At 38.8% G+C, this 123,231-nt stretch overlaps 2 protein-coding genes across 17 annotated transcripts; one reads left to right on the top strand and one right to left on the bottom strand.

Moving 5' to 3' along the window:
• The first annotated feature begins 27,359 nt into the window (after positions 1–27,359).
• On the top strand, positions 27,360–29,015 carry LOC129647821 (male-specific lethal 3 homolog). Its single transcript, XM_055574787.1, has one exon. The coding sequence runs from the start codon at positions 27,430–27,432 to the stop codon at positions 28,495–28,497; it is 1,068 nt and encodes a 355-aa protein (XP_055430762.1). The 5' UTR covers positions 27,360–27,429; the 3' UTR covers positions 28,498–29,015.
• A 9,995-nt stretch (positions 29,016–39,010) lies between these two features.
• PIKFYVE (phosphoinositide kinase, FYVE-type zinc finger containing) lies at positions 39,011–121,207 on the bottom strand. Of its 16 annotated transcripts, none has more exons than XM_055573305.1 (43): positions 121,086–121,207; positions 116,211–116,391; positions 113,350–113,499; positions 112,773–112,808; positions 109,951–110,069; positions 109,043–109,214; positions 105,004–105,211; positions 104,100–104,189; positions 96,309–96,447; positions 94,877–95,034; positions 92,025–92,136; positions 90,930–91,077; positions 90,210–90,377; positions 85,107–85,166; positions 83,386–83,515; positions 82,614–82,794; positions 81,822–81,896; positions 78,743–78,850; positions 73,817–73,957; positions 73,006–73,132; positions 71,620–72,779; positions 69,911–70,011; positions 68,683–68,754; positions 67,631–67,802; positions 65,210–65,388; positions 63,293–63,406; positions 62,726–62,834; positions 62,469–62,623; positions 61,237–61,327; positions 58,539–58,599; positions 56,849–56,986; positions 55,912–56,032; positions 54,499–54,594; positions 51,544–51,627; positions 50,711–50,808; positions 48,693–48,857; positions 47,287–47,346; positions 46,450–46,626; positions 45,440–45,543; positions 44,961–45,089; positions 43,610–43,871; positions 43,112–43,186; positions 39,011–42,314 (listed from the first exon to the last, which is right to left on the bottom strand). In XM_055573305.1, the coding sequence occupies exons 2-43, from the start codon at positions 116,380–116,382 to the stop codon at positions 42,199–42,201; spliced, it is 6,333 nt and encodes a 2,110-aa protein (XP_055429280.1). In that variant the 5' UTR covers positions 116,383–116,391; positions 121,086–121,207; the 3' UTR covers positions 39,011–42,198. The 16 variants fall into 16 exon arrangements, with proteins under 16 accessions (XP_055429280.1, XP_055429278.1, XP_055429277.1 ...); XM_055573303.1 differs by lacking the exon at positions 121,086–121,207 and adding an exon at positions 119,995–120,067; XM_055573302.1 differs by lacking the exon at positions 121,086–121,207 and adding an exon at positions 119,864–119,985.
• Positions 121,208–123,231: the final 2,024 nt, after the last annotated feature.

Here is a 123,231-nt window from a genome sequence, read left to right as displayed (position 1 = left end):
GTGGAAACGGAGTTTGCTTTTAAAACATAGATTGCTAATGACTGTGTGTTCAGTCGCTCAGTCATGTCCAGGTCTTTAGGACCCCGTGGACTGCAGCGTGTTAGGCTCCTCTGGCCATGGGATTTCCCAAGCAAGAATACTGGAGTGGGCTGCCATTTCCTCCTCCAGGGATCTTTCCCACCCAGGGACAGAACCCAAGTCTCCTGGGTTTCCAGCATTGGCAGATGGATTCTTTACCACTGAGCCTTAATAATGACTGGACAGCTCTAAAATACTAGAAATAGATAACTTTTATTTCTAATTCTACATATCTAAAAAAAGTTCACTCCTATCCTTCTTTTTATTGTTTATAGTGCAGATAGGTATTATAAACAATTTCATATGCTTTTCTCCATCCATAGCATTTTCCAGGCAAGAGTACTGGAGTGGGTTGCCATTTCCTTCTCAGCAGGATCTTCCCGACCTGGGGTTCTAACTCAGGTCTCCCGCATTGCAGGCAGACTACATCTGAGCCACGAGGGAAGTCCTTTTTTGAAATTAACAAAATCTAAATTATATAACATATACACACACCTGCAAAATTACCAATAAAGTTCACTTTCCACTTATTCTACCAAAAATTTAAGGGGGGTACGCTATTTTTCAAAACAGGACTCTCTATAGTCACTATTCTCTAAAATCTGGTTTGATTACATTTTAAAATAATTTATTTATTTTATTTATTTATTTATAAATAAATATAAATTTATTTATAATTTATAAATAGTATTCATTGCTGCACAGTCTTTAATTGTGGCAAGTAAAGGCTACTCTCTAGTTGCAGTTCGACGGCTTCTCATTGCAGTGGCTTATCTTGTTTCAGAGCATGGGCTCTAGGGCACACAGACTTCAATAGCTGCAGCATGTGGGCTCAGAAGCTGCAGTTCCCAGGCTCTAGAGCACTGAGTCAACAGTTGTGGTGTTTGGGCTCAGTTGCTCCGCAGCATCAGGGATCTTCCTGTACCAGGGATTGAACCTGTATCTTCTGCATTAGCAGGCGGATTCTTTACCACTGAGCCCCCAGGGAAGCCCCTGGTTTGATTAAATTATTTAGAATTATTAACTGTTATACTACCCTACTCAAGCAAGAAAATAATAACAGTAATAATACTGACAGCATTTAATAAGTGCTTTGCTACATTCCAGTGACTCCTCTATGTACTTAAAATAATCTCTACAATTAACCTTGTGAGATAGTATTACTGTTGTCCATTCTTAGAGATGAGGAAATAGACACCAAGTCACTTGCCCAAGGTCCAGATAGTCTATCATGTGGCACTTTTGATCATCTGTTCTCATGTTTGGCAATAGTATTATTGCAAATTTTGTTTCATATTCCTTAGGCATCACAAAACCAGAAACACTTTACCAGCCAGTTTTTATTTTCATTTCTTTGTTTGTGCCCCCTCCCAAAACTTGAGAATAGTTTACTGTGTGTTACAGCAGTACTTCTGAGCCAGAGGAGGTTTTGTCCCAGGGTACATCTGGCAAAATGTCCGGACATCTTTGATGTGTCACGGTACATGTTTTGGCATGCTAGGTAAAATTAAAAAACAATTACGCAAATCACTGTGATAGCATCAGGATATTTGTCACTCTTCTCATACAATGCTATAATCACTTATACTATGGGTCAACATGGAATAATTAGTTAGGATTATTCACAAACATAATTGGGGGAAAAAAAACAAAGCTTTGTGCAAAGCTGATGAAATGGCTTAACCACCAAGTGTCTTTGCAAATAACATCTTGTCAATCCTTGAGATCAATGAAAACTAGGTAAAGGCTCTGATCATCCACATTCACAAGTGAAAAACAGGATCCAGATGATAAAGGAACTCAATTTCAGGTCAATCTTGGTCCCAAAGAAATTATCTGTTTATTTATGCCAAAGTTTCATTTTATGTCTTGTTGTTTATTTACTTGTTAGCTTGTTTTTGTCTAAATCATAAGCTGACCGTCTGCAAAATTATCTGGCATGCTTGTTAAAAGGCACCTTCTAGGGCTTTACCTCAGACCTGCTGAATCCCAATATCAAGGATCAGGTTCAGGAATCTCCATTTTTAACAGGCTCCTGGGTGTCTCATACAAGATTAGGTTTGGACACCTCTGTCTAGACTGATTGATACACACAGCTGGTGTGGGCTTCATGGGCAGTTGAAAGGTCTGTTAGTGCAATCCTTTTCTTCTTTGCAAAGTGTATTATCCTATGCAATGAAGGGCCTGGGGACAACAGTCAGCCTACTTGGTAAGAGAAAGACATGGGGACAAATAGGCTATTATCCCGACATTCCCCAAATTGCAGATTGGACAGCCTTATTTTGAGGAGGACTATTTTTGTTGTTGTTGTTCTGTTTATCCATCTCTAAGTACAGCCATCTTTCCTTGTTTTAATATTGTGTTCTTTCTTGGTTTTTATTGGGGAGAACTGAAGGATCAGAGGCTCTGCTCTGCTTCTTCCTGGGGCTCCAGTACTCTCAGGTTGAGCTCCTCCTGAGCAGACCACCTACTGTTTCTAGAAACGAATTTGGAGGGCTTCATGCTGGGAGCATGAAGATTGCTGCTGTTAGCTGCTCTGCATTTACAGGAAAGGCAGCTAAAGCATTAAAATCAATTAATTAATTTGAGGTTAATCATCTGTGTAAAGTAATTGCTTTGATCATATCTCTAAGTTCTTTAAAGCTTTTTAATCACAAGCTAGGATATGTGGTTGTGCAGCTGCTGTGTGTCTGTGAGTGTGTCTCTGTTTGCCTGTCTATATCTGTGTGTCTGTCTGTGTGTGTTTACAATTGTATCTATTTTTAACATTCCAGGAATTTCTCAAAAATTTTAGTGTACCAATCTCAGGGTTTTTTTTTTGTTTGTTTTCCAGTATGATGCAGTTTGATTCTTTTAAAATGTGGATATGCATTTTCTTTCATTTCAGTAGGGTTTTAAACAGGAAGTACAAATAAATGTATGTTCTCTATTCATGTTTTCTGGAAGCCCAGAGGGAAAAAATGTATTTAAAAATTCTTGGGAATTCCCTGGTGATCCAGTGGTTAGGACTCTGCTCTTCCACTGCACGGGTCCTGGCTTTGATGGCAGGGGAACTAGGATCCCGAACAAGCTGCATGGAGGGGGAAAAAAAAAATTTAGTCACATTTTTATTATAATACATATTCCAAGAGAAAATTTTGCAAATGCATAAAATCACAGAGGAGAATAAAAATCAAACAAAATTCCTCTACCCACCATTTTGTCTGCTCATAATTATTTTGAAATAAGATTGGCCTTTTACTGATTATAACGTTTTTTAAAGGATGAAAAACAAACACACTGAATAAAAATGTAGGGTTGGGTAGGTTTTATTATTTAATTTTCTATACTTTCTATATATTATATGATACAACTTTCTGGAAACAAAGAGTTATCACTGGGATGATTATCCTTGAACATGTATTTTTATGTAAATCATTGAATATTGCCTTAAAATAAAATTGTAAATCAAAAATTTTCTTTAAAAAATATGTTCAAATTTAAGACTTATTGCAGATATTTATAAACTGAACCTGAACTTGTTTATAATTTTGCTGAAGCATTTCCTTACACGCTTGCTTGTGTTGGTATTACATTTTAGAATATTGTCCATTTAGCAAAGATGACATGTCCTTACTGTTTTTATTTTTAGTGTATTAATAAGGTTGACTAATGCATACATGTATTGTCCAATAGTATCACTTCTTTTAAAAATTTATTCTTGCTTCTTGAGGGAAGAGATGAAGGGGCATACAATCTGAAGCAATAAAGCCTGGGTTTGAATTCCAGTTCTGCCACTTCCTTGCTGAGTAACTCTGGGGAGATTACATAAAGGCCTTCCTTTGCCTTAATGTCCTCAATCATAAAAATGGAGAAAATAAGAGTACCTCCCTCAAAAGTTTGTTGGAAAATTTAAGTGAGTTAACAAACATAAGCAGTGAGAAACTACCTGGTTCAGGGGAAATGCTCAATAGATATTAGTTACAGTAATTGTACTGTTTTATTTCCTATTACTATTATTAATGATTTTAGCCCTGTGACCAGTGTATGAATGAGCAAAGGACTGTGGTGAGTTGAGTGATTCTTATTTATGGAAAAAAGCACTATCTCTATTTAGAATATTAAATATTTTTTACTAGAAATACCAAAATATCTTTTCAAATTTATTTTTGGCTTAATCTGAAATGTCTGAATCAGTGGAAAAGTTAAAAAAAAAAAACAACTTTTATGGATCTGAATCTATCAGTCTTTTATAGTTTCTTCCTTAGCTTTTAAGTCAAGAAAGAAACAGCATTCTAAAAACTAGAATATCTTTTCATCAGATCTTTTTCTGTTCTTTCACTATTTCATAATTTCACATTTAACGCTTTAGAAGTATTGAGTTTTTTAAAATGATGATTTAACAATTTTCCCAAATACCTAACCAGTTAATGCTGCATCATTTATCAAAGAATCCACTTGTTTAATGAGAAAGATATTTTGAAGAGAGGTGGAGGATGGACTTTGCTGATGATTCCAGAATCACAACTTGGGCTCCACCTGTGGCTGCTATACTAGAAGAGGTGTAAAATTACAGCAGTGTATAGGGCTTCCCTGGTGGCTCAGAGGGTAAAGCATCTGCCTGCAATGCAGGAGACCTGGGTTTGATCCCTGGGTCGGGAAGATTCCCCTGGAGATGGAAAAGCTAACCCACTCCAGTATTCTTACCGGGAAAATCCCATGGATGGAGGAGTCTGGTAGGCTACAGTCCATGGGGTCCCAAAGAGTTGGACATGGCTGAGTGAATACCCTTCATTTTGAATAGAGCATCTGTCCATTTCATCCAGAGTAGAATCCCATTCATCAAACCCAGATGTTTTGGAAGCAACCAAAATGTCCATTGACAGATGAATAGATAAAGAAGACGTGGTACATGTATACAATAGAATATTACTGGGCCATAAAGAGGAATGAAATTGGGTCATTTGCAGTGATGTGGAGGAACCTAGAGTCTGTCACACAGAGTGAAGTAAGTCAGAAAGAGACAAACAGATATTGTATATTAACATAGATGGAATCTAGAAAAATGGTAGTGACGAACATATTTGTAGGACAGGAACAGAGACACAGACGTAGAGAGCAGACTTATGGACATGGTGTGGGGGTAGAGGAGAGTGGGAAAAATTGGAAGAGTAGCACTGACATATATACACTACCGTGTGTAAAACAGATAGCTAGTGGGAAGTTGCTGTATAGCACAGGTAGCTCAGCTCATTGCTCTGTGATGATCTGGAGGGGTGTGAATGGGAAGGTGGGTGCGAGGGAGGCTCAACTGGGAAGGGATATATGTATACATATAGCTGACCCACCTCCCCATTCACACCCCTCTAGATCATCACAGAGCACTGAGCTGAGCTATCTGTGCTATATAGCAACTTCCCACTAGCTATCTGTTTTACACATGGTAGTGTATATATGTCAATGCTACTCTTCCAATGAAAGAAATGGGAATACAAGACCACTTGACCTGCCTCTTGAGAAATCTGTATGCAGGTCAGGAAGCAACAGTTAGAACTGGACATGGAACAACAGACTGGTTCCAAATAGAAAAGGAGTATGTCAGGGCTGTATACTGTTACCTGCTTCTTTAACTTATATGCAGAGTACATCATGAGAAACGCTGGGCTGGATGAAGCATAAGCTGGAATCAAGATTGCTGGGAGAAATATCAGTAACCTCACATACGCAGATGACACCACCCTTATGGCAGAAAGTAAAAAAGAACTAAAGAGCCTCTTGATGAAAGTGAAAGAGACGAGTGAAAAAGTTGGCTTAAAGCTCAACATTCAGAAAACGAAGATCATGGCATCTGGTCCCATCACTTCATGGCAAATAGATGGGGAAACAGTGGAAACAGACTTTATTTTGGGGGGTTCCAAAATCACTGCAGATGGTGACTTCAGCCATGAAACTAAAAGACGCTTACTCTTTGGAAGAAAAGTTATGACCAACCTAGACAGCATATTAAAAAGGAGAGACATTACTTTGCCAACAAAGGTCCATCTAGTCAAGGCTATGGTTTTTCCAGTAGTCATTTATGGATGTGAGAGTTGGACTATAAAGAAAGCTGAGCACTGAAGAATTGATGCTTTTGAACTGCGGTATTGGAGAAGACTCTTGAGAGTCCCTTGGACTGCAAGGAGGTCCAACCAGTCCATCCTAAAGGAGATCAGTCCTGGGTGTTCATTGGAAGGACTGATGCTGAAGCTGAAACTCCAATACTTTGGCCACCTGATGTGAAGAGCTGACTTATTGGAAAAGACCCTGATGCTGGGAAAGATTGAAGGCAGGAGGAGAAGGGGATGACAGAGGATGAGATGGTTGGATGGCATCACCAACTCAATGGACATGAGTTTGAGTAAACTCTGGGTATTGGTGATGGACAGGGAGGACTGGAGTGCTGCAGTCCATGGGGTCACAGAGAGTTGGACATGACTGAGTGACTGAACTGAACTGATAGCTAGCTGATTCACACTGTTGTGAAGCATAAACTAACACAACATTGTAAAGCAAGTATACTCCAATAATAAAATTTTTAAAAAATAGAAAAGCAATTTATGGTATTTGTTGTCCATAATAAAAATCAAAGTTTTCAAGTAAAAAAAAAAAAAAAACCCAGATGTCAAAGGCCCCTGCCAAACAGTTGGCAATGTTTCTTCTGAATATCTGTCTTTTAGATTTGGAAAGCTATAAGAAATTAGGCCTATGAAGTCAGTCCTGAAGGCTTTCTGACTGGAACTCTGGAAGTAGGCAGACAGCAGCAGGAAAAAACCTGGCCATTTAAACATGGTTATGGGCTTCCCATAAGGTAAAGATTCTGCCTACAATGTAGGAGACCCAGGTTCGATCCCTGTGTGGGGAAGATTCCTGGAGAAGGGAATGGGTACTCACGCTAGTATTCTTGCCTGGAGAATCTCATGGATAGAGGAACCTGACGGGCTACAGACCATTGTGTTGCAAAGAGTCAGACACAACCAAGCAACAAATACTTTATGGGCTTCTTTGGTAGCTCTAGGTGAGTGATCACACCATCGTGATTATTTGGGTCGTGAAGATCTTCTTTGTACAGTTCTTCTGTGTATTCTTGCCACCTCTTCTTAATATCTTCTGCTTCTGTTAGGTCCCTACCATTTCTGTCCTTTATTGAGCCCATCTTTGCATGAAATGTTCCCTTGGTATCTCTTAGTTTTCTTGAAGAGATCTCTAGTTTTTCCCACTCTATTGTTTTCGTCTATTTCTTTGCACTGATCACTGAGGAAGGCTTTCTTATCTCTCCTTGCTATTCTTTGGAACTCTGCATTCAAATGGGTATATCTTTCCTTTTCTCCTTTGCCTTTGGCTTCTCTTCTTTTCACAGCTATTTGTAAGGCCTCCTCAGACAGCCATTTTGCTTCTTTCCATTTCTTTTCCTTGGGGATGATCTTGTTCCCTCGAACATGACTGAGCAACTGAACTGAACTGAACTGAACTGGTGGCTCAGATGGTAAAGAATCTGCCTGCAATGAGGGAGACCCAACCTGGGTTGGGAAGATCCCCTGGAGAAGGGAAAGGCTACCCACTCCAGTATTCTTCCCAAGAGAACTCCGTGGCCAGAGGAGCCTGGAGGGCTACAGTCCATAAGGTCGCAAAGAGTCAGACACGACTGAGCAACTAACACTTTCACTTTCACTTCATTGGTAAGCTACCCCAAAAGAGAAAACATGTTCCACAAGGACAGGGCTGACCCCAGACTGACTTTCAGTGGCTCATATGCTAGTCTTTTTCATCTGGAAAATGTATTATTAGTAATAACCACTCGCCTTACAATGTTTGTGAATTAGACGAAATACTGACAATGTCAAAGAAACTTTTACCAGCTGTACAGAATTACACAGATGATAGTAACTTTGGTATTTACAGAATTATTTCATGTACACTATCATACTCAAATTGTAATTGTTAATATGCAAAGCTTGGTATAAAATACTCTGTAATTAATTGGTAGCTTAAGGGAAACTAATGAAAAGGAAGCAACAGCAAATCTTAAAATTTTCCTGAGGATTAAAGAAAAGAATTAATTCATGCAGAGCCTACTTCAGTCAAGATAAAGCCCAAAGAAAATTAAGAATTTGAGCAATTGTTTGTTTGTCACCATCCCACTTCCTCTTTATACAGATATATATTCTTTTTATATTCTTTTCCATTATGGTTTAGCCCAGGATATTGAATATAGTTCCCTGTGCTGTGTAGGACCTTGCTGTTTATCTATTCTATATATAATATCTTACATCTGCTAATCCCAAATTCCCAGTCCTTCCCTTCCCCACACCCATCCCCCTTGGCAACAACAAGTCTGTTTTCTTTATCTGTGAGTCTGTTTTTGCTTCATAAATGTGTTGATTTGTGTCCTATTTTAGATTCCACATATAAGCAAGATCAGAATGGCCATCATTAGGAAGTCTATAAATAACAAATGATGGCAAGCATGTAGAGAAAAGAGAATCCTCTTACACTGTTCATGGGAATGTAAACTGGTACAGCCAGTATGTAAAACAGTATGCATATCCTTAAAAAACTAGATTATATGGCCATATAATCCAGCAATCCCACTCCTGGGCATATATCCAGACAAAACTATCCTTCAAAAAGATACCTGCATGCCTATGTTCATAGCAGAACTATTTACAATAGCCAAGACATGGAAACAACCTAATTGTCCATAGACAGATGAATGGATAAAGAAGATGTGGTGCATATATACAGTGGAGAAAACTACTCAGCCATCAAAAAGAGTTTGATTCCTGGTTGGGGAGCTGAGATCTCACATACCTCATGGCCAAAAAACCAAAACATAAAACAGAAACAATATTGTGACAAATAAATACTTTAAAAAAAAGAAAATTAGAAGAGGGAAAAAAATATTTCAAAAGACATATTTGATGAAGGAGTGTTATCCTTCCAAATATATAAAGAACTCTAAGAACTCAACAATAAAAAACAAATAACTCAATTTAAAAATGGACCAAAGACCTTGACAGTCACCTCATAAGGCAAATAAGCATATGAGAGGATGCTCTACAGCATGTCATTAAGGAAATGCAAATTAAAGGAACAATGTGATGCCACCACATACCTCTCAAATGGCCAAAATCTAGAACACAAAACTGAAGCCATGAACTGTGTGGAGGCAAGGGTGTAAGAGAAATATCTGTACCTTTTCCTCAAGTTTGTTGTATACCTAAAACTATTCTAAAAAAAGTAGGTCTTGAAAAAAATCTAATCTAGTTGATGACATAGGTAATAAGAACAATTTGCTTTCATTGTTAGTTCACTTGTGACCAGGATTCAACCCTGACCAAATACTGACTGGACAGGTGGCCTCCTCTGCCCTTATAACTCTATTTTTATCTTTCTAAAGTCTTCTGGCTTTCTCAGAGTTGACTCACTCTTCTGCCCAGAATTTCTGAGAACTATGATTTTTCCCAAGGAATGACATAGAATATTGGTATTTGAAAAACCTTTTAACTTCTTCCCAATACTTAAATTGTTCCTACAAATCCAAAGCTACATTTCCTCCATAAGAATAATCCTAGGGACATCCCTAGGTTGTTCATCGGTTGGAAATCTGCCTGCCAATGCAGGAGACATGAGTTCAATTCCTGGTCCAGGAAGATCCCTCATTCCGCAGGGCAAGTAAGCCTACCAGCTACAACTACTGAGCCCATGCACCCTAAAGCCTGAGAACGGCAGCAAGAGAAGCCACAGCAGTGCGAAGCCTGTGCACAACTAGAGAGCAACCCTTGCTCGCCACACCTAGAGAAAAGCCGAGTGCAGCAATGAAGACCCAGCACAAAAAAATAAAGTAAAAAAATAATTTAAAAAGGAATATTTCCTTTTTTAAAAAAAAAGGAATATTTCTGGTGATAAAAGTCTAATTCAGTAGGCAGTGAGATTAACATGGAAAACAACTGCTTGGACTAGCGAATAACATGGATTAAGTGGCTACAACTAGCTGACTATAACAATAACTCATATTTTATAGCATTGTGTAAAATTTTTACAGACTTTACAAATTCCCTTCATAAATTCATATCCTGTGAAATATTTGTGTCAGCAAAATATCCTGGTCCTTCAGGACTTCCCCAGCAGTACAATGGTTAGAACTCCACCTTCCAATGCAGGGGGTGGATGTTCGAGCCCCAGTTGAGGAACTAAGGTTCCTTGGGTGTGGCCAAACAATCTTAAGAGATGGGCAAACTAAGGTGCCCACTTTAACGATGGTACTCATTTAGATGAGGAAATTGAAACTGAGATAAAAGCTAAATAACTTGCAGAAGAACTTGAACTTGGGTCTTCTGTTTCCATATCTATCACTTTTCCTATTATCCTATCATACCCTCATATGATGCACTTTAGTGTTCTTATAGAACTTCACAAATCTCCTAAGTGCCTTCTCCTACATTTCCTCATTTCTCCCACAAAGATAACTTTCTAGTAGAATCACATTTTAAAAGATATTCTTCTTAAACTAAAGGATTAGTCACATTTCAGGCAGTAAGATAAATCCATGGGTGATTTATTTTGAGTCTTTCAACACAGGGAGCCATATGCTCCCAAGGATGTACCAAATAACACTAAAAAGAGAAATTTAACCTAGATAAGAAGGATGATCCTTTAACTTGGAAATGGGTTAGAAAAAAAAATAGAAATTTTAGAGTTAGTTATTCCTCTATTTCTTAAGAAAAAGTGCAAAGAACTTCATAAAAGATAATTTCGTTAAGATTTTTAAGACTTAGGGAACATAACATTTTGTTAGCAATTTATACTCAGTACTTTCCTAGACACAGAAGCACACTGTAAGAAGTAAATGTTGGTTAAAAACAAAGAAAGAGGACATATTGCTTGTGTCATAAAGAAGTTATATGACAAAGCAAAATATCAACATAGACAAAATTGTACATTATACAAGTAGCCACAGACTTCAGAGTGAGGGAATGATCAGCTGGGGCTGAGGTTACTTGAAAGTTTTCAGGAGGTGGGAAGATTCGCAAAGCTCCTTTGGTGATATGACAGAGGGAGGAGCATTTTATGTGTTTTGTGTGGCATGAGCTTCCCAAGAAGCTGGATATATTACATATTATATAATGCAATCTTCTAATGTACATAAGAAACCAGGAAGAAAACTGCCTTGTTGGTAAGAATGAGAAGATGAGAAGCAACAGGAGCTGGGAGTCTCTCTTTTCTGACTAAGATGTGGAACTTGGAATGGCATGGTAGCCAGTCATATCCTACCGGAAAGTTAAGATACGAAAGTGTTTTCATAGGAAAACGTTTTCATATGTTTTCATAGTTAAGAAAAAAATGTTTCTGTTCTGTTCAAACAGAACAGAGCAAGCGTTCTGTTTGCTCTGTGTGGAAGCAATGAGGAGGAGCCAGGATGTTGTGTAAGAAGACCACGTGTAATAACAACAACCCACAGGCAGTGAGCTAGGCACCAGAGCTTCCAGCAGAACAATCTCATCCTGTTTCCAGTGTGTTCCCAAAAGGCAGCAGGGGATAAGGTGGAAGTCCATCATACCCTGTGTGGGTGAGAGAAGATTTCTGGAGGAAATATGGGAACTGATGTGAAGAGTGGCTACGTGTGAGTCAGCAACAGGGAGGAATGCTGAAGAGGGCATTCACAACAGAGAGCAATGTCCATGCAGAAAGAAGGAGATGGGGGAGAGCCGGTTGGAGCATCACTGAGAGAAGGAAGTGGAAATGTGGCTAAAAGTCCTGAGGATGAAAACAACCAGCAGAGAAATGCAGGGGAAAGGGCAAAACTGAGAGAAAATGTAAACCAGGAAATAAATGGCCTTGCTGATAAGAATGAGATGAATGAGAAAATATTAGCAGAACTTGGTTACTGACTGGCACTGGAGGATAAAAGGGATGATGGGGTTTTAAAAAGTCCCAAATGTTGTGAGTCTTGGGGACCAAAAGAATGAGAGTAGTGTTGGCTATAACAGAAAGGCAGGAAAGTACTGTGTGAGGAAGGAAGAGAAGCTAATCTTGACCTTCCTCTTGTTAAATTTCAGGTAACATTAGAACATACAGGTGTCAGGTGGGGAAGAATTTGGGGATTGAAGAGCATGTGAAATTGAAGGATGGGGCTGAGAGCTGGAGACAGATTTAGGGATAGTCCAGACACAGATGGAAGCTAAGACCATGTGTACATGAATTACTTGAAGGAATTCAATGTATTTGAGAATCTAAATTATTTTCTAATAGAACTCACACACACACACATAGAATAGATCAGAGTATGGCATAACCCTATTGTACACCTCCTTCAGACATTTGGAGTACAATTAACAAAGGAGCATAGTGTTGGTAAACTAGATCTACTGACTCTTACATGTCAATATCCAGTTGGTGGACTTCCCTGGTGGTCCAGTGGTTAAGACTCCCCTGCCAAAACAGAGGACAGGGGTTCAATTCCTGGTCCAGGAACTAAGATCCCACATGCCTGGAGGTCAATAATCCCAGGCACTAACTAGAAAGCCTGCACACCACAACTAAGACCTTATTCAGCCAAATAAATATTTTTTTAAAATGTATCTAGTTGGTTTCTGTCAGGAACTATGAAACTGACACTTCTCAACTATTTATTAAGATCTACTATGAAATTTGCATTTATTCTCTCCACAAAACTTTTTCACTTGTACGGAAAAGTTCAAGAGATACAAATATATCTAGTGAGATATCTGTCTAGACATCAAATATCTTTTGATAAAAGAATATCTTGAGGATTAGTCGAATTTTAACACACATATACCATATTTCCAATAAAACATAAATAGGCTTTAGAAATTAAAGAAACTTAATATAGCAATTATATATTGAACCCTAGTTCACCTGATTTGAAAAACTTTTAGATAAAATTATTATCTAATTTTTCAGGTCTAATAATTTTCCCTAAGTTAAATCAATGGGATCTGTATGAAAAGTTATAGATAAAGTAATAAACCTAATACCAAAGTAACCACTAACATAATTTACTCTGAATCATCTATTAGTGACCTGGGTAATTTTACTATTTTTACTAGGTTACCAGGTGAAACTAGACATCTGAAAAAATAGGCTCTATAAGAAATTCAAATAGCTCCTGCCATTCTTGAAAATAAAAGAATATCCCTTCACAGAGTAAATAGACATAGCCTTTCATTTTAGGTGGTCCCAAGGATAGGCACTGATGACTAATATTGGGCAGATATTTTTGACAGGCACTTTTCAGGATATTATAATATTACAAAAGAGAAACATCTACTGAAGTCAATTCTGTGTATAAGTTTGTGTGCTCAGTTGCTCAGTCGTGCATGTCTGACTCTTTGCAACCCCATGGACTGTAGGCTCCTCTGTCCATGGAATTTTTCAGGAGTGGGTTGCGATTTCCTCCTCCATGGGATCTTCCCAACCCAGGGATTGAACCTGTATCTCCTGAGTCTTCTGAATTGGCAGGCATATTCTTTAATACTGTGCTACCTGGGAAACCCAAAGTCAATTCTACCACTCACCTCTTGAGGAATTTGAAACTTACTAGTTAGAATTCATATTTTGTTGTTTGCAATAAATAAGTACTGTACTAAACTCTGGATATATAATCACTATATTTTAGTAAGCTATAAAAAGCAGCAGGGCTTCCTTTATGGATCAACTAGTAAAGAATCTGCCTGCAATGTTGGAGACCTGGGTGGGATCCCTGGGTTGGGAAGATCCCCTGGAGAAGGGAAAGGCTACCCACTCCAGTATTCTGGCTTAGAGAATTCCATGGACTGTACAGTCCATGGGGTCGCAAAGAGTCGGACACAACTGAGCCACTTTCACTCACTCACTCAAAAAGCAGCAAGTATTATCTTCAAAACAAAATAGGTCAAATAACTCAAGGAATTAGTATGAGATTTAGAAAGAGACTAATTTTCCAGATGATTTAACTGAAGACCTGTTGAAACAGAGTTTTATTTTCTATGAGATAATTAATAAAGGCTTGTGAAGTGAAAGTCGCTCAGTTGTGTCTGACTCTTTGCGGCCCCATAGACTATACAGTCCATGGAATTCTCCAGGCCAGAATACTAGAGTGGGTAGCCTTTCCCTTCTCCAAGGGATCTTCCCAACCCAGGGATCGAACCCAGGTCTCCCGAATTGCAGGCAGATTCTTTATCAGCTGAGCCATCAGGGAATCCCAAGAATACTGGAATGGGTAGCCTATCCCTTCTCCAGCGGATCTTCCCAACCCAGGAATCAATCCCAAGTCTCCGCATTGCAGGTGGATTCTTTACCAGCTGAGCTATGAGGTAAGCCCTTATAGCTTAAGGCTTAAAGCTCCGTAAAAAAAAAGTGAGTGTCATTATAAATGGCTGGAAGGGTATTAGCAAGGAGATTTGTATCTCTAGATGGTGGAGAGGAAAAGGTAAGCAGCAAGGCTGCATACTTTTCTCTGTCAGAAGGAGAGAAAAACCCTCAGATCTCTTTGTTGAACATGCTATGTTGGGGGTCCCACCATCTTTACTCTGGATGAATTGTTAGGTTTCCTAGGACACAGAAGCTATTACACCAGTGCTTACAATTTGTTACAATGAAAGGATACAGGCTAAATTCAACATGGGGAAAAGGCACATGGGGCAAAATTCAGGAGAAAACAAGCACAAGTTACTAGGTGTCTTCTCTCCGTGGAGTAGCAGAGACCCATCTAATTCTCCTGGCAAAGATGCACATAAAATAAATAAATAAATAAATACTGCCACCTGGGAAGCACACCCAACTGTTGGTGTCCAGGGCTTTTACTGATCTCACCACTCCAGCCTCCCCTACCTTAAGCAAAAACAAGATAGTCAAACATAGAGCCCTTCATTAGCATAAACTATCTGGTCAAATCAGCAAGGTCTCAGACATACAACACCTTTATCTAGCAGAATAGTGCCAGGATTCAGCACTCATCTCCCAGGAGCCAGTCAAGGTAATCCTGAAGACTGGCCTTTTGGGGGATGTGCAGGGATAGAGCTTCCCAGGCCTGCTGGGGCACACACATTAACGACAAGACTTCCCACTAAGCATACAAATGGTATTTACTAGGAATGGAAGGATAATGGTGAGAAATCTATACCTATAAAATGTTTTTAGGAGGACAAATACTATGTATATGCTTATTCGCTCAGTTGTGTCCAACTCTTTGCTATCCCATGGATTGTAGCCCACCAGGCTCCTTTGTCCATGGGATTTCTCAGGCAAGAATACTGGAGGGGGCTGCCATGCCCTCCTCCAAGGGATCTTTCCAACCCAGGAAATAAACCCACATCTCTTGCGTCTCATGCATTGCAGGTGGATTCTTTACCATCTGAGCCACCAGGGAAACACTGTGAATGCTATTTATTATAAATAAACTTAAAATTTACAGATTTATGGGTGAGATGGTTTGCTACAAAATGAGAAATGATCATACAGCAGGTAATCAACAGGGTGTGTGGAAGAAAAGTTTCATAACCAAAACTATACCCTTTGTTTGAACAGTGTCTGCAGACAAAGTGAAAGTGAAAGTCAGTCATGTCCAACTCTTTGTGACCCCATGGACTATAGAGTCCATGGAATTCTTCAGGCCAGCAAACTGGTGTGGGTAGCCTTTCCCTTCTCCAGGGGATCTTCCCAACCCGAGGATCAAACCCAGATCTCCAGCATTGCACACAGATTCTTTACCAGCTGAGCCACAAGGCAAGCCCAAGAATACTGGATCGGGTAGCCTATCACTTCTCCAGAGGATCTTCCTGACCCAGGAATTGAACCGAGGTCACCTGCATTGTAGGCGGATTCTTTACCAAACGAGATATCAGGGAATGACTGCAGACATTGCTTATAAGGAAACTCGTCTGTTTAATCTAAAACCAAAATTTATCCTACTGCAGGAGAACAGGGACATTTTTGGAAGCTCTGCTGAGTGGTATCAGACTTTTCCAAGACTATTTATTTGTGCCTGATGTTTCCCTGAGTTTTTGAATCATTAGTCAAGTTTGGTGCTGGTTAAGAGCTAGAATTCAGGAGTCTAAATTGAGGATTCAAGCCTCTGCTGTGTTCACAAGGACATAGGTCGATGAGATAACTCCTCTCAGATTTAAGACACATTGTTCTAGGTATGAATCAAATGGTACAAGATCAAGATAGCAAATAAATGGGTAATATAACAACCCTGGGAAAGAGAGAAGTCCTTTAAACATTTAGTGGAATGTTCTAATCACATTCCGAAACCACATCCATGTACCCAATAAATAGACTCCCTAAATAAAGATGTAATGTCCCTAAAGAAGGACTTCCCAGGTGGCTCAGTGGTAAAGAATTGACCTGCCCCAGGTTCAATGCAGGATACAGGATGCTCGGGGCTGGTGCACTGGGATGACCCAGAGGGATGGTATGGGGAGGGAGGTGGGAGGGGGGTTCAGGATGGGGAACATGTGTACACCCGTGGTGGATTCATGTTGATGTATGGCAAAACCAATACAATATTGTAAAGTTAAAAAAAAAAAAAAAAGAATTAACCTGCTAATGCAGGAGATGTGGGAGAAAAGCAGTTTTGATCCTAGGGTCAGGAAGGTCCCCTAGAGTAGGAAATAGCAACCCATTCCAGTATTCTTGCCTGGAAAATTCCATGGACAGAGGAGCCTGGCAAACTACAGTCTATAGCGTTGCAAAGAGTCAGACGTGACTGAACACACGCACACACATACACACAAAGAAGCTTTTCCTTTTGGACCCAAGAGTGTGACTGTCTTCTTCTTTCTGTGTCTAAGACTCTGTGTCTAAGGACACACATTTAACTCATCCACTAAATCACCATGGTAACTGGAAATGGGTGAAGCACTGACAGAGGCTGCTACAAAAAATAAACACTTTCAACCAATCATTGCTGTAAACCCACAGTGAGTTTGTAGTTTGGTTTCTTGCATAAAACATGTGTTTGACTTTCATGACTATTCTGGCAACAGATTCTTTTTTTTTTTTTTTAATTTAAATTTATTAGATTCTTAAAGAGAATTCCAAGGAGTACTGACATGCAACCTGTATATTGAAAAGTAAGAAACATCATTGTTTCATACAAAGTAGTAATAGCAGTGTTTATAAAATATATAACTAACAAGAAAAAATAAAATAAATTATATATAGTAGGTGGGAAGGGGTGGGAGGTGAGAGGGAGGTTCAAGAGAGACGGGACATATGTATACCCATGGCTGATTCACGTCGATGTATGGCAGAAACCAATACCACAGTGTAAAGCAATTATCCTTCAGTTAAAAATAAATACAGAAAAAATTATATAAGACAAAGCCTAATTTTGTAAATAATACTAAGTAAATATAAAATTCTAAATAAATCTAAAAAATACGTCAAATCTGGTTTGGAGATGGTATGTATACTAAAAATACTTTGGGATTTAACTCCCTGACATAGCACCAGTACAAGCAAAAGCTGTTTTCTAAAAACTTATGTCTGAAACTATGGAATTTTAAGCTAAAAACACTACTGGGTTATTTTTATAATTTCTATGTTTTGTTTATACATGACAAGAGGGGACAGATTTCAGGCTGCTATTTGCAAGCACTCTGCAAATAGCACACTGCGGGTACAGATAGGCCCCTTATTATCAATAAATGAAAAGCCAAATTGGAAAAAAAAAATCACCATTTCATTATGGATAATGAAGACGTATCTGTTATGGTACTTAAAGTAATTCATTCTGGGAGAAAAAGAAACTAATATTTCTAAACAAAATGCTTAGGGTAGTAAATTCTTTTTTTCCCATGATAGCTGTGGCTTAAAGAATATTTTTTTTAAAACCCAAATTAATTTTCTATTGTTTGATTTTATTTTTAGGTTGAATGATAAATTTCTTTCTAGTAATAAGTCACATGTATTATTACTATTATTATTCACTGGATGATAAATACTTCCAATGAATATGTTCTGATGTGTGGCATTTGGAGACCAAGAAAAATATGAGTACCCTCTCAAAAACAGGACTAAAATCAACTTGTGCATCTTTATTATCCAAATAATATTTATTGAATACCTACTATGTGCCAGATGCTCTTTTAGGTTGTGGCAATACTGCAACTTTTAAAAAACTTTATCCAAGGATCTTAAAATTTTACTCATTGATAGTTTTCAATAAAGCATCAATGTTTGACCCCACTGTGGTAGAGGGAATAGCAGAATCAATTTAACCATGATTCACAGCTTCTTCTTGGGGTTCACATACAGTCTAGACCTGGCAGGAAGGTGCTATTCCAGAGCTACATACGGACAGCAACCTGCAATCTAACAAGAGCTTAATCCTATTTATAAGCTAGAAATTAAAAGATGTATTTAATTATCGGTTCTCTGGTGCTTCTGTTATCTTTTGGTATTTATGAGAGTTAATAAACTGCCATGGTTTCTGCAAATATAACTGGCAGTAATCCACAATTGCTTGAGTTAATTAAGCAGAACAATTGTCAAGAGCTAAAAATAAAGTGAAGGAAGAATTTTAATGAATGTGTATGGATGGAACAGCACCAAAGAGTGTAGATAGTCAATTTGCAGATTTTCCCTAATAAATGGTATGTTTCACTAGTAAATGCTTGTTCTTAATGTATTATTCTATAAAGCATAGCATATTCCTAACATTCAGAGGAATAGAAAATAAATTTTTAGAAATTCAGTCTTTCCAATAGCTTGACTATGTAATCCTTTTTAAAAATACTTATTTATGTACTTATTTATGTCGGCTGTGCTGGGTCTTCTTTACAGTGTGCAGGCTTTGCTAGTTGCGGCACACATGGCGTGGTTGCAGCATGTGGGGTCTTAGTTCCCTAGTCAGGGATCGAACCCTGGCCTCCTGCAATGGGAGCATGGAGTCTTAACCACTGGACCTCTAGGGAAGTCCCTGTGATACTTTCTGATGCTTATATTATCATATAATTAAAGTATCTTCACATTATGAATGCCTTTTTATTATTAATCATCTTTTGATTCTAAGATGAAGGTGGCAAAGATGTTGATGCTAGGGTTCCTTTATTCAATTCAACATATTCATTAAAAGTTCAAATATTCCTTTGTTGGTTTATTATGTGTGCTATGCTCCAAGCAATCTGAGCTACAGGACATTCCCTGCTTACATCCATGAGTACTTACTAGGTATCAGACCCCAGATAAGGAGAACAATAACAAAAGACTAGAAGAAGCAGAGCCTTAGGGATTTGGGCACTGAATTGGTATGTCTCATATCCTAATAGGGCATATTTGGATAATATCCCCTAAAATTATCCTAATAGGATATGCCCTAATATCCTAATAGGGCATATCCTGATAGCTCAGTTGGTAAAGAATTGGCCTGCAATGCAGGAGACCCAGGTTCAATTCCTGGGTCAGGAACATCCACTGGAGAAGTGATAGGCTACCCAATACAGTATTCTTGGGCTTCCCACTAGTAAAAAATCTGCCTGCAATGTGGAGACCTGGGTTCGATCCCTGGGTTGGGAAGATCCCCTGGAGAAGGGAAAGGCTACCCATTCTAATATTCTGGCCTGGAGAATCCCATGGACAGTATAGTCCATGGGGTTGCAAAGAGTTGGACATGACAGAGCAACTTTCACTTTCACTTTCATATCCTAATATGTTTGGTCATCATTGTTGACGGTTTTCTTTCTAAAGTTTACTTCATCTATCATGTTTATTTCACTAATTCTACTCTGTCTATTCCAGAGCAGTTACTCTTACATGGTATTTCAAACCACACAATCCATAAACATATATTTCATGCAAATACAGAGGATTTCAGGAGTTACAAAATCTAGATGCCAACACAGAGTATATACATAGGGAGATAAATATGACCTAACAGTTTACCCCAAGTCTTGATGGAATGGAATTCATGAGTGGACACAGCAGAAGGGATTTCATGGCAGTGCTGAGTGATGGCATGAAATGTCACCTGAGGTGAGGTCTTCCTGAAAGTTTGTGTGAAATTCTAGCTCTAGTTGTGTTGGAACCACTGCTATTGGTCTTAAGCGTTTGTGAGTTCATGATGTCATCTACTACTATGTAGTCTATTTCCTCAAGGAGTCAATGAATGGTATTTGAGAGAGCTTGCACCCAAATCCAGGTTCTGTTACTCCCAGGATCATCTGTGATCCTAGAATAAGTTACTTAACCCTTAAGCACCGGTTTCCTGCTTTTTGTAAAGCAAAGTAGAAGCGAAAGATAACTATATCAGAGATTTGTTGCAATGATGGAGTGACTGAAACAGACGTGGTCTCTCCCTTTCAGAGAATAGTTAAGTAAAAAGATTACTATACCCATGGACTGTAGCCTGCCAGGCTCCTCTATCCATCCAATTCTCCAGGCCAGAATACTGGAGTGGGTATCAGTTCCCTTCTCCAGGGGATCTTCCCAACCCAGGGATCAAACCCAGGTCTCCCACATTGCAGGCAGATTCTTTACCAACTGAGCCACAAGGGAAGCCCAAGAATACTGGAGTGGGTACCCTATCCTTTCTCTAGCACATCTTCCTGACTCAGGAATCAAACTTGGATCTCCTGCATTGCAGGCAGATTCTTTACCAGGTGAACTACCAGGGAAGCAAAATCTCCTGAATGTCATTTTGACTCAGTCATGTTCATTATGGGAAATGATCTAACTGCAAAGAACAGAGCCACACTTTTAATGAGAGATAAAATTCTAATATGAATAAGTGGCTTTTCATTTCTGAAGCCCCAGGAATTTTTCCTACAGGAATCAGAGCAGCAGAATCAGGAGCTCCACTGATTGAGAAGGTAGGGACAGAGAATGTACTGGGGGGTAGATCTTATAAGGGTGTTATAGTGTTGTAATTCAGGAAGTGCCTGTTGGATTAACATTTTAACTTAAAAGTTTTATCAAGTATTAATTACCTCTTAAATAGAATATCAACTCTTGAAAATTTTCCCTTACCTGTTCTGGGCTGAATTTTGTGTATCCCCCAAAATTCAAGTGCTGAAACCCTAAGCCCCAGTGTGATGGTATTTGGAGGTGGCGTTTTGGGGATATCATTAGGTGAGGAGAGTAGAGCCCTCTTGATGGGGTTAGTGTTCAGAAGAAGAGTCACAAGAGAGCTGAGCTCTCTTTGTGCCATGTTAGGATACTGCTAGAAGGTGGCTGTCTGCCAACCAGAAAGAGGGCCTTCACTAGCAACAAAATTTGCCAGCACCCTAGATGTGCAGATGACACCGCCCTTATGACAGAAAGCAAAGAGGAACTAAAGAGCCTCTTGATGAAGGTGAAAGAGGAGAGTGAAAAGCTGGCTTAAAATTCAACATTAAAAAAACTAAGATCATGGCATCCAGTCACATCACTTCATGGCAAATAGAAGGGGAAAAAGTAGAAGCAATAACAGATTTTCTTTTGGGGGGGCTCCAAAAATCACTGTGGATGGTGACTGCAGTCATGAAATTAGAAGATGCTTGTTTTTTGGAAGGAAAGCTATGACAAACATAAACAGCATATTAAAAAGCAAAGATATCACTTTGCCAACAAAGATCAGAATAGTCAGAATTATGGTTTTTCCAGTAGTCATATCTGGATGCGAGAGCTGGACCATAAAAAAGGTTAAGTGCCAAAGAATTGATGTGTTTGAACTGTGGTGTTAAAGAGTCCCTTGGAGAGCAAGGAGATCAAACCAGTCAATCCTAAAGGAAATCAACACTGAATACTCACTGGAAGGACTGATGCTGAAGTTGAATCTTCAAAACTTTGGCCACCTGATGCAAAGAGCCGACTTATCGCAAAGACCCTGAGCTGGGAAAGACTGAAAGCAAAAGGAGAAGAGGGCACCAGAGGACAAGATGGTTAGATGGCATCACAGACTCAATCGACATGACCTTGAGTGAACTCCAGGAGATAATGGAGGACAGGGAGGCCTGGCGTGCTGCAGTCCATGGGGTTGTGAAGAGTCATACACGACTGAGCAACCGAACAACAACCATCTTCAACTTCCCAGCCACCAGAACTTCAAGAAATAAATGTCCTAGCCTATGGTATTTTGTTAAAGCAGCCTGAACTAAAACATTGTACAAATACATTATTATACTTATTAGCAATTTCTCTTTTTTGTGTGACTCTCCCTCTACTTGTCCTCTTTGACTCTCTCGCACTAATTAGACTGACTGATGGCAGTGTGCCAAGTGCAAAGCATTTCACAAGCATCAATTTATTTAAGCTTCACAACTCAATAATGTATTTATTTAGATACAGTCCAGATGTATGTGAAATATAGATGTAATTATACATCTGTCAGTATCTATGTAAATACTGCATCTACAACCATCTGTATCATCTGGGTATGAAAGTGAAAAGTGAAATTGTGAGTTGCTCAGTCGTGTATGACTCTGTGATCCCATGGCTGTAGCCTGCCAGGAGACTTGGGTTTGATCCCTGAATTGGGAAGATCCCCTGGAGAAGGGAAAGGCTACCCACTTCAGTATTCTGGCCTGGAGATTTCCATGGACTGTACATCCATGGGGTCACTCAGAGTCGGACACAACTGAGCGACTTCCACTTTTAAGTTATCTGTCACATTTGTTTCTTTATCTTCTGGGTCTAGGTCTTCATCGATCTTTTACTATGAAGTTGGGAGAAATCACATCAAGGCACAAAGCCAGATTCCCTTTCAAATCCAGATTGGCAATATGTGGTTGACAGAAAATGAACCACTGCCAAAAAGACTACAGCCCAGGAGAGAATTGCAGTGTTTCCCAGTCTTTACACTCTGTGACACCTGTAGACGTCATCAGGGTTTCTTCCAGTGATCACAGAGCTTCAATGTAGCAAAGCCTCCAAGTGGGAATGCTGTGGCAGAACATAAGAATATTTTAAAATAGTTTTATAGTTTCTATTATATGCATCAATTGCCCTCCAGAAATGTGATTTGCAATCCTATCCATAAAATTTAAGCAATAATTTTAAAAGTACTCATTTGAGCGGCAAAATTGTATTCCATTATTTTAACTTGCATTTCTTTGACTATTAACGAGGGAACATTTTTAACATTTTAACATTTTTAACATGTTCATTAACCACTTTTACTGCTTGTTTTTTAAATGACCTGCTCATGTCCTTTACTTAACAGGCCATTCAAAAAATAATGTGTACAATTAAAGGACGCACTTTCATGGAACAGATCATTTCTCTGTGTTTTTTAAATAAAGGCACTAAACAAAAGTATTATTGTCACTATCAGGTAACAGGTGTAACTTGGAGAATGACAAGTAAAAATACAATTTAGCTAACATTTTAAAGCAAAGGTTTTTATTTATGTTCTGGGAGTACTGTCAAGGATAATTCCCTAAGTCTCAGGAAATTTATAGTAAACCCTTTTCCTTGTGGGTTATTACCACCATCCCTCACATCCAAACTTTATGTTCAGCTCTTAGCAACTGATGTTCCTCATTCATTACTTCAATCGAATGCTACATTTCTAGATTCTTTTCCTAGGATTGTTAATAGGCCAGAAGAAATTTAGATAAAAACAACCACATTTTTCTATGCTGCACAATATGGCTAGAAAAAATCCAGCTTTAGAGCGTCTCTAGAGTTGTCATTGAATGTTGTATGAGTTTCACAAGAATCTTATTTCAACATTTATACAATTCTACCAGGAAATTTCAGGAATTCCTTTCATCTTCTAAAGTGCTTTGGGGTCCATGACAATGTTATTATTTCTCCTTGGCGTATATACCACTCCCCTTGTAAATCTCTGCTTTGTAGCTACATCCAGGCAGTTGAGCAGAGGTACCAGACTGTTGGAAGAAGTCATCAAGAGGACATGACTACCACTTGATACATAAGCTGTGTCTGGACAATCAGAAGCTCCCCACCCCCTCCCCGGCCTTGGAATGTACATTCTGCTCACTGTTTCCATAGCTAGAGCCATTTTCAAGGACACAACTTTGAGAGATCAATGGACTGTTGAGACTATCTGGACATTGAACGCAACTAAGGCCTCTATATTTTTTTTAATTTTTAAAAATTTTTGGTCATCCCCTACAGCACATGGGATCCTAGTTCTTTGACCAGGGATGGAACCCATGTTCCCTGTACTGGAAGCATGGAGTCTTAACCACTGGACCACCAGGGAAGTCCCTCTATATCAACTTTTAAGATACTACTAGCAGGCAAGTGCAGAGATTACTTCCTATGGCCACCCAGGTCAAGCTTCATTTTAAAGGTCCTTTGCTGATTAAATTGGCCACCTACCAAAATTTGGAGTGGTCTGCCTCTCTTTGGTCTCTCATCCTCCATGTCCAGGGGCCAGTTTCAGATTTCACCTAGGGAGCTCCTAAGGTTTTGAACCAATACAGATACACACTTATTTCATATCCATGATCTTTAAAAAATTTCTGCCCAAAGTTTAAGAATCAATTGGTATATGCAGTACAAATAATAAAAGGAAAATCACCCTTGCTTTATATTTGAGTTACACTTAAAAAGAAAAAAAAATATTTAACACCTTACAACCTCTAACTACTTCCCTTGGGGTAGTTTCTCACTGATGAATTGCTAGAGAACATAACAGTTTGACTGTAGAAAGTCTTGGCACAGAAACTGAGGATTTGGGTTAGTCCAAGTTCTTCCCATTAGGGTGAAACAGGAAGAGTGAACGTTAGTGCTCAAATGCAGTTTTTAGGCAGACTAGACTAATAATAATGATAAGAGGAACCTCAGATCTCCCAAGGGAATATTAATGGGAAGGCAGAGCAAGGAACTTGGAATGGAATCAATGCTGAAGGCTCAGCTTTATGACCCAGGGGCCACTAACAGCACAAAATGAACCTCAGAGAATAATGGTATCCACTGGTCAATGCTGAACTGATAAACCCCAGGCTGAGCTGGCAGTTGGGTAACCTGTATGGCCAAGCAGAGATCCTTAAGTACAGAGTAATATCAAAATTTCCTTGAAATAGCTTAAGCTCTTCCTGCTTCTATCTATGGTTCTATAACTAGAGCAGAAAAGGGCTTAAAGCCTGAAGAAGCATGTGTTTTTGAGGGGCACAGGAGATCAGACTCAGCAGTGAGATGGAATAGGCAATTTTCCAAGCCAGGTTTCCTGTATTCCTGCTCCATTCATACTCTCCATGCACTACCTGGACAGTTCCTGCATTGATAGGAAAGTTATTTGATTCTCCAAGCTAGTGGATATATAGAATTCAAAGAGTCAGTCTTTTCTTCCTTTAAAAATTAGGTACAGTAAAAACCATTTTGGAAAACAATTCGGCAATTTCTTATCATCTTAAACATATGCTTATCATCAGTTCAGTTCAGTTCAGTCACTCAGTCGTGTCTGACTCTTTCTTTGCAACCCCATGAATCACAGCACGCCAGGCCTCCCTGTCCATCACCAACTCCCGGAGTTCACTCAGACTCACGTCCATCGAGTCAGTGATGCCATCCAGCCATCTCATCCTCTGTCGTTCCCTTCTCCTCCTGCCCCCAATCCCTCCCAGCATCAGAGACTTTTCCAATGAGTCAACTCTTCGCATGAGGTGGCCAAAGTACTGGACTTGCAGCTTTAGCATCATTCCTTCCAAAGAAATCCCAGGGCTGATCTCCTTCAGAATGGACTGGTTGGATCTCCTTGCAGTCCAAGGGACTCTCAAGAGTCTTCTCCAGCACCACAGTTCAAAAGCATCAATTCTTAGGCGCTCAGCTTCTTTGACAGTCCAACTCTCACATCCATACATGACCACTGGAAAAACCATAGCCTTGTCATGCTGCTGCTGCTGCTAAGTTGCTTCAGTCGTGTCCGACTCTGTGCGACCCCATAGACGGCAGCCCGCCAGGCTCAGCCATCCCTGGGATTCTCCAGGCAAGAACACTGGAGTGGGTTGCCATTTCCTTCTCCAATGCATGAAAGTGAAACGTGAAAGTGAAGTTGCTCAGTCGTGTCTGACTCTTAGCGACCCCATGGACTGCAGCCTACCAGGCTCCTCCGTCCATGGGGTTTTCCAAGCAAGAGTACTGGAGTGGGGTGCCATCATAGGACCTAGCAATTCCACATCTATGTATTTAGTTAATAAGGTAGCTATTATCACCCGTTTTATAAACGAGTAACCCTACAAGGCTGCATGTAGGGTAAGTGACTTGCCCAGAGTCACAGAGCTAATGAGTTGTGGGAGCTGAAATTGATACTCAGTGTTATGTCCCCTCTTCCCCACCAAACCTGGCATTTCATTATATCAAGGCATCTCTTGAAAAAAAAAAAGGAAAAAAAAATATTTTACCCCAAGTTTAGCTTAGGAAGGTAAAATGGAAACATCTTTTTAAAAATAATAATTCATTATTGTGAAAACTGTATTTTTGTAAATATTTTTATCAGTGATTTTAACAATATCATTCGTGTTTCCTGTTTTATTAAAATATTTTAATATTTAATACATCAAATCAATTGCCTATGGTATTGACTTCATATAAATGGAGGTTGTATGATTATTACTAAAACATTTTACTAGAGCCTTTATGAAAACCAAATTCTTATCTCAAGACCAGTTTCTGAAAGAATGAAACAAGCCCATCTGGTTAGCTGTCACGAGTTACACAAGAATTTTTGTTGCTGTTGTTACACAAGACTTTTTTATCCCCTGGAAAACAATTTTACATTCATTTCCAATTTGTTTACTAGCACAGAATTATAAGTCTGTCTTAAGTCTGTATAAAGTCACATTTAGTAACTTCTCCATTCTCGAGATAGAAACAGAAAATGTCTCCCTTGACTCCCCTCCCCCACCGCGCACGCTCCGCCCACCGCAGAGCCGCGCCCTCAGCCACGAAGAGCAAGTGAGCTCGAGCTACGGCTTTCTCGTGCCCTCTCAGGGAAGAAAGCGCCGTGCTTCGAGCTTGACCCCACCAAGGCGCGAGTGCTCTACGATGCCAAAATTGTCGATGTTTTTGTTGGGAAAGACGAAAAAGGCAGAAAGATCCCAGAATATCTGATCCATTTTAATGGTTGGAACAGAAGTTGGGATAGATGAGCAGCAGAGAATCATGTCCGTGACGCCGATGAAAATCGGAGATTACGGCGGAAATTGGCCAAAAAGGCTGTAGCTCGCCTGAGAAGCACAGGAAGAAAGAGGAGGCGCGGCAGGTTACCTGGGGTGGACTCTGTCTTAAAAGCCTTCCTGCTGACGAGAAAGATGAAAACGAAGAAAACTCAATAAACAGTTCCTCTGACAGTGAAGAAAAGGACGGAGAAATAAGTGAAGAAAAAGATACTGAAAGTCTGAAGTGAAAGAAGGACCAGGGCTGCACGCAGAAAAAAAGGAAATGGAAGAAAGAACAGTAACTATAGAAATCCCCGAAGTTCTGAAGAAGAAGCTTGAGGATGATTGTTACTATATCAACAGGAGGAAACGGTTAGTGAAAGTTCCGTGCCAGACCAACATCATAACTATTTTGGAATCATACATGAAGCATTTTGCTATCAATGCAGCCTTTTCAGCCAATGAGAGGCCTCGTCACTATCATGCTATGCCACATGCCAACATGAATGTGCACTATATCCCAGCAGAAAAGAACGTTGACCTTTGTAAGGAGATGGTGGATGGATTAAGAATAACCTTTGATTACACTCTCCCATTGGTTTTGCTCTATCCATACGAACGAGTTCAATATAAAAAGGTGACTTCGTCCAAATTGTTTCTTCCCATTAAGGAAAGTACCACAAACAATAATAGGAACCAGGAGGAGCTCTTTCCAAGTCCACCTTTGTTGAATCCATCCACACCACAGTCCACAGAGAGTCAGCCAAACTCAGGCGAACCAACCACCCTCAAAAGGCGCAAAGCCGAGCCGGAAGCCTTGCAGTCTCTGAGGCGGTCCACGCTCCGCTCTGCCAATTGCGACAGGCTGTCCAAGAGCAGCGCCTCGCCTCAGCCCAAGCGCCGGCAGCAGGACATGTCCGCCAGCATGCCCAAGCTGTTCCTGTACCTGGAACAGAAGACATCTGTTCATAGCAGATCATCCTTGCCTGTTCCTCTGACCTCTAACAAGGAAGGGAGTACAGTGTTTGCTGGCTTTGAAGGCAGAAGAACCAAAGAAATAAATGAGGTCCTCTGCTGGAAACTTGTACCTGATAGTTATCCTCCAGGTGACCAACCACCTCCACCCTCTTACATTTATGGGGCGCAACACTTGCTGCGTTTGTTTGTGAAACTTCCTGAAATCCTTGGAAGGATGTCCTTTTCTGAGAAGAACCTGAAGGCTTTACTGAAGCACTTTGATCTCTTTCTGAGGTTTTTAGCAGAGTACCATGATGACTTCTTCCCAGAGTCTGCCTATGTTGCTGCCTGTGAAGTGCACTACAGCACGAAGAACCCCAGGGCGATTTATTAAGGTTTTGATGGTCCTAGAACAGCTTCTTAATCTCTTGGTTCCCAGTAAAGAACTAGAGTCGGTGGACCTTCTTTACACAGAAAGCAAATGTGACACCCTGGGAGGCTCTGGCAGAGACGGGTCCATTTGTTTGAGTTGCTTATCTACTGTAGTTATTTCTGTTAAGGATTACCTCCTGGGTGCCTCGATGGTCTCCAACATTTAACCCTTGCCACCATACACGTGATCTGTGATGGCAGGAAAACAGCAGCTATGTTCACAATGAATCTTTAATAAACATGTGCTTAGGTTGGACTGTTTCAGTAGACAAAGGTACTTGTTAGCAGTGACCATGTCTTTTAGTTGTTTGTTAGCATTAAACAAAATCGTTTTGCAAACTGTTTTCATTCTTGTGATGAGGCTGAGCAACTCTGTCCCACAAATTTTTAGTTTTGCTTGGATACTGCAAAGTAGTCCCCGAATATTTTAAAGGGAATTGATATTGCTAGCAAAAGAAAATTTGCAGCTATACATTTGCTTGTTACAGTTCTTTTTCTATAAAGCCTTGTTTTTGGTGATCTAAATAAAGCTTTGCCTGAATGTCTTAAGATTTTGTAGCTACACTTGATTGTGTAATATTATGGTTCCTTTTCTGTAAAATGTTATTTTTGGCCATTTCAAATAAATCATTGTCCATCTTATTGGAAAGAAAAAAAGAAAATGTCTCTCTGATTAGAGAATTTAAAAATTACTAAAGCTGCACTCTACAAATCTATAATATGCTTGCAAATAAATTAGAAATGAATATAAAATTGTTTTCGAGGGGGAAAAAACAGCAATTATACACTTTGATTAATATAAATAGGCCAGAATTTTACCTCTAATTTAAAATAGAACCACACAGTGTTTGAGAGGACTGACAGTAAATCAAAATAAAAATCATGACTGCACCAAAGAAACTTTTTACCTCCTCTGTGGTAACAACTGATTAGAATCCAAAGAGCACAGCTGAGAACAGTTATCTCTGTAATGTACTGCTGGCATTACTCTGGTTTAAGAGGAAGTAGCTATTACTGAATTTTATTGAAACAAATAACTTCACTGGAATAAAGTGTCTTACTTATATATGAATCATTATTTTTAGTTAAGTGAAGATCTGCCAACAAAAAGAGTCAAAAAAAGACAAATGAAAAATAAAAATAAAATTAAAAAATAAATAAATAAAATTAAAAAAAAAAAAAAAGACAAATGAAGAAAAACTACCAACATTTATGGAATCATAGATCAGGCTCTGTGTAGAACTTCCACAATATTAATTTAGCAATAAATGCTTGCCTGTGAATTCAGGCTTAAAGGAGCCTAATACAAATCCAGTGACAGTCCTTAAATAAGTAGACTACTTTCTTCCTGTATTTTTCATGTCCTCATGAAATTCTTGTGCTTTTATGAAGAGGTCATTATATTTTCAGCATGTATCTGCTACTGCGGCTGCTGCTAAGTCGCTTCAGTCGTGTCCGACTCTGTGCGACCCCATAGATGGCAGCCCACCAGGCTCCCCTGTCCCTGGGATTCTCCAGGCAAGAACACTGGAGTGGGTTGCCATTTCCTTCTCCAATGGATGAATGTGAAAAGTGAAAGTGAAGTCGCTCAGTCGTTTCCGACTAGTAGCAACCCCCATGGACTGCAGCCTACCAGGCTCCTCTGTCCATGGGATTTTCTAGGCAAGAGTACTGGAGTGAGGTACCATTGCCTTCTCCTCAGCATGTATACTTACAATTTTTTACTCATTATAATATTTGTATGAAAGTTCTGGGTTAATCAATTAAAAATATTTGCTAAATGCTTTTAAATCTACAGAGCAGTGAGAACTAGGAAAACACCCACATTGTCAGACGCCCTGTGAATTCAGTGCCTCCTGGGAACTCTTGAATGGCATGGCCACTAAGTTGGCTTGATAACTTAATAAACAAAAATAGATATGAATTCTGTTAAGAGCCCAAGTCAGCCTCAGGCACTGAGGAAGGATACCAGCTCTGCCTATGAGATAAAACATGCCTGAATAACTGAGCTTCTCCCTCATTTTAATCTCAATTCCTGGTTTTATGTGTACACAGAGCCTATTTAAAAAAAAAAAAAAAGACAGGAGTTCTCAGGTTCCTGAGGAAAGGGGGGAGGCATGAGGTGCTGAAGGCAATCATCTATCAAATGTCCCTTAGATACTTAACAAGAGGCATTTTCCATTAAAGTGGTGGAAATGGGAGCACCTAATAGGGAAAGATGCAAATGGGACTGGTTACCACAGAGAAGAGAGCTCATATATGAATATGACCAAGGCATCTGCTAAATATGAATCAAGAAGTAAAATCTGTTACTGAGTGGAACCTAGATTTTAATAGATGATTCAGATGAGTGTTTTCTTTTTTCTTGTTCTTACTTAATTGCCTGTGTGGGCTGGGGAGCAAGTCCAAAAATAATAGCTAAAACCCTGTGGGTCATTGTAAATGAGTTGCTTCTGGTCAATTCTTGTGGTGACATGAAATTTCAACTTCAAACAAGGACAAGTTTTACAAAAATATTTAGTCTCCAATCGAACAAAGCCTATCTGATGAAAATCACATATTTGCCAGTTCTAATTTTATTTGTATGTACAAACTATGTTAAAGTGCAACAGCAGGTGTTTGGATTTAAGTAAGAACTTGTCTAAAATAATAAGGATAATAAAATGTCTTCCCAAGCTTGCCTGGTTGGTTTTCTTTGTAATACTTTTTTAAAGTGCTCATTTACATTAAATAGCATAGTATTTCAAGAAATACCAGGTAATGGTGTATTATTTTGGCAAAAATGCAAGCATTACTGACTGAAAAACATTAAATAACATGGTGAATTTGGCATGCTGTTACAATGTGTGATATGGCAATGGAGACATTAATAATTCCTTTTTTAGAATTATTAACACCTAAATATCCTGTTAGACTCTCCCAGGCTCTGTATGGAGTAGGCTACGTCTGGTCACTTTTGTTATATATGTGGAGGAAAAAAGCCCTAAACACTATTGGGCTTCATGGAGCTGGAAAACACACACATACACACACACACACACACACACACACACACACACACACAGAGTCCTAGCTTCTAAACCATGCTCAGGACTCAGCTTCACACACACACACACACACACACACACACAGTCCTAGCTTCTAAACCATGCTCAGGGCTCAGCTACACACACACAGAGTCCTAGCTTCTAAACCATGCTCAGGACTCAGCTTCACACACACACACACACACACACACACACAGTCCTAGCTTCTAAACCATGCTCAGGACTCAGCTTCCCTCTCGGTTTCTCCCTCTGTTGTCTCAGCGTGCACACGTGCACACGCACACACGCACACACACATTTGGCACAATCCAACATGGAGCTGAGTCCTATTGGACTGAGTCCTCAAACCAGATCGCCTCATTGGCTGTTGGGCTCTGCTTCCCACCTATTCGGAGAGTTGCTTTGGGCATAGAAAAAGATTGGATCAATCAGTAAGGGTCATGAAAATCAAGTCACATGACAAGAAACTTCTTCAGTTTCTTCAACTATGGCTAAAAGTAGTAGCAGTTTGTCCCTAGAGTGCCATGGCCTTGTCTCATAGTTAAGTTACGCAAAGAATTGTTATGGAGAACACAAAACTAAGAAGTCTCTACCTTCCTAGGGAAAGAAAGTGAAAGTCACTCTGGTCATGTCCGACTCTGTGCAATCCATGGACTATACAGTCCATGGAATTCTCCAGGCCAGAATACTGGAGTGGGTAACCTTTCCCTTCTCCAGGGGAATCTTCCCAACCCAGGGATCGAACCCAGGTCTCCAAATTGCAGGCGGATTCTTTACCAGCTGAGCCAGCCACAAGAGAAGCCCACCTTCCTAGCAAGAAACTTCCTAGGGAAGTTTCAAACTATTAATAATTTGTTTTTAGGTGGGATTTCATATAATTGTCTCACAGGAGTTTAGAGTTCTCCTTCTGCCTTAACTTAGAGAAACTCCCTCCCTCAGCTATTCAGCATGTTAAATGACAAATGCTTTAAAATTAGGTGCTTTATTTAAACTTTCTTGATTATCACAGCAAGGATATATCACTTTACAAAGAAGACTGCATCAAGGTTACATCTTAAAAATGAATAAAAGATTTTTGTAACTAATTCTCAATTAAAAAAGTGAAAAACAAATCTTTCTAAATTCACTTAAACCACATTCTTCCAATCAGTAAATTGGTCATCATGCTAACTGAATAAACATATTCAATCAGAGAATATTTACCTCTATCAATGAAATGGATGTTTAACAGTCTTTTTTCATATCTTGGGCTTCCCAGGTGGCACTGGTGGTAAAGAACCCGCCTGCCAGTGCAGAGACCTAAGAGAGATGGGTTTGATCCCTGGATTGCGAAGATCCCCTGAAGGAGGGCATGGCAACCCACTCCAGTATTCTTGCCTGGAGAATCCTATAGACAGAGAAGCCTACTGGCTATAGTCCATAGCGTCGCAAAGAGTCAGACACAACTGAGTGACTAACACAAGTGACAACACATTCACATATTATGGTTGTTTTCTAATCCATTGCTACCACTGAGCTTACAGCTCCTTGAGGCTGGGAGTAATACCTTTCATTTCTGCAGCAGCAGGACCTAGTCAAGACCTAGTTCCAGATATGTTTGTTGATTGAATGAGTGAAGGTATTGCCTGGATTTCATCAAAAAATAAATGTCTTTTCAATTCTAAATAGTAATCAACATGTAGTTAAGCCATTTAATTTCAAAAGCATGTTAAGTCAAAAGTAAGCTTCAAAGGAGCGATCAGTGTGCACAGAAAGTAGACTGCAGAGGATGAGGTGAGGAGAGGATGAGGGAACAATGAATGCAGCGTGTGCCTTCTCAAATTCTGTAACAGAAGGAAGAAGAAGGAGAGGATCATGGCACTAGGGAAGGTTGAGAGAGAAGACTGTGTGACTGGAACTTCAACAAACCAGCATACTGAAAGGATAGAGTAAATACAACAGAAGTAGTTAAAGGTACACGAAAAATAAAGGCTACTTTTGGAGAAAGATTCAGCAGGAGACAGGAGAGTAAAGGATCAAGAATAAAAGAGAGGGTGAGAGGAACTGGAAGTCTGGGATTGACACATATACACTGCTGACCCATAAAAACAGATGACTAATGAGAACATACTGCACAGCACAGGTAACTCTACTTAATGCTCTGTGGTGACCTGAATGGGAAGGAAGTCCAAAAAGGAGGGGACATGTGTATATGTATGACAGATTCATTCTGCTGTACAGTAGAAACTAACACAACTATTCTTCAGTAAAAATGAATTTGAAAAGAATAAAAGAGGAGAGAGATTATCTTAGAGAGGAGAAGACACTCTTCCTTCAGGATGAGTCTGACAGGAATACAGACAAATTGAGAAAAGAATTCATCTAGTTCACACACAGACCTAAAATATTATATAAATGTAAATAGGTGATACGGTAATACTGAGTACTCTGAGGAGCCATGAAATGTCACATGAACTGTAAATCGAACATTTTCATGGATTCTGGGTTCACCTTATTCTAAAAATGGGATTTTGTTGCTGCCCTCAAAACAATAAAACTCTTCATTCATACACATGTATATGTTGTTTTGGAACGACAACTTTTAGTTTGCAGTTTTTCAAATTAGCAAGTGTTATAGCAAATATCGGTGCCAAAATTAAAACTTGCAAAACTCATTTATGATTATTTAAGCATAAAAATTTTTTAATAATCAGTTTATTTGCATATTGCTTCTTGAGTTAATATACTAAAAAGTAGTTTCTATTATGGCTTCCCTGGTGGCTCAGTGGTAAAGAATCCACCTGCCAATGCAGGAGATGTGGGTTTGATCCCTGGGTTGGGAAGATCCCCTGGAAAAGGAAATGGCAACCCACTCCAGTATTCTTGTCTGAAAAATCTCATGGGACAGAGGAGCCGGGCAGGCTACAGTCCATGGGGTTTCAAAGAGTCAGACATGACGTAAGAGACTAAACAACAATATAGGTTTTCTCTGGTTAATTAAACAGTTAAAAGCAGAGCAAAAACAAAAGAGAAAGTGTTTTAGAAACACCCAGCTGTTGATAATTTTCCCAGTGAACCTGAATACACACACACACACACACACAGCAATTTGGGAAAATGTTGCAAAATCCAACAAGACTTGGAAACCAAAATAACATGAAGCAAATAACCATCGGTTGATTTATTCCAGGGAAACCCTCTATTCATTTGGTGGGTTACTAACACCAGGATACATGATAAAGTGTTGCTGATATAGTATGGAGAATAGCACACACCACGCTGATGAAAAGTAGCAGACAGAAGTCCCATTCCTGTAGCAGCCAGCCTGAGCATTCCCAACAACAGCTTCCCAGCTTGGATGAAGGCAGTGAGTATCCACCTTCCATCATAACCAAAGAGCTTGGATTTCTCAGTCATCTCATCCAGTTTCTTCAGGGTCACGGATAATTATATTCATGTCCAATGGACAGAGGGCTTCCCAGGTGCTCGTGGTAAAGAATTCACCTGCCAATGCAGGCGATGCAGGTTCGATCCCTGTGTTGGGAAGATCCCCTGGAGAAGGAAATGGCAACCCACTCCAGTATTTTTGCCTGGAAAATTCCTTGAACAGAAGAACCTGGAGGGCTTCAGTCCATGGGGTCACAAAGAGGGCTTCAGTCCATGGGGTCACAAAGTCGGACACTACTGAGCAGGCACACACCCCTCAGTGGACAGAAGGAAAAAGCAATCCTCTGAAAGTAAGGATAATCCTTGTAATTTCCACCTCTGAGCATTTACAGATGAACAGAGATAAGAAACACCAGGAACCCTGTGCAAGAGAGATGAGACCAGTCAAAACAGATGTGACTAAAGGAATCATTTCTAGAAAGAGTCTAGAGGTGTGCACTTCGGGCAGTAACTTGAGCTGTGCCACTCTAAACAGTAAGTTCTTTAGTGATACCGTGCTGCCATTTGGCCCTTCAAGTGTTGTTACTGGAGAGGATGGTGACCGTCAAAGAGTGTGGGGGAATGGAGCTGCCAGATAGATAGGTTTTTCCTGATAAAGCGGCAAGTTAGTGGCAGAAATGGCCATCAAATTCTATGTGGAAAAATCTAGAAGCACCTACCAAGTTCTGCTACCAATACACAAAAGAACAATTAATTATATCCTAACGTTCTTGAATAATCTTGGTGTTCAACAGTACTTTCAGGATGAGAAGCTAAAAGGCAAAGATGGTGGCACCATCAGGAGTCTGGTTTAGGGTTTATACCTTCCCGGAGCACACCCTGTCCAGGTTATAATGTGTATCTATGGATAGGGTCACACCCAGCTGGAGGTAGTTCAAGGCATATTTTTGCATACTGAACTAATTTAAAAAATTCTCTTCCTGGTATACTATCATCTATTCTCATTGTTTCAGATAACAGGATTTCAATTAGGAGACTAGATCTTTTTAAAAATCATTTTTAAAACAGTTACAAATAGGAAGATCCCCTGAGGAGGAAATAGCAATCCACTCCAGTATTCTGGCCCCAATATCCCCATAGACAGAGGAACTGGCAGGCTACAGTCCAAACAGCGGGACACAACTGAGCATGCACAGCAGCAGAAAACACTGTAACAATAATCCGACACAGCGTTCAGATATACTCTATGAAATATCATCTGGCTTGGCCTTCTGCTTCTGGCCAAAGTGAGATAATAGGGACCAGAATTACCCTCCTGTCTGAAACAATCAAGAAAACCAGGCAAAATATACAAAACAGCAATTTTCAAGACAGGGGTAGATATCAGCCAATCAAGGACAGGAATCCTGGAGAGGAAACAAGTCCAGAATGTCCTCAGTTATGTCTGGAAGGACCCTGATCTGTTCCTTGGGGTAAGGAGATAGCTGAGAATCCCAGGAGACCAAGACCCTCAGTTCTGAGGTCAGAGTACTGGACAGGAGAGAGCTGCACAAAGAGAGAGAGAGAGACCCAGAGATCTGTGGGGAATGGGTATCCCGCAGGACACTGATCTGACATACATGAAGACTACCAAGGACAGGGAACACAGCATCCAGTTATCCCTCATTATCTTTGAGGAAACAGTTCCAGGCCAACCCAGATACCAAAAGCCACAGTTGCTCCAATCCTTTACAGCTGACCATCCATATCCATGTCTGTAGAACCCAACTGGTATCTTCATTTCACTGGCTTAGCTACTTCATATAGAGCAGCTGGTTTTTGAAACAGGGAAAGAAAAAATATTTCAACAGGCTAGTAAGGACAAAAAAGACCCTCTAATTTAATCTCACTAAAACCAACATCTCTAAAGTAGGCCTATTCCTATCCACTGTATAACAACTCATTTATTTTTTGTTTTTGTTGTTTTGTTTCTGTCGGAATAACAAAGCCAGTATAGACAGTCTCCAGATATCCTACACCCTGTTTCTCCTACTACTTACATCTTACATTTATTAAAGTACAACTGTCACAATAAAACAATGTAGAAACATTATTATTAATTCAAGTCCACACTTTATTGAGATTTCTCCAATTTTTCCTAATGTCCTTTTTCTGACAGTCACTTATTGTACAGCCTTGAAACTACTATTTCAGTGATGTTATGAACAGAAAATGCATCAAGCATGTGCTCTTTCAAATGAAAAGCTTTTAGTGTTACCCTCATTTGTAAAAAAGTTACTCATTAAAAAATACTGCTATTTCCAACTTAAACCTCCAAATGAAAACTACATATTCTGAGATGTACACACTCTTGTAAAAGAATAACTTAGAAGACACTTAGGACTCGGGCAAAGATTTGGGGGATTTGGGTTCCCCTAGTCCCACTGATCCCTCCAAGGGCTTCAAACTGCTCTCCTAGCAGATTTGGAAATCTTAGGATCAAGTACTTCAGAGCCCTCTACTGGTCACTGCTCACCACTGCAACCTCATTTTGGTTCATTCTTGACAACAATAATCTCCCTGAAAATATCTTCCTCCACCAAGGACGTGAGGGAGGGCAGTTTTCATGGCACCATGCTAAACGCCACATAAGTGCAAACAATGTCCTAAAGGTGAGAATTTATACAATTTAAAAAGTTTCCCACTCTGCCACACATAATGTGGCAAATTTGAAAAATGTTAAAAGTAATAATCGGCAAACCACCACCAAATTCACAGCCAAATTCAAGACAACTGACTCCAAAGAGCGTTAAAGGACATTGACTACAGTAAAATGATCTTTTCATAGATTTTATTTTCAATTTAACAAGTCAGGAAAAGATATAAACTTTAAAAAAATTTTAATTAAAAAAAAAATTAAAACTTTCAATAGGTGAAGACATCAGAAAAAATTCCTAGATCAGCAACTTGTGATTTCCTCATGTATCTTACTCATGTCTATGAGTTTCAAAAACACTTTACTTAGATCTCTGCCTCACCTTTCTTCTGTTTTGCTTTGGCCTAAGACATTGGAGTGCATGCTCTAGAACAAAAATTTGGGGGGGAGGAGGCATAAATTGTTAACAAGAATGAAATCATACCAAGTATCTTTACCAACCACAATGGAATGAAATGACAAATTAGTAACGGTAGGAAAACTGGAAATGTCACAAAAATGTAAAAATTAAACAACAAAATATTGAACAACTGGAAGATCAAAGAAGAAATCACAAGAGATTTAAAAAAAAAACCTCGAGATAAGTGAAATGTAAACACGACGTATCAAATTCACGGGAGACGGTGAAAGAAGAATTAAGAGGGAAGTTCAAAGATAAAAATATGCACATTAAAAAAGATCTCAAATCAATAACCTAACTTTATACCTTAAGGAATCCGAAAAAGGAGAATAAACAAAATGCAAAGTGAGCAGATGGAATGAAATAATAAAGATTAGAGCAGAGATCAAATAGAGAATAGAAAAACAATGGGAAAAAAATCCAATGAAATAAACGGTTTTCTGCCACAGCTGGGGGTTTGGGGAAGCAGGCCAGGCCGCCCGGGCATCCCTGGGGGCAGGAGGCACCTACTCTGTCCAGGGGCCCTCACTGTTGTCAGGTGAGTCCCGGCTGTGGTGGGTGGGAGCTGCCGTGCTTACAGCTGCAGGATGCAGTTTATGGTATCCTCTTCAGGGACCCTGTGAAGAGTGGGAGCAACTAATAATAGAGCCTGCCCTGGAGGTGGACTCAGCCGTTCCCCGCTGGGCAAGGCTGACCTTTCTTGAGCGCCCTAAGGAAACACAGAAGAACTGAGGAAAAGGAGATGAACAGCAAAGGCCAGGCCCCTACTGGGTGAAGTGAACCTAAGGATTTAGCACCCCCCTTTCTTAGATCTATAGAGAAGGGTTATTTATTAGAGAAAGGCTTCGATTCTCCCAATAGAAGAAGGACAGAATGAACAGAGGGCAACACAGCTGGGCCCGGGCTAGGCTTAGGCGCCAACTCCCATCTCCTTTTGTTAATTTCCTCAAGCAGATTCAAAACAAAGTGAAGTTGATTCTCAGTTTATTGTAAGTCTTCTTTTTACAGTGTTAAGTTTCCAAAAGTTCAAGGCAGTTTTATCTCTTAAATAACATGTCAATGATATAAAACAGCCGGAATCAAAGTAGAGAAATATATACAATATAATACACTAAGTATTTTCAATATTGTTAATTGGATTTTTCATATTAAATTAAAAGAGGCTATTCTGATTTACAATGTCATTTCTCTCGTTAAAATTAAACCTGACAAAGACATAATGTACATTTTTTTTACAAAACCAGCACAGCAGCATTAATAAAACTGCGCATGATTGTAATTTTTATTTTTCTATAATACAACTGCACCCGTGTTACAAAAACAAACAAAAAAGGCATTGCACTAGATGGTTTGAATACTGCTTAAATCAGTATGTTAACACTTGAGGAATAACGAATGGCCTAGTCTGTTTTATCACCAGGCTCATTCACAAGGGTTAGTACTCTGCTAGCTAAAGCAAACTTTCTGTAGGTAGATAACTTTCCTCAGCAGTTTTATATAAGTCCACCATTAATGGGTAAAAAGCCAAGGAACAGCTAATGCCACAAAAACCAATACAACCCTACTATTTACAATACCAAATAAAAGCCAAAGCTAGAAAACCACTCACTTGCTGAATCAAGGGAACAATTATAAGTAGGACATTCTGTATCTATAAATTTGAGTATCTATAAATTTAAAACATTCAATAGACTACAAAAGGGCTTACAACAGTTTATTCCCCTTATTTTTCTCAGGCTTGGGTAAAAAAGAAAAAAAGGAAAAGGAAATCCTTTATATTTTTAGTTCTGATGGCATTAAAACAGTTTATATCTGTAGATAAGATTTTTATACAATGCAACATGTTTACATAGCTTTCTTGTGCTACTATCAACTATTCTCAGAATGTGTTTTTTATGCTACAGAGCAAAGTATTAACATTCCTTCCTCATTCTTAATTTTTCAGCATCAAGGTTCTCCAGGCCTCGGTGGGGAATTCAACAGAGGTAAACAGTCACTCGGTGTCTAACACTGAGTCGACAGTGTTTGAAAAGGCTTATATATCTGGTAGTGGCCTAAATAAGAGCAGCAGGAGGCCAGGTAGACAGTTCTACCACTCATGACAAATTAAGTTTTATATTTTCCCTTCATTAAGACAGTTTTAAATGGACAGATCACACTTGCAAGGAAACAAGTATTACTTCAGATTACATTACATTGGAATTTTTTAGCCACAAAAATACCTAAGCAACAGCAGTACTTAAAAAAAAAAATAATAATACTTGGTTCTTCAAGTCATGGGCAAGGAAACCAAAATCAAGAAGACACATTATTGTCAAGACCTATTTCAATGGAGCATTCAAGCTGTACATAAGGTATTGAGACCAAAACAGAGAAACAATCTGATTGCATCTGGAGGAAGACACCTGCTCCTGGAAGTGTTCCTGACTAGAGGTGTGAGCAATGGATAGGGTAAACAACCCTAAGTATCCTGACACAAAAAAAATAAACAGAGACGCAAGACATGTTTACACTCGAAATGAGATGCAGTATCCATTGTTCCTGGACACGAGAGGAGTGGATATCTCCACATCTTCCAGTTCTGGACTGGTCTTTGACAACAAAACCAACATCAGGGCTTTGTATTGTTCAAAAGGCACACCATATGTTTAAAAAAAAAAAAAAAAAAAAAAAAAGCTTGTCATCAGACCAGTTAGAACCCTTGGTCAGCTTGTTTCTAGTGCAAACCATGTCTCTAATAAGCACCAAACACCAAACTAATGCTTTCATTTTCTCAAGTAAACCTTCCAAAATGTTCCTATTTCATAAACTTAAGTCTCTGTAACTGGAATGTATCCAGACTTTTTCTTATTATGTGGAAGCTGCAAAAGAAACATGCTACTATGGGAAGCCTGAAAGGGTGGAAACCTTAAAATGTTATAAATCCCCAAATTAGCCTTATTATGGAAAGAAGCCACAAGAAAATATCTGGGGTTGTGTTGTTAGCCATAGACTTCTGATCACTTTTTAGACAAACAAAAACTATTAAACAAGGAGTTTCTTACTAAGAATACCTTATTTCGTAACATTTCTCAACAGTCAGAACTGGCCTAGAAATTCGTTCAGAAAGTTAGAGAACAAGGATGTCCATATGGGAAACATCGTAATTTTATAGATGCTACATAAATCACTAGTTATACCTATAGTACACACTACTGGTCCTTTACCTCTACAAAGAACAGGCGAGTGCTTCCCTCGCCCAATTTCTTGGATCAGGCCTAATTTTTCTTTTTAGATTAAAAATAATCTTCCATTAATAATTATCCCTTTGGGGATTTAGTCATTTTAGACTCATTTAGTAATATCTCCCTGAAAGTGGGAGAAAAACCTAAACTATGAGCACACGCAGACAAGTGCAGTTCTGCGTACTACTTGCACAAAAGTTGTAAACAGGCTTAAAAAACAGATCCAGAAAAAGGCCTGAAGTTAATGGCTGTGGCCTCCTGTCACCCACAGACAAGAAGTGATAGAACTTGAAAACTATCAAACATACTTGAAAACAGGGCAAGATACAGAACACAACAGGATTCCCAATTTAAGTCAAATTCCTCAGCAGAACAAGAACAGCTTGCATCCATCTCTTTAACTGGCCATTGATAGAATAATTCAGAATTGTTTTAGAGTTTCAGAAATTCTGATAATAGGCAAACATTAAATTGTTACATAAGAAACACAAGGAAAATTCACCAGCTCTACCAATCCTTTCCAGAAAAAGAATGTATCCAATGTGAGGCCAGGAGAGTTACAATCTATGACACACTGTTTGCTTAAGGGGACTGTCAGCAAACATGACAACCCATTGTTCAGCCAATCTCATCTCCAACCATACATTTGTTCTCAGACCTTTGAAATGAATCTAGATTTCAGCTTATGTGAACAAAATACTTGTGCAATTTCCCAGCCCATGGTTAGCTAACTTGTAGGTATCAAAAACCAAAGTGCAAATCCATGGAGTTTCAACCCTTCAGCTACAGATGGCCTACCCAACTTCAGAACTGAAAGGCCTTTGCACACTGTGGTGAATGTGACAAAGAAATAAAACATGTAGCTGACTTGTGGTCCTTTGGTTCCAGGCCCCCTTTTCCTCCTGGCCCGTTTCAGAGTATGTGTTTCATTTCAGCAGTTCAGACCCAAGCCTGTCCAGTGGTCTGGCACCATCAGGAAATACTTGTCCATGGCTTCACAGAATCTAGTCCTGTACAACTCTGGAGAGACCACGGTCGGCATTTTACCTAGGATTACAAAAGGGTAAAGGGAAAAAAAGGAAGCTGTTACATAACTGACCAGACCACTGACTTCGACAGCTATGTTCTTTCATGTAAACGAACATAAAATGCCATGTCCTGTAAGCACACACACTATGATGGGCTCAGAAAAAAGAGAGGGTGCTCACTGTACGACATGACAAGGGACAGTCCTTCCTGGTAGGACCTTTTTATTTTAAAAGACGCTCTTGCCTAGAAATGAGAGATGTCTGAAAGCACACCTGGTGCTCTCAGTGCTCAGAGAACTTAAAGGACTTCAAGCGTTAATCAGGACAACCTCCTGTTCAGGAACTCTGGCCTTTCTTTCCTTTAACTTTTCATTTTGAGAACCTCTGGCTTCTTAACAGAGTTTCCTAGATGATGCAGTGGTAGAGTCCACCTGCCAAAGCAGGAGGCACAAGAGAGGTGCATTCGATCCCTGGGTCAGGAAGATCCCCTGGAGTAGAAAATGACAACTCCAGTATTCTTGCCTGGAGAATCCCATGGACAGAGGAGCCTGGTGGGCTACAGTCCAGGGGGTCTCAAAGAGTTGGACACAACTCAGCATGCAGCAGGCACCGCATCTTAACACATATTTAAGATCCCGTATTTCCCCATTTAAACAATTCCTTTTATTATTTGATCATTTTGGAAATGATGATAAAGTCAAAGATAACCAGTTATGTTTTATAATTTTTTCTGAAGTATCCATTTGTTATATGTTAACTGATGAGGAAGATAATGAGAACAGTTTAAAGAGTAAACTGAACAAAAATTCTGCTCACCTTGTCCTCCTAAAATTCCTGTTGATTTCACAACCATCTCAAGCTTTTTGTCCCAGGTAAATGTTCGGATATAATCTGTTGCAGGGGTGAGATGAGCAGTAAAAGCTCTCTTAATAAATATAAGCAGATAACAATCACAATTACCACTGCTATTACTTCTACATTAGTTAACATTGAGTGCTGGCAATATTGTAGGTGTAGACAATATGCCAAGGGCTGTCCTAAGGGTTTTTTACCATTTTAATTCTTCCAAACCTCATAACAACCTCACAGGGCTTTATCTTAAGTAAATTCCTGAATACATATATTTTTGATAATGAAAATGGAAATGAGAAATATGAATAAAAGTACTAGAACAGAAAAACTATTATTTTTAAAATTTCAAATGAGTTTGTGAAAACATTCAATAAGCTATTACTACAACAGGTTCAGTATAGTCTTCAAAGGTTACTCTGGCTTCAATCATGAACTGCACATAAGACATGCTCATCAACCTACCTATAATTCCAACTACTAGCTCATTGCTGGTATCGTCTCGCCCAACTAGCAAAGAATAGTCTATAATGAGGTGGCTAGAAAGGAAGTGGGAGTCGCTCCGGATCGAGGCTCTCAGCACAGCTTTGGAATGAGAACGGATATACAGAGGGTTGTCTCGAACCATCTTTAAGAGATTTTCATCCAGAAGAACAACATCACAGCTCTCTTTCCCGGTATCGGTTTTTACATTTCGATTCCTAAGTGAACCCTTCAAGTCAAAAACCTAGCAGAAAGAGAATTCTCTGTCATTTATGTGAGTTGCTACAAATGGTTAATTAATATAATTAAATTTAAAAGGCAGAAAGCTTCCTTGTACCCACTATCCTTATAAACACTTTAATATTTAACTTTAAAATTTATAACTTATGTAAGTCATTGAATGCATACATTGTAATTATATAACACAAAAAGCAAATGGTGATATAATTGTATCATATGAAACTAATAACTAGGTACCCAAATATTCAAATATGTCAGAAATATACTGACCCATTTAATCAACTATAAGAAACATTAACAAGTAACTCCAAAAATATATTGCTGAATCATAAACCAGTTTGAAAAACAGATGTAAACAGTCTTAGGAAATTTCAAGTTTTGATATCAAAACTGTGCAGGAGAATGCAGAAGCAACAGCATATTTCTAGGAATTTCTAGACAGTAGGAAAAAACAATGCTAGTCAGGGGACTTGGGAACTAGACCAGTGGAACCTGAGGTGTATTCTACAGACCAGCTAATCAGCTGTTCCTGACTCAAGATCAAAGAGAAGCTGATGCCAGAATGTAAACTGATTACACATCATTAAACCTACAGTTTAGTTCAGCAGCAGCTTTTGCTATAGCAAGACTTTCTCAATGAAGAAAGCAGTACATTAACTTACATTCTAAAAAAAAAATTACATTCTCATTCAAGCTCCTAGCTCCACAGACTGGAAACAGTTCAAAGACCAGTACATTGAAGAGCACTGTTCTAGAATCTAGACCAACTTGAATTCTAGGAAGAGCTGTGAGACCTTGATAAAGTCCTCAATTCCTCTGAGCCTCAGTTTCTTCATCTTTAAAATGGCCAGACCCATTGGATCTGCCTTCTTACTCTATAATTCTGTGTTTCTAGGATATTGTTTATGTTAAATTTTAGGACCAGTCCATAATATTCCTCTTTATTCTTTCAGTAACTCAAAACTTAAAGCTGACCTAGTAACCAAAGTTTAATATTTACTATCAAATACCATGTTATTCTCTAATCATTATGTTCAGGAACCAAAAATATGAAGGGATCCAGCAGCTAGTTTGCGTGGTTCATTATCCTTACCTGGGCCATCTTTCTCCCATAGAAAAGATTTTCCATGACAAGGAGATCTAGCTTCTTTTCAGTGTTGTTCTGAGAATTCTTATAACCAATTCTGTAAACTCCAAGAATCTTGGCCAATGCAGTAGGCCTCTAATTCAGCAAAGATAAAAGTAACCTCTTATCAAAAAGGATTACTTATGAATATTATGCTTAGTGAAGTCAGTGAAAAATAGATACTGTATGATATCACATATATGTGAAATCTAAAAAATATAGATACAAATGAATGTACATGCAAAATAGAAACAGACTTAAGAAATATAAAACTAGCTTGTGGCTGCCAATGCAGAGAAGGAATGGGGGAGGGACAAATTTTTTCTATGAGAATAACAAACTACTCTGTAACAAACAGAAAAGCATAGAGAAAACTGCCCTTAGCACTTTCAGGAGGTTAAATGGACCAGTAAACTCTAGTTACAGATCAGGGTTTAGGTTTCTACCTTTTGCTGAACGGCATTTGTAATGTAATTGAAGTAGTGTGGTGCGAAGTCAAGGAAAGACTGGACTTCCAGACGAGGCATTTGCTTCAAAATGAATCTGTCATCTAAAAGGCAAAAATTTCACGTTTATTCAGTTGCAATATTTACTGAGGTAATCTAAAATAAATCATTCTAAGAATCCTAAATGACTTGCTCACTTCATGTTTTGAAGGGATGTTTTTAATACGATAACGCTGAGAAGATTTTGATCAGAATATAGTTCTCAAGTTGAAGGTTTGGAAGGGCTTCTGAGAATTTATATAGTCAATAAAACTCTACATTTGACAGTTGCACACCTGAAGTCATAGCTAGATGATCTACTTTTTAAAACTACCAAGTAAAATGTTACCAATTCCTTTGTTAGCAATCCAGGAACTAACAGTTATAAAAGTGCCTATCAAGCACATCTCTGCTGATGCATTTTCTCAAGTAACTGCACTTTCAGTGAGTACGGAGAACTCAAATATGTAGTACAAATGGTTGCAATCTGCTGTCAACTCCTGCAGGTTAAGAACTTGGCCTTACAGTTTTCAAGTCAAATGTTTCAATTTTTATCTTTCTCCCATCAGCTCTGAGGTACCTTGTGAGTTTTCTAGAAGTTCTCTGTTACTATTTACATGTGGAAAACTCAGGACTAGAAAGAATTTAGTAGGGATTTGATCAATACCTGTCTTTCATTAATCCTCTCAAGCATGAAAAGAAAAACATGTTTGCTAAATGACACATCACATTACCTCAGTTCAAGGGATTCATAAATTATCCGAGGGAAAAAAGATGGATGCCGCTTAATTAGCAAATGATCAAAAAGGCCTTGGAGAAGAAAATGGCAACCCACTCCAGTATTCTTGCCTGGAGAAATTCTTGCCTCCAGTATTCTTGCATGGACAGAGGAGCCTGGCAGGCTAAGTCCATGGGGTCGCAAACAGTCGGACACAACTGAGCAACTAAACAACAACAGCAAAAAAGCCTACCTTCAGTAGCGTAGAAGGCAGCTCCTGATTTGCCTCCTCGGGCCTGCCACGGAGAAGAGTGAGAAAGCGAACGAATGAAATCTTCTTCACTGCTGCCCAGAATCACTTCTCGCATCTTATGAAACTCTCCCGCATAGTAGAGCCGACAGTAAAACTTGGCATTGGCATCTGAAAATTCTATAAACAGAAATGTTTTTAGAAAAAAGCTCTTCTGAATCAGAAGTATCTTTTCCTTCTTGCCCACTCCCCACCCCCACACCAAATGCAAGCATTTAATTTTCTCCATGATAGTATTTTTCATGTTAAGTCTACTATATCCCTGTTTATCACTATTCTGTTGTCTTCAGGAAGGATTAAGAGAGTACCTTAGGACCACCCTTACATATTTCTAGAAAAACAACCAAACATAAAACAAGACTCGGTTCTAATTTTATGCTGGTTACTGCATTTTCATCGTTGTATGGTTACATCTTAAATTTCACTGTGTTACTATTCTGGGTAACAAAACATGTACACACAATTCCAGATGCCTTGGTAAGGTACTGCGGCTCTAAATTATACAAGAACAAATTATTTAAACCTTAGACATCTAATTAAATTAAAATTTATAAATTAAATTATATTTAAATTAAATTTACAAATAGATTTCCTTTTAAATTAAATAATGTAAAGTTTATAAACTAAATCTAGATGAAACAAATGCTCATCAGCACAAAGACTTAGTATTCATTTCAAGAGATAGGATATTTATCTAGTGTGAAGCTAGGAGCTTCAAATAATGGAGTTTATTCAATTATAGTCCTGGGTGCCCAAACCAGAGATTTATCTCATACTTACGAAGCTCCACATGAGGATTTGTAAGTTGTTTCTTCTGTGTATCTCCTCCATCTACTTCATCTAAAAGATTTAACATCATTAGTAGAGCCAAAGTTTTAGGCAGTTATCAGTTTATTTTGTGTATTCTTTTTCCCTGATATAAATTAAAAACTAAGTCAGTTAGTATTATCCTAGTCAAGCCACGCTCAAACAAGCATCATGCATACAATTAACTGTAAATTATTACAATAAAAATTATGTATGTTTTGAAAGATCAATTTTTAGATTAAAAATCAGAGAATTCAGATTGAAGAATAATTTTTCTTATAGTTAAATAATCCCTATGATAGCAATAAACTTACTCAATTCTAACATCAAGACTTTCTGTGGCTATTTTACCAAAGTTTATGACCAGTTTTCCCTGTGTCTAGAGTAATGCTTTCCCAATATTCTGAGATGCTTTATCATATACTAAGATATATGTGCACTATAGAAAATATACTAATATCTACTTCAGAGCTGTTTTGTTTTTCTTATTTGACTAATGTGTCTGGCAAACTTATTGCCAGACAATTATTGTAGAGTTGTAATATATTTTAACTCTAATTACTGTAGAGTTGTAATACATTTTAACATCTAGAAGAACAAGTCATCCTCTAAGTTTCCCATTTCAAAATTATTTTTTTCAAAGCACCAATGCCTTCTAAGGATCACAGCCTATAGAATACTAAACACAGATCTTAATTATTAATGAAAACGTATCATGCAATCTCTATTTCTTAAACTACTAATTCATGCTGTAACCCAGGGGCTGCTAAACTACTCCTCTAAAGGGCCAGATGGTAAGTATTTTACTCAGTTGCCACTACTCAACTTGCCAATATAATGGGAAAGCAGCCAGACAGTAAGTAAATGAAAGGGAGGGTGTGTGTGTTCCACCACAACTTTATTTACAAAGACAGGTCAGCTCAGTTATCTGACTCCTGGTCTAACCCTGTATTCAAACACCATCAGGTAGATGTATTTTTTTAAATACCTAAATGAAGGTGGGTATCAGTAGCTTCCACCTTACAGAGACTGCAGAAGAAAGGGGATGTCTGAGAGGGCAATGGGATGACCTCATTTGAACATACACTGTGAGCTATACAGTGAGACAGATGCATAATGTCACTTAGTCCTCAGTAAACCTTGGAAGACACTGCTTTTCCATTATCGATACAGCAAGTAAGGATTTCTGATGATACCTGAAACCAGCTGGATTCTCCCAGCACCAGGCTTTTCCCACTCTATCCCACCACGGTGTGAGAAGAGCAGGAAGGCCCTGATTTCTGCAGTAGAAGCATCTACTTAAAGCTGTAAGGAACATAACCAACTGAAGTAAGTAAACTGAAGCCTAAAACAAGCACATTTGGTCTCCTTCAACACACCTTGAGGCTCAATGCCTTGATTCTCCGTCCCCTCCTTGCCCGTCTGCCCCACTTGGTAGTAAGCACTATCTGCTCCACGTAAGGTCTCTCTCTTCTGGGAAGAGAGGTCAGGGCTTTTCCCTGCTGTCCCTCGGAAGAAGGACAACATTCCAGAAGCCTTTTTGGCTAAAAATAAGAGGTAACATATTAAGTACAGGTCACTGCACGTAGAAAACTAAAAATTTAAAATTCATTCCTGTGTAAGCAGTAACCATTATATAAAAGTAATAAATAAGAGTAACACTAATGGATTCATTTGCACAGATTATTATTCCATATGGTTTATGGGGGCTTTAGGGGGCAATCAAGCACTCTTATTATCAAGAACAGAAGAAAAGCAATGTTCAGATAGCTACATATCAAAATGTGAGAAATTATTAAATATAGAGAAAGACTTTAAAAAATTTCTTTCCAAGGCCATCATAGTATCTTAAGCAACAAGTTTAAGATAGGGCTAGGTTCTTATAGTATTACAGTACAGCTCATTAAACTAACACAGAACAGTATTCCAAGCTATGAAGATTCAAAGTTAAAAGTAACATATTTATATCATCTGTGTTCCTATATTTTAACACAGCAAAATATATAATTTGAGTTTTAGCATTTTTCAAAAATAAGTAGTATAGGATGGCCAAAGATATCACTAAAGCTTGTTCTATACTTTTATTCTTCCTTTTGAGCTTCATCATATCATTAATACATATGATCCTAATTTGGGGGTAGCCTTTCCCTCCTCCAAGGGATCTTCCCAAGCCAGGGATCCAACCGAGGTCTCCTGCATTGCAGGCAGATTCTTTACCAACTGAGCTATCAGGGAAGCCCTTTGTACATTTACCATTAACAAAATCCACACCAAATCTCAATCATTAAGTGCTTACTTAGGGTGGCAGACACTATCACATTCTCCTCAATATCCAATCCCACCTTGCTCCTTGCTAACAGAGCTCCAATATTCTTTAGGGCAGCAGCATGTGGAGTCCCAGGAAAAGAATCATGATTTGTATAAACTAGCCAGGACAATGATGCTCACCACTTTCTCAGTCTCCTTTGCAGGAAAGGGTGGCCATGAGACTCAGTTCTAACCAATGAGACTGAAAAGGAAAGGGAATTTCCTAATAAAAGACAAGAGCAGAAGCTTGTACTTCCCTTCCTTCTGCCTCAAATGCAGACATTAGAGTGAGACATCTCTGACCATGAATAAAATTTAAGAGAAATCAAAGAGAAACTAACCCTTATGTTGTCATGACAAAGCCAAGTAGCTGAACCAATGCCAGCAACTGCCCATTTGCAGACGTTGCTATTTTAAAAAAATAAACTGTCCTTTGTTTAAGCCCCAGTAGATTTGAGTTTTCTGTTCAGTTTAGTCACTCAGTTGTGTCCGACTCTTTGCAACCCTATGGACTGGAGCATGCCAGGCTCCCCTGCCCATCACCAACTGGGTTTTCTGTTACTTGTAGGGAATATTCCTGACAAACACAACTTCAAATCTCTGCTCCCCACTACCTGTGTAACCTTGAGCAAAGTGCTTAATCTAAGTCTTAACTTACTTTCTGAAAAATGGAGATATGTCTAATATGGGGTTATTGTGGGAATTAAAGAAGATAAGACATGAAAAGTTCTTTTCACAATGCCAACAATGCTGTAAAAACAAACAAACAAACAACAAAAAAAAACCGATAGTATATTTCTTATGTCGCATGCTTTAAACTGAAAGCTCTAGCCAAGAAGGCTGATCCTGCTTCTTTTTTGCATGGACCTTCTTTTTGCATGAAACGCTTCTAGGCGTTTCAAACTCAAAAACTTAAAAATCAAAGAAAAGTGAAATATACACAAAAGAAAATATATAAAAATTTTACATCCATATTATAGTTCAAAGATCAGAAACAATAAATCCTTGCCAGATGGTATTTCTTATTTAATGTGTTTTCTTCTTCAAACCACAATTACAAACAAAAGTACTTCTCCATTTGTAATCTTACTTGGCTGTGGTTCTGCTTCTACCGCACGGTTTGTCTGTCCTCCACTGATCTCAGGTAGTCTAATTGGGCTGCTACTCTTTGGTCTGCTGTCTAAAGTACTAAAATGAGAAACAGAAGAAAAGTTGGTTTTATATGATTCAGACACAAAATAACAAGTACTCTAATTCCTATATTAATCTACTTCCCACCTAACCCCACCCACAATATCAGAAATCTGGTTCATAATTTATATAAACACAGGTTAGCATGGAAGAAAAAGTCTTGAAATGTATACTAGACTTTTAAGAAAAAGAAAAATGTTAAAGCTTTAAGAATACAGGGTCTTAAAATATTTTTCTCAGGTCTATCAGAGCTATATTATAGCACCCGTAAGTCAATGGTGACAATTATGACAATTTCTGTCTCAAATACCTAAAATACCAAAAATACTTAAAAGAGCTGGTTTGGCAGAGGTTTGCTTTGTTTTTTAGCTGTTAAGATCTTTAATTATTATGGAAAATTCTTAAAGTATTTAAAGTACAAAGCTAGGCAGTAGTTTACCAATTTCAGAAATTAATTTTCACAGCAAAGAGAACTTAAAAACTTAAAAATGTAAATATGCAATACACTTTGAACTTCTATGACACTTATAAGAAAACTGTAACCTAGCAGACTTTTTAAGGTCTTTTGCTATACCTGAATTTTGTTCTGTCAATTACTGGCTAAAAAATGAGTGCCACTGATTAAACTCTAGAAACTTTTACATCAACAATAAGCTGTAATAAAACTGAAATAGGAACACGTAGAAAATGATATAGTTCAATTAAAATAAATTTTCCTCAATCACGTATCACCTGTTTGTTGGAAGCCCTTCTTCAGCACTGTTCCGCTGAGTGGCTTTGGACAATTCCTCTAAGGCATTCCGGTATTCTTTACAACTTAGGATGGAAACAGATTGAAATATGTTAAACATTAAGGTCTTCTTTTAAAGTAAATCATATGCTTTAGAATAAGCTTTGCATTATAGAAACACAAACATTATAAGCATCCACATCTAATGTACTTAGACAAATAACATTAGAGTTAAATAACAAAAATTATCAAGTAGAAACTTCATGAAGAAAGTCAATATGTACACCAAAAAATAATACAAAATATAATCCAACACACCAGCCAGACTCAATATCCTAAACAATGATTGTGAAGGCCTCCATACTAACATTTAGATCAAATGCCTTCAGGGGGTTGAACAGCTAATTGAAAAGCATGAAACTTCACCATTTAGTGTAATAGGGAGGAAAGGGACTTGAGAGTGCTTTTCAACTTAAAAGTGCTCAACTTTAAGAAAAAAACATTTTTTTTAAGGTTGCACTGTCCAGCAAAATCCAACTAGCAGCCTGGGAACCCTGATTTAGATAAATCAGATGTGAACATGTATTATTTTTCCAAGATATTAGAAAAAGGTGACGTCAACTAGAAAATCCGCTTCCTAATAGTAAAAAACACATATTTTTTTCATTGACTTTCCTGCCTTTCTTATCTATTCATGCAGTATGTTCAGTTCAGTTCAGTTGTTCAGTCGTGTCCAACTCTTTGCGACCCCATGAACCCCAGCATGCCAGGCCTCCCTGTCCATCACCAACTCCCAGAGTACACCCAAACCCATGTCCACTGAGTTGGTGATGCCATCCAACCATCTCATCCTCTGTTGTCCCCTTCTCCTCCTGCCCCCAATCCCTCCCAGCATCAGAGTCTTTTCCAATGAATCAGCTCTTCACATGAGATGGCCAAAGTATTGGAGTTTCAGCCTCAGCATCAGTCCTTCCAATGAACACCCAGGACTGGTCTCCTTTAGGATGGACTGGTTGGATCTCCTTGCAGTCCAAGGGACTCTCAAGACTCTTCTCCAATACCACAGTTCAAAAGCATCAATTCTTCGGCGCTCAGCTTTCTTTATAGTCCAACTCTCACATCCATACATTACCAATGGAAAAACCATAGCCTTGACTAGACGGACCTTTGTTGGCAAAGTAATGCCTCTCCTTTTTAATATCCTGTCTAGGTTGGTCATAACTTTACTTCCAAAGAGTAAGCGTCTTTTAATTTCATGGCTGCAATCACCATCTGCAGTGTTTTGGAGCAGAAAAATAAAGTCTGACACTGTTTCCACTGTTTCCCCATCTATTTGCCATGAAGTGATGGGACCAGATGCCATGATCTTAGTTTCCTGAATGTTGAGCTTTAAGCCAACTTTGTCCCTCTCCTCTTTCACCTTCATCAAGAGGCTCTTTAGTTCTTCTTCACTTTTTGCCATAAGGGTGGTGTCACCTGCATATCTGAGGTTATTGATATTTCTCCTGGCAATCCTGATTCCAGCTTGTGCATCCTCCAGCCCAGCGTTTCTCATGATGTACTCTGCATGTAAGTTAAATAAGCAGGGTGACAATATACAGCTTTGACGTATTCCTTTTCCTATTTGGAACCAGTCTGTTGTTCCATGTCCAGTTCTAACTGTTGCTTCCTGACCTGTATACAGATTTCTCAAAAGGCAGATCAGATGGTCTGGTATTCCCATCTCTTTCAGAATTTTCCACAGTTTATTGTGATCCACACAGTCAAAGGCTCTGGCATAGTCAATAAAGCAGAAATAGATGTTTTTCTGGAACTCTCTTGCTTTTTCGATGATCCAGCAAATGTTGGCAATTTAATCTCTGGTTCTTCTGCCTTTTCTAAGTATCTGGAAGTTCACAGTTCACGTATTGCTGAAGCCTGGCTTGGAGAATTTTAAGCATCACTTTACTAGTATGTGAGATGAGTGCAATTGTGCAGTAGTTCGAGCATTCTTTGGCATTGCCTTTCTTTGGAATTGGAATGAAAACTGACCTTTTCCAGTTGACTAACCAATAAAATGAGAAGCAAAAACTTCATGAACATCAAAAGGCAATGATAAAAAAATGTATCATATGGAATCTTCTAAAGGAAAAAACTCCTTATTGTCCAAATAGTAACTCTAAACTCTATAAATGCTGAAGTCTATAAATCTATCTTGTTTCTCCTTATACCCAGTACCTAGTATACCACACATTGCAACATTCAAATATTTGTTGAATAAATGGACAACTTGTAACCAATAATAAAAATAAAATTTTAATTTCAATGTCTTTCAATAGGGAAAAAAATTTTTATTAAACATCTTAGATTCTACTTAAACTAGGTACTATCACTGCCAAGACATCATTAATATTAAAAAGCTTTGTTATTTTAGACACGATATATAAAAATTTCTAAACAGGGGCCCTTCTTTAAGACACATAATTGTGGGCATGTAAATGAGTTAAGGCCTAGGAACAGCATTACTCTAGGGAAACTTGACCTTCTATGTGTGGGAAGCAAGAAGGAAATAAATGAAAAACACAAAAAAGATATTCAGAGGATTAAAGGCAGCTATGTTCCAAGTATTATATCAATATATAAACCAAAGGAAAGGATATAATGGACACGTATTATAATATAGAGAATGGACAGAGGATATAAGAATTAGCAAAGAACTTGCCTAGTTAACTTAATTATTAGAAGCTTGCTTAAGAATCATCCTGTTAATACCTGGGTAAACAGTACATTACCAGATACAAAAAGAATAAACTGTCGCACCCAAAGGATATATATTCTCTACTTATATTTACTACTTTACATTTACTTATATTTTGCTCTACTCTATGTAACAGAGCTCAACAATACAGCAATTAATAAATAAATTCACATAAAATATAAAAATACAAACACAGGTGGAAAAGCCCTATGAGTAATACCTGAGAGCAAAAGCAATGATGGAGCTGGGCTCCTTCTCACAGACTGCAATGGGCACTCGTTCATGTTCATACATTAAGTAGTGTTTATCTGGATCACTGTTCAAAAACATGTAAATCAGAACAAAATTAGCAGAAAATCACATATACAACCCATTAGCACAATTACAAGTAAATCTCAGGACAATTTTAAGTTAACTAAATAATGCATAATTACATGAACATAATTAAGCCAAAATGTATGCAGAACTGGAACAAACAGCCAAGGAAAACAGATCAACAGAAAGTTTTTAAAGGCAACTGAAAATTATCAGAACTGTTTTTCAAATCAGAGGGTCCTGGAATCATCAAACAAAGTTTTCCACGTTGGCAAGACGTTGGGCCATATTTATCTCAAAAGGTATTTACAATGAATAGCAGAAGTTTAAGAGATTTTGTTCTACTATAAGTTTGAAAGAAAAGTCTTTTGGAAACTGTGGAAATGTACCACTAGTCCAGCAGTAAATGACATAAACTATTCAAGTCTGAAGCAGAGAAAACAGAGGCCTTTTACACATTTATACCACAGAACACATAGCTCAAGACATGAGCTCCTGAAAGCAGGAATTTCCCTTACTGATCTTTCTCTACGTCCTGAGGCACTAAAGCTGCCACTCTGTAAGTTTAAACATTAACTGAATAAATAAATACAGAAGTCAACTGAGAACAAAATCCATATTAACATACATCTGTTTCACAGGAGCAAGCATCATCAGCTGATAGCCAGACATGTCAACCAGTGGAAGAAAAACCCTCACAGCCAGCCTATGTTCTTCCCCCACTATGAGAGAACCTTGTACACACAAGATCACACAAAACCTTGCAAGGGCCATTGCAATTCATCACCACTGTTAGAAACACACCATGTCCCAGTAAAGTACTGGGTCAGTAATACCCTCATAAACAATCAGCAATATGTTTTTATGATCATGAGATCAATTGTTGTTGTTATTCAATCGCTAAGTCATGTTTGACTTTTTGCGACCCCATGAACTGCAGCATTCCAGGCTCCCCTGTCCTTTACTATCTCCCGGAGTTTGCTCAAACTCAAGTCCATTGAGTCAGTGATGCTATCCAACTATGTCATCCTTTGTCATCCCCTTCCCCTCCTGCCCTCAATGGAGCAGTATATCTTTTAAAATGTATATATAGATATAAGCAATTCTTTATTAATCTATTTATCTACTGTTAATATATAAAGACTACATGTTCCACAAAGTACATTATACAAAAAGACATCTCTTTTATGGTAATGGAGGATAATTTTGGATTGAGAAATACGTATATAAAGTTAATGGAGAGTATATCCATAGAGAAATCTTTAAAATGAAGTGAAAATAAAACCACCCAACAGCCACTGGCTTATATAATACTTACAAAGGAAATGGAATAGGGTTATAGCTATTTCCTGGAAGCAAATTTGCAAAGATGGCTTTCATGGTTGATTTTTCCTTCACCTGGCTGTCTGTAGATCCCAGCAAATGTCCATCAAATACATCTAGAATGAAAAATATTCTACTTATACATTAATATTCAGGAAGAGTAAAAGTATAAAGTGTCAACTATATTTCTTTTCCTTTTTGGAACACAGACATGGGCACACCGTAATTACCAATTATGGTGTAAAATTTTTGATCTAGGAATAATGACTATCTAACAGGAAGCAACCATGAAGCGTACACAGCTCTGGCCCCCAAGGGGCTTATTTTTTTTACATTTCAACATGTTTGAAGTTGAGATCATCCTGCAATCAACAGCCTCTTACACTCAAGGGGCCAGGCAGCAGTCGTGGTGAAATTACTGGCCAAGCATGCATGAACTCAGTCCCAGCTGTTCCTGTTGCCACTTCAACTCAGTTATGAGCACTGTGGCTATTATATTTGAGCCTAATTGCAATTTAAAAGTTATGTTTCAAGTTTACACTATAATTAAGTAGTTGGTGCTTAAACAGAAAGCAAGGCAAGAGAGGGAAAAGGCATACATCTATTATTGGCAAAACAAATGTTTGTCATTGGAGAAATGGTTGAAATTTTCTTTCTTTCTTATAAGGGAACAATCGTGTGCTTTATGAGACTTAAGAAAATATTAATAATATCCCCAGAAAGTAGATAAAGCTGAATAGCATTTTGTTACTGAGACAGTCACATGTCAAGCAGTGCAACTGAAGAAGGGATATGGTAAAAAGCTACATCTAAAAGAGCACTTTCAACGGTACAAATTTTAAATCCCAAGGGATAAGAAAGCATTGTGCCCCAGCACTCAAGAGTGTTCGTCTTTACTGGATGAAGTACAGAAATAGTGACTTGACCTGTACCTTCAGAACTGCTGGCAGTATCGAGTTCTGGGGGCCCTCCCATGGCCTGCTCAGGCACGCCTTCAGGAGAAGTAGGCAGCTGGAGATGGGGGGAACTGGTGGAGCTCTGACTGGAGAGGGTGGCTAAGAAGCGGTCCTCTAAAGAAAAACACCATGCAAATGAGTCACTTTAAAACATTATGTCCATTTCTACCTAATAACAATATTTTCAATAGGCCAAAACCTTTTTCTACTTCATAAACCAAAGAATTTTAGCTTCTTAAATAAAGTTACATAGGTCATTTCACAAATGAATTTCAGAAATTTTAGAAATGGACACAAAAATCCAGACAGGTTATATGACGACCACAATCAGATCTTAGTGACAGCAGGATGATTAGTGACAGCAGGATGACTGGCAACCAAGTCTAGTACCACCCCAATATTCTTTGCACCAGACCATAATGCCTGGGCTTCCCTAGTAGCTCAGCTGGTAAAGAATCTGCCTACAATGCAGGAGACCCCAGTTTGATTCCTGGGTTGGGAAGATTCGCTGGAGAAGAGATAGGCTACACACTCTAGTATTCTTGGGCTTCCTTGATGGCTCAGCTGGTAAAGAATCTGCCTGCAATGCAGGCGACCTGGGTTCAATCCCTGGGTTGGGAAGATCCCCTGGAGAAGGAAATGGCTACATACTCCAGTCTTCTGGCCTGGAGAATTCCATGAAGTTTTTATTTCAGCCCATGGGGTCACAAAGAGTCAGACACGACTGAGTGACTTTCACTTCACAATGCCTACTTAAATATTTTGCTCATTCAATTTAATAAGGAATGAAATTATGACACTACTGAGGGGAAAAAAATCACGTTTATTCTCAAGGGGGAAATTCACTTAATTATAATAGAAAAATGCCAAGAATTCCAAGTTGAGTTTCTATTCTACCAAGATAGTCTAAATAAATTTTCCTTCCAATTCCCTAGAGTGGCACCAAGTTATTCAATGAAATATTGATGAAAAACAGGCTTAAGTCAAGAAAAGATTTTAGCAATACAATAATATCAACTAAGCTTTGTCTGATTTTTTTTCCTACGAAACCAGGGACTTAACTGTAACACAATTAAGAGAGAAATTCAGTTTCATCTTTCTGTTCTTCCCCTAAAAAGCAGCCTTCTCTATTGATCATCTGGCTTTCCTGGTAGCTCAGCTGGTAAAGAATCTGCCTGCAATGCAGGACACCCCAGTTCAATTCCTGGGTTGGGAAGATCCACTGGAGAATGGATAGGCTACCCACTCCAGTATTCTTGGGCTTTCCTAGTGGCTTAGCTGGTAAAGAATCCGCCTGCAATGAGGGAGACCTGGGTTTGATTCCTGGGTTGAGCAAGCCCTGGAGAATGGAAAGGCTACCCACTCCAATATTCTGGCCTGGAGAATTCCATGGACTGTCTAGTCCATGGGGCTGCAAAGAGTCAGACACGACTGAGCAACTTTCACTCACTTCACTATTGATCTCTATTTCTCTATCCTAACTTAGGCAATGCATTTTATAATAATCTTAAACTGAGACTGCTTACAAACGTTTTACAGCAAGGAAAAAAATGTCTCTGACCGACTGCATCAGAAAAAATTCTCAAAATTTAGTGTTTAAACAACTTCTAGACTAAGAAACGTCTTTAAATTCAATGGCAGGTGATCACCAGACTCAAGGACCAACCTTTTTCTCCATTTGGAAGTCCTGGAGAAGCATTCCGTGGAGATGCATCCACTGCACTTATCTGTAGAGAAGGAAATATTATGTTCTTAAGGAAATGTTAAAATCACACTAAAAAAAATTTTAACAAAGTAAATCTTATGCTTTCGACCTCTTAAGAATTATTGATATTGATTCATTTAAAAATAATAATAAACCCATTACATATTACTATAAACAATACATTTTAATTAAAAACAGATTTTTTTTTAATTGGTAAAAGAGTGACATTGTTTTATGCTTTTACAAATATTTCAATGTCTAGAAGACATTAAAGTCTTCTTTTAATAGAAGACAGTTAAATTCCTCTCTACTTCTGCATTTAATCTGTTGAGCTATATTATTATGACTGAACTTATAAAGATAATCTAGCCTCACACAGTTATGCAGTTGAAAAAGGGAAATCTCTCAGAGCCCTTGAAAGGGTCTAGGACCTCCAAGGTCCTTGAACTACATTTTGAGAATTCTGTTCTACACAGTAGCTCACAGACCCATTAAAATATCCAGGAACTACTTATGATTATCCATTAAGCCCAGCAACCTTTTATTATCCATTGGATTTTCTCAAGTCCCATAATCCATTGATAAAATATATATTTAAATGACTGTCAGCCCTGTGTATAATGTCATTAAAAGTCATTTCTTACACTGCTACTTACAATGTCCTTTGATTTGCTCACCCTAGCAGCGACCGCCCTGGTCATCCTATATAAAATAACTCATCATCACCAACTCCCTTGGCATTACTCTCCATTTCTCGTTAATTTTTTCCTCACAGCTTTGTTTCCACTTGTTTTTTAAATGTTTATTGGTTCATCTGTTTATTGTCAGTCTCATAAACAAACGTTCCATGGGAACAGTAACTACGGCCTTCATCCACAAATGTGAACTTTCGTGTTCACGTTTGTGAACGCTGAGAGCCCTGCACTCAGAACAGTGTCTAAAAGCACTCAATAAGTCTTTATCAAATGAATGAATATAAACACAAAGGCAGTGCTACAGATTTTCAAATCAACTTTCAATCTTTCAAAAAGAAAATCATCTATTAACTGATTTTATATTTTCAATTCCATGTCTTACAGCACTAGCTTTGCAGTTTCATCAGAAGGCAAACAGAAAGGCCTCTAGCAGTGTGTGAGAGCCATTAACAGTCCCAGACTACTTGAAAATACTAATAAATCATCTTCATAATTCTTACTCCCACTCAAACTTTAAGGAAAAGTGATTCCTACACAGTTATTTATGAGACAAAAAGGAGAATTCAGTGACACAGTGTTCCTAAATAATACAAAGATCTAAGGCACTTGGACCCATCATTCCATGAAAATACTCTGCTATAAGTACTATACACTTGTACAAAAAGAAACATTCTCTCAAAAGCCCTCATGGTATCAGAATATTAAGTCCTTAAAATACACTGACATTAATTCATCTGTTCATGGTTAGCACAGTGGCAGAATTTGGTGATGATACCAAAGAACTGCGCACCCTGAGACACACACACATAGCACACACACCTTCAATCAAACATGAATCCAGATACTGTGGTGAAGGGATTCTACCATGTATGTAAGATCACAAATCAGTTAGCCTTAAACTAGGGAAATTAAGCAGGTGGGCCTGACCTAATCACGCATCCTTTAAATCTGTGTCCAGAGGTTAGACACAGAAGAACTCAAGAGATATAAAGCATGAGAAGGATTCAGTCCACTGCTGTAGGCTCTGAAGATGAAATGGACCACCTGCAAGGAATCAGGAAGCCTCGAGGAGTTGAGACTTGCCTCTAGTCAAATGTCAGCAACGAAAGGGGGACCTCAGTCCTATAACCACTAGAATTGAACTCTGCCAACAACCTAGATGAGCCTGGGAAAAGAGCCTCAAATAATCACCCCATCCAAACCTTCATCTCAGCCGTGAGATCAAGCAAAGAACCCAGCCATATACTCTGCCAGAGTCCTGACACACTGTGAGATAACAGATTTATGTTTTAGGTCACTAAGTTTGGGGTAAGGTGTTATACAGCAAGAGAAAACTAATACAGTTAGGAAAGGTTAATTAAATCAACATATAGAACTAACCTGGTGTGGCCTCTTAAGAAAAACTTCCCACTTAAGCACAAAGAACACCCAAAACTCATAGTAAAATAGGACTCTGTTATGCAGTCCATTGGGTCGCTAAGAGTCGGACACGACTGAGGGACTTCCCTTTCACTTTTCACTTTCGTGCATTGGAGAAGGAAATGGCAACCCACTCCAGTGTTCTTGCCTGGAGAATCCCAGGGACGGGGGGAGCCTGGTGGGCTGCCGTCTATGGGGTCGCACAGAGTCGGACATGACTGAAGCGACTTAGCAGCAGCAGCAGCATACACCCAGTACATCCACACCTTCTCCTTTACAGCACCTATTGCCTCTGTGATGCTATCCTCAATGATGCCAGTAGACAGCAGCTTTTGATAAGTATTTCATATAAATGAATTATAATGTATTTTATTTCAGGTAAAGATAAAAAAAATTAATCCAGGTCATACCAAGAAACCTGACTGCTTCAAAATTAAAAACGCTAACATTATCAATAAAGTATGTATTAAACTACCACTTCTAAGTGGTATAAGAGAAATTAATTCTATTTATCACAATGAAGGCCCCAAGACAAACAACATTACCTTGCTTTCTTCACCTTGTCTCAGTCTTCCAGGACTTGGAGGAACTGAAGGCCGCTTCCTACCCTTTTCTTGTTGGAAAAGGTCTTGCAGCCTACAATTAAAGAAAAAAATGAAAAGTGAAAAGAAGAACATGGTTTTCTTTCCAATATCCTGAATAATGCATACACATATTCTCCTTGTAGCTTTGAAACCACAAAAATTAATTTTCCTATTTCAAATGCAATAGATTTTACAGCTGTAATAACTAACAGTAAGTTTTATTTCTAATCAACTGATCAGTTGTTATTGATATGATTATGGTTAGAAAAGAACAGCAAGTTATAATGAGACACCAACAGACCAAGGCCCAAAGCCCAGCTCTGAAAATCAACAGCTATATAACTTGGGCAAATCCCTTAGTCTCGTAGAGCCACAGTTTCCTCTGTAAAATGAAAGCAGTATATACACATGTGGGACTCAAAATCAAATAAAAGAGTGCATGTCCATCTGGTGCCTTACTTAGTGCCTAGCATCATCCAAGTGCTCAATAAATAAATGCCATACTAATCCAAGTGAACTTTTCAATATGCATTAAAAGGAAACATTTCCCCAAATAAATATTTAAATACAGGTATAACATACACAAAACAATCAGTTGAAACTCATGGCCTAACACCCAATAATTATTCCATGGTTTACTATTACAGATAAATTAGATTCAGTCAGCACACATACTGGAGAAGGCAATGGCACCCCACTCCAGTACTCTTGCCTGGAAAATCCCATGGACGGAGAAGCCTGGTGGGCTGCAGTCCATGGGGTTGCTAGAGTTGGACATGACTGAGTGACTTCCCTTTCACTTTTCACTTTCGTGCATTGGAGAAGGAAATGGCAACCCACTCCAGTGTTCTTGCCTGGAGAATCCCAGGGACGTGGGAGCCTGGTGGCTACTGTCTATGGGGTCACACAGAGTCGGACACGACTGAAGTGACTTAGCAGTAGCAGTAGCAGCACACATACTATATTAGAAACAGCAACAAAGGCTATTTTCATCTTTTTTTTTTTGTATCTTTGCAAACTGCACTTTAAAGGATGAAAGAAGTGGAGGGTGGTAGGAGTGATAAAAATAAAACCTCCTAAACTTGAGAGTAAAAGGCAACATCCACAACTAACAAGGATATTTAAATCAAAAACATCATGGCAGAACACATTTTGCAATAATATGAAAGAAACATCTGACTGCAGAGTCACACCTGTTATTCCAAGCTTGCAGCACCTCACAGAGGTTTTGTTTCTTGGCGATGAGGGACTCGAAGACTGACTGCAGTTGCTGGGGGGTCTCCATGGAGGAAGACAGGAGCCGCGCCTGCATCTTCTCAGTCCAGCTCTTGAACTCGCTTTCTTCCATCTAGGGGAACAAAAACCACTCCAGCAATCTGAGACGCACCCAAAAGGAACTTCTAACAAGTTCACAACTAACTTCTGGGTTTCTGTCAGAAAAATGAATTACCTCTTTTTGTGCAAAGATATCTTCCATTTTTTCCTCTCTTGATTTGCTAAATGTATCAGTTTTCAAAGACGCGAGTCTTTCATCCACAGCAAGATATACCTGTGAAACTCTTAACAAACATTAAACACTTTAGAAAAGTTAGAATAAAACTGTCTAATCTCACACAAGTAGAAAAAAGATGGGCAAAACCACTACAATATTGTAAAGTAATTAGCCTCCAATTAAAATAAATTTTTTAAAAAAGTAGAAAAAAGATATACACAGAACTTTACTAATATCTTATCTAATTAAGAATCACATATAATTTTGAAGAACAAAAAAGACCTGAAAGGATGTACATCAAAATTTAACAGTTGTTATGCTTGGGAGGGTCTGATTTCTTTTTTAATACTTTGGTGTATTGTCTACATTTTCCCCTTTTTACATCAGACATATACAAAATACAATTAGGAAAATAGGTTATTTCTGTTTTCAAAGAAAGCTGAATGAACAAACAAGATATTTAAAGTAGTTCAGATTTCAGGCAGTACTAAACAAAAACAGATGATCAAAGAAAATGAAACTTACTTTTGAAAGAAGTCCTTTAGATCCTGAAGAAGGGACACTTTTAATGGGACTTGACGTTTAATGAATATTTTGGGAAGTGGAACACACACTTCAAGAAGCCGAATGGGAGAATAACTGAGAGGAGAAAATACAATAGTAGAAAAGTGAAAAATATTTTAATATTTTGAGTAGAAGTGTATCATGACAGCCAACTAAGTCTTATGGGCATAAGAGATCTTAAAGTTTCTATAAAATGGCATTTTCAAACCAAAAATACTGAAGACCACTTTCAATCATTACCAATATCCTTCCCAGTTTTAAAAAGATTTTGTTCTGTGTTGTTTTTCCCCTGCATTGTGCTATCATCATTTATCGCCTGAGGCCACCCTCGTGTGCTTTAAAAACAAATGACTGGGATAGAAACCTCCATGAAGAGAGAGGAACTCCTTCCCACAATTAGCTTGGACACAGGTATTCACTACCTTCTCAGCTCCCAAGGATTCTTCATGAGTTTCCTTTCCACTTGAAGTTCATGTTGTCTAGTAAACACTATATCCAACCTAGGCCCTAGGTTCATGGTTAATAGCTCTTGCTTGAAAAAGGAAATAGGTTCAATTACAAATATTTTCTGAGGACTTATTATGTGTCAGATGCTGTTTTAGGTGCTGAGCAAGGGCCAAAATTCCTGCTCTCATGATTCAGGAACAACAAGACTTGGGCAATAAATAAAAATAAATACTTAAAACATACCTTATGCCAGAGAGTAGGTGCTACAGGGCAAAATAAAGGGCGAAAAAGAAGCAAGGAGTGCTAGGGGTGAGAGGGAGTCAGGGCAGGTGAAATCTGAACAAAGATCTGAAAAAATAAGGAAAAATAAGCAAATGTCTAGAAGCAGGCAGCACAGAGATGGAAGAGCAATGAGAGGCTCCCAGGAAGGAGGTTACCTGGCATAACTGAGGCCCAGCCCGGAGGCCAGCGAGGCTGAAACACGGCGAGCAAGGGGAGAGGAGGAGGGGTAAGATGCCTGAGTATGAGGGGCTTATAGACCCATAAATGAACTCTGGCTTTCACTCAGGGTGAAACAGACACTGCTGGAGGCTCCAGAGCACAAGGGTGGCCTAAGCTGATTTTCATACAATAGGACCACTCTGACTGCTGTGCTGCAGGGCGAAGCTAAAGGGAAGCTGGTTGAGGCTATTGAAATAACCTAGGGAAGGACGACAGAGATTCAGCTCAGAAGGGGAGTGCTGAAGGTGGTGAGATATGTTCAGATTCTGGATATATATGGCTATGCTGGGTCTTTGCTGCTGTGCGTGGGCTTCTCACTGCAGTAGCTTCCTTGTTGCAGAGCACAGGCTCTAGGGGGCAGGCCCAGCAGTTGTGGCCCACGGGCTTAGGTGCTCCACAGCATGAGATCTTCCTGGACCAGAGATCAAACTCATGTCCCCTGTGTTGGCAGGCAGATTCTTAACCCCTGGACCACCAGGGAAGTCCCTAGATTCTGGATATATTCTGAAGGCTTTCTCAATCATTTAAAACCATTCTTTGAACTAGTGATATCAGCTCTATCCAGTTCTATCCAATTATCCTTATGCTAAGTAGTCTTAGCAAAAATTCTGACAGGCTCTCAGATGTAAAAGCAATGGTTAAGAGTCACACCTACCATAGCAAATCTACCAGTTTATATCATGACTCCATCACTTGCTAGCTCTATTTGTAGCTATAAGGTCTCTAAGTGAGGGTAATAGTAACACATTTCTTAAAGGATTAAATAAATAATAGCACTGAAAGCTCTTCACAGAGTATGGCCCTACATTTGCAAGGCTGATGGGTGGGGAACAACATACACCAAAAGTGAGTTCAATCTAGTAACAGTGGAAATGCTACAAAGCCTTCCAGGGAGTATGTGTCTGTGACAAGGATGCTCAGACTTCTTACCTGAAAGATGCCACCATCTGGTTATAGGAGAAATACTGGTGATAATCATGGTGGATGGAGTGACCACATGGCTCAGCATTGGCTCTGCGGGTATACTGGTGCCCATAAAACCTAAGTTCCAGGTATTTTGCAAATGACATGGACCAAGACTCATTGGAAAGAGCGACAACTGGTGTTACCTGAAATTCAGCATAAATTGTTTGTTATCTAATCACATACTGAGAATCTCTTTAAAAAAAAAAATGTATTTTCTTCTTTAGTACAAACCTAGAATATTCTGACTGCAGAAAACTAGAAAAACAAAAAAATATTTAGAGGTGGGTGGGGTGAGGGATGGCTACGGAAACTGTGTCATCAGTAACCCTACCACCACCATCAATATGCTAGTATGTTTGCTTTCTTTCCAGACATGAAAGCATATATCCTTAGCCAGGATGTTTATAAATAAAAACTCTTTCTTATAGCTTCATAACCTTGATTATTAGTAATATATCATATTTTCCCACATTGAATATTCTTATGCAGCTTGATTTTTAACAGCTGCAGAATATCCTATTATACGGACATGTTTGCTGCTGCTGCTGCTAAGTCGCTTCAGTCATGTCCGACTCTGTGCGACCCCATAGACGGAAGCCCACCAGGCTCCCCCGTCCCTGGGATTCTCCAGGCAAGAACACTGGAGTGGGTTGCCATTTCCTTCTCCAATGCATGAAAGTGAAAAGTGAAAGTGAAGTCGCTCAGTCGTGTCCAACTCTTCGCGACCCCATGGACTGCAGCCTACCAGGCTTCTCCGTCCATGGGATTTTCCAGGCAAAAGTACTGGAGTGGGGTGCCATTGCCTTCTCCGACGGACATGTTTAACCAATCCCTATTGGTGGGCATTTAAAACATTTCAAGCTTTTCATTATTTTGATGAACTTTTCAATGTGGGTATATAAAACACACTTTTAAGTATCCATAACGATTTCCTTGCAATAAATTAATAAAAGTGGAAATTGGTAGGTCAAAGAAGGGCATGAACATTTATCTGGTCTTTGATACTTTCTGCTATACTGTATAAACCAGTACACCTATTTGGAGACACAACTGCCACCAGTATCTGAGAGTATCCATTTCCCTACTTTCTTACTGATCTCAGGAATTATATATCTTGGAAATGTGACTTATTTAAAAAATAAATAAAAACATACTTCACTTATTTATTCATCTTTTATTATTACTAATGAGTAACATGTATTTGCACATGTCTACTGGCCATTTGTATTAAATTGCTTTCTCATGCCCTTTGCCTATTATTTCTATTACGGCTTACAGAAGTTTAATAGTAAGTATATTAATATTGGGTCTTATATGTTGTAACTTTTTTTTGACACATAAAATTTTTCACTTCTGTGCAACAAAAACTGTTTACCTTTTCCTTTCTAGCATAACCCCAAAGGCTGAAGTTTTGTTTTGCAATCATACGTATATACCAAGCATACAAGATATAAAGATCAAATTTAAGTTACTTATTTCACTAGACAATCTACAAAAGTTCACACATTCTACAACAAAATATTTCCAGCTGACTAACAATGACTAAAGGCCTAGAAGAACAAGCATATAAAGACCAATTATTGCAAGACATGATTTCACAGATGTATGTTTCTACTGAAGACTAACTATCTTTGACTTTGCCCTCCTCAACCACTAATACTGAAATAGGCTGCACTATTATTTTGTCTGTAATTCCTGTATGTGATTCCAAACACACTCCAAAATAAGCCAATTAATATAACAATGAAGTTAAATTCGGCACATACACATTACAAACAATTTGAATAAAAAGTGTGTATTAAAAACAAAATACTAGCACCAAGTATTTCCTCCAGAGATAGAAAAGCACAGAGAGGAAATAAAATATATAGTTTTGTCCCCAAGAATAAATATGAGAAACAGCAGAGATCAATTAAACATGGCCTCATCTGCATCTCTTAAGACAGAAATGTTGACCTAGACTAACTTACACAAGCATTCTAGCATACTATAATTATTGTGTTATAAGACTGTTTCCTCCCTGAGATGACAGGAGCCAACAACTTGTTCTTTCTTCATTCCTAAGGCCTAGCACAGTACCTGGTACCTACGCGGAGCTAAATAAGTGTTTACTGATGAATAAACAAACATCATCAAGAACGGTCAAGATAAAGTCTCCATATATTTTACTGGACATGGTACCTATATTTTATATAATAACTGATAAATCCTAAAATGGAACCTTCAGGAAATAAACATTAAAGGGAACATACAGCAGGTAAAATAAATAAGAGCCCAAAGACAAATATCAAATCCAAAATAACAGAGGCCACCCTCCCCAACAAAGAAAGAACTACAGAAAGAAATGATACTACACAAAATAGTACAGCAACAGGGTACACTTACCTGTTTGCAGATTCTGCACCAGGAGTAGGTGAGAATTGTATGCTGATATCCAGGTACTGGAGAATCCAGCTCCTTCAGGATTATCTGCACACAGCCTTGGCCATGGACAAAGCGTCGAATGTGGTGCACCATGGGGGTATCACAGAACATGCTAGGGCACTGATAGGAAGGCCTTTGACAAAAATAAAGTCCTCACATTAACCATGAAACCGAGGAGCCACGTATAGTGAATGCTGGCTAATCAGGACTGCATACGATAAAGTGCAGCATCCTCTCCAGCGTAAGGATGATGGTGGATGATCTGATCAGGGTACCACTTGTCCTGCTACGAGCCTGCAGAGCTGAACACCCTGCTTTCAACCACATCACAGTGATACATTCCACTTGTTAAGCACCTTCCATTTGCCAAGCATTTCTAAAACATCATCTCATTTTACTTATTAAAACTCTTGATGTTTGTGGAGTTTGTTAAAAACTATAAAGGGGGCTGGTAAAGATTAACCCAGGTGATGCTAGTGCTAAAGAACCTGCCTACCAATGCAGGAGACGCAAGAGATGCGGATTAGACCCCTCGGTTGGGAAGATCCCCTAGAGAAGGAAACAGCAACCCCCTCCAGGATTCTTGCCTGAAAAATTCCATGGACAGAGGAGTCTGGGAGGCTACAGTTCATGGAGTCGCAAGGAGTTGGACACGACTGAGCATGCACACACAAAGATTAAGTCACTTGCTCTTTGTCATGTAAGTGGCAAGCGAAGGCACTAAGATTTAAACTGAGGCCCTTAGTTTCTCTTGTCTTTCATTTGAATCACTGTAAAAACAGACATCCTAAAAAAAAATCTGCAGGACTGCAAGGCAATTAGATGGGCATAGATCTGAAAAATGAACTGGAGAAGACTTCCTGGGTTGAATATAAAACAGATTACTTCTCTGTACAGTAAGCCCTGATATAAGGCAGGAACAGGAAGGTCAAACAATAGTGCTCCAACTTAGGTTGAAATTCTGTGCATCAAAAAAAGCATAAATAGAACATAAGGAGAAAACTGGTTCTTACCGGAAACAGTATCTCTCTAAAAATATTCCTAATGTAAGATCATTTTTTCCATAAAATTCCATTGTTACAATCCTAAAAGAAAAGATCATTTCTTAGAAACATATCATGAGAATTAAAACCCAGCAAAGACATTTTCATCAGACCCCAAATTGATATCTGTTAGATGTACTTATAATACAGTATTATTACCAACAAAACAGGTAATATTCTTTTGTTGTTACAGAACAGGTTTTACTTTATCTGATATAATAGGTTTGGACTACCATATTACAGCATCATATCCATTCCCAGTCCATTAGTATCTTATGAAACTATTTAATCAAGATACATAAACAATAACATTAAATGGGTAAGTCTGATTTGCATTGGGAAGAAGTACAAGTTTCCTTTACAAAGCTTTAAACTCCATCAATATAAAATGGGACTCCTGTCTCTGCTCTCCAGTCTACACCATTACTAAGCACAAAGAGCAGCAGCTCATATTCTTCCAGGAGATCCAGTTCCTAAATTTATATCCAACTTTATACCTAAATAAGAGAGTTCAGCTACACATACCCTTTTGAAACTGACATCTTATTCAAACCTAGACCTAAATTCCCAGAGAAAATTCCCATGGGCTCAACCAAACCCAAGTCAGCCTGTCGAGCAATGTAGAAGACTCCCTGATCTCATTGGTAGAAATGAGTGTTTCTGGTGTCCAAAATTAAAATATGGAAGACATTTTTTTTGTGGCAAGTACTCCAAAAACAAGCAGTTATGTTCTATAGTACTTAAGACCAGAGGTAAACTGTATAACTAGACTTTGTGACTATCATTGGAAATAAATTATAACATTATAAAAATTGTTTATATCAATCTACTTGGAATTAAGTTTTAGAATAAAACTTAAGGCAAAAAACTGACTTTTATGAAAACAATGCCCAAAGAAAACCTGCCTGATTTGTGCATGTTATCAAAGTGCTTAAAACTAGCTTTTATGTAACAACTTTAACTTTTTTATAATTACAAACTGTTCTTGCATCCCTCTTCACTCTTAACATACTTTTATTTACTTCTACCCATGAACAAATCCAAATTTCTTAATTTAATTTACAAGTTAAAAGTTCCATCAATTTACATATGACCAGCAGCTTGCCGTGTACCTACACAGCCTAATGGCTGAATTTTTTTCACAGTTGCTGGAATTCTGTTCTTAAGTGCAACATGCAAGGGAGGGAAGGAGTCCTACCAAGGACTGACACAGGCACTGGGAGCATTGCTGGACTGGGCAGAAGAGCTGCTGAAGAGCACACACAGCCTCTGGTGGTTGACAGGGTTCAGACAGTCCACCTGGAAGGGAAGGAACATCCGGGTGAGCACTCCAACTCCAACGCCTGCCTCCAACATCCAACACACTCCACTAGGTTTGTAAAGCCTCTATCAGCACTACAGGGGTTCCAGTGAAGACTGAAAACTACAGGGAATTAAATATAAGGAAGAAGAGCAGTTAATTTTTAAGTTAAAACAATCCAAAAGGTTTAAAAATGCAAGCATGTCTAAACTTGTTTTCTTACTCTTTATTTTTACAAAACTACATTAAATTATTTTGGGAGTAGTTATTTAAATATGAAACAGTCTGAATTGATAGCTGGATATAATCTCAACCTGAGATACCCAGAAATCTAAATTCTAAATTTGTATTTTATACCTGCTTTTGATCATTACAAAGGTAACATCTGTCTCTGTAAAAATTTAAAGAGCTCAGAGGAAGATGCAAAAGTCCCCAAAGTACATAAAGCCTCTCCTCCTCTGAAGCTGCCCCACCTCCTAAACTGATAAATTTGACTGTGTGGTTAAAAATCATGTATTTGCGCTAGCTCATACATATATAAACATGAAAACACCCACAGAAGTATACATAGGTGATTCTGTTTTTTTATAAAAATGGGATGATGCTACATATATTAAAACACAATCTGCTTTTTAACACAAGAAAATATGTCATGGGCTCTCTCTGGGTCATTCAATGAGATCCAACTCATCCTTTTAACAGCAAACAGTTAGAAATAACCGCTTCAGTAAATATCCTTGTACGTACATTACAATAAAATGTAAGCATCCTTACACAAAATGCTTACTTATCTGTGTTTTGTAGATAATGTACAAGGAATGAGTTATAAAAGATAGAAATCATGAATCAAAAATATGTATGTGCTCATGTAAATTTAAAAGACCCCCAAATCACTTTTAATAAGTTTACATAAATGTATAAAACATATATTTATATTAAGTTTATTGTAAGCATTTTTCCATACTTCATTAACCATGGCTCTTATCACATTCCTTTTTTCCAGTTTTATGTATTAAAAACAATATACTATCATTATTTAATCCTTTCTAGACTCGTCTATGGGGTCGCACAGAGTCAGACACGACTGAAGCGACTTAGCAGCAGCAGCAGCAGACTTGTGAAAGTGAACATCTATTTGTTTTATTAAACAACTATATTTTCTCCTCAAAAGATGATCTGTTCATGAGTTTTATCACCTATAATTTCCTATACTAAGGAAAAAAAACACATCCATTTCCTATAATAAGCTTCCAACTCTACTCTCCCGCTGGCTACCATTAAAAGGATCAAAGACACATCACATTACACCCAAGTCATCATGTCAGAAATTTTAAGCAGCTCCACACTGCCCCCTACCTCACAGTTCTTCAGAGTTTGCTATGAGCTTAGCCTGAAACCTTCAAATCTAGTTTCATCACATTACACTCCTATTTCTTACATTTTAAAGCAACATGTAAGACAAAAGAGACCAAAAAAAAAAAAAAAGCACAGATGAAATATTTAATAAATCTGCATGCAAGCTGTCACATTTGACTTTTTTACCTTGCCATAGCAGAGATTTTCCACCCATCTTAAATGTACACAAACACAACAGTGGTCTTGCTCACCTTTGTTGACCACACTGCATCACTTGTAATCAACCCTTTTTCTTCATCACCTTCAGTTCTGCTTCCTGATTTGCCACTTGAGGTACTTGATGCCTCCTTTGAGTAAGCAAAAGGGTCTGAGTTTTTTTGCTGGATTCTTCCTCCTCTGGCCCGATAATCGGCTAGCATTCTCCCCAAGCTCTGGCTGTCCCCCAGGTGCTCAGCAATTCTGGTGCTCACGAGCTCATGTGAGGGCAGGACTTGAATGGACTTGGCCTGAACACTTCCATTCATGCCCTGAAGGCCAGAGAGATCCCTAAGCATCTGTTTCTTCCGCCTGCTCTCCATTTCCTTGAACTCCTTATTGAGGAGAGGAGACCAGTAAACCTGCTCTGCAAAATAATCTCGGGTAGAGCATCTCATGCCCTTGTCAGTTAAAAGGAAGGGCTCCCGGAATGTGATGACTGGTGAGATACAGAGGATCACATCTTTCAACTCTTGCTTAAAGGTCAAAGAATCAGTCTTCCGTTTATCTTCAGAAGAGGTAACTTCCTCGGTAACATACAGGCCGGTGTCATCCTGCAGAGGGTCTCTAAAGGCTCTCATCTGGCTTGCGGGATCCGGAAGCTCCTCTTTTTGCTGCAAAGCCTCTGGCTGCTCACTGCCTATGGCATCCTGTTGGTCATCCACATGGAGCGGAAGCAATGACTCTGGTACTGATGGAAAGAGAGCGCAGGGGGCACCCACCGGGCAAGCTGCTGGGGCATGCTCTTGAGGCTTCAAAGAGGCAACATCCTGTGGCACACTCTTATTTTCCTGGTCACCCTTCTCAAACAGAATCCTTGATTCTAGCAAACTGCCATCATCAGAAGGCAGAAAGTCTGGGGGGAAGTCAGGCTCCCGGGGGAGGGGACTTCCGCTGAATGGCTCCTGTGAAGCCCCTTCATCCTCCTGTCCCTCAATCAGAGAATGGAAGGAAGGGTTTTGCGTTAATGTAGGAGGCATAGCAAATTCATCCATAAGAAAGGAGATTTCTAGTTGAGAATGATAAGCTACACAGATCATAAATATTAAGATCTCCTTAACTCGAGCCAGCTCATAATCAGAGCCTCCTCTAAGCTTGATTGTACAGCCCAGGTGCTGTGGACAGCCTTCAAAAAACATCAGTGTCTTGGTTTGTTCTACAAATAAACAAACACAAGGTTAAAAAGGTTTAGGTGGCAATCCAGAAGTCCAGACAGAATTAGTTCATTATCTTAACGTCTACCAGACAAAAACTCTTAAGTAGGACTATTTGTATGCTAATAGCCATTTCCTACTATTAATATATCAACATCGTCGTTCTGATGATTTCTTCATTTCCTCAGGTCCCCCCTTTCAGGTAAATCTACACTAAAGGTCACTCACCATTAGGCAACTGAAACATCTGCATGTAAAATTTGTGACAGGTGCCCAGGTGGGGTTTGGTAAGCAGCTGGTCCATTGACATCACCAAATCACCTTGGGTCATGCGGCTAACTCGTTCTAAAACTTGCTAGAACACAGAACAACATCATATTACAAAATTAAAGAAGAATAAAATTTTAGTACATTTTATATGGAAAAATAATAGAAACATTTGAAAATGCCCTCACCAAAAAAAATAGAAAATGCCCTATTTTCTTTCAAGATGAATTTCCTTGATTTTAGTAATTATATGACTTTTACTGATTCTAGATAAGTCTACACTTAGCAATCAATATGTGCTTACTAAAATAAACCATACTCACATTAATAACATCAAGACATTTAAGCATTATTCACTGGCACAAGACACTGATTCAGGGGTGGTGGGTGGGGAATTTCCACAACTGACCTCTATACTAAAGGAGGTAATTTTTCAAGAGAGAGAAAATTTTCTGCTTTGTATGATTTCCCAAACAAAATGACGCCTCCACAAAGACTACTTAATAACTAATGTCAACTACACCTATGGTTTGGTAGACACTTATAATGAGTGTTACATAACTCATTATGTATGAGTGCTACATTAATTATACTTTCTTCGAGCCTGAGATCCTCCAGTGTTAAATAAGGAAAGCGCTGCCGTGCCTGTGCTTTCAATATATATAGTACAGCTAAGAAATAAACAATCAAAGAACACTGTATATCTACCACACATGCATATAAACTTACAAGCTGTCATTTTTATAAATAATAGAAAAATAAGAACACTCACTGATTTTACATTAATGACCAAAGTAATGCCGTGTTCCAGCAACATATCCTGTGCAATTCGAGATACCGTTTTCTCAACCAGAACCAGTGTGGGTCGAACATCAACTATTCGCTGAACATAATTCTTTAGGAATTCCCTTTCCTAAGTAAGATAAATAAAAAACATTGTATGTGGTACAAATCAAGATCTAGATATGTAAAAATACTAGGGCAGTGTGACTAGTAACATCAAAGTAAGTTTTCTTCATCCACAAACCACTACTAATAAAAGTTTCCTACTAAGTAAACATTGTACTGACGTGTTAACTCATTTTTCAGGTCCTCAATCTCAGGTAAAAATTGGCTAAATATCACTTACCACTGTGTAAGCAAATTAATTCAAACACAACCAAGAATACTGTTTATCATTCTAAACTGCTGACTATGCTAGAAAGTTTCAGGAGAAACTTTATTCTCCAACTCACTAATTTTTCTTTGAAGGACTTTGAGTTCTTAATAACTTGTAATAAAAGCCAAGAATCCAATTAGCTAGCTCTTGAAGCTTAAAAAATCAAAAAATTCTCACAGCTTCCCAAATGAAAGCAACTAAGTATTTTTAATATAATTATGGATTTCCCCTTTTACATTCTGAAACTAACCAGAATATCTCTTCTTTCAAGGTATTTGAATAAATAACTAACAGACACTATTTCAACTACTTCCTAATTTCTATCTCCCAACAGATAATATTCTACTTAGAACAGTGGTAGTTACAAATTAAAACGATGTTTAATACAATTTCATGACAAAGGCTTACTCTCAAAGCAAATGAATGTTGTAAATAACAACTAAGAGTTTAAAAAATATAATTAGTTAATTGCTTTATAAAATCTCTGGACTCAGGAGACAATGGAAGGTGGGGACACAACTGTCACTTCTGCTCCAAATGCCCAGTGTTTTCTGAGTCAATTCTGTATTCATGGTCAGAGCCGCCAGCAATGGATGAGCCTATTCCCTGCAATGAACTTGCCCTGTTGTATTTCTTTTCACCTTTCTCTGTCTTACTGATAGAAACTGGACATTCTCAAATTCTCCATTAACAAAAAGAATTTTTTTTTTCCCATTTTAAAATTTTCTTAATTTTTATTTACTTATTTTTGGTTGCTGCACAAGGGCTTTCTGTAGTTGCGGGTGCTACTCTAGTTGCAGTCCATGGGGCTTCTCATTGCAGTGGTTTGTCTTGTTGCACAGCAAAAGGCTCTAGGGCGCGCGGGCTTCGGCAGTTGTGTTACATGGGCTCTAGAGTGCAGGCTCAGTAGCTGTGGCCAACGAGCTGAGCTGCTCTGCAGCATGTGTAATCTTCCAGACCCGCATTGGCAGGCGGATTCTCAACAGTGCACTGGACCACCAGGAAAGTCCCAACAAAATGAAATTTTTTTCCCTGAAATGTGTTAATTTCCTACTCTGCTTATTAAATTGCAATTTAATGACATCTTAGATTATTTTATTTGTGCAGCTTCAATAAAGAAGAACTAAAATTAATTTTAAGTTTCTGGCCTCCAATATAGGGATAGCAAACACATTTCCTCACAGTTACAGCTCCAGTCAACTATTATGATTGTACATGAAACATCTTGCTAAAATTGGAGCTTGGACCAGGCTCAGCAAGGAACGAGTATCAGGAGGCAGGCCAGGAAGACAGAATGGAGCAGGGGTAGAACAACAGACCTCTGGGGCAGACCCTGTAAAGACAGTATGATGCCCAGCCTAATTTTATCCTTGCCCTTTTTTTCTCATTCTCCTTTTGTACTAGCTACCTTTCAGCTTCCTCTTTGACTGGTCATGCCACGATGAGTTCCCCCACTCCAAGCAAAGGGCGGGGGGAGGTGTTAAATCAACTGACATTTTCTGTCAATTCAAACTAAAAACCTGAATAGGTCAGGACTTAAAGATATAACAAACTATGCTCTGAAGCACTGATGACCAAGATGCTTTGTTGCTGTTATTCAGTTGCTCAATCGACTTTTTGAGACCCCGTGAACTGCAACACGCCAGGCTTCCCTATCCTTCACTATCTCCCAAAGTTTTCTCAAACTCACATCCACTGAGTCAGTGATGCCATCCAACCATCTCATCCTCTGACGTCCCCTTCTCCTCCCGCCTTCAATCTTTCCCAGCATCAGGGTATTTTCAAATGAGTCAATTCTTCGCATGAGGTGGCCAAAGTATTGGAGTTTCAGCTTCAGCATCAGTCTTTCCAATGAATATTCAGGACTGATTTCCTTGAGGATTGACCGGTTTGATTTCCTTGCTGTCCAAGGGACTCTCAAGAGTCTTCTCCAACACCACAGTTGAAAAGCATCAGTTCTTCAGTGCTCAGCCTTCTTTATGGTCCAACTTTCACATCAGTACATGACTACTGGAAAAACCACAGCTTCGAGTATATGGACCTTTGTCGGCATAGTGAGGTCTCTGCTTTTTAATATGCTGTCTAGGTCTGGAGCAAGCATCTTAATTTCATGGCTGTAGTCACTGTCTGCAGTAATCCTGGAGCAAAAATAAAGTCACTGTTTGTCACTGTTCCACTGTTTCCCCATCTATTTGTCATAAACTGACAGGACTGGATGCCATGATCTTAGCTCTTTGAATGTTGAGTTTTAAGCCAGCTTTTTCACTCTCCTGTTTCACTTTCATCAAAAGGCTCTTTAGTTCCTCTTTGCTTTCTATCCTAAGAGTGGTGCCATCTGCATATCTGAAGTTATTGATATTTCTCCCTGCAATCTTGATTCCAGCTTGTGCTTCATCCAGCCTGGCATTAAACATCTTCTTCTATCTTAAAGCTTCTTTTCAGATTATGGATTTACTCAGACATCCAATTGTGCGGTAGTTTGAATGTTCTTTGGCATTGCCCTTCTTTGGGATTAGAATGAAACTGACCTTCTCTAGTCCTGTGGCCACTGCTGAGTTATCCAAATTTATCAGCATATTGAGTGAAGCACTTTAACAGCATCATCTTAATATAATTATACAAGTTACAATTAACAAGTTATATTAATTAAATCATGTTTATTAATATACATTTGCCCAGAGCATATGTGTCCAACATGAAGACTTCAGTCTATTAACCTGGTCATAAAAGGGGTGTTACAGTGGATAAATATAAGGACAACTTTTTGGTAACTAAATACAATTTTACACATTTTAACATCTCTGCAATCAGGATGCATCTTGCAAACCATGTGGTTATGATCTAAGTCTGTAAGTCTTCCACTGACACCGGTGAGATCACGAAAATTCCCAGCATCAAAGTAACTCTGTTTTCCACAAACCATAACTGTGTTTCTTCTGATTCCTCATTTCAGTTCTCACTGAAAAGTCATAGTAAATCAGAGCTAGAAGGAATGGCATAAATCTGGTTGAAACCCCTCATTTTTACTGATACCTAGCTGAATTCTGAACAGGAAACAGTCCCAGTTAACAGAGTTCATTAAGCAACAGAGCATGGTGCCTTTCACCACAGTTAAGTTTTTTCTGTGTCTATGAATTGAGAACAAAAGTTTCCCTGGTGGCTCAGTGGACCACAGTTAAGTTTTTTCTGTGTCTATGCATTGAGAACAAAAGTTTCCCTGGTGGCTCAGTGGTATAGAATCCGCCTACCAATGCAAGAGACATGAGTTCGATCCCGGATCCGGGAAGATCCCACATGCCTTGAAGCAACTAAGCCTGTACGCCACAACTACTGAGGCTGTGCTACAGAGCCCAAGAGCTGCAATTACTAAAGCTACGCAACCTAGAGTCCGTGCTCCATGACAAGAGAAGCTGCCACAATGAGAAGCCTGTGCACCATACCTAGAGAGTCACCCCCACTCACCACAACTACAGAAAAGTCCATGCAGCAAGCAAGACCCAGCACAGCCAGATAAATTAATTTTTTTCTAAAAAGTGACTACTCCTATCACTTGCAAAAATGTGCTCATGAATTTCCAAGTAATGCTTTTCCTAAATGTTTCTGGAACCGAATATTAAGTGTTTCTGCTATAATAGGAAAAACACATTTCTGAAAACCTCCCATTCTGAACAACTGCAAATTAATTAATAGCATTTATGGGAGAAAAGAAGTTGGGGCAGACAACCTATGCAACTTCATATCAAGAGCACTAATAAAAATAATAAGTGGTACTTTGACAGAGAACTTGGACAGCCCAGCCAAGCAGCTCAGCCTAGCTGGAGGTGGCCTCAAGGGAAATTTTAAATGTACAAAATCACCTGCGACAGTACAACTGGAAATGGAGCTCCAAGCAATGAGTGCCCAAAAGCCATCCAGGACCAGGGGCTGGGTCTCCCTGGGTAGAGGGCTCTTTCAGCAGGAGCTCATTTCTAATCTCTTAAAATGGAGCTAAAGGGCTGTATAGGAACTGAGCCGAGGCTGTTCTTCCTTCCAGCTGAGGGCTATAATCCTACTAAAGCTATTCTGGGTCCTCACTTAAGAAAAACCACACAGAAATGGACACAACTTCCATCTGACATCACTCCCTTTTACTAACTGTATGTAAGACACTTGGTGTTCTAGAAACATGCAGTAGAACGGTCTGTACTAAAAAACAGGTGTTACCGCTGGGAACCTGATTAAGTTAGACAAATCCTTAAAGTAAGTTCATGACCCCAGTGGGAAGAAAAAACAGGATTTGGATTTTCACCTTTTTTTCAACTATTCCCCAAAAGTCACATGTTGCCATTAACACTTTGCAACTAAAAACAGTGACAAAGGCTTTGGTAAGCTTCTAAAGTATGATACAGAAGAATGTCTTCTATAATACATTTTTTAATGAAACAAGAGCAATGAAGTTTGCCTATCAAATTTAACCAGCTGCAAGAAAGTATAAGAGATGGCAAGTATCTCAGTATACAAACATTCCTCCAGATTATGGTTTCAGTAAGGAGTTCTTACCTGAAGCACAATAGGATCAATGCAAGTAAATTTGGTTTCTTCTCTGTAGAGATATTCAATGGAACACTTCAGCAGAAGAATTTTGGGGTTTTTAATAGAAGAATTCATCTAAAATATAAATGAACAGTTTGCTAAAACTTTGAAAGTTTGCAATTTATAGACCTCCTTTAATCACAACTCTAAGTTCATACTGGTCATAATTCCTCTTAAATAGATTCTCTCATTATATTCAGATTAAAATACTCTCATTTATTTTGTGCCATTCTTTTTTTTTTTTCAAAACAAATAATTAAAGCCATGCAAAGTTCTTTAAAAACTGGCTTCTTTTTCACTAATGCTATTTTACCCAATTTTCTATACTCTTAACTATCTTTTTTTAAATCTCTAATGTTTTCAAGAAAAGATATCACACCCTCGATAGGAGGAAGAGGGACTTAAAAAATAGGCTACTTGATAAACTCCCAGAGATCAGCAATTCTAAAAGCAGAATTTAACTTTTCTAAGATTCAAGAAAAGTAGAGGAGGGAGAAAGGAATTAAAACATCTGCTGAACATATTTTTGATGGAATAAATTTCCAACAGGCTTAAACTCGCAAGCCAAACTGGGAAACAAGAAGTTAACAACAGAAAATCTTAAAGCACATCCAGAAGCAGAGACTCAAACAATATACCCTCACCACACAACTAAAGCCACAGGCAGAGGAGCCTGCATCCTGCAACAGAAGTTTCCATCTGACCAAACTTATTAGGTTCAAACTAGTAAATGCGCCTGAAAACAGTGATTCATCAGCTGGGAAACTACATTCACAGGGCTTTTTTAGTAACTACAAATTAAAGACTCTCTCTAAACATGGTCATTGGGCCAGACAGTCATTCACGCATATGTGACCACCACACCCACATAACCGTTTTTAATTCTGGAGATGAGCACAACATACCTACCTCTGAATTCAACAAACATCATTTAATCTGACTTAAAGTACTACTTTGATGGGTACAGTGCTGTTTTAATAAGACTCTATGTAGAAATATGGACTTCAGATCATTGCTATGAAATAATATCAAATTCAAACATAATTTTATTTATCTATGGTCACTAATACTTTTCAGGACGTTTAATACCTTATAAAAAATATATTATTATTCTCAGCTTAGATAAGAGTCAAAACAGACTGTAGTTTATCGATTCAGTTGCTCAAGCTTGAAATTTGCCTGAGCTCTCACTGTAACCAAACCAGTAGTACCAGAGATGAGGCCAGGTGTCTCTATTTTTAACACATTCTCTTAGTGATTCTGAAGCACAGCAAGGTTTGAGAACACTCTTACAGATCATCGGTTTCTCTAAAAGTGAGAACCAGTAAACAAATAAACAACACTGGAAACACCCAGAGTGACTCCATTAAAAAGTCCCACCCAAATGCAAATTGGCGCAGCCACTATGGAAAGCAGTACGGAGTTTCCTTAAAAAAATAAAAACAGAGCTACCGTATCATCCTGCAATTGCACTCCTGGGCAGACATCCAGAGAGAAACTCCAATTTGAAAAAATACACACACCCCAATGCTCACAGAAGCACTATTTACAATAGGCAAGACACAGAAGCCATCTAAATGTCCATCCACAGATGAATGGATAAAGATGTAGTAAATACACACACACACACACACACACACACAGGAATACTGCTGCTGCTGCTGCTGCTAAGTCACTTCAGTCGTGTCCGACTCTGTGCGACCCCATAGACGGCAGCCCACCAGGCTCCCCCATCCCTGGGATTCTCCAGGCAAGAACACTGGAGTGGGTTGCCATTTCCTTCTCCAATGCATGAAAGTGAAAAGTGAAAGTGAAGTCGCTCAGTCGTGTCCGACTCTTAGCGACCCCATGGACTGCAGCCTACCAGGCTCCTCCGTCCATGGGATTTTCCAGGCATGAGTACTGGAGTGGGGTGCCAACAGAAATACTACTCCGCCATAAAAAGAATGAAATCATGACATTTATAGCAATAAGGATGGACCTAGAGATTATCATGCTAAGCAAGTCAAAGACAAGTATCATATGATTTCACTTATATGTGGGATCTAAAATATGATAAAAATGAGCTTCTTTAAAACAGAAACAGATTCACAGGCATAGAAAACAAACTTATGGTTACCACAGAGGAAAGTGCAGTGTGGGGGGCAGAGATAAATTAGGAGTTTGGAAATGGCAGCCACTGTGTATAAAACAGATAAACAATAAGATCCTACAGTACTGCACAGGGAACTATATTCAATATCTTGTAATAAACTTAATGGAAAAAATGAAAAAGAATATGTATATATGCATATACCTATAACTGAATCACTTTGCTGTATACCAGAAACACAACACTATTAATTAACTATACTTCATTAAAATAAAATTTCATTTAATTAAAAAGTAGTCCCACCCTTCCTCTACCCACCCCCCCATTCTCACTCCCCTAAAACTACTAAATGAGAATTTCTAAGGTTTGAGCTTAGGAATCTACACTTTTAATAAGGTCCTGATACACATTACATTTGCTAACCAGCAGCCTTCAGAATAAAGTGAGAGACAAAGCCCTCATCTGCTTCCTCCAGCCTCATTTCCTGCCAGTTCCTATCTGGCTCCTTAGGATCTCAGACTTTCCTTAGTACAAGGGGTTATTTACCCTTCTCTCTGTGCTGGTGCTAGAAAGAGGCCTCACGGCTGAAGGTACAGAGAAAGATACAGAATTCCAGTCGTAATTCTGTGTTCAGCCCTATGAGGAAGAACAGTTTTAAAATGGTAGGCCTCTGGAAGAATTCTGGTCTGTTAGAAAATCTTTTATCCCTGAGATGTGGCAGGGTCAAGGGAGAAATGACACCAGCGTCCTCTCAGCCTGTTGACTGAGAAGCCTTCTTCTGTCTGATGAGTTCTCACTGTCCAAGTCCCTGTCATCATCAGCTCTGGGAGACTCTTCCCTGAACCCCCAAATTTTACTGCTAGTCACTCCTCCCTGTCCAATCTCCTTTTCCTCCATGGTGAGGGCACACAGTCATAGTTTGCTGAACTTCAACGTTGAACTGAATCACATTACCTTTTTATGTGCAATATTCTTGGTGCAAACAAATCCATTGACAACCACAGAATCAAACTTCTTTCCACCTGGGATCTAATGAAACAATTAAGAAAACAATACAATTCCATATACATCTTTAGAATGCAGTCAAATGAATTCTATAAGTATTTATTTCCACTTTTTATTTTCACTATTATGTAACCAAATAAGAACAAAAAGTTCTAGGATGCATTTCTTCCTTTCAACCAATAATTAATGGTGCCTTCCTACAATCATCAACTCTCTAACATACTATCTGGTACTCTAAAATACCCATTTGACCAAACAAATTAATGCCAGATGTCAATTAAAACCACTATTAAGTTAAACACCATAGGCAAAAAATATAGGCAAAACTCCACTACTCTCTAAATAAAAAACAATTTACCCACTGCTTTTCCTCAGAACAGTAACAGCCATGACTACTCTCTAAATAAAACAATTAGCCCCTGCTTTTCCTCAGAACAGTAACAGCCGTGTGTGAAAAGAGGCCTTCTTATAGATGACACATCAAGAAGAAGAAGTAGGAAAGTTCGGGTTTCCTACTCATTGCAAGCCCAACTTAGCCCCACCCCCACTCATCTCTCACTTCCTAAGAGTGGCTTTTATGACCTGTAAAGTGCACTGCTACAAAATAGGACAGAAAAACTTCCCTCTCCTCACCGAGCATCCTTCCTGGTAACGACCCTTTCAGATTACCATTAAGAGACAAATTACTAGTGGGCCCATCTCATGAACGCCAAACAGGAGGAAAACATTGGCAGAGCTCACTTTTTTGATGTGGACAAACTGGCGGATATCCATGTCATCATCCCGGTTCTTGACGTCAGGTCGGACTGTCTGAACAACCTGGCAGACCAGGGATACGATGATGTCCCTCCAAGACGTTGACAGTGACTCACTATGGAGCAACTGTTGGAGCAGCGCCATCATGTGGTTATGATTAGCTGAACTACAAAAATGTTACAGGAAAGACATTTGCACAGTTAATACTGCCAGAGACAACAGCTCTGAAGATGCAACACAGTCTACAAAGAAATCAGCACATGACTTAATGGCTTACAGGTAAGATCTTCTTGGTAATTTTATTCTTTCAGCATATCTGCACCTTAATGCTTTTGCATATAAAGAAAATCTGTGAATATCTTCAATTAAGATAACCCATTTAAGGGACGTTCAAGAGGGAAGAGATATATGCATACTTGTAGCTGACTCATGATGTTGTACAGCAGAAACTAACACAACACTGTAAAGCAATTATCTTCCAATTAAAAAATTGAAAAATAAATAAAACAAAGTCTATGGGTTTGATAAAAAAAAAATGCCCTATTTAATTCAATTAAATTTTAACACATAAAAAACAACGGGGATAGACAAGCACAACTAGGACTCTCTGCTTTATTAGAAGTTTCACCAGAACAGGCTTCATTTCCTAAGTAATGTTAGCATGTTTGACTTTATAAGGAAGAACTATACAAATGCCTATCAAGTCACTTAAGGTTAGAAAAATGGAGAATTAAAATGAATAAGCTCACTGCCTTACAGCAACCTCTCCATAGCTTGTTTCTCTCCATTCTCCTCCCTCAGCAGCTCCAGGTTGTTATGATGCCAGCCCAAAGGTGTGAAAGGCAGTTCTTTGGATTTTTCCTCAACTCGACGGTTAAATAAGGATTCTAAGTGTAAAATAAGAAATTATATTCATTGTCAAGTTTTATACCATCTACTCAGAGATTTAGAAATCACCAACTTATCTTTTTAAAATTTTTAAGTTAGCCGATTCAAATTATTGATGTAAAAAAAGCAAGGACATGTTTAAATTCATAGATAAAAAAATTAAGTCTGAGTTAGATCGTCAACATTCTCAACAGCCAAAATCAGAGACAGAAGTGTTAAGAGTAAATTTACATAAGCAACCAGGGCTCTCAAAAAAGTAACTATAAATACGGATTTTGAAAAGCAAATGAAATGAGATTTGTTTACAGTCTTTTTATTTATCTGGGAATATTAAAAAAGAGAGGTGGTTAACTTTCCCTATAAAATCACAAACTGAACACTGCATTCAACAAATATCAGAATGCAAGGAGAACTTGTGATAGTGTGGGTGCTGAGAAAAGCTCAGCTTTGCTTCGTCTGAACCAGGATATGACAGTCTAGAAAGTCTACTCATACAATCCTTTCAGTGTTTCTTTTTCAATACTAGAACAAAAAAGGCTTTCTTCTTAATTGGCAAAACTTTTACAAGTCAGACCAAAAAATTAACTGTGAAGAAATCAAAACATGGTAAATAGTAATTTATATAAAATTTTGTAAATGATCAAAACAAAAAAAAATAGGTAATACTAAATGCTTTGCAAAAAAGATGCTCACTAAATAACTTTTGAAACTGTGATTGAATAAATGGAAAGAAAAGAGGTAAAAATTCTCTAGTCTTTTCCCTCTTAAACTGAACAAATGACAAAAAACCTTCAACTAAACAGTCCAGCAGCCTCCAGAGTAAAGCCAGTGTCCATGACAAGTGAGGTACAAGAACAGCACATTTCAATTATGTAAAACCCTTGGTCTATAAACATCTGGTTGAACCAGACGCTTGAAGGTGAATTTAGAAACACTAAGTTGTGACACTATCTGTCAGCAGCTGCCCTTGTACCAGCTCGCCCTCTTTTATGTGAAACCCTCCCATTATCTGAGGCCTAAGCTGTAGCATGTTATGGACCAAATAAGTGTGTCTTCACTCCACAGCAAGCTAAGTAGGGATGGGGTTAGGAAACGTTTGTATTCTTCTGTACTTCCTTTCATCCCCAAGGAAATGATAAGCAAAATTAGTTCTTTATTTCCTTCAGTCCACTTGTCCAAATCCAGAGAGCAAGCAGCATCCTCAATTAGATGAGATCTGCCTATGGCTTTTTGATAAGCTTGACAATCACTTGATGATATGTCTATCAATACTTAATACTATATTCGTGATACAGAAAAGTATATTCGTGATATAGAAAAGCCTTTAAATGAATAAAATTCAAAATCTAGGCAAAGACTTTTAAACAATTATTTTTCACATCAGAGACCTCTCAAACTAAGTCCAAGTTTATATTTTTGGTTCTCAGCAGTCTCAAGGCTACTACACATATTGAAAAACTGTGTTCCTATGGTACTAAAACAATATAATGTATTGTCAGTACTCACTCAGTGCCAATCAGTATCCTGGGCCCACAGTATATCTCCATGAACAAGAAACATCATCCCATGTATAGCTTTTGATAAAATTACCTTTGATGAAGGCGTCACTTATTGATAGCTGTTGTCCTCCATTGTCAGAAATCAAATACTCTGCATGCCAGGGAGAGAACAGAGAGAGGAGGAAGGAAAGGACAGGCCTATGACTATAACAGGCTAGCATAATTATACAGAAAACACACCCACACACAAAGTATTACTCACACTAAACCCGTCACAGCCAAGTCACGGAAACTTTAGGCTAAAATATCGATTTATAACTTGTTCTGCACACTTCATACTAAACTTGATAGACTTAATAACTCAACAGAGCCATGAGACAGCAATGACAGATAATCTTTTTAACAGATCATTTTTCCCTTATCAAATCTGAACTGCTTTATGAAAACTGAGGTCTGTCACAGATTTGCATGACAAGCCTAAAAAGTTACACTCTTTTTCTCATCCATAGCCATATTATGTAACAAATAATGAGTTCAGATAGAAAACACACTGCATAAAAAAAATATAAGGTGGGGTTTTTTGAATTTCAAAATATAAGCTATAAAACAAATTAATACAAAAATGATAATGGAAGAGAATTAAGATATAACTTATCAGGATTATATTAGTTTTTAATTTGAGTTTTAATGTTTCAAAAATTCTAACCAAACACTTCCAAATAGTTGCTAAAAGATAACTTCTGAACACACTCTGAATGTGTTCTTTCAAAACTTTTAGAATATTAAATATTACAAGTGAAACTTATTCTTTACTTTCGCATGACCTTTCCTCTAGGTCTGTGACCAAGCACAGCTCAAATGAGGTTCTTTCTACCGTGCAAATTTAACCACAATGCATTTTAAGTCTTTAAGGTAAAGGTGATCCACAAAATTCTTTTCAAGTAGATCTCATTTATAAACAAAAGGGCTTCAAAAGCCAATACACTCATCCTTCAAAACAAAAAAGCAGAGAGAAAAAAATTTAGCAAGTTCAAGTGTGCCATGCCAAATACAATATAATCAAGTATGTGGACCAGTGAAAACAGATATTATACTTTATTTCTACACCTCCCTCACAGAAATTAATAATGCCAATGCCTGTTTATCCAACTAATATACAGAGGCTTTAGAAGCTTTACTCTTCAGTCTAAAGGATATATATGTGTGTGTGTATATATATATATATAAAATTTCAGAAGCAATGGATTTTCCCCATTTTATTATGAAAAAACTTTAAACATACAGGAAACCCTATATATCCTCCACCGAGATTGAACAATTGTTAATGACTTGCCATATCTGATTTCTCTGTGTGCTTTTTTCCCAGACCATTTGAAGTTACACGTATCATGACATTTTACCACTAATACTTCAGCATGCATCTCTTAAAAAAATAAGAACATTCGTCTCTAGAACCATAATATTTACACACTTAAGAAAACTGACAATTTCTTTAATCATCATATTAGTCCATATTCAAGTTTATGTTTCCAAAATGCTTTAATAAATTTTTTTCCCCTCAAACCTGGATCCATTAAGGTTCATACATTACAGTCTCTTCATTTTCTCTTAATCTAAAGTAGACCTTCTATCTTTTTCTTTCTCCTGATATTGAATTTTGAAAGAACTCAGGCCAAATGTCACATTCTGGATTAGACGGATTGTCTCCTCATGGTGCTGTTTAACTTGCTCTTATATCCCCATGTTTCCCTGTAAATGTGGAGTTAGGTCTAGGGGTTTGAGGAAGTCATGCTTTTCATTTTCTTTTCTAAGTACTACTTGCTAACTTTCCAAGAACAGTTCAGAATCCTGCTTCCAACACATAATAAAATATATTTTAACTGCATAACTCTCCATAACAAATAGTGAGAAATTAATCAAACCAGAAGATCACAGTCAGTTTTACAAGTTTCTGAAAATGAGTTAGCTTATGTAATACAAAAAACATGAGCATCTTTTTAAGCATAGATACTTAAACAAATGTTAAAAATTCATATTTCCTCAGTGTTAAAAGCTAGAGAATGATCCCTAAGAAAAGATTTAACAATTTTAGTAACCATTAATTTTAATGGAAAGGTAAGAATCACCCATTCTCATTTGTATTTAAGAGAAATGAAAACCAGACGCAGGGGAAATCTACTATTCTTTCATTTTCTGAACTAGATCATTCTGATGACTTTATTCTCTGGTAACCAGTGTTCCTCTTAATTACAATGTAGAAAAAAACAATTTATTATGTCTCAACTTCACAAAATAGAAAAAAAAATAATTCTTGTTATTATGCTAAACGCTAACGAGAGAGAAGTGTGAAAGCCAGAAACATTTACTAAGGGGTAAAAGTCCTCAAATTACAGGCTCTCTGAAATCAATACTAAGAAAAAAGGTAATTATTCTGGTATGTGTGTGTATACACATATACGGGCTTCCCTGGTGGCTCAGATAGTAAAGAATCCACCTGCAACGCAGGACACCTGGGTTCAATCTGGAATATTACTCAGCCATGAAAAAGGAATGAAATCTTGCTATTTGTGAAAACATAGGTTCACCTAGAGAGTATTATGCTATGTGTAATAAGTCAGAGAAATACAAATACTGTATGATTTCCCTTATATGTGGAGTCTAAAAACAAAACAAATGAATAAACAAAACAGAAATAGAGTTATAGATACAGAGACCAAACAAGTGGTTGCCAGAGAGGAGGAGAGTGGAAGAAGGGAAGAAATAGGTGAGGGAGATGAAAGGGTACAAACTTACAGTTGCAAAATAACTAAGTCATGGGTATGAAATGTATCATGTGGGGAATATATTCAGTAACTGTAGTATCTTTATATGGTGACATATTGTACTGAACTGGCAATCATTTCAAAATGTATAGAAAGATGGAATCACTGTTGATCAATTATACTTCAAAAACAAACTCAGAAAAAGAGATAAGATTGGTGGTTACTAGAGGGAGGGCATGGGGGAAGGGGAACTGGATGAAGGCAGTGAAGAGGTACCAACTTTCAATACCAGGGACGTAATGTATAACACAATAATCAACACAAGTATATATCATATGTGAAAATTTTTAACAGTAAATTCTACGAGTTCTCACCATAAAGAAAAAATTTTTTTCTATTTCTTTAATCTTGTATCTATGTGAGATGATCGATGTTCACTAAACTTATATTGTGATGAAGAAGTGAAGTTATTCAGTTGTGTCTGACTCTTTGCGACCCCAAGGACTGTTGCCTACAAGGCTCCTCTGTCCATGGAATTTTCCAGGCAAGAGTACTGGAGTCGGTTGCCATTTCCTTCTTCAGGGGATCTTCCCGAGCCAGGGATCGAACTCGGGTTGCCCACATTGCAGGCAGACACTTTACCGTTTGAGCCATACTGTACATCTTAAAATTATATACTGCTTTTTTGTCTATTATATCTCAATAAAACTAGAAGGGGGGGAAAATAACAACAACAACCAGGCACTCCATCTCCTCAGTATCTTGGATTTCACTTCTTCTTAGCAGTGAGTGTTCTTTCTTATCTTGACAGAAGTTTAAAAAAAAAAAGCTTCAGTTAATATTATATCAACTTCCCCAAATAACTGACCTAACTTTTCTTTCTTTGCATCACCATTTTAAAAATCTTTTCCAAGATATCCTTGACATTCCCTACAGTCTTCAGTACAGTCTGGACTTCTGCTAACCTGCCACTTTTTTAAAAGCACTGACCCCTCTTTCAGACTGATCCTCATATGAAGGCTCTCACGATTTTTGTAGAAAAAAAAATTTTTTTAAAGGTTGAGGTCAGAAAATTGCCAGTGGAGTTGTGACAGATTTTCCAACTGTCAGTGCATCCCCTTTCATTTTCCTTAGAGATGTGATTTGAGGGTGCACTGTCAAAACGTCAACGGGGCCTTCTATTTCATTCTTCTCCTAAGATTATGAAGTTGGGTTTCCTAAAGCAAATGTTTAACTGGGCTCAGCAGCTCACTTTTTGCTATTATGAATTTCATGATGTCAGTTCACTTTCTTCATGATTTCAAAAGCTCCTTAACTTTCCACGAGATGAAATCATCCGCAAGTCAAAAAAGTATTTTATAACTCTACTTGCAGCACAATGAAATTGCCACCAACTACATCCAGGGAATAGATACCTCTATCAAGACAGATCATGCCACCTCTGAACCACATCTGTCATTCATATGACAAAAATCCAAATCCTCCACATGACCACCATCTACAGTTAATTGTCACCCAAGTGCCCAGTCTGCTTCACTTTCCTACTCACCCAATGTTCACCATCATTTTTCCAATTTCTGCTTTGAGGATTCTGATAAAGAGGTGTATCTCACTCATGTTCAGTGCTAGTCAGGTCTCTCCTTTTCTTAAACCTAAACTGGCTTTTAATTATATCCAACAAAGTAAGCCTCATCATCTATTTTTTTTTAAAAAAAAAAAGCATTTCTTTTCTGTATACTGCTATGGTCAATTTTACTAATGGCTTAACCTTATTTTTCCTTTTCTACCAAATGTCATTTGAATTAAGATTTTTGAGTCAGTAGACTGAAACCTCAAATAGGACAGCTAAAAGAATGATTTTTTTTTGTATTAGAGAAGAAAAGTTTTTTACAAATACAGCATGTACACAACAAGCATTTTGAGTAATAAAGATGCTTTGTAATGTGTGAATGTTTTTCGCCAGTCTAGTTCAAGCACCTGGAAAGGTTTAGTGAAACACTATGCTACTGGATAACAGCATAAGCAAAGAGGCTTTAAAATATTAAATGAAAACAGAGAAATGAATAGAGCAGAACATCCATGTTATAATGCAAAGAAATGCCACCTTGGAAGTTGCACATTATGCTAAGGGAAAAGCAGTCAGATGCTGTTCCCTTTAATGACTAAAAGCTTTAAGCTGGGTGTGGTGATACTAAGGGAGGAAACAAGAAATGAAAGGAACTGGAACCAACCAAAAAGAAAAAAAATATCCAACCAAAAAGAAAAAAAACATATCGAGAAGAGGTGTGGGAAAAATGAGAAAGGGTGGACCAAAACCCACAGCAAATCCCCTCAGCCACGGGGACAGAGAAAGCAAGAAGGACAGGCCGGATGAGATCCACGGCCCAACTCTCCAGCCTGTGCTCAGATTCCAGGTGGTGACTCCCTCCTACCTTTTTGGTCAGCAGGGTGAGGGGGCACATGTGGGTACTTGGAGGGCTTCTTGATATGGAAGTTCACGTTGTCCAGCTCCACGTTCAGGCTGATGGAAGCGGCTGAGTCACTGTCCACTGTGGACTGGAAACTGCTGACTGATGTGCGCTTGCTAGGACTGGCAGAATCTTTTAGTGTTGGGGAGGGGAAAGAAATATAGGGAGAGGAGGGGAGTAAAAACGGGTTTCATCAGGGTATTGGAGGAAAGGAGAAAAATGTTTTTTTTTTTTAATATACAAGCCCAATGTGCAATACCAAAATGGATACAGTATTTTCATGTATTGATACTTCTGTGTAGACTTAATAAAATTTGAACCAGTTAAATATAAAGTGAATTTTTTAAATAAAGAAATATATTGGAGGTTCTGCAGAGAGAAGGCCTGATATCATAGCAAAGAGGTGAGAAAGTTGTCTACTGCAATATTATTAGCTCAGAGTTATTTTTAAGCTGCTGCAAACTAAAGACTACAGCGAAATCTGAAAACACCAGTGATTTAACAAATTGCTTTCTTAAGAAAATACTGTATCTAGGACAATGATTGCTATCAGATGTTCTTTACATTTAGCTGAAGCCATAAAACTTAATAGTAGGATTGTTCCAACTAAATAAAAAAAAACACTCTATCATACATACACGTTAATGATTCATAAAAACTAAAACGTCAGAAAGTGAAACTCACTAGTCAAATTATCGTCACCTTCTTCAGCTATCTGCTCAGTGTCACTGTCATCAAACTTGATGTCTTTAAACCAGGATGGCTCAGAGTGTCCTTCCACGGAGTTCACCGAGTCACTGTCCGGAGAAGGGGTCTCGGAAAATTCTGTACTCTGAAAGAGTCAAGACAGAATCCAAGCAATTGACCCACAATGGCAACAGTGTTGAGGCTGTCACACTACAAATAAATTCTAGCCTAATATTTGTATAAGGCTAACCACTGAATATATTAAATAAGCAAATAAGTAGAAACTTTAAGTTGTAAGCCAGCATTATAACTGGCAATTCCACTCTTACAACTATAATATTCACGAATCAGCAGGCTAAAAGGCACCATATTATGACCAAACATATTATACAGATTTTATAGTGTTTCATTTCTTTTATTCCTGAGAGTGAAGATGGCTTAGAATTTATCATAACCCTGTGCCAATTCTAGGACACAACTTGGAAAACTGTTAGATTTTCAGACATAACACCACCAGTCTTTGGGATCATCCATCTTTTCTACCCAATGATTTTCCAACTTTAGTTCACAAAGGTGTTACTGGATATTATTTTATCAAATTAATATAAACAAAAAGTTTATGTTAAAGTTTTTTAAAACGTCTAAGTACGTGATTTCCATGTTCCTAATCAAACTAAAGAAACAGAAAAGAAAAAGAATATTCACCATTTTATCAGTTATACAATTTAATACTGCTATGGAGTCAAAATCTATTGCAACAGTAACATTAAATTTCTTAATGATTTTATTACATATACTTCCTCTTAATCCTAAAAAAAACAGACTTAATAAAATTAAAAACCACTGAGGGTAAATGACACTACAAAGTCAAGCTTAAGAAAAGCTGCACAAACTGAAAAGTTTGGGATTTCAAAGGGTTTTTCATCACAACTACCAACCAAGTAAAAATGTTAGAGCTTTCCTCAAATGGCAGGGACAACATACTAGAAAAGTGTATCATTGGATAACTCAACTACTTTTTATTCCCAATGACGAGGAAGACTTGGTAACGAAGCTCTCTGTATTCTCATCAGCCGTACCACTGAACACTACCTGCAGCGGCCTGTACAGCGCATACTCATCCCTGAAGAGCTGGTCATGGTGACTGACACAATCCAGCCAACGTCCATCCACCATTGCCTGTCCAATTGCTATAGCCTGTGCCCTGAATCAAGACCAGAGAAAACAAAAACTTTTAAGAGAATAATTTTACAAGATGAGACACAAACAATTTATTTTCTATTCTAATCAGAGTTGGAACTTCAAACAGTCCTTGGATAGGTGAGGGATAAAGCAAGAGAGATTTGAAGCTTACTTAAAAGATTTTCTCAAGTACCATAGTAAAGAAGAACCTACAGAGAAGGCAGTCCCAACAAGACCTAATTTCAATTACACAAACATCAACAAGTACTCAAGGCAAGCATCATTAGTTCAGTTCAGTCACTCAGTCATATCCAACTCTTTGCGACCCCATGGACTGCAGCACGCCAGGCTTCCCTGTCCATCACCAACTCCCAGAGATCACTCTACTCATGTCCATAGAGTCAGTGATGCCATCCAACCATCTCATCTTCTGTTATCCCCTTCTCCTGCCGCCTTCAATCTTTTCCAGAATCAAGGTCTTTTTCAATGAGTCAGTTCTTCACATCAGGTAGCCAAAGTACTGGAGTTTCAGCTTCAGCACCAGTCTTTTCGATGAAAATTCAGGACTGATTTCCTTTAGGATGGACTGGTTGGATCCCCTTGCTGTCCAAGGGACTCTCAAGAGTCTTCTCCAACACCACAGTTCAAAACCATCAATTCTTCGGAGCTCAGCTTTCTTTATAATTCAACTCTCACATCCATTGATCTTAGCTTTTTCAATGTTGAGTTTTAAGCCAGCTTTTTCACTCTCTTACACCTTCTTCAAGAGGCTCTTTAGCTCCTCTCTGCTTTCTGCCATAAGGGTGGTGCCATCTGCATATCTGAAGTTATTGATATTTCTCCCAGCAATCTTGATTCTAGCTTGTGCTTCATCCAGCCTGGCATTTCTCACAATGTACTCTGCATATAAGTTAAATACAGTGACAATATACAGTCTTGACATACTCCTTTCCTGATTTGGAACCAGTCTGTTGTTCCATGTCCAGTTCTAACTGTGGCTTCTTGACCTGCATACAGAATTCTCAGGAGGCAGGTCAGGTGGTCAGGTATTCCCATCTCTAAGAATTTTTCACAGTTTGTTGTGACCTACACAGTCAAAAGCTTTGATGTAGTAAACAAAGCAGAAGTAGATGTTTTTCTGGAACTCTCTTGCTTTTTCGATGATCCAACGGATATTGGCAATTTGATCTCTGGTTCCTCTGCCTTTTCTAAATCCAGCTTGAACAGTTCATGTACTGTTGAAGCCTGGCTTGGAGAATTTTGAGCATTACTTTGCTAGCATGTGCTGCTGCTGCTGCTAAGTCGCTTCAGTCTTGTCCAACTGTGTGCGACCCCATAGACAGCAGCCCACCAGGCTTCCCCGTCCCTGGGATTCTCCAGGCAAGAATACTGGAGTTGGTTGCCATTTCCTTCTCTGATTCATGAAAGTGAAAGTGAAGTCACTCAGTCATGTCCGACTCCTATCGACCCCATGGACTGTAGCCTACCAGGCTCCTCCATCCATGGGATTTTCCAGGCAAGAGTACTGGAGTGGGTTGCCATTGCCTTCTTGTGAGATTAGTGCAACTGTGCAAGCACACCCCTGTACTTAGTAGAGGAGGATAAAAAAGACTGTTGAGAACAGTATGGCTCCTGTCCTTAAGGAGCTTACAGTCTTTGAGAAGAAGATAATACCAAATATTATAGATGTAGGTATAAAATCTATTTATACATACACACACACACATATATATACATGAAATAGACACTAACACATTGGATTTATATGGCATTTTATAATTTATCAAAAAATTTAGTCCATATTATTTCATTTTCACAGCTTCTTCACAGGATCATATTTTCATATTTTTCTCATTGGAGCTGAGAGGTCAAGTCTCAAACAGACTGAATAACTTCACAGAGGGCATAAAGTTAAAAAAAGATACAATCCAAACTGGAAGCCAGAGCTTCACTGTTTACAGCTGTTTGTTCTCTTCCACATACTTGTTTCTTCCTATGGGAGGAGGAGTAGCTACTCTAAACAAGCAGAAAAGCAAAGCGACACACCACCCTGAAAGGCAACAGGACCTGTCTGGTGCTTTCACACAAATGATTTGTGAGGCCAGCTAGCACACTCTAGGTGTGGCTAATGGACCCAGCTCTGAAGACAGGTTGAAAGTCCACATTAGGGAGCAGAAACAGGAGAATCCACTGTGGCCTTGCTGCTGCTGCTGCTGCTAAGTCGCTTCAGTCATGTCCAACTCTGTGCAACCCATCAGGCAGCCCATCAGGCTCCCCCGTCCCTGGGATTCTCCAGGCAAGAACACGGGAGTGTGTTGCCATTTCCTTCTCCAATGCATGAAAGTGAAAAGTGAAAGTGAAGTCGCTCAGTCGCGTCCGACTCTTAGCAACCCCACGGACGGCAGCCCACCAAGGCTCCTCCGTCCATGGGATTTTCCAGGCAAGAGTACTGGAGTGGGGTGCCACTGCCTTCTCCGACTGCGGCCTTAGGTTCTAGCTATATTCCCCAATCCTGCTTAACTGCAGAGCTCTGAGTTTTGGGAACTACTGCACATTTCTGCTTTTAATAAATAAGGTAAACTGTGACCCCCATTTGGCTCCTTGCATCTACTGATTCCAACACAGAAGGGAGGAGGGTTGAGTAACTAACACCCCAAACACCAAACGCAGAAATCAAACAGCATCCTACTCACAAAGAAAGCTGTTCCCTTTATGACATGTCATTAAAAATAAATTCATACATTTTTCTTAAGACCCATTACCTTGTAGCAATGTGTCCATTTCGGATTAACCAGTTGACTAACTCCTTTCCTACAATGCAATTGGGGTGTGTTCTCAGCCAGTAGCGGTGATCCTGAAACTCCATTCCACTGCTGTGATGGCAGATTTTCTTCCATAGGTCTTTTAACTGAACACTGTCCTGAAATCACATTATAAGCAAGCAATTACTCCTGAGAAAGATACTATACACTTTCAGGTTTCCTCCTGTGACTTTTAGACTCATGAAAGGAAACTCAATTCAGATTTCTTTGTCAGAGCTAACTTACATGATTTAATAGAAATGACACATGCATGGAGAACAATTTGTACTCAGCTCATCTAATTCCAAACAACTTTTTCTCTTGGGGAAAAACTATCCCAAGTAATTTTTTTCAATATATTATCAGTCTCCTGATTATCTGAAAAGAAAATTTCACATTCCTCTTTGGAGACAGAACGAATAAGAAGGGAACAATCACGTTACCCTACAGTAATTGTTTCTGTAGCTTTCACTTCATCAGACTTTCACCTATACCCAACTTTCATCAGGGAATTACTCCCTGCTCAAGAACACTTCAACACTGCTCAGCATCTACAGGTTCTAATCTAAAACTGACAAAGACTGAATTCACCACCTTCCACCAAGTAGCCCCAAATAACTTTCCATTCTCATTGCCCACAGAATCAAACTTAACATCCTTCCAAACCTCTCCCAAATCATAAACTCTAATTCAGTCCATGGAAAATGCCAGGCTTATTCTCACCTCTATACCTTCCCCCACACTTTAAATAAGATTTTCTTCCTTCACTGCCCACCCAAATCCATTCAATCCTTCAAGATCCAGTGCAAGCCTTTCAGTTTAAAGCCTTTCCCAACTTCTCCACTACTAGCGCTCTATTTTTTTTTTACTACTAAAGTATTACTTCTTTTACTATCACAGACCTGCTCATTGACCTCATTTTTACTTTCTGAATTATAAACCTAAGGAGTGAAACCATATCTTCCATTTCTTTGAGTCACTCTTATGATTGAACACAGTAGTTTACAGAGATAAATTCAATAAACTGATTACTACCTACTTAAACATATAATATTAAATGTCTAAAAAGTATTCCACATGTATGAGAAACATATTCCAAAGTTTAAGCAGCAATCTGGGATATAACTCAAAGTTAAGCTCTAGAATTACAGAGGCACCTGAATTCTGATCTTTATAGTGGTCAAGAAAATATTAATGCAGCATACGAGCATGGGCTGCTTGACCAATTTCAGGTGAGCCTAATAAAAACTTAAGCAAATTAGTTCCTCTATTTAATTAATATGCTAACTGGCTATTTCAATTTCATTTGCCTTAAAAAAAAAAAAAAAATCAATGAGACAAAACATTCTTCATGCTCAAAACTTGCAACGGCTCAAAGATACTGGACTGGTACCAGAAGAATTTTGCGTTCATCCTCAGTGGTCTCTGTCCGAACATACGTTCGGTTAGCCTGGGGACTGACAGACGTCTCATATGATGGTACCATTGGAGATGCAGATCGATCCAGTGACAGATTAGTAATGCTGGCTGATCTGAAAATTGAAAACAGAAAGTGAAAACACAGTTGTAAATTGTTCATCGACAGAGAGAATTACAGTGAAAGTTCATTTTTAAATAAATGCTTACTTGCCAATGTTAGGGGCACTTTTAAAAGTAGTTATGATGGTTATGTATGACACTATTACTGGGAAAGCTGGAAGAGTATCCAGGAATTCTCTGCACTATTATTTCCAACTTCTATGTTAGCCTGTAATTATTTCAAGCTAAGTTTAAAAGGAAGTCATTACGAGAGGACTGTAAGAAAAAATTATATTTGTAGTGCATATAGCAGTTAATATCCCAAACAAAATAGGTACAAACTCTTCTTAAAATGATGAAAATTAGGGTGTTTTCTTTTTGAACTGATGAATATAAAGCATCAGTCCAAATGTAGCTATCTCTGCATTCCTACACATACCAAAAGGAATACTGTAATTTGTCCCATCTTTTAAAACACTATCTTGATTTTGCATTCCTCTGCTGCATTCCCCTGCTTCAGTACAACAAAACTCATCCCCAATTCTTCTTTCACTCTCTCTAGAATCCTGAACAACCCACTGAAGCTGCCTATACCAATATTTATTGTTCACAGTCAAGTCTTCACTCCTCACTTGACAGAGCAGCAGGATAACTCCCTCTTCTTTGAAATACTTTCTTCTCTTGGCTACTAAGACAACCTATTCTCTTGGCTTCCTCTGACCGTATCACTCATCCCTCCTTCCCAGTCTCCTTTTCTGGTTCCCCTTCATTTCCCCAATCTCGGTCCTTGGTCCTTACTTCCTCACTTTCCACACTTACTCTCTTGATGTTCTCACACAGGTTCATAGTTTTAAATATGATTCACAAGACAACACCACACAAGTTTATGTCTCTGACTTGAATACCTGTCCTGAACTCTAGATTTATACATCCAACTATCTGATATCTCAGTTGGATGTCTAGAGGTATCTCAAATTCAACATGTCTAAAACTAAACTCTTCCTCCTTGTCTTCTCCATATCAATAAATGGCAACTCTGTCTTTTCAACTGCTCAGGCAGGAACAAGCAAGAATGTCCTCTCTTAACATTTATTTTCAGAATCATACTGGGAGCATAAGCTAATGCAATAAGAAAATGTAATAAAGGAATACAGAATGGGAAAAAAGAATTAAAACTGTCTCTCTTCACAGATGACCATCTATGTAAAAATCTGAAAAGATCAACCAAAAGACTCACAAAATTATAACAAGGTTGCAAGATGCAAGATTAATATACAAAAGTCAGTCACTTTCCTATACCAGCAATGAACAAATGAAATTAAAAATTAAAACACACTATCATTTACATCAGCATTCCCCAAAACAAAATACTCAAGTATAAATCTAAATATGTACAAGATCTGAAAGAAGAAAACTACAAAACTTTGATGAAAGATATCAAGGAACTAAGTATATGGAGAAAAAGTCATTGTTCATGGATAAGAAAACTCAGTATTGTCATGATATTAGTACTTCTCAACCTGATCTATGGATTCAATACAATCTCAGTCAAAATGCTAGCAAGCTGTTCTGTGGATAATGAAAAACTGATTCTAAGGTTTATGTGTTGAGGCAAAAGGCCCAAAACAGCCAGCGTAATATGGAAGGAACAAACAGAGGAGTGACACATCCAACTTAAGGACTTACCATAAAGCTATAGTAACAAAGACAATGTGGTATTAGTGAAAGACAGACAAACACTATCAGTGGAACAAAATACAGAGCCCAGAAACAGATCCACATAACACAGTCACTAATCTCTGATGAAGGAGCAAAGGCAGTTTAATGGAGCAAAGATAGTCTTTTCAAGAAATGGTGCTAGAACAACTGGACCTCCACATGCAAAAAAATATTAACCTAGACACAGACCTTTTTAGACCTAGACCATTCTAAAAAATTAACTCAAAATGAATCACAGATCTAAATGTAAAATGCAAAGCCAACTCCTGGAAAATAACATGGGAGAAAATCCAGATGGCCTTGGGTACTGAGATGACTTTTTAGATACAACACCAAAGCATCATCCATAAAAAAACTGATAGGCTAACTTCATTACAATTAAAAATGATGAGCATAAATATGTCTTTTATGCTCTGCAAAAGACAACATCAAGAATTAGAAGACAAGCCACAGACTGGGAAAAAACAACTGCAAAAAATTTCTTTGACAAAAGGGCAGTTATCCAAAACATACAAAGAACTCCAAAAACTCAACAATAAGAAAACAACTCAGTTAAAAAGCAGGGCAAAGACCTAGACAGACACCTCACCAAAGAAAGTATACAGACAGCAAGGATGGGAGCATATGAAAACATGTTCAGCATCACATGTCATAAGGGAATCCCACATTAAAACAATGAGTCAGCATTATACACCTATCAGAATGGTTGAAATCCAGAATACAGATGACACCAACTACTGGCAAGGATAGGGAACAACATAACTCCCATTCATTGTTGGTACAGCTACTGTGGAAAGCAGTTTCTTACAAAACTAAACATACTCTTAACTGTAGGATCCAGTAATCACACTCCTTAGTATTTATCCAAATGAATGAAAAATATATCCCCACTAAAACTTGCATATACATGTTTATAGAAACCTTATTCATCGTTGCCAAAACATGGACACAACCAAGATGTCCTTCAGTAGGTGAGTGGATAAATAAACTGCTGTAGTTCCAAACAATGGACTATTCTCCAATGCTAAAAAGAAATGAGCTATCAAGCCAAAAAAAACCACGGAAGAAACTAAAATGCATATTGCCAAGTGAAAGAAATCAATCTGAAAAGGCTATATACTGTATGATTCCAACTATGTAACATTCTGGAAAAGGCAAAACGATGAAGACAATAAAAAGGTGTGTGGCTGCCATGGGTTGGGGGGAGTAAGGGATCAATAAGTAGAGCACAGAGGATTTTTTAAAACACTGAAACTATTCTGATCTCTACTTCAGTGGTGAATATATTTCATTACATATTTGTTCAAACCCACAGAATATACAAGACCAAAAACAAACTACAGACTTGAGTAAAAATGATGTCATTGTAGGTTCATCAACTTTAACAACATATCACTCTAGTGTGGGATGTTTATTTATAATGTGAGACGTTGTGGGGAGGGGCTATATGGGAACTCTCTGCACTTTCCAATCAATTCTGCTGTGAACCTACACTGCTCCACAAAATGAAGTTTATAAGCTTTTTTTTAAGTAAAAGATGATGATATCTGCAACTTACTCTCAAACAGTCCAGGAAAAAAAAAAAAAAGTAAATGGGCAAAATGTAAATTAGTGAATCTTAATGAAGAATGTATGAAAACTTATTCCACTCTATTTCTTGCAACTCTTTTGCAAGTATAAAACTTTCTAAAAATAAATAAAAAATGAAGCTCTATAACAGCTTCCCACTCACTGATTAAATGCCAAATCCTTACAATGAACAGAAACAGGTTTTACTCCTGGTACACAGGGCTCCCAGTTACTCCCTGCCGGGCATGTTTCCTCTGGGGAACTTAGCTGTTCCCTGTCTGCTTGGTAAACTGCTCTATAAAATGTCCACATGGTTTACTACCCCACATCCTCAAGTCTTTGCTCAGACATCACCCTCTCTGTGAGGTCTTCACTGAGCACACTCTTTAAAATTCCATCCTCCACCCCTAGTCCTTATGCTTTTGTGTGCTTTAAACTTTTGATTCACTGCTGCTGCTGCTGCTGCTGCTGCTAAGTCGCGTCAGTCGTCAGTCGTGTCCAACTCTGTGTGACCCCAGAGACAGCAGCCCACCATGCTCCTCCATCCCTGGGATTCTCCAGGCAAGAATACTGGAGTGGGTTGCTATTTCCTTCTCCAGTGCGTGAAAGTGAAGTCGCTCAGTCCTATCCAACCCTTCGCAACCCCATAGACTGTAGCCAACCAGGCTCCTCCATCCATGGGATTCTCCAGGCAAGAGTACTGGAGTGGGGTGCCATTGTCCCCTCCCAACATAAACCTGTTCCTGCATTATTCCATATTTACAGACTTCAACCTTACCCCAGCCCAGGTATCTCATAAACCTAAGCTCCCAGACATTAATAAAGTGTATAAAGCTAACTGAGGACAATACCCTGTACAGAGTAGGCGCTCTGATTTGGATGAATCGATGCAAACTCATTCTTACTAGAAAGACAACTAGAATCACATTAGCAAATGAGGTGCACCTTACGAGGGACGGCACATTAATAACTGTATTTACTGCTGTACTACAAATACCTAATTTGCAGGCACTTATTAAGCACTTGCTGAAAGAATAAACTGAATGTATGATAAACCATGGTGAGTCAGATGCCTATTCCTTTGGGTTTATAACAACTTACTCACCAATTAACTTCGTAATAACTCAAAGTGTTTTCAGGGGGAGGTGTGGATGTTAGTAAAATTCTAGCAGGTTGAAAAGGAAATGAGCAGTTACAGAACAATTATAATCAACTATTTCAAGGAATTTAGCTAAGAAAATATATTGAGAATATAGAAAACTGTAGGCAAAACACAAAGGAAGGGGGTTTGTTTCTTTTTAATAGGTAAGACCTGAGTTTGTTTAAATGCAGATAGTAAGGAGTCAGCAGAGAGAAGTGGAATATAAGGAACATTAATAGTGTGACTAATAAGAATGATCTCTGTTCGTTTCCAAGGCAAACGATTCAATATCACGATAATCCAACTCTATGCCCCGACCAGTAACGCTGAAGAAGCGGAAGTTGAACAGTTCTATGAAGACCTACAAGACCTTGTAGAACTAACACCCAAAAAAGATGTCCTTTTCATTATAGGGGACTGGAATGCAAAAGTAGGAAGTCAACAAACACCTGGAGTAATAGGAAAATTTGGCCTTGGAGTACAGAATGAAGCAGGGCAAAGGCTAATAAGAGTTTTGCCAAGAGAACGCACTGGTCATAGCAAACACCCTCTTCCAACAACACAAGAGAAGACTCTACACATGGACATCACCAGATGGTCAACACCAAAATCAGATTAATTATATTCTTTGCAGCCAAAGATGGAGAAGCTCTATACAGTCAGCAAAAACAAGACTGGAAGCTAACTGTGGCTCAGATTATGAACTCCTTATTGCCAAATTCAGACTGAAACTGAAGAAAGTGGGGAAAACCACTAGACCATTCAGGTATGACCTAAATCAAATCCCTTATGATTATACAGTGGAAGTGAGAAATAGATTTAAAGGACTAGATCTGATAGAGTGCCTGATGAACTATGGACGGAGGTTCATGACATTGTACAGGAGACAGGGATCAAGACCATCCCCATGGAAAAGAAATGCAAAAAAGAAAAATGGCTGTCTGGGGAGGCCTTACAAATAGCTGTGAAAAGAAGAGAAGCGAAAAGCAAAGGAGAAAAGGAAAGATATAAGCATCTGAATGCAGAGTTCCAAAGAATAGCAAAGAGAGATAAGAAAGCCTTCCTCAGTGATCCATTCAAAGAAATAGAGGAAAACAACAGAATGGGAAAGACTAGGGATCTCGTCAAGAAAATCAGAGATACCAAGGGAACATTTCATGCAAAGATGGGCTCAATAAAGGACAGAAATAGTAGGGACCTAACAGAAGCAGAAGATATTAAGAAGAGGTGGCAAAAGTATACAGAAGAGCTGTACAAAAAAGATCTTCACGACCAAGATAATCACGATGGTGTGATCGCTCACCTAGAGCCAGACATCCTGGAATATGAAGTCAAGTTGGCCTTAGGAAACATCACTACGAACAAAGCTAGTGGAGGTGACTGAATTCCAGTTGAGCTATTTCAAATCCTGAAAGATGATGCTGTGAAAGTGCTGCACTCAATATGCCAGCAAATTTGGAAAACTCAGCAGTGGCCACAGGACTGGAAAAGGTCAGTTTTCATTCCAATCCCAAAGAAAGGCAATGCCAAAGAATGTTCAAACTACCACACAATTGCACTCATCTCACATGCTAGTAAAGTAATGCTTAAAATTCTCCAAGCCAGGCTTTAGCATTACATGAACCGTGAACTTCCAGATGTTCAAGCTAGATTGACAAAAGGCAGAGGAACCAGAGATCAAATTGCCAACATCCTCTGGATCATGGAAAAAGCAAGAGAGTTCCAGAAAAACATCTATTTCTGCTTTATTGACTATGCCAAAGCCTTTGACTGTGTGGATCACAATAAATTGTGGAAAATTCTTGAAGAGATGGGAATACCAGACCACCTGACCTGCCTCTTGAGAAATCTGTATGCAGGTCAGGAAGCAACAGTTAGAACTGGACATGGAACAACAGACTGGTTCCAAATAGGAAAAGGAGTACATCAAGGCTGTATATTGTCACCCTACTTATTTAACTTCTATGCAGAGTACATCATGAGAAATGCTGGGCTGGAGGAAGCACAAGCTGGAATCAAGATTGCTGGGAGAAATATCAATAACCTCAGATATGCAGATGACACCACCCTTATGGCAGAAAGTGAAGAACAACTAAAGAGCCTCTTGATGAAAGTGAAAGAGGAGAGTGAAAAAGTTGTCTTAAAGCTCAACATTCAGAAAACTAAGATCATGGCATCCAGTACCATTATTTCATGACAAATAGATGGGGGAACAGTGGAAACAGTGGGTGACTTTATTTTTCTGGGCTCCAAAATCACTGCAGATGGTTATTGCAGCCATGAAATTAAAAGACGCTTATTCCTTGGAAGAAAAGTTATGATCAACCTAGAAAGCATATTAAAAAGCAGAGACATTACTTTGCCAACAAAGGTCCGTCTAGTCAAAGCTATGGTTTTTCCAGTAGTCATGTATGGATGTGAGAGTTGGACTATGAAGAAAGCTGAGTGACAAATAACTGATGCTTCTGAACTGTGGTGTTGGAGAAGACCCTTGAGAGTCCCTTGGACTGCAAGGAGATCCAACCAGTCCATCTTAAAGGAAATCAGTCCTGGGTGTTCATTGGAAGGACTGATGTTGAAGTTGAAACTCCAATACTTTGGCCACCTGATGCGAAGAGCTGACTCATTGGGAAAGACCCTGATGCTGGGCAAGATTGAGAGCAGGAGGAGAAGGGGACGACAGAGGATGAGATGGTTGGATGGCATCACCAACTCATTGGACACGGGTTTGGGTGGACTCCGGGAGTTGGTGATGGACAGGGAGGCCTGGCATGCTGCAGTTCATGGGGTCGCAAAGAGTCGGACACGACTGAGCGACTGAACTGAACTGAATACAAAAGAATAAGGGATGACAAGCAGAATACAAATGGAGAAGCAAGGTGAAGAGGAAAGAATGAGCTCCAAATGTAATCAAGTTGGTAACTGATGCTAAGAGTTGGTGTCGTCCCCTTCTGTCATTTCCCCTTTTTGCTCTGTAGCTGAAAGTGAAGTCATCTGCTAATAAGTCAGAAGAAAGTAGGGTTGAAGACAGCAGAAAAGAGTAGAAAAGGGCCACTGTGAGAATGCAAGTGACAGCTGACTAGCTAAAAGGAAACAAAAGTTTAATTCGGCTTTTAGAGCTAAGAAAATGTACAAAAATCAATCCTATCCATTTTATGTTTGTTCTTCTCAATACTGTAAAAAAGAAAAAACAGACATAACAGGCACAGAACACAGCGTTTTCATTTGGCAGTTCACCTATTTCGAGCAGGAGATTTCCCAGCATCCTCTTGAACAGATACAAGTCTTGTTGAAAGAGCAGTGTTTGAGGAGTCTGGATGAATTAAACTAGAAAGAAAATAGGAATATACTGAGATGATTTGAGAGTTACAGGCAAATCCAATTTCAATAGAGTGCTATAACATTTAAAAGCAGGTTGTTTTCTGCAATAATGAGCTTATGGGTCATTATTTTCTTCTTTCAGTTGAGGTAGAAATAGGATAAATTTTGTCTTCGGGATAACAATACCAAAAGATCAATGGAGGAAGTTTATTAAGTGAGTGTGTATGTGTGTGCACATGCGTGCATGCTCAGTCATGTCTGACTCTTTGAGACTCTATGGACTACAGCCCACCAGGCTCCTCTGTCCATGAAATTTTCCAGGCAAGAATACTGGAGTGGGTAGCCACTTCCTACTCCCGAGAATCTTCCTGATCTAGGGGTCAAACTTTCGTCTCTTGCATCTTCTGCATTACAGGTGGATTCTTTTATCACCACACCACCTTGGAAGCCCAGAATCTTTGCAACCCCCTGGGCTGTAGCCCACCAGGCTCCTCTGTCCATGGAATTTCCCAGGCAAGAATACTGGAGTGGGTTGCCATTTCTTCTTAAAGGGGATTTTCCCAACCCAAGGATCAAACCCACATCTCCTGCATTGCAAGCAGATATATTCTTTGCCATTGAGCCACAGGGAAGCCCTAGTTATTAAGTATAACAGGTGGCAATAAAACAATAAAATTGGCTGAATGAGTGACTTATAGAACTCTTCACATCACATATACAAAACAGAAGTACTCTGGGGTAGAAATCCTGAGCTCAAATATTTTATTGTTAGTCCCCATAACTTAGTGGAATAGCACTGCAGATACATAAGTGACTGTACCTTTGCCAAGCAAAATCATCCTCTAAAAATATGTTGCGGCTGGCTTTTCTACTCCCCACAGGTGTACGGGGTTCACTTGGATCAAGTACAGACACAGAGGAAGCAGAGTCTGAAAGAGCATTCAAGTCTTCACCAATGGAATTACTGTCTGTGGAATGAGCATAACTTAAGGCTATTTTTCTACAGTATGTACAGGCTCGGAGGTCCCCTAGGAGGAAAAAAAAAAAAAAAAGAAGAAGAAAACTTATTAGATGATAACTAACCTATCTACTTACCAGAACTATTAAACCCTTGGCTTAATAGTTAATCTAATAACAGGGAACCATCTTCAAGTAAAGACTACCAAACAAGACCTTGTTTTAAAAGTGAAGTAACTTTGTTAGCTCTGTTATATATTTTAAAACCAAAGAGGGTGGGAGGGAGGTTTAAGAGGGAGGGGATATATGTCTACATATAACTGATTCACTTCATTGTACAGCAGGAACTAATATAACATTCTAAAACTGTACTCCAATTTAAAAAAAGAAAGAAAAGCAACAGGAAGAGCAAATATGTGGGTAAATAAGAATTTACCATATAAAATAATAAAAAAAATTTTTAATAAAAACCAAAATTATGATAACTCCATCCAGCTACCCAAATTACTGCAAATATTTATAATAACTTGGACTAGAAAACTCTGCTACAAGAGTATTCTTCAAGGTTCTAGAAGTGAAGTAAGGGAATCTATGATAAAGACAGAGGTTCAGGGAAAAAAATTTTAGTTGAATACATAAACCAACACAAATAGAAGGAACACTTTTTACCTCGGTAACAAGGAAGGAGGAAAATGTTTAGTTCTTTATGTGAAGTCATAAAGATTGACCTCCACAAGGGGGCACAGTTTCAAAAACTGTTTAAAAACAAACAAAACTGGCTTACAAACAATAAGAAATACGGGTTGGGGGAACTATAAAGGAAATTCTCATGGTAAAAGTTAGGATGGAAATGAAATATTCTTGGGAAGACAATAAGGTTATTTAATAATTTTAAGTGTTTGTTTTTTTCCTGGAAGCAGTCCTACCCAAATATAAGTTTCATTTCTACCCTGTTCTTCTGTAACAATTTTTTGTGTGATTCTATAACATCTTAGCATACTAAAAAAGGAGGTAAGATAATTAAACTTTACCAATAACATGTTACATAACAATTCTATCTTCTTTTTACCATTAACATTAGAAAACTGAAATGACAAGGAACAAAAGACTTCTAGAAGTCAACTGTACCGGGTTTTTACCATAATTACTACGAAGGACGATATATGGTCTTATTTTTTAAGAACTATTTTATAGTACTCCATTTTATTAAATTACGCATGTATTTTAAGCAAAATTAAGTATCACTTGTTGGGTTACTCATTTCTAACACAATTCAACAGATGAATCTAAAGAAAAATGTCTCCAATCATGAACCACCACCAACCCCAAACCTCTTCCCCCCACCAAAAAAAACTGAACTCTAGCCCAGGATAAATGAGAGTGGAGGACATACCACCACTAGCTGACCAAGGTTGAATTTCAGAAAAGAGATAAAATTACTTCCTGCAGAAAAGTATTTAAGTTGCCACAACAAAGGCTTGGTTCTTACACTGTAAAGAAAATCTCCCTTAATCAGTCAGCTATTACAATGAAAATGATCAGGTAAATTAAGGGAGCCAAGCTTGACCAGAAAAGTTTTCATTTCATGGAGAATCCTCACCAGCAAGGGCCTATAGAGCAGTAAAAAAAAAAAAAAAAAATTACATGAGGTGTTGAAAAGGCTGACAAGACACAGCCCCTCAGTTCACTGGAGACAACAGACACATACAATTCAAAAGTTGTAAGGCAGACACAAAGACAACACTGCTACTACCATTAACAATAATAACATCCACTGATCTGTTTCTAGGTGCCTAAGTATTCTAGGTATTCAGGGTCACAACACACGTTTGTGTTCAGAATCTATTATCCCAACTGCAATGGTCAACTTTATGTGTCAACTTGGCAAGACTGATGAGTCGGTCCAAGAATAGTCCAGTTGTTGCCGTGAAGGTTTTTTTTTTTTTTAAGATGTGATTCACATTTACAATCTGTGACTTTAAGTAGATTACCCTTCATAATGTGGATGCATCTCATCCAATAATTTGAAGGCCTGTGGAATGCTCTAAAGGAAGGGATCCAAAGGCTTAGAGAGTCTGCTAAGAGCCGATTTATCAGGTAAGATCTGCTCACTTGCCCCAGGAGGACCCAGGGCACATACCTTTCACCATGACTATGAGAAAAAAAGATCTGTGAGGGGAGCACCAGCATCCCCTGTAGAGTTTTGTAGTCACCTCTCTCTGTGGGAATTATCATGGAACTATTGGTGCTGAACTGGAAAACCTAAATGCACTGGGACCACTGGATCCCAGGTTGGCAGGGGCAGAGTGGTGGCATTTAATCTCAAAAGACAAGGTTAGCATGAACGGACATCAGAGTCAAAGCAGTAACCAGAATAGTATAACACATATAGAGATCTGTGACACCTCTGACCAGGGTGTTCCTAAAGCAAATGGGCAGTCTTCTAAATCCTTACCGGATTTGTATAAGAAAAAGCGTTCTAGATCAAGACAACCAAAGTCTATCTTGAATCAAAATGAGTCATGACCCCTCAACAAATTCTCAGGCCCACAGTTCTCTGAATCGACGCTGGGTCACCTTGAGGTAGGGATCCACTACACTGCCAAAAAATAGATACTGTTAATCTTCCTACGAGGTCTCCTCTGAGGACCTATAGCCTTTTACCAGAGTGACTGTGCATTGGGAAAAAGGTAATAGTCAAACTTTTAGGGGATTACTGGACTTTGGCTCTGAACTAACACTAATACCAAGAACCCAAAACGTTACTATGATTTCAAGTCAGCAGGGGCTTACAGAGGTCATGATCAATCGAGTTTCAGCTCCGGTCCATCTTACAGTGGGTTCAACAGGTCCCCAGAGCCACTAGTAGCTATAGCCCAGTTCTAAAATATGTAACTGGAATAGACATCCTCAGCAAATGGCAAAACCCCTATATTTCTTCCCTGACCTGGGGAGTAAGGGCAATTATGGTAATTCTGGCCTCCAGACAACAAATTTCTGTTTATTCTAAGCCACTCAGTTTGTGGTATTTTGTTAAGAGAGCCCTAGGCAACTGAGGTATCAACCACATTAAAAAGACAAGATTTTACCCAAAGAGTAATGGGAGCTCTGAAAGGGTATTAGGCAGGGGACATACCCTGACATGATCAAACTAGCATTTAACAGGACACTGACTAGAGTATGAAAAAAGAATCTGAGGTAGGGAAAAATTAAAGGTAAAAAAAACTTTAAAAGGCTGTAGCCATAATCTGGATGAAACATAATTGGGGTCTGAACTCTGAAGCAGTTTAGGTTTAAAAAGAAATTTTCAGTGAATAATAAAAATAACATGAGAGAGATACTGAGAATGTTCTCTTTTTGGTAACTTCTGCACACCTTCCACTCCCTAATCACTACACACACCATTGCTTAGTTTCCTTCTGCTTCAATAAATAATTTTAAATTTCTATATTATTCTATAATATTCTATATTAAAGTTCAGGAAAGAATATTAGTAAATGTAATTTGCTAGAGCACAGTGTTAAGGAATATATATCTGCATATACTTTGTATATATAAAATACAAAATTTGTATTTTGTAAAATAAAAACTCTCACGGTAACATAAACCACTCTAACCATCACTCTAACCATCCTGCTTAATAAACATGAATGGTGCCGTGGATTTTCCACTACCATCTATGATACACTGTCTTACTATTGTTATTTATGAACATCTCCATCTACTTTATTACCTGACTACAAAGTCCTTTAAAACAAAGTTGTGTCTCCCTCATGTTTGTTCTCCCCATGTCTCACACATAAAGTCCAAAATAAACAATGACTTAACATGGGTCCCCTATTGCAACTATTTTATTGCTGTGACCTTTAAAAACTGTAAAAATGTCGATAAAGCTCATTTACCTGTATAACCCATAAATTTTCCAGGGATTTCTTGATTGCAGCAACGACTGCAGAAAATCTGCCCACACAGTCGGCAGTGGTGTCTGCGCCTAAAAGTGGTAAATTTCTCATTACAGTCATAGCACTCTTTACACTGGCTATCTGGCATCCAGTATTGCTTCAGGTCACTATCCTGCAACAATAAAAATGTGTGAAGGCTTCTTGAAAATACTGATTTATCAAAATGCAAAGGCAATTACAATGCTAATCAAAATCCTAGAAAATTTCTTTTGCAGAAATTAACAAGCTATTTGTAAAATTCATATTGGAATGCAAAAGTTCAAGAGAACCAACCAAGGCAATCTTAAAGAATGAGCTGAAGGACTTATAATGTCTGTCATTAAGATTTATTCTAAACCTACAGTAATTTTAGACAAAGTATTAGTGTAAGGAAAAACGGAGCTGTGGAACAAAGAGAAGAGCCCTGGCACACCCTCACACATATATGTAGACTTATGACAAGGTCTGTAATGCAATCAGTGAAGGATGGTCTTTAAAAAAAGAAAATGGTACTGGGTCCAACTGGACATCAATGGGGAAAAACATGAATCTTGATCCATATACCTTCACATCAATAAAAAAGCTTCTCGAAGAAACCATGGAAGATAGTCTCCCATGGTTCATTTTTTACTGCCCCTGGGTTGGAAAAACACTTTTTAAACACAGCACAAAAAGCATAACCCATAAAAAGAAAAAATTTTGATAAATTAAAATAAGGAACTTATTTTAAAGTAAAAATCTGCTGTCCACAGTTGGAGTAAACATTAACTGAACTTTCTTTCAAGTGGCATTGTACCATTTTCAGTGAGCACTGCATGATCCCCATATAAGTGCTTAATAAGTAATCTTCTAAAGAATCTAGATAATACCTGGCTCTTCCCCTCCATGATTTCCTTGAGGCGTTTTAATACTGTGCTGAGGCTTCGGAGTTGAACAGCTGTGCGAGGGTCATGACCTCCAAAAGTAGGTTCTGCCTTCCTTCTGGTATCTGAGTTAGGATTACAAAACAAAAAACTACTTTAATAGTATCAATGCAAAGTGCTTCTTACTTTTACCATATAGTTATGTTCGCCAGCCAGTGACACAGACTGAGAGTTAAAACTAGTCTTTATAAGGGTAAGAGGCTGTTTAAAGTGTAAAACACTGCTTCACAAGCAAATGAGGACTGAGACAGCACCATTTGAGACCACTGATGATTTTGAGGCCTGGATGGGAGCATCACTTAACATGGCATAAAACTCATTAGTGATTTGTTGGGCCCTTCAGTCCCAGGTCAGAATAAATCTCTGCTAGAAATTTAGCAGAAGGAAAAGCAATGTCAGTGAGTTATCCTAGCCTAGTCTCCACAGTCATCAGGTCAGCAACAGGGCTGAACAGTTTGGCTAGGCCTTACAGATCATAAAACCAAAGGCTTGTGTTGCAGATCATTAGGAAAGAATTTAATAGCCAACCTCAGAGTCTGACAGACTTCAGAACACGCAGGATGGTAATTTATGCACAGACTTCCCTTCACCAATGTCCAAGAAGACTTCTCTTTACCAAAGAATTGCTAGAGCTCTAACCCTATCCTTCCCTGCCACCTCCCCTCCCCTATAGCTCCAAGCAAGAAGGAATCACTTGCTCTTGAAACAGCAATACTGAAGCCAGTCCTGTCAATAAAAAAACAGGCTTACATTCCACTTTTGTGGCCAGAATGGGCTCTGCCCACCAAAGCTATCATATGTTATTTCCTTATTTTAGAGCAAGATTATAACTAAGGTTTCTACCTATCCCTGGCTCCAGCAGTTTTTAAACCTAAGGATGAAGGAGAGTTGGCCTGACAAAATGGATGAACACCGATATTAGCTTAATCTCATTAACCTCATAACCTATGGCAAGGCCCTCTCTAAATCCTTCTCAAACTCACTATTTGCTACATTTACTTTAGATGTTCTTTGTTTTGGATGAGTGGCAAAGAAAAGACTACAAAGAAATGAAAAGTTAATATTTAAATCTAAACTGATGAAGAACTTCCATCGATATTAATTATGGAAATAATTTAAACGGCACTTACGTTACAAAACTGAAAACTGTATCTTTCTATAAACAATACCTTAATCTCAGCAGATACATTATTACTACAATAAAAATGTATATTAGAATGACAAAACTGCTCTTGAGTCTTTGTGATAAACCAACTCTCCATGATTTATGAACTGCAAAAGGAGAGACAGATGAAGCTGTTAGAACAGTAAAACTGTGGTCCCATGCACGGGAAATAATTAACTGCAAAGCCCCTTGCGTATAGCCACTTAGGAGTATAAGAGAATACAAAGAGCATCATCCATTGAAAAAGCAGGAGCAAGACTATTCCTAGAAACAACAGATGATGGCTTCAAAGTGGACGAGGATGAAAGAAAAAGGAGAGAAAATCCGGTTCAGCACTCTGCCCTCAAGCAATCATCTCAGCTGCTTCTCTTGTAAAATGAATATTCTTAATAGAAAATAAAATGACTTCCCAGGGTCACAGAGCTGGTAAATTGTGGAATTACAGTCTTTTAATAGGAAAAGGAACTAGACTGGTCAAACAGTCCCAGGCTCATCAAACTCAAATGCCTCGAGCAGCTAAGGAAGAATCAAAGACTCAAGTGGACTGAGAAAAGACTGTAAGGAATGCAGCAAACCAGACATTACAGGTTCCACCTAGCAATATTTAAATTCAAGCTTATCAAAATAATAAGACAAGGTTTGGTAAGCTGTCAGTTTGTAACCCCTAAAAGACTAGATTTTAGTCTAACTCCTCAATTTTATAAACAAAGAAATCCTATGCTTAATTCAATATAGGATATAGTCAAAAGAGTTTCCTTAACAAAAACAGGAGTGACACTCCGAACCGTGTTCAAGAACTAAGGAGTTTAAGGTTCAAAGTCAGATTGGGATGGTCTCTTCCTTCCATCCATCTGAAGTAAGGAACTTACTTCTCCCTCTCCCCCTTCCTTCCTTCCGATTCTTCCTACCAAACAGCTGACATAACCCAGGCTAGGGCCCTCTGCCCTGGGAAACCTGCTGAGGTGATGCAGCCAGCTCTGCTCCAGTCCTCTGGGAAAAGCTCTCTTTCTGCTCGGCTTCGCCACCTCCTCTGACCTATTGGTAGCAGGTTCTGAGACAAGTCCCAACTAGCCGTTAATAAAATATGCTTCTGCCAACCACCATTACCTGTGCCTGCCTACTTGTCACTCGAAGACCTTGGAGGGAAGACTGGCCAGACAAGACAAGAGCTGATGTTCACAGACACCTGATTTCCAATGCTGTACCCTTTTCCTCTCTTATGCCACCTCTCATTGCCCATCCCCTACCACCTTGAGTCAGGCAAACCACTTCATTGAGTTGAATAATCTAACAGAAATAAAACATACAACAACTCACTTTAGCTAGTCTCTTGATGCAGGCACTGATCCCAGTCTGTACTCAACAGAAGAGCATGAAAATGAAGGAGATGACAGTATAGCAGAACAGGATGGAGAACAAACAGGTGAGAGGAGCTCAGTTTATCCAGCCACACTGACAGTTTGCACCCCGACAAGGACAGAAAGCCAAGAGCAAGTGGCAGCCCACTGATGGAACTGAGAGACTTCTGCAACCAGCAGCATGCACATCACATTACACTGGCCACCCCAAGAACAGATGTAGCAATCACAAAGTTCAAACCAACCTGAGTTCTCCTGGGGGTGTTGCAAACTGTCCTCTGCTGAAACCCAAGCAAGTAATTAATCAAAACAAAAACAAAAACAAAAACCAGTCAAGAGATCTCTGCCTTGCCCAAATTAAAGTTTACTGAAATGTTTAAGAACTCTGTTTGCTAGGTCACTTCAGTCATGTCCAACTCTTTGCAACCCTATGGACTGTAGCCCACCAGGATTCCCTGGAGATCCCTCTGTTGCTGAGATTCTCCAGGCAAGAATACTGGAGTGGTTTGCCATGTCCTCCTCCAGGGGATCTTCCCAACCCAGAGATCTACCCCATATTTCTTATGTCTCCTACATTGGTAGGTAGGTTCTTTACCACTAGCACCACTTGGAAAGCCCAAATTAAAGTTTAATGAAATGTTTTAAGAACTTCTGTTTAGGTATCAACAAATTATTTCACTATCCAGGTAAGTTTCATTAATCCTCAAGAGTACCTGACTATTCCAAATAGCAAAAAAGTTAAGTCAATTAACAACCTGGGAAACACAATGACTGGGAAAAGTCTAATACTCAGAGAGGAATGAAATGGGAACAGTATCATACCTAACACTGAAGATCGACGCTGGAACTCCTCATTAAGCCGCTTTTTATAAGGTGTAGGTGATCTCACAGATTGTGTCCTTGAAGGGAGCTGAGGGCTGGTCCAACTTCCACTCAGAGACTGTTGCTCTCCCTGGCCCCCTTCTCCTCTCTCTGTAGCAAAGGAAAGCTTGGAATTATTGGAAAAACTAAGACTCAAGAGCTCAGCAAAGAAAAGGAAATAGATGAGATTTTTCAGGAAAGAATGTATACTTGTATCACATACCTAAGTAAAACTTAGGGTTAAAAAAAAAATTCAAAACAGGTGGCAAAATTACAGGCCAATAATTACATCCTTAGTATATGTGACCTTCGATGTGTTTTACTTTTCACTAAAAATTTCTTGAGCATGTTAATAGAAATAGAATGCAAGCTCCACATGAAGGCTGGGATCTTTTGTTATTCTATTTCATTTATGGGATAGATTCCCTGGTGGCTCAGAGGGTAAAACGTCTGCCTGCAATGCGGGAGATCGGGGTTCGATCCCTGAGTCAGGAAGATCCCCTGGAGAAGGAAATGGCAACCCACTCCAGTTCCCTTGCCGGGAAAATCCCATGGATGGAGGAGCCTGGTGGGCTACCGTCCATGGGGTCGCACAGAGTCGGACACGACTGAGCGACTTCACCTCACTTTCCTTGACTATTAACATAGTGCCCGGTGGACAGCAGGTGCTCAATAAACATTTGCTTAATAAAAAGACTACTGTAAATGTAATGTATCCCTGCAGGATCCTGGAACACAAAAAGGACATTAGTAGAAACTGGAGAAATATGAATAAAACACATACTTCAGTTAGTAATATTTTGTCAATAATGGCTCACTGATTATAATAAACATACTCTACCAAAGATGTTAATAACATGTACTCTACCAATGTAAGATGTTAATTACAGGGAAAACAGGGTGTAGGAATATATGAGAACATCCTGTATGTAAAAATTATTTCCTAATTTTTACATAAATTCAGAATTATTCAAAATAAGACTGTTGAGATTTCTTTAAAAAAAAAAAGATTACTGTTTTCAAAATTTTGGACTAATGGGAGATTTTACAGAGCTTTAAACATGCCTGCTAATAAAAGTCAGTTAATACTATTAAAATTTCCACTGAGTTAAACTATTAATCCATAAATCCCTTTCAACAAGAGGGATTACTTTCTAACACATTTCAAACAATATTGTCAAATATAAAGCAAAAGACGTAGACCATGTTTTTTAACTATTCTAATGAGTAAAAAACATATTACTTAAAAAGAGCTCATTTTAAAAACAATTTTCATTTGATATCATTAAATGTATTAAACAGATTAACAACAAGCCTGCTGACAGCTTTTAATTTTTGAAAAATATGAACCCTTCCTCCCATGTGCTCATTCTTTAGTTTTATTGTTTTCATTAAAATCTTTTGGCTATTAACCTCTGAAACAGCAAAGTCCATCCTATGGACTTCAGTTCAGTTCAGTCGCTCAGTCGTGTCCGACTCTTTGCGACCCCATGAATTCCAGCACGCCAGGCCTCCCTGTCCATCACCAACTCCTGGAGTTCACTCAAACTCATGTCCATTGAGTCCGTGATGCCATCCAGCCATCTCATCCTCTGTCGTCCCCTTCTCCTCCTGCCCCTAATCCCTCCCAGCATCAGAGTCTTTTCCAATGAGTCAACTCTTCTCATGAGGTGGTCAAAGTACTTTCCATTCAAAGAACACACAGGACTGATCTCCTTTAGAATAGACTGGTTGGATCTCCTTGCAGTCCAAGGGACTCTCAAGAGTCTTCTCCAACACCACAGTTCAAAAGCATCAGTTCTTCGGTGCTCAGCCTTCTTCACAGTCCAACTCTCACATCCATACATGACTACTGGGAAAACCATAGCCTTGACTAGACGGATCTTTGTTGGCAAAGTAATGTCTCTGCTTTTGAATATGCTATCTAGGTTGGTCATAACTTTCCTTCCAAGGAGTAAACATCTTTTAATTTCATGGCTGTGATCACCATCTGCAGTGATTTTGGAGCCCAAAAAAATAAAGTCTGCCACTGTTTCCACTGTTTCCCCATCTATTTCCCATGAAGTGATGGGACCAGATGCCATGATCTTCGTTTTCTGAATGTTGAGCTTTAAGCCAACTTTTTCACTCTCCTCTCATTTTCATCAAGAGGCTTTTTAGTTCCTCTTCACTTTCTGCCATAATGGTGGTATCATCTGCATATCTGAGGTTATTGATATTTCTCCCAGCAATCTTGATTCCAGCTTGTGCTTCCTCCAGCCCAGCGTTTCTCATGATGTACTCTGCATAGAAGTCAAATAAGCAGGGTGACAATATACAGCCTTGACGTACTCCTTTTCCTATTTGGAACCAGTCTGTTGTTCCATGTCCAGTTCTAACTGTTGCTTCCTGACCTGCATACAGATTTCTCAAGAGACAGGTAAGGTGTTCTGGCATTCCCATCTCTTTCAGAATTTTCCACAGTTTATTGTGATCCACACAGTCAAAGGCTTTGGCATAGTCAATAGAGCAGAAATAGACGTTTTTCTGGAACTCTCTTGCTTTTTCAATACAGATATATTAACAAAGGGAAAAAAAATGATGATGCTAACTTTAACCTCATTTTAACATTTAGTTTTCAATTCCAACTTTCCATTCCAATAATTACTAAGATTAAAGAGAAAATTCTAGCTTTCTTTTCTTATGCAATTAAACCCAAGGACCTATGATGAAGGTTACTTCCTAGTTAATATTCACTTTCTTGTAAAGACACAGCATGAAAGTTAACAAGAGAATTTCAGAGAATCAAGATGGCAGGATGTCTGATCTTTAACAGGTCTTACCTTTGTTAAATCGAAAGAGATTGACAAAAGAACTATATGCTGATTTAAAAGGAGGCTCGTCCTGATCAGGAGTCAGAGGTTTAAAGTGCGTGAGATGAGAAGGACTGGTAGGAGACCGAGGCAAGTCATTAGCGGAGTCCAATGTTGGGGAAGTCTTATCATCTGTGGCCATTTCATGAGTCTAATAAACAAAAGAAATAAGCAAAAGTAAGTTCCTCAGGAAGCCCAAACAGCACCCAAAAGTCTAGAAATCTGACTTCAAAAACTCACATCTAAGAAAACCAGAGTACTTAAGTCTACTTCAGCATATGTTCCAAATCAATACTTGAAAACACTGCAGTCTAGATCATAAGGAAGAGTTTCAATTATCTAAAACTAGGAACGTTTACAGTCAATCTCATTTTCAAAATTAATATATTTTTAGGTATTTGTATTTTATGTATATGTATTTGTAGTTTCAAATACAAAAAAAAAAAACAACCCAAAAGTATTAAAAATTTGAAGGCAAGGAAAAAATGTGAACAGGCAAAAAGGAAAAAAGATTTTTCACTTTATTTATATGTTTTTCATTCTAAGATTTTTTTTCTTGAAAAAGAAACAGCTCTTTAAAGTTGGGGGGGGGCAGTAAACTGGTTTTACAAAAGCATACAAATTCTTCAAAGTTTTATTTTACTTATTTCAATGTTTGCTTTTTTAAAAAGTATCAAAAAATAAATACTTCCAAGAATGGGAAATAAAAGTCATCCCCTAATGACATTTCTATATAACCTCAAAAGTTACCTCAAACTGTCTCATCAGCTATGAGAACGATCTAAACCAACAAGCTGATCCCCATTACATGTCCTCCTAGGTACAGAAGCCTGGTTTTTCTCCTCAAATCTAAACTCATATAGGCATTAAAATGAAGATCTTAAAGTGCTTTTTTTTTCTAAATAACCAAAAATCATAATTTAACCAAAGGACTGTTACCTACATCCTCAGATGCAGGTAACAGAAAAGCACAGATGTCTATTTTCTGCCATATTGATTAATACTTCAAATAAAAGAGAAGACCATGAACTATGCATAACTCATTAGAATGCTATAGCTTGTAATCTTATATTTACAAGGAGGACACCACACTCTTATAAAATGCTCTTCACTTTCAAAATCCTACCTACCATCTCATTTCATTTCTATAAATGCCTGGAACACAAAACTGGCCTTATTACTACATTTTACCTCTGAGGCAACCAATGTACACTGACCCTAAAACAACTTTCTCGAGGGTCACATAAGCTATTCAGTGGTCCAACTATAACTAGACGCCAAGTTTCACTCCAGAATTACTTTTTTCCCCCCAAGGGCAGCATTTTTTATCTAATTATTTCCTCTTTTAATGAAAGAGGTACTTCAAGTTTGTAATGGTTTTGGAGGCATATACTCTTGGTTTCAAATTTTGACTATGAAATTTCTTAGCTGAGTAAACCCACCTAAGAGCCCTGTAAGATACATATTACCATCCTCATTTTACATAGTGGAAACTGAGGCATAGTGTGACTAAGTGGGATAGTGTATGTGAAGCACTTTTAGCAGAGTACTTGCCCATAAAAGGCACAGAATTCGTCTTTAGAGCAAAATTATTTTGTAGCTCTTCACAGACTTTCAATTCTGGTCTATTTGAATTCTGTTAAGGATGTTGCCTGAATAATAATTTAATTGTTCATTAAACAAAACAAAAATAAAACCACTGACAAAAAGAATTTTGGCAACAAACATTTATTGGAACTGGGTGGAGGGGAAGAAAAAGAGGAAGGGACAGGAGGAGAAGAGGAGGAAGGAAGGCGGGAAAGGACACGTCCTTCGAAAGTGTCCTGACAACCCACACTCCCGCAGAAAGGGTTGGAAAATTAGCTGATGATTGATTGACCAAGTGTAAACTCAAAAAAGTAAAAAGAGAGGTGACAGCAGTAACAACCCGAAGGCCTCAGAGAACATCCTACACTCTGCTTTGACACAAGTAACATGAGAGGAGTAAAGCAACCTTCCTGGAGAGTCTTAGCATCACACCTAAGAGTCACTCACAAACAAACTTTAAATTATTAGACTTTGGAGATGTGAGGATAAAAATTACCATGAAAACACTGACCGATGTAGTCTCTAAAAGATACAATCACACAGAGTTAATCATAATAATTATATAATGATATCATGACCATGAAAAAACTACCTTACAACTCTTTCTCTGGTAGCTTAATAATAACTGTCTGTGACATAAACTAGGATTCTTTTCTATCTGAGAGGTAACTAGAAGTATTCACTTACTCATTCAAAGACCTCTCTCATGTATCACCAACACATTGCCTCTTCTCCTTTGCAGACTTGTATATGCAGATCCACTAAGCACTATCAAAAGGCTTGTCAGGAATTGACATTTAGAAAATAAGCCTACTCCACCAGTCAAATCAAAATGTTAGCAGACAGAAAAATCCAAGTATCAGTTCAGTCATTTTCTAAGTACAATGTTTAAAAAAAAAAGATATTCAAAATATATCTAACAATGCAGGACAGTTGAACACTAGAAATGTTAGTTTCCATCTACAAAGATTTGTGTTCAATTGTTGACTGACAAACCAACAGATGGAGGCTTTCTAAAGGAAAACCACATGATCCATATTCTTCTTCCCAGAAAGAAAAAAAAGAGGACATAGGACAGTAGCCTTGCTCTTCAACAGAAACTTAACCTGCTCACCTCTGTCACAAACTCGAATCCAACAGAAAGAAATTAAGGATATTTTTTGTAAGAATTCTGACGGGAGTTTGGGAGTGCTAGAAAACAAGATTCAAATAAATCAGAAACAAAACACTACGATATAAGAAAAGACGACCTCTCCTGTCAATATCGGAGTAATTTTACAAGAATGTGCACTGAATCAGTACCTTATAATTTAATAAATACTCATCAGATAAACAGAAAATGACATACGGAATTCCAGTATTTCTCATATTTCTTGAATGTCTCAATAATAACTTCTATATAAACCAGAAGACCCCTGATTTCCTAAAAATATTCCATTTTCATCCTCTTGTTGGGAACGTTCTAAGCAAGGGGAAAATACTAATTGGGAAATCACGTCTTCTCCTCAAGAGACTGACACAGGTACAAACGGAACGGTTTCAAAGAGCAGACAAGCACTATAGGAGGTAAATACATATCTGAAACCTCACTACTGGTATCGTTCCTGTACATTAGGAACTTTTTTGTCTAGTCTAAGTATGCACCTCTGAAACACAGGCTCAGAGCTTATCCATCAGAGAGAGGAGGAACTGGACTAGGGACCTCAGAAATAAGCTCAAGTACACGGGACAAGATAGGAGCAAGGGAACTTCAAATGCTTCCAAGGAAACCTCTTCAAGACAGTCCTACCCGGATCCCTTTCCCACTCGCTACACAAGGGGAAGCCGGAGAATCAGGGGAGCCGACTAAATTGGAGCACAGGTTCTCTGCCCTTCCTTACCCGGCCTCCGCCGCAGCCCGGCCTCAGCCCTAGTTGTGAAGCCCAGCTGTCGCCTTCACTTCAGAGTTCCCCTCCGCTCCGGCCATAGAGCTTCCTAAACCCGCCTTCTTCTCCCCACTCAGGCCCAACCGTCCGCGTGCCAAGTCCCTCCCTTACCTGCGCTTCCCGCCCCAGCCCCGCAGGCCACCCTCCACCCCAGCCTCGGGTTCACCAGATCCAGGTGCAGGGAGCCTAGCGCCGCGGTACTCAGGCTGCCGGCGGTTGCGGCAGGAAGCAAACCTACTTACATGGTTGCTGCGGCTTCTCGCGTCTCACCGAGGCTCCGCCCCCCTGTTCCTCCTCCCCTCCAATCCGCAACTCTCCGGGCGGCGGCTCCGCCCTCCGTACCCCGCCCTCACGACGTTCGGATCAGACGCTCAGGCAGAAGGAATCCAGCCCAGATAGAGTCGTGCTCGACACCTTGACCGAGATTAAGCCGCCTGCCTTCCTAAAGGAAGCCACGGCGACTGCGCGCGTGAGTATCACGCGTGCCCGGTCACCAGACGGGTGCAGGCAGGACTGTGGTTACCGTATGTTTTCGATAATATGGGCACTCATACGACAGAGGATGAGATGGTTGGTAGGCATCACCAACTCAATGGACATGAGTTTGAGTAAGCTCCGGGAGTTGGTGATGGACAGGGAAGCCTGACGTGCTGCAGTCCATGGATCGCAAAGAATGGGACACGACTGAGCGACTGAACTGAACTGAACTGAATGTTACCGCGCTCAGCTTTCTTACGGACTGACACTTGTGCCTAGAGCGAACACTGTTATCAGACTTGAGAGATGCTGCTAAATGGTCACGTGATCTTAAACACAGAGAAGGCAATGGCACCCCACTCCAGTACTCTTGCCTGGAAAATCCCGTGGACGGCGGAGCCTGGTAGGCTGCAGTCCATGGGATCGCACAGAGTCGGACACGACTGAAGCGACTTAGCAGCAGCAGCAGCAGCAGATCTTAAACAAATTACCAATTTCTTCAGGCTCTAGACCTCTTATCTGTAAAGTGAGGCTAACGACAGTAGCCTTCACAGATAGTTTTGTGAAGGTTAGGTAAAACATTGTACGTAAAGCATTCGCACAATGTGTCTAATCCAGTGATGTTAGCGCTATAGCTAATTCTTTCATTCAAGTTTTGTGGTGCAAAGACTGGTGCACATAAGGTTACCAAGCCCCGACTTGCTCAGCCTGGCTCTCGTTACCCATCATTTTGTCCTGCTTACAGGATGTGGAAGTTGGCAGGAGCAGTCAGAAGGGAAATGAACCCCAAAGTGAGGTGCTATTTTAATTAAATTCTGCAGGCCTATTTCCCCCAAGAGTTTTGGCAAATTCTCACCCAGTTTTCCTTGAGTTGGATCTTTGGAGCCACTGGACAGTAGCATGGAAGCCTGAAGTCTGGTAGAGGTATAAATCTCAGTTACCATCCTCAGCCGAGCGCCTCAGCAATTACCCTGGGAATTGGTAGTCAACTTCCTCTTCCATTCCTCACTTCTGCAATAGCCGCCACCGCCACCACCCACCCTCTACCCGTGTTATATTATTCTCAGCAAGAGAATCTTATTCTACCTGAGTGGAATAGCCTGAGCTATTCAGTGCAATCCCTAACTACCTAACCACCCCTACCACATTTACCTGCATCCACATCCACCCTTACCGCTTCCCAGGTGGGGCAGCAGTTAGGAATCCAGCTGCCAATGCAGGAGGCATGGGTTTGATCCCCGGGTCAGGAAGATCCCCTGGAGAAGGAAATGACAACCCACTCCAGTATTCTTGCTTGGGAAATGCCTTGGACAGAGGAGCCTGGCAGGCTACAGTCCATGGAGTCACAAAGAGTCTGACACAACTGAGTATGCACATGCATACATCCACTCAGGCCTGACTCCTGCCCTCTGAGTAAAAATAGCCTCTTCTTCCCCGGTTCAATCATCCCAGCTCACAATCCACCTTCTCGTCTCTCCCCTTGGAAGTCACCAAGTCCAAGCTCATACTGCTGCAGCATGACAGGCCAGTAAATGGAGAGACAAGTTGTTGGGTCAAGAAATAGTGACTTTATTCAGAAAGCCGGCAAACCAAGAAGATGGTAGACTCAAACCCCAAAGAACCATCTTCCTGAGTTAAAATTTAGGATTCTTTTATACTAAAAGGAAAAGGAGTAAAGTCAAACATTTCCAGATTCCAGTCAGCCCCCTAAGGGGATGTGTTAATTTTTTCCTCCCTGCATTGTGCCTGGTCAGGTTTGTTTCCTGTGTGCTAAACAAAGGCAATTTAGTTTAATGCTCATTACCTAGGAGGCAAAGTTCCTGGAGATGGGTTATTATGTATAATTTAAGCTTATAGGCAGGGCTCCCCAGGTGATGCTAGTGGTAAAGAACGTGCTTGCCAATGCAGGTGACAGAAGAGACGCAGGTTCAATCCCTTGATCAGGGAAGATCCCCTGGAGGAGGACATGGCAACCCACTCCTGTATTCTTGCCTGGAGAAACCCACGGACAGAGGAGCCTGGCAGACTACAGTAGAGTCAGACACAACTGAATACACATGCACAGAAGCTTAGACATAATATCCCTTTAGTGGTTAACTTGTAGTAGAGTCAGAGAAGGCAATGGCACCCCACTCCAGTACTCTTGCCTGGAAAATCCCATGGATGGAGGAGCCTGGTAGGCTGCAGTCCATGGGGTCGCTAAGAGTCGGACATGACTGAGCGACTTCACTTTCACTTTTCGCTTTCATGCATTGGAGAAGGAAATGGCAACACACTCCAGTGTTCTTGCCTGGAGAATCCCAGGGACGGGGGAGCCTGGTGGGCTCCCGTCTATGGAGTTGCACAGAGTCAGACACGACTGAAGCGACTTAGCAGTAGCAGCAGCTGTAGTAGAGTACAAAATTTCTTCCCTGTTACAGGAGTTGACACCATATCTTCAACCTCTCTTTTTCCAGTGACTCCTCCTCAGCTCGTAAATGTCTATGCTTTCCAGAAACAAATATTTTAAAAGAAGCAAAAAGAACTACCCCCTTGTAACTAGCCTGGTGATGTTAATACTTCATAAACCTACAACAAAGTATAAATTAGACCAAGACATGATATGAACAGGATAGTCCAGCTAAGACCCTAGTAAATAAAGAAACTCTATACATGGTAAAAGATAAACTGAGGCATATTAAAACCTTCAAGGGTTTATTTGAGCAAGAATGGGGCATCACCAAATGCAAAGTGGTTAGAAGCACTCTGGCAACAGAAATTTGGGCATAGACTTACAAAGAGGCAATGCAAGAAAATGGATTGACTCTAGCTTAGGCCGTTGCCTTATTTAGGAAAGCCTAGGTGGCTATTGGTAATTGGTTACCCTTTGGTTTCAAATTTCTAACCTTGAATTATTACAGGCTTAGGTTTTGGTTTGCTTACTTAGGCTACTAGGACATTAGAGCCAAGTCTGTCTAAGGTCCTCATGGTTTAACTTAATAATGGTAAACAAAACAGTTATT

The sequence above is a fragment of the Bubalus kerabau genome, chromosome 3 (assembly GCF_029407905.1).
Source record: "Bubalus kerabau isolate K-KA32 ecotype Philippines breed swamp buffalo chromosome 3, PCC_UOA_SB_1v2, whole genome shotgun sequence".
Taxonomy (NCBI): domain Eukaryota; kingdom Metazoa; phylum Chordata; class Mammalia; order Artiodactyla; family Bovidae; genus Bubalus; species Bubalus kerabau.
Note: the sequence above shows the minus strand (reverse complement) of the source record. Positions and strands in the feature narration are given on the sequence as shown.

What these genes read in the sequence shown, in the direction of transcription:
- LOC129647821 (XM_055574787.1), top strand. Translation starts at nt 27,430, where the DNA reads ATGGAAGAAAGAACAGTAACTATAGAAATCCCCGAAGTTCTGAAGAAG.
- PIKFYVE (XM_055573305.1), bottom strand. Translation starts at nt 116,382, where the DNA reads ATGGCCACAGATGATAAGACTTCCCCAACATTGGACTCCGCTAATGAC. An exon ending in AAAATTTATGGGTTATACAG is followed by an intron (nt 105,212 to 109,042) that starts GTAAATGAGCTT and finishes TTTTCCTCCTAG; the next exon opens with GGGACCTCCGAGCCTGTACA. An exon ending in CAGATGGTGGCATCTTTCAG is followed by an intron (nt 63,407 to 65,209) that starts GTAAGAAGTCTG and finishes TTCTCCTCTCAG; the next exon opens with TTATTCTCCCATTCGGCTTC.